Source organism: Conger conger, chromosome 15 (genome assembly GCF_963514075.1).
Source record: "Conger conger chromosome 15, fConCon1.1, whole genome shotgun sequence".
NCBI classification, from domain to species: domain Eukaryota; kingdom Metazoa; phylum Chordata; class Actinopteri; order Anguilliformes; family Congridae; genus Conger; species Conger conger.
Window position 1 is genome coordinate 12,626,810 of NC_083774.1, and position 118,527 is coordinate 12,745,336.

Sequence of the window (118,527 nt, forward strand, 5' to 3'; positions counted from 1 at the left end):
GGTGCACTTCAAAGGTATACTTGTTGAGCCCATGGCTATTTGTATGGTTTCATGGTATGTTCAATCAAAACATTTACTGATATCTCATAATGCAGCTTATTTTCATTCCCAGAATTCCACTGCAAATCCAGCATGCCACCAGACTATCTCGCCACTCCAGAATTAGAATAGAGGGAATCAGGGGCTATGAAAATTGGTTCATATTACAGTACAAAGACACATGGCTATTGCATGGATAGCAAGAGCTTTGTAGTGAAACTACAAGATGTTCCCTCTTCCAAGAGAACATAGACAAGGTGTTGGTGACAGTGTTTTAGTTTTAGTACGTTTAGTTAAGTTCACAGCTTGTGGTGTAATATTTGGTAAAACATGTTATGTAATGTATGTACTATGTATGTAATATGTCATATTTGAATAGACTTTTTCAAGTTCCGAAAAGTGTGTATGAGTTTTCAATTTTTGTCATTTGTGTTGTTTTTAGGTTTTATTTTAGCTTTGTGATCATTTGAAATCAGTTAACCTTCATGGGAGTGGAAAAAAAGTCAGTTTCATTTTGGGCCTCCATGTGTGGCCAGCATAGCCTGTATCCATTGTGGTTTTGAGTCTACAAATGTCTGTGGAATTCTCTTGGTGGAATTCAACACCACTCTTCTTTGAGCAAGTCTGTCAACTCACATTTAGTTGATGGAAGTGAAAGGCACTGTCTAAGGCATCGTTACAGAAAATTCCAGAAATGCTTGACTGCGTTCAGGTATGGTGACTGAGAAGGCCATGATATATGGATAGTGTGAGTATCATGCTTCTTAGCCCACTGGGAGAGTACTCAAGTTGTGTGGATGGGGGAGTTCTCATCTGTGAAGAGACCGCTCTGTGCTGGAAGTTTTAACATGGTGTGAGGATCTGTACCATTACGTAGTGACTGACATTAATCTTACCTTCTAAGAGTATGAATGGACTCAGAAGTATAATGGTTCCCACACCATAACAGACTCACCAGAATCTTTCACTAGTGGAACACTATTGTTTTTTCTTTTTTTCTATACCTGTAGGTGAAGACTTTTTCATAAAAAATGTTAAAATATGGAGAGAATATGCACTCAAATGAGCACTTTATTAGGAACATTTTTACTTTATTACACATTTTTTACACCTATTTATTCATGTGATTAGCTAATCAGCCAAGTGTGTGGCAGCAGTGCAATGCATGCAGTCATGTAGATACGGGTCAGGAGCTTCAGTTAATGTTCACATCAACCATCATAATGGGGAAAAACATTTGATCTAAGTGACTAAGTGACCGTGTGATGATTGTTGGTGGCAGACAGGGTGGTTTCAGTATCTCAAAAACGAATCTGATCTCCTTGAATTATCATGCACACTAGTCTCTAGAATTTGCAAAGAACAGTGCAAAAATAAATAAATCCAGTGACCAGCAGTTCTGCAGCCTTGTTAATGAGAGACTGGCTGGACTGGTCAAAGCTGACAGGAAGGTGACAGTAATGCAAATAACCACACATTACAAATAACCACATAACAGTGGTATGCAGAAGAGCATCTCTGAACACACAATGCATCATAACTCTAAGTGGATAGGCTACAGCAGTAGAAGTCAAAAAAAAAAATAAAGTACTCACTGAGTGTATTTATGTGACAAAATATTTCATCAAAGAGTGGGATGGCTTTTTTGACAACCTGAAAAATGTAAATGGAGCCAATGACACATTCCTCCTTCAACCTCGTTTAATTAAATCAAGTAGTTTGACAGATTCATGGCAGGAAGTAAAAAAATAACTTGGAAGGATGAATATGTATGTGACTCCTGGCTTTAAAACCATACGTGCTGTCAACCAATATGAAAAAATGCCCCTGACCAGAAAAACCTCCTGTTATTATTTTCAGAACACATTACAATTTTGCAAAACCCTGCTGCTCCAAGACATTTGGATCTTTGGACCGCATAACATTTTTTAAATAAATACAAATAAAGTGACTTTTTGCTGAAAATCTCAAACTGGATTTGACTGGATTTGTCTGGCCTAAGCAAAAAAACTATCACTTCAATTCTCCCTGCTACCCAAGTTAGGATAATGCAGAAGCCACTGGTGTACAATCTGATGTGCTTCATTTATCTATTATTTTTTTATTTTACTTATCACAGATGAGTCCTGGTATAACTTTTCTGGTAGCTATAAGTATGTTTCTCTATTACTTTGATATTAGACTGTGAGAATGATTAATTCCCAATAGGCTTATCATTTCACCCATTGCCCAGAGATACTCCAACAGTGTGCCAGCCCTGGTCTTGAAATCCCTAGAGGTGTCTGCTACGTCATGGCTTGGAAAGCTATGAACAACTCTTACTCTGAGGACCAATTCCTTCTTCATATCACTTTTAGATGTACATTTAACTCAATTACACCTCTTAACTCCACCCTGGGTCCACAGTTTGGTAATAAATCGGTGATCATACTAAGAAAGCAGCCAGAATGTCCAGAATGTACTGGGGATACAGTGTGAATATTATTGCACAATGACCTCATGGCAGTCAGCCTGCAATGTTTGGTGTGACACTCTAACACAACTGTACAGACCAAGGCAGGTGTTGCCAGTGTAAGACAATCCTAAACCCATCCTGCAAAGGCACATAAGAAGACCAGGAAGGGCAAAGAAGTTAAGTGAAAGCCTTAGTTGGCAAGTTCCCACTTCCTACCAAGGACTTGCAAAATTGGAAACACTTCATACTTAGCTCTGTTAAATTCATCTGGTATTATGCAAATGGGGCTAGGATGATGTAGAATCAATGAATATGAGAAAAAACATTTAATGGCCGACGGATAGTCACACAGTGCACATGTATTTAAAGCTTTGACTGCAATAGTCTGTAAAACATTATAAGGTGATTATGATCTGAGGCATTACTTTGATCACAATGATTTACAATGCACACCTTGACATACAAACTTTGGCACTATGTAAAAGTATCCACATTCAGTTTCATCACAAATGAATTTACCTTGAAAATGTATGAATTTCTACATCAAAAATGATAACATATGAAGGGATGGAGGAAGGGACAAAGGGATGGAGGGAGGGTGAGCATATTCCTGACAGCTGCTCTGCGTTGTCTTTTAGCTGTCCAAAAGAGAGGGCTGTTAAAATGCTGAAGAGCTGGCTTCTCCCACAGGGCCCAATCTGATAGCACTGGTGGGCCATGCAGCTACTTAGGAGAAACCTGACAAGCTGTGTGATAGACTATCAGTGGAGCACATCCCAGTCGTGTGCTGTAAAGATTGCAAACAATGCCTGAGGGGGCCTCGCAGACATGATCCTTTCCCCCTAACCGGCCTACATCGTTGACAATGTCCTTGACCACAGCTGATAGAACACCACTCTGGAGGGCCATAACTTTCACAGCGATTAGGACACTAATGCCTCTTTCCATCACTTATAATTGCTTTTTTGCCGTAGGAAACTACACAAGCGGCGGCACGGATGGTGCAGTGGGCAGTATTGCCGCCTCACAGCAAGGAGGTCCTGGGTTCGAATCCCCGTCGGCCAGGGCCTCTCTGTGCAGAGTTTGCATGTTCTCCCCGTGTTTGTGTGGGTTTCCTCCAGGTACTCCGGTTTCCTCCCACAGTTCAAAGACATGCAGGTTAGGCTGATTGGAGAGTCTAAATTACCCGTGGGTATGAGTGTGTGAGTGAATGTGTGTGCCCTGCGATGGACTGGCGACCTGTCCAGGGTGTATTCCTGCCTTTCGCCCAATGATTGCTAGGATAGGCTCCAGCCCCCCTGCGACCCTGTTCACGATAAGCGGGTTAGGGTAATGAATGAATGAATGAATGAAACCGCACAAGCACTGACGTCCACGGGATCTTCCTGGTTCCGCTGTCGCTGGGGTGTTTCAACCCGAAATCCCACATTGAAGTTACCTGTAACATATAGAACGCACACAAACCATAGAATAGTCCCCGCGTGCATACAGACACGTGTATGTTTTACGCGTGAGTGTATAATTGATATAAAGTTGTGAATACGAAAACGGTTCTTGATACGGTTTCAGCTTTAGCAGTCGTAAACTCGTAGAAAAAAATGTACTGGAAAACTTTTCAAATACAATATTATGCCTGCATGTACAGTGCCTCCAATATTGCGCTGCGTGCTGTAATTTCATTACAGGTTATCAATTTGTTAAATCCTTCAAGAAAATGTGTGCGTCCTCAATTCGTTTATCCGTATCTTTTCGGCGAAATGTCTTCCCATAGATCCGATTTAAAAGCGTTAGTAACACACGTCTTTGTGGAGGCTGTCTTCAAGCCCATCTGATCCCTTATATAGTCATATCAGCGATTATATGTCTGAGAACAGCGAATCGCCTCTCATGCCCACGGGGATGACGGCGCATGGGGAAGAGCCCGAGTGGAAGTCGTTTCCAAAAAAGTATTGGATGTCCAAAAGAATTCCGTTGCCCCCCCCGCGAAAGTAGATATTTGACGGGGTACAGTCAGAAAGAGCTCACACTCCAACTTGGCGCTCTGTTCTGCATAGACGTTCAAGTCTTCCACTGAGACTCGTCTCTTTAATTCAATTTCTCGGTGCAGCTGAAAGCAAAATAAGTAGCCATGGATGCCATCAAGAAAAAGATGCAGATGCTAAAACTAGACAAGGAGAATGCCTTGGACAGAGCCGAACAGGCTGAAGCAGACAAGAAAGCAGCTGAGGACAGAGGCAAACAGGTCTGCATTTTCTTCTAATGGAATTAAAATTAATCGATTGAAAGCACGCGCTTTTGCGCGACGCTTGAAATAACCTGTAAACCCAAACTGCTTGGGATGGATTGGTTTAAAAAATGAGCGCAGTTTAAGGAGCGCATCCACATGACCACCACAAATGTCATTATCTTGTGTTTTCTCGCACGGAATGGAAATAATCTGAGTCTTTCCATCGAGTTTAGTGGGCAATTCATACAGCCAGAATACTCGCATAATTATTTGTTTATATGCCGAAGTCGTAGTTTTTGAGAATTCTGTTTACAGCAATGCATGCATCAACGTCTTATTGGATTAATCTCGTTGAAATGTATGAATCATATTTATTACTGTATTGGAGTAATTCATTATGTATGATAAGATGTATTAGTAATGGATGATTTTTAAAATCAAACTCTCGTTTATATGCATGTGTAGTTAGAGGATGAATTAAGTGAAATGGAAAAGAAATTGCGCGCTGCCGAAGACGAAAGAGATAGAGTGCTCGAGGAGTTCCAAACCGCCGAAGAGAAGCTACTCAACGCCGAAGAGGTCGCCTCAAAGGTATTTTGCTTGCTTGGGAAAGCTCCCTACCCCTAACTTCTTTCTTGTGTCTCTCTCCCTCTCTGTGTCTGTATGCGCCACCGCGCTCCCCGTGCGCGCTCACGCGTCCAATTTCCCGCTGCACACCCTATGAAAACGATCCTCTAAAAACAAAAACTCAGCTCGAGGATGATTTGGTAGCTCTGCAGAAGAAACTCAAGTCAACCGAGGATGAGTTGGACAAGTATTCCGAGGCCCTTAAGGACGCGCAGGAGAAACTGGAACTGGCTGAGAAGAAAGCCACTGATGTAAGTAAAAGGTGCTATTACTAACCGCACCTTTTCTGCAATTCACAACTTACCCAAAGCCTTGCTACTACCCTGGTCTGAGAGTAAATATATTAAATGACAGTGCAATGTGTGTAGTGCGTCGATTACACTATAGATAAGCTCATCTGATTTTGTAGAGCTATGATTCAGAGCATTAAACAAAAACATCGTAAAAGATCTGCCACGATCATGGCACATACATGATAACTGTCATTTTAAATATTTGCGTTTTTCTTGTGTCTATTTTCTTGTAAGAATGAATGTACTGTAAATGTGTTCTTGAGTCTTTGTCTTTAAAAAAATAAACAATTTGCAAATGGGCTACATTCCAGGTAATCCTTTCCTTTATGACTCCAAATAACAAACATGTAATGTGTTCTCTTAAGAGAACAATTAATCTGTAGGCTGTTCTTTCTCTTCTCAAAAGGGGCATTTTGTTTTCATAAGGTAAGTAAAACATATAAGGAATCATGCTCAATGCTAATAAAATGAATATGTACTGGAAATATGTACCATTTGTAAGTTACTTCAATCAGGAATCTATGTAAAATATGTAACATATAACTATGCCACAACAGTGCCAGAAATTTTACATTGTACATTTATTTTCTGGTGATTATATATGGCCTGTTTAAAAGACATGCACACAAAACAGTAAACTTCCTGGAGGGTGAGTGTCCAGCGAAGAGCAGAGCTTAATTGTTGAGTCTGTGAGACCTCAGATAAGTTTAAGAATTTACATGCACAAGTAGGTTTGTCAGGCAAAAGAGAGAGTAGGGTAGAGAGAGAGAGAGAGAGAGAGAGAGAGAGAGAGAGAGAGAGAGAGAGAGAGAGAGAGAGAGAGAGAGAGAGCAGTATGGAAACATGCACATACTAACCAAAGATGAATTATACTTGGGGTGCAGTCATGCAGAATGAAACACGTTTTCCAAGAACATACCCTATAAAATGAAAAATATGCCAACTATTTATTATATATACACAGTACAGTATGTACCAAGCATGACATAGGAGGATGCACTGCAGCCTAGTCAGCCCCAGGCATTAGTTCAAGGTAAACAGTGATCACAGGCTGCAAAAAAATGCAGATTTTTAAATTTACTTCCTTACTATATACGCTAAACGGCAAAACTTGTCATTTACATGGCAACCAAGTAGTGTATTGTGACTGGGGTTTTGTTCAAACAATACATTCAAGATTAATCATTAAACATACATGTACATTTTCATCGTAGTGATACAAAGTTTATGGTCAATTGATGTGCATTGTCCGAATTTTACCAGCAGGTGGTGGTCCACATCAATACACCAGCCTTAGGAACGTTACATTGGAATGTTAATAGCTAGGCGTGACCATCATTATAATAATGCACACTTTAAGTAGATAAATAGTTTTTCCTTGCCATGCATTTCCTCTTGCTTGAAGTTTAAAAATATTCCTTAAATTCACTTTTGATGGTAATTCCGTTCCCAGCTGAGGCTGGACAGGGTTATGAAAACAGGGGTACTTCCGGGTTTTATCGCAAACGTTGCTGTGCGTCTCTAAGCTAGCACAGAACGCTAGTGCTGTTGCTTTCATGTTTGCATCCGCAGGGCGTTAGTGCGCTCGGTTTCAAATTCGTGGAAAGCTTATATAGACGTACATAGCGTTTAAATAGATAGAACAAAACAATAATGGCTGGATCATCACTGGAAGCGGTAAAGCGGAAAATAAAGTCCTTGCAAGAACAGGCAGACGGTGCTGAAGAGAAAGCTGAGAGGCTACAGAGAGAGCTGGGTTTGGAGAGAAAAGCCAGAGAATCCGTAAGCCCTTAAATAATATGGCATTTTTCCCCATTAAAGCTGAAGTGTTTTTGTTTTAACCGATGCATTTCTTAACGCAAAAGTGGTACCATTTAATCCAGTCGTTTTTTTTCAGGCTGAGTATGCAACTGGAGTCAAAATGTGGATGATAATCAATTTGATGCAGCTGTAATAACGGAATTACCTTGGGAGGTAGCCACCCTGTTATGTAGTTCACAATGTCATGCACGGGCTTGCAGCGGATAGGCCATTAAATAACGTTTTCTAGCTATTTGTTGTCGTTATTTGTTATGCTACTATGTTACAATTTGGCACCAGCTTGTAGAAGATCGAGTTCTGGAGGCCTGTTCAGTGCAGGATAAGGGTTTGTGTAACTATCGACAGATAAACTCCGGGGAAACTGGGGGAGGGGGACTGATGATGACAGGCTAGGATTAGTGAAGGTTATACATTTCTATTTGATGGCGTGTGAGACTACCAACTCACCATTCGTACATTTTGCCGTTATTTCTTAAAATTGGAAAGTATGGCGTTACTGTTTTCAAAGTTATTTTTGCTTTGAGTCTAGTCTGCAGCCGTTTAACAGAATGGGCGCCGTCAATTGAACACTCCCATGATTTCACCTGTTCAGTTGAAGCGGGGCATTGAATGGCTGGCCTGGAATGTATTCACTTAGTCGTTAATTAAATTGGTGAAACCGCCTGGTGGATCTGATTATGATAGAGTTGGAGAGAATTGCATTTATATTGTCAGAAATGCATGTTCTCAGATGATTTAGACGTAGGTATTTTTAACCTTACAAGTGAAATCTCCTAGCCGGGATAATGCGGCCAACTCTGATTAAGCGGCCGCGGTTCTCAAAACAGGAAGTACAAGCTTTGCCCTGTCATTAGTTTGTCCCTTTACCTGGAATTCTCTACACAATAACTTCAGAAACAAATACTATTATTAAATTGCGTGTGGGTTGTTGAGGATTCGGATATGTTGGCGGTTTCAAATAACAGCAATGACTGCTAAAATGGACTTTGCCCGTGTAGGGCACTTATGTTTGCGCACCTTGCTTGAATTGAACACGTCCAACACAGCAGTGGACCTTCCTGTTTGCTTTGGTGCGTGTCTTGCCAGGCAGGGTATTTGGGTCCGATGCAGTGACTACGTGCACATGCAAAGCAGGCTACATTTTGTATTCGGGATCTAACACCCAAATGGGTAGTCGTAGAACGGAGCTGTTGGAACAAATAAACGTGGGAAATTATGTCTACTTCGGGCCCTGTACGGCCCAACTTGATCCCAAAGCAGGAGTGGCCTACCGAGCTGTGCCACTATGCTGAAAAAGGTCTTGGAATTCATTTCTTTGACTTCATGTCAAAGGTTATGGTTTCAAAACGTGGCTGTTTCTTCACCAGATAAAAGCCTGCACTTAAACTGCCCAGCGTGGATTTATCATCTCCAAGGAAACGTGTTGGCATGTATGCTGTAGTAGATCTGGCGGTATGGGAGTGGATTCTTAAATGAATCTTTTTTGTTTGATCATTTAGACCATCATATGAGGAGTCCTAAAGTGAACCACTAATAGGTGGACATTTGCACAAACTTAGAGGTAATGCAAGTTGAATTATTGTGTCGATGCATTTGCAATATTTGGAGGGGATTCATTGACTTTGTGAAGTTTTAAATGAGTCCTTTACTCAAGCAAATTATGATCAATTTTAGTTTAGTTTTGGTCTGTCCTTATGGTTACACCGGCTCATGGCCAGCTGGGCCTTCCTCTGTGTCCCGTTTGCTTCTCCACCGCAATATGTCACGGAAGTCCTTCAGTAAGGCCCATTAGCAGCGCTGCTGTTACGGGAAGCATGACACGAGTCTGCAGGCCTCCTGGGACGTCCGCGGGGGAAAGACCTGCTCTTGTTACTGCCGCGGCGGCTGGCTGGGATGTCGGTAGCACACGCCCTGCTTGCGTCTCTGACGTTAGCCTGTTAGCCGTGACCCGCAGCGATGGGTACACAGCCCTTCTCTTGTGACTCCGGTCAACTGACTCCTTTTAGCCTTGCGTTCAGCCGTTTTGTGTCTAATTTTAGCTGCGGTGTTTAAGGAAGAACGCTGAAGAGGTTATGCGGGAGGCTTTCCTCCGGTTCAGCTCCTTTCAGCCTCCATACAGTGTAACACTGGAGAGGGCAGCTGGGCTGTGCCTGGTGTCCTAGTCTGTATGTGTGTGTGCCTAATTCTTTTTCTCTGCATTTGTGTGTGTGTGTTTTGTGCATTGATTTCTTTTTTCTGTGATTATTCTTGTGCCGTGTGTGTGTTTTGTGTCTGTGTGTGAGCATTCTTGTATGCTTTTTTGTGTATGTGTGTGTGTGTGTGTGTGTGGAGTGTGTGCATTTCCCTCTGGGCTGACTGTGCTGCAGTGTGACTCGAGGCTGATCTCTGCTCCTACAGGCTGAGAGTGATGTCGCCTCCCTGAACAGAAGAATCCAGTTGGTGGAGGAGGAGCTGGACCGCGCCCAAGAGCGTCTGTCCACCGCGCTGCAGAAGCTCGAGGAGGCAGAGAAGGCTGCTGACGAGAGCGAGAGGTGTGTGTGTGTGTGTGTGTGTGTGTGTGTGTGTGTGTGTGTGTGTGTGTGTGTGTGTGTGTGTGTGTGTGTGTGTGTGTGTGTGTGTGTGTGTGTGTGTGTGTGTGTGTGGGAGAGCTACACACAGGGAACACCAAGCTTGAGGGCTCCTCTCTGTCAGTCCTGTCCTGATAGCTCTGTGAATTCAGCCCCAGAGATACACTATAGTTCCCTCAGTATGCTGACTGGAGAATGGGCACTTCAGTGAACGGCTGTTTACTGAATGGCAGCAGCGGTGTAGCAGTGGCGACATTTCACATGGGCTTGTGTGAAAGAATGCAGTGTTGCCTTTTTGTTGTCACATGCACAGTAAATCAAATGTCATGTCGGCCCCATTTGCAATGCCGTTATGAAAAATTTAGGCATTTGCAGGAGCCCTTTAGTCATTCGTTTGCAGAGCCGCTTGCAGGCACACACAAATGAGGACTGTTTTAGGAGAAAAGGGTCCCCATTTAAAATAAACAATCATTCACAGGAAAAGAGGAATTATTCTTTTGTTTCCTCTATAACCTGTCCATCTGCATTGCAGCCTTTAACATTAATACAGACTGAATCAGACTATTATTGTGTGTGTTCTGTATGTGCCTCTCTCTTGCTCTGCAGTTCAAGTTCAGAAGTGCTTTTTTGACATGACAACTGTACACTTATGTTGGCAAAGCACAAGATAAAACTATGGACATGTGAATGAACAAAAGCAATGAGATGCAATGCATACTACATAAACACATGCGTACTGGGAGAACATGAAATTCATGGAATATTTTATTCACGTTGGGGAAGTGGAGCACTCAAACGTCTGTATTTTTCACCTTTCGTGTTTTTCACGTTCTCTCGCTCGCTCTCGCCCCCGGACAGAGGCATGAAGGTGATCGAGAACCGGGCCGCCAAGGACGAGGAGCGGATGGAGCTGCAGGAGATCCAGCTGAAGGAAGCCAAACACATCGCAGAGGAGGCCGACCGCAAATACGAGGAGGCCAGTGCCCCGATCAGCCGGGCGGAACGCATTCCTGAGTTTGGGCCTCCTCGGGGTGGGGGGGGGGAGGGCTTCAGTCCCAAATGACAGATGAGCACACATTCTAATCAGTTCAGATAACTCCTGGGTCCCCTATAGATCCTGTACATTGCACTCTTGCAGCCCACGCTGTTTATAGGATGGGCTTCATATCACATATGTGCAGTATGTTACATTTGCATGGAGATGAGCTGAGATTAAGAAAGCGGTGGGGGTGCTGCGTGGTTAAATCCACATTGTAATGTGAGGTCATTAGGTCTGATCATGTGCTGCGGTTCCAGCGTATAAGCCTGGCACTCTGTGAGCTTAGGTCTGTGACTGGTGGCTTCTGAAACAGCTGGCTTCCCTTCCACTCTTCAGTCCTAAAGAGCTGAACACACTGGTATCCGTCATTAAAAATACACATAGGACAGGGTTAGACTGTATGTAAACCTCGAGATTTACTCAATATATACCCTCATGCCTACAATTTTATTGCAGTGTAGGGATTTAAATCTGAAATGTTCTGTTTTTAGGTTGTATGTATTTAATGATTTACTGTACCTCAACTTCTTAGTGGTTGAAGGCAGCGGGTTTGAGCAGAAGCGGGTGTCGACAGAAGAGGTTTGCAAGATGTCTGACGTTCCTGTTGTGCGTCCCTTGCAGGTGGCGCGTAAGCTCGTGATCATCGAGGGCGACCTGGAGCGCACGGAGGAGCGCGCCGAACTCTCGGAGAGGTAAGGCCTGCGATGTCTGTGCGTCCCAACCCGCCGCACGGCCACCATTAACGCGCATGTCCTGTTCGGTTCACCCAAAATGGCGTTGAATCCGTACACCTCCGTTCAGTTACTCCCCCGTGTGCTCCGACCTTAACATTGAAGAGCAAATTTACCTGAGCAATGTTTGTGTTCCATCCCTGACGCAACATTGTTTTGTGTGAAATGGCCTTCTTCAATCTTATTTGCTAGTCAAAGTTAGGGTCAGAGCATATAGCGGCTGGATGAATGGAGTGGCCTGCATTTTGTCAGTGTGTTGGGCTTTCTGCCTGCCTTGCATTGCATGTATGGCTGTGTTGAAACTGCATGTTTTCCTGTGTTTTATTTTTTATTTTTGAATGGCCTTGCGTTTGCCGCCTACCACTAACAGACGAGCTCGAAGAGCAGAGGAGGAACTAAGGGTTTTGGACCAAAGCTTAAAATCTCTAGTCGCTGCAGAGTCAAAGGTACTACAACCTAACACTCTATCAGGCTGCACTTCCTTGGCCAATGGCTGCCCACCCCTCCCCTCACTCCAGTCCCGCCCACTCACCTGGATTGGATGTTACTGGCTGGCTGTCTGCCTTCCTCACTCCTCTGTCTCTGTCTCTGTCTCTCAGTTCTCCTGCACTTCCCTGATTGTGTCAATATTTTATTTTTTGCTTGTAAGTCGCTCTAACCCTGCAGTAGTTCTCTGCAATGCAAATCCCTGAAACACCGCAATAACGTCACAAAAGTTACATGGTGTAAAAGGCAGCCAGACTAGCTCTGTGGGGAACTTCCTGGTTGGCTGTGCTGTATGTATAAGCCTGCCCTCTAAAAGGCACTTGGCAACATCTGAGTTTCCCTTCCAATCAGTACTGGCTTCTTCTGATGAATCAAATGTACAATGATTTATAAAGGTCTAATGTAAAATACTTATAATTGTTCAGAGTACAGCCCAATGTGCCTTTAAAGTGCAGAGGGCATATTATAATAACTCACAGATTTGTCACAGATTTGTTGAAAAAAATGGGATTTGCTTGTGGACGTTCCTGCTGCGTTTAGCCTCTTTCTGAACCCCTCCTTTGATCTCCTTAGTCATTTTATACCTTCCCCCTCATCTGTTGATGTCCTTGTCTGACCTCTGTTTTTCATTCATGTCCCATCTATCCAAATACTCCTACTTTCCCTCCACCCTGTAACCTTTCTGCCCCCCCCTACACTTTTCTTTCCTCTTTCCCTTCTAAACCTGCCTCTGCCTCCCTCCTTCTCTCCCCTTCCTCCCCCACACCCCACATGTAAAACACCAGTAAGTGTTCTGAACTTGAGGAAGAGTTGAAAACTGTGACCAACAACCTGAAGTCGCTGGAAGCCCAGGCAGAGAAGGTAGGTCGCAGACCGGTTTTGTGTCCCACTGTGAAAATCGTGCGGTCAACCAGAATGATAACTGACACCACAAAGCTATGTGGTTGAGCTTACTTTAGTATGAACTAAAGTATCACCAAGGAGGACTTATCAGTAGTAATATGATATCAGACTTCACACTTTAAGCTTTTGGTTCACTGGCTCTGCGTTACTGAATATAAAGCTCCACCACCAACAGAATAAGTCAGTTCTGTTAAACCACACTTGTGTTCCAGACAGACTCACTGATCCATGCATTGTATCACCATCCTGGTTTTAATTACCCGGAGCAGAATTGGGAAGGTTTTAGCAATGAAAGGCCTATTATCGGCCCTCCAATATTACTTGGAGTATTGTGAGATTTATGTTCTTTGTTTCTTCCAAATATCTGTCTGGTAACTATTGGAACAGATCCCATAGCTGATTTTATTAGTATCCGAGTAGACTTCTTCTCAGATTATTCCACAGATTATTCTGTTTACTGAACTAAACAAATATTCAGCTCTGTGAGCTCTATTGTTGAAGGTTCTCCCTGCCTTTGTTGAAACAGGGTGTCCTCATTTGAAAACTCTATGAATATGCATGATGGGGCCCCGATATGAGAGCTCATTATGAATATTCATGAAAGGGTCATGACCTCGAGATGGAGCATTTGTAGTCACATGAACACAGTAATTCAAACGGCACCGCAATCTCCTGTTACCAACGTCCTCAGCGGGCACACAAGCATGGAGGATGGAAGGAGCCGAATATCTGTTCAGTAAATAGAATGTGTGCCTGGGTGGGTCGGGTCAATGGACACCATTTTGAGAGAGTTCTCTGTTGCCTCATGCTATGCACGTTTGTATGTGCTGTATGTACCTGGTCAATAGCAGCTTGACATGTTGCTCTCTGCCCGCAGTACTCGCAGAAAGAGGACAAGTACGAGGAGGAGATCAAAGTCCTGACCGATAAGCTGAAGGAGGCAAGTCCCCCCCCCCCCCCCCATCCTTCGGACTTTGCCCCCACGACACATTCCTTAGCTTTCTCGCCCTGTTTTCACAATGGATGACTGTAAATTCCTGTCCATGACCACAGGCCGAGACCCGGGCAGAGTTTGCAGAGAGATCGGTAGCCAAACTCGAGAAGACCATCGATGACCTGGAAGGTATGCCTCGTTTCGACCCCGTTTCCATACACTAAACTGGGCTTCTCCATGTCTGGTGGTTAGGGTCTCTCACTCAGGCAGGGTAGGCACATTTCCAAAAAACCTGACTATCATGAAATAATTTCCCTTAGGTTTAATTCGTTAGTTATTTTCTGCTCCTTTGCCTTAAAACCCCTTTCTCTGCCATCTGCCTTCATTTCTTTAACCTTTTCTTTTGCATTAGAACAAGATAGACCTGGTATATTGAGCCTAACTGAAATCTTAGTTCATTAATCTATGACGAGCATTGCTAGGATTGGTGTAATTGCTCTGTATGATGGGTACTTGATGGGTATCTGACTTACCTGTGCAGGAAGTTCTAATTTTGTAGTTTCGTAATTTTGTCTCGACTCCCCATCTGCGATTCGCTGTGTGCTGACTATTTAATTTATAGGTTGAGTAATGCAACCAAAGTGAAATGTTTTTTTTCTGACAGAAACCCTTTTTTTTTTTTTCTCTCCTAGTAGAACAATACGTTTGTTGTTTCCATCAAAAGGCTTTTATATATCTGAGAGAAAATAATCTGCTGTGTTGAGCAGGCGTGATGTAAACACTTTGCAAATTGCTCTGTGGCAATTTGTCCAGCTGGTTACAGTAACAGTCTTTGCAGATTACTGCAGGATTTCCCATAATGCTGTTGGTGTAGATACGGTGATTGTAGAAGGAGTTGTAGAAGACGTGGATGCTGCATTTGCTGTACTCTGGAGGAATTTGCTATGAAATCCTCCACAAATTCCATTGCTTCCATAAACTTTTATTTTCTCACTCACTCCTTCCTCCCTCTCTTTTTTTCTCTCTCTCGGTCTCTCTTTCTACTCCTGCACTATTACCGGTCTTCCTAATGGGCCGGACGCTCTGGGGAATTGTCCCTGCCTACCCCCAATTCCCTGAACCTTCTCAACATCTCTTCTACCTCCTCCCTTGCCCTGCCTGATAGACGAACTGTATGCACAGAAGCTGAAGTACAAAGCCATCAGTGAGGAGCTGGACCATGCCCTCAACGACATGACGTCCATGTAATGCCCCCCCCCCCCATTCCCCTGCTCGTGCCTGTTAACTATCCCTGACTTCCTGTGTGATACGTCACTTCCTGGTCTCCCTGTTCCTCTGCAGTCATCACACTAGTTCTGTGAAACTGTTGTCGCACAGTAGTAGCATTCATGCTTTTGAGGCCTAGTCTGTAGTAAGCTTTTGTCACCCCCACAGCCTATTCAAATCTCTCTCCTTCAAAGGGAGAATATTGTTCAAAGTGTCAACCGGCTGTCTTTTAAATGATAGTTTTGGCCACAGCGACACCCCTCAATCACAGTAACTGAAACCCTTATTAGCCGGTGGCTAGAATAAGGATGATTTGGCTGACACCGGACCAGTTGGTCAAACTGTTTAATCACTTTATCTACCAGACTGCACATGACTATAATATGGAGTCAGTCCTCAATGATTGCTTATGGTTGAAATGCGGTTGGCCTGGAAGGAAAGTAATTTTAGTGACTGAATTTCAGTGTCTCTTTAACTAGTCCCGTTCACTGCTGTGTGATTTAAATGTTTCATACTAACACAGTTTAATGAGCATCAGTGTAGAAGCTGACAAGAATTGTCCATCACAGTATTTCTCATCTGTCTTGATCCTTATTTTGTGTGACCAGTGGGAACCAAAGCGCAATATTTGTTAGACAAAAGCTTGATTTTAATCGGAGACCTTTTACCTGACGGGCTAAAGTCGTGCAAATAAGTCCTGCTCTCAGTTTTGGTTCACTGGGAGTTCAGTGTCAGCTTCTCTGCTCTCCAGCTCTCCCCTGGTCAGTGCAGTGGTGTGACCCCCCCCCCCCCCCCCGACCCATTTGCTGTGCTGTGCGTCATGCCATCACTCCACCCTTCCTTCATGCTGTGGTCTTTTGTTTTCTTCTCCCACACAGATAAACTGTGTTCTCTCCATCCCGCCAGATGCCTTCCGTCAGCCGAGTTGCTTCTTCTCTCGAGTGTGCTCTCTCCAGCGTCAGTCCCTCTCTCCCTTTCTCCCTCTCCCCCTCTCTGCCTCTCTGTTGTTTCCCTCTCCCTCACTGTGCTTCATTTACTGCTGAGTGGCCCAAATAAAAATGTGGAAGCCCCACTCAGCTGCTCCTGTTTTCTTTTCCTTTTCGAACTGGCGCGGTTTCCGGCGGTCTCGTGATGTCACACCGCTGGCGCGGTCTGCTGCCTTAGCTGCAGGCCTCGTCTGTTTTTCTGTTGACCTTTTTTTGAATCTCATGTTTGTACTGGAGGTACTAGAGAGGGAGGTGGGCTATGCCCAGATTCTCGACGCTTTCCGCTTTAGTTACTGAATTGATTGTCCTGGTGGTGTTTGTTTAAAGCAAAATGTTGTCTGGAGTTAGTTACTTTGTTGCATGGCCTCAGTGGGTACTTGGAAGATTACTTATAATAGCTATAATGTAGGATGTGTTTGAGAAAGCATTTTACTGTTGGAAGTTCTTAACTGTAATGTAAGCACATTGTCATTTTGCATTCCTATGTAAAGCATAATAAGAGCGCAGAGAGAGTTTTATGTCGATGATGTCTTGTCAGCAGATTCACCATAAATTTTGCCAAATGCAGTTAAACATCTCTTCTATTTGTTCACGTTGTAGAGGTTTTTAATAAGACAACTAAATAGAGGATCAGCTGACCAGGAACCACAAGAACGGCATGAGGTTTATTTTTTTTATTTTTTTTTATATATATATATATATTTTTTTTAACCCATTTTCTTGCCAAATGCCAAGTTCCATAGTTTTGGTCTGCTTCTCCACATGAATGGCTCTTAAGGCAGATTCTGTTCAGATGAGAAAATGATGAAGTTCTGTAGGAATCAAAGTTGAAACTTTTGAGCCAGTCCAGGTCTTGCTGGAAATTGGTTCATGCAGCTTCCACGGTTTTGCTGATTTAACAAAATGTGGGATGGTTTAAACTCCTGTGCATGTAATGTTTCAGTTTCATCCATGTTTTTGCTGTTTGGGTGTAGACTGTGAGGGTTGGGGGGTAAAAACATAGGTTTCCATTCCCATCACCTATGTCCTCTTGTATGTAATGTATAAGATCTCCCGTTAGTCCCGTTAGTATTTAGATTAACTTTTTGCATGGTAGCATTTTTATGCCTTGTTATGAAGCTACAAATCGCCTGCCCCCTGTCCTGCCCTTCTCATTTTGGATTAGCAAATTGACTTGTTCACCAGAAACCAAGATAAAAATGTTTTTACAGCTTTGCAGCCCACCAGGTCGTAAAAGCAGAACGCTCTAGGAGAGCTTAAGTGATAATTGCGTGGGAAACGGGAGCGATCGATGAGGCGTACGTCAGAATGAAGTATTTTTAGAACGACAACAGAATCGAAAATGTGTTTACTGCCCCAGGGGTGTTAATATGTCCGCAGCTCCCCTCGCCCTCCCCCCTTTCCGCTCTTCAGCAGGTGGGATGAGTCGCAGTTTCGCTCAAACGCGGCTCCCCTCACCCCCCTTCCCCCCATCAATCATCCAGAGACTCGTTATTCCGGACCGAATTTGTGAAACTGGAGACCGCATGCTGCTTAACCTGCCGTGGAATTCCATTCATTTTTTTCTGCCAGGCTGTTGACAGATGAGGTTTACTTTATTTACCAGGCTGTGCCAGGGTTCGAGGCAGACGACCACCACAGCCGTGTTGCTGCTCGGAAATAGAAGTGCCCGGTTTTCTGTCACCGGGGTGCTTTGCTGGAGCCTTTTGTTCAGGTTTCCAACAGCTCTGAAGTCCCACATTGCTTCAGCAGTCCCTACTAGTGTTTGAAATTATGAAATCAAAAAGGGCTGATCTTTTGAACTAGCCGTCTTGCTTCAAAGAGTCTGCCATTTACTTGGACTTATTTTGGCAATGCCTGCCTTGTCTGTGGTTCTACGTTAGACCGGAATTTTCTAGCACGGCATTCAAATTGCGTCAAGGAACCTTTGCATGCCTAAACTGAGCCTTTGGTCTTTTCTTTTAAACTGTGGAGGATTTGGGGCAAGGCCTGATAGAGATGGTATTAATCCTCTTGCTTCCTTCATGTAAATGATTAGGAAAGATCTATGGATAAAAGGAAGGCGTTTGTAAGGTCATTTGCCTACTTCAACTCGATTTTATGATATCTGCTCCCTGCGGTAGAGTCTGAATTCCCAGCAGTCTTGGCATCTGTTCAGTCAGTTTGCGTTATCTGTAAGGGTATAGTGACAAAGGATACGTTTGGTACCTGGCAACATTTGTTCTGGGTGGCATTAAGAAGTGCCTCTAATCTAGTGCAGCTGTGTTTCTCAAAGCGAAGGTAGAGTATGATCAGATATGTCACCAACCCCTTATCGCATGGCATTTTTGACTTGGTCTCCTTTTCTGTGCTAACATTGCCCTGATCCCTTCTCCCTTTCTTTCTCTTTCTCCTTCTCCCTCTCTTACCATAACCTGCTTTCTGGCTGTCCAGACCGGCTCTACCAACAACTTGAGAAAAACCGCCTTCTTTCAAATGAACTAAGACTGGCCTTGAATGAGGATTAGACATAGTGTGGATTTTTTAAGTCACAATCTTGTTGCATATGTACACTTCCTTATTATGGCTTAATGGTGTCCAAAGGGGAGAAAATGCGGGTTACCGCCTAGGACAAAAAAAAAAAAAACATAGACTGTCCGAAGGAACCAAAATAACGATGTTAATCCAGGGACAAGCATAATAAGGATGTAGTAAGAATGTTTATTTGTCGTATATAGTACTGCATACAGTATGACATCTGCTGTTATGTAATGCATGCTCAGAATGTCTGTGCCGTTGTGCTGTAAGGCTTGCTGTGTGGTGTGTGCAGGAGGGGGTGGATGGCTTAGCTTCACTGCACAAGGGCTAATGCTTGCCATGAAACGCATACGTACTCGCACTGTGATCTGTTGGGTTTGCATGGAGGTTTGAATGAGCAGGTTGTATAGACAAGTTCTCTCTTGGTTAAGGTGTGTGTGCGTACGTGTGCATATGTGTGCGTGTGTGCGTGCATGCATGTGTGTGCACGTTTGTGTGTGTGCATGCGTATATGTGTGCGCTCGTGTGTACGTACATGCATATGCATACATGCATATGCGTGCATATGACCCAGATGGTTTTAGTAACCATTGCAATGACTTAATCGGAAGGCCTGAATGTTTTTTTTGTTTTTTTTGTTGTCCTGCATGCTGTTGATTTTTTTTTTTTTTTCATTTTGTTAACGTCTTCATTTGGTGTTCTAACAGACAAACTTGCACAAGCTAAAGAAGAGAACCTCGATATGCACCAGATGTTGGATCAGACTCTAATGGAATTAAATAATATGTGAACAAACCTGACCCCCCCCCCCCCCCACCACCACCACCAACAACAACCCCCCCTTTCCATTTTGAGAGTTGTACCATGCTTGCCATGACCCCCCCCCAACCCCAACCCCTACCATACCCCTCCCCCTAAGCCCCACCATCACCCTGCTGGTGGAACATGAAAAACCAGAAGCTTCGCCTTCACACGGTCCAGCTTTCTGCTGAGCTCAACGACGGAACGCACCTGAAGTACTTTTCTTGGCCAAGGAAAGGAGTTCACGAAATGCTTGTTTTCACCTGGACTGATTCGCCTTTTTTTAATGTGTCTACATTTTGTAATCATTTAATGAGTGCTTTTTGTTTTTGACAAATTATCAGGTGGAACTTAACTTGTGCCATTTTGTTACAATAGAATTTATCTTTCTTTTAACGTTCTGCAGGTAATGACAGTGGCACCTCCCTGTTCTACTATGGTCATGCATTGTGCAGATGGTCTGTGGTAATTTTTCTTCAGAGAACAAAATTGGCAGAATTTGCACTTAATTATAGGCTAATCCTCAAATTAGGCACATAATTTTAAGTCCTGACTAAAGCCAAGGTTTTGTGTAAGACCATTTTTTTTATTTATGTTTTGTACTTTTTATTTTTGAAGTCTTTTGAGTTGGTGTGTGTGTGTGTGTGTGAATAGGATACAACAACTGTCCTTGTTTCTCCCCCGCTCCTGAAATATCGCTGGTGCTACTGTGAAGGCAAAAAAAAGTTAAGAACACGAAGCTTTGGAGAAAGCATTTAAGTGCATACGGATAGGCCAATGGTAATCTGAAGCATTGAAGTGTATTTCCACAATTTTATTAGCCGTTTGCCAATATAGTCATGGTTAGAAAGGGATTTGTCTGCACTCCAGCTTATATTTATTTTACTTTATGAAAACAGAAACTCATTACAAAATGTATGGCAACATTAGCTTTCAAAGTGTATTTTGTTTCGTTTGAACTTCTTTGCCCAATGTTCAATGTTTTTCATTTTGTTATAATTATGACTAAATCAAATTTGGTAGTGCCTCATTTATTTTTTAATTTTTAGGGGTTTTAAATATATTCCATATGAAAAGTATGTAAGGTAATAAATATAAATAAAACCATTCAGTTTTGCGATTTTCTAAAAAACCGAAAGGTTATTGATTTGTGTTTTGTTCTTGCGCATTTGACGTAAACCGGCAGAACTCATGTAATTATCTTGCAAGCGTAAAGTTCATGGTAATTCACTTGATTAATCTCTTGGAAAAATGAACCAGCTACAGTGCTCTCCAGAATTGCTATCTTTGTTTAAAATAAACAGGCATTGAGCTGTTCTGTGCTCAAAACAAGGATTACTCTTTCATATTAATACAAATAATTTTATATCCCAAAAACGTGTGTAAAAATTGTTGCCCCTGATTTGAGATGTTTGTGTACCCTCCCTTTGCAGGTACTATATAGCACTACTGCAGAGTGGTATTCTGGCATTTTATGAAATTATTGAATATATTGGGTGGATTGCTGTGTACAGAGCTGTTCTTCATCAAGGATTCCCATCATTTTTGGACAGCACTGTTTAAGTGTAATGCTTGAGTTGTAGACTGATACAGCTAAAGCCTAAATTAAATTGCTTGTGAATTAAATAGTCACTTGTCACTTAAGTAAAAAAATTCAACCGTCCAATCCATCATGGCAAGGTTGGTCAAGTTTGGCTGTACAGTTTCTGTAATATGGGTTACTTTCCTGCTTTACAGGAGAGGTTGCTAGTGTTTGTAGGGTCTCACTGTTACAAGCGCAGTTCTTGTGACATACATGTTCTCATGGTTATCAGGCTAGTGGTGTTTCATAAATACTTTGGTGCATGTTGAATGGCATATGCCACTGAAGCAAGCTTTTCAGTGAACTGAAAATTGGTATTGAATCCTGACTGTCTTTTTGGCAGCCCTACAGGTTGACGCATAATGTAATGAAAGTGTGTCCAGGGAGGGTGGGTTTCATTTGCCAGGGTTTTCCTTGTCTGCCGGACGAGACCAGTAATTGTGGTTGATGATGTGCTTCCTTTGGGGGCTTTTGGTCACTCACTGCTGGCGTGATCGGGATTTGAGTATGATGAGCACCCCAGCTCTGCACTGCTGCTGTCTTACATTACATTACATTACATTATTGGCATTTGGCAGACGCTCTTATCCAGAGCGACGTACGGTTGATTAGACTAAGCAGGAGACAATCCTCCCCTGGAGCAATGCAGGGTTAAGGGCCTTGCTCAAGGGCCCAACGGCTGTGCGGATCTTATTGTGGCTACACCGGGATTAGAACCACCGACCTTGCGTGTCCCAGTCATTCACCTTAACCATTACGCTACGGGCCGCTGATCCACAGGTAACACAGGAATGGTGTACTCAAAAGACACTGCATCACACAAAATATTTCACAGATTAGGGCTGGAGCTTTGAAGTGTGCTTGGTAAATTCTGGCTTCCTCCTCCAATCAGCCCCATTTGCAAAGCATTCTGGGGTGCTTTGCCAACTGAATAAGCCCCTGCTGACACTTAACATTGTAGAATGCTTCTTTTGTTGTGGCCAGCGCTCGTACATTCCACTTGTGAAACTGACACGGCGTGATTTCTCTGGGGGAAACAAAATCTTTCTCACCAGAAAAGGGCAAATTAACTGGCACCTCACTAAACATTTAAGCGGTTTTGCAATTGTACAGTTTAAGTATGCATATGAGCATTCTTTGCACCGAGTTGTACAAACTACTATATTAGGATTAAACTAAATGAATTTAACCGAGAAATACATATTTTTCAACTGTCGGTTTGTATGGTGAAAAAATATGCAGGATTTATGGAGGCCCTTGGCGCACTAAGCTCTTTTAAGCCCTTTTATTTCTACAAGCACCTACAAATGACAAGCTTTTGTTCAGCACATGAAACCCAATTCCACAAACATGTCAGAGATAACTGTCCCTGCCTGTTTTTGTTTTTTATTGTAATACGGCATGGATCTCAGGTCAAATGGTGTCAACTCGAGCATTTAATGGAAATTAACTCGGAGAATCGGAGTTTGCTTGACCTTTTGGCCTCCTTTTAAGATCTTTTAAATATTTCATAAAGTTTTTTCTGTATGGCAGGAAGCAGGCAATCTTGTATGTACTGTGTGCCGCAGGACAGAGAGTAATCTCTCTCCATCAGGGTGGTGTTATATCATTTCCTGTGTGCTCCTGCTGGCCGTGGCCTGGCTTTCTCCCCAATTTTTGTCAGAAGTACTACTATGGATTACTGCAGCTGGGCCAGAGCTTGGCACTCCTGGTATGAGCATGTCCTCTTTTTTGAATCCATGAACTAAACTAAAAATCAAAAATTATATCTGCCAATAAATATAAATATTTGTTTTTGGGTAATATGTTTACACATTGTGTAAACATTGCATCACTAAAGATACTATATATTTACGTCTGTTGTTACTTCCTGTGCTGTTGTAGCTCTATAGATTGTCCACGTTTATACAAAGAGAGTGCTGAGTGCAGGCTTGATTTGGAGGTGGACAGGGCCATGATACTCCCCTTGTCCGTTGTTTGAACAGGCTCAAGTAGCTTGTGATGTTTGATTTAATAGCCTACTTGGGTTCTCCCGCTTGCCAAATCTCGAGGAGTTACTTTTGATGCCAGTACAGATAAATTCTGTACTTTTTGATGAAGACATTTAGTAATTGAAAGTGCATGCAAGCCCTATGCTCTCCAAAGCATTTGGAAATTAGTTGCAAGAGAATTCACTTGCAGTAAAGTTCATCTGAACATTAATATTGTTATTCAAATATTTATAGAGTTATGATATCATTAAATTGAATTCAGTAAACATTTCAGCATACAGTATAAACCAAGACTGCTAAGTACTTTCCTTTTGTGTCAATTTAATCATTTTTTATTTCATACATTGTGTAGTGAAGAGCATATATCCACATTGTGTAACCATTTTGTCTACATTATAAATATAAGCTGTATTGGGAACCATATTCACATGAACACAGGGCTATTTAACACAAGGTTTCCCTGACTCATGTTACAGCAAACCAGACAGTCCTGGAGCCCTTTTATTCACGGTGTTGACAGTTCTGTTTGCGAAAGCTCAAGGTCAGGTCAGGGTTAATTTGGAGGTGGAATCTTAAGACTTTATCTGTGTTTTGACTTCTCTCTACACACTGAATGTGTCAACATGTGCACAAGCAAGCGCCTCTCCTAACTCTGTCTGGTATAAGTTTGTGCATGAGCCACCTGTTGCCTGGCAGCCATTCAGTAGGCCACCGCATCACGACAGAGTTTCATGTGATGGTAAATAAAACGGCATCATACCGTAGATTGTGAAGTGCCTCTGCTTAATTCAGTCGAGGATAAATGTTTTCAGTCGAGGACAAATGTTGGCATTTGTTATTGTTGCTGCATGCATGTATGTATGTTTGTTAAATTACTTTAAGCTTTAAATTACAACACAACACTCTTCACGTAGATCAAATCTCAGCACCTGTCTTTGTTTGACCTTGCACTGGTTTTCCTGCAGATCCTCTGTTTGTTTGATGGAAGGGGCAGAAAATCTGCCATTGTCTGGGTCTACAATGGAAGCACTGAACTGTGATTGATGAGACATCAATGTCTTACGCTGGCATTTCTCATCAGCCAGAGTGTCAACAGTGTTTGCAGTATTTGTCAGTGGTTTGCCCCAGTGTATATTGCTTGCCATGTAACAATTTCATTTCGGTAATGCTGTTAGCATTCTGCCCCATGATTTCAGAAGTTTCTGCAAGTCATTTTGGCTTGAGTAAGAAGCAAGGGAAAGAAATCTACTTCAGGGCTATAGAGATGAATAGTGATGTTCTTTATTGTGGCACAGAATATTTTCAAAGATATACACTGAAATTATAATAAAACACACATTCACAGTCTTCACACATTTACAGCAAACAAAACAATCTTGTCTGCCATGCTGATTCAACAAAAATAGGAATATTTTTTTAAAACCCTGTGTTGAATAATGTTTCCTGAGTCGTGAGTACTCATGAATTTTTGAAGATTTTATAAAGTTGGACATTGTGAAGTACACTTTATAAACTGCCAATGGAGAAGCGCTGCAGTTGCAGGAATAAATATACAAAGGCTAATTGCATAACAGCCTGGCATTGATACCATTTATCAGGAATGCCACCTTTATGCGCCACCTAAGCTGAAAAAGCTCAGGTGGACTCTGCATTATTCTGGATAGTTTCCAAATCTGATCCTTCCTGCCTCTCCAGCTAATCCTCTTGCAGTTTATTGACTAAAAATATCTTTCTCTCTCCACCTGAGCTGAGGTGTATGGTGACTGGTGACTTATGAAGGTTGTTGGTTGGAGTGGATGGAGTGCTATCAGAGAGAAAACTTTGGTTTCCTCCCACAAGAACTCCTGACAACTAGAAGGAAAGGAGAACAGGATCCATGCAAAAAAAAAAACCGGTAATTGTTCCCCCTTGTTGGTGCCTTTTTGCCATCTAGTGTTAAAGCAAGGTAGTGTTTTATTATTAGTACATTGAAATCACTGTCTCAGTAGTCTCATTTCACAGCCGAGCCCAAACTTAGCATCTGATAAAAAAATCATGTTTTTTCAATTGGCCAGATTATGTGAAGAACAATGTTTGGCAATAACACAGAGACGTGCAACCCTGACATAAAGACATTGGTTGGTCAATTGCAAAAAGCGACAGCTTCAAGAAAGGATTTGTGTCACTAAATGCGCATGCATGCAAGTGAGGGGAGTAAAAATCTGGCAGGGAGTGGAATTTGGCACAACACTGGAATGCTGCTGACCCATATGCTAAACACCCGTAATCTAGCACTGACCGCGAGATTCCCCACTAAAACTAGGGAAGTCTCTGTCCACCCCTCAGGAACAGCCAGAAAAGGCATTGCATCAACTTAAAAAAAATGTATTGCTCTTCACCACAACTTTTGCTTTATGGACCTGCCCCTCTCTCATCAATCCAGATTCCAGGGAACTCAAACTCACTCAACTGCCCCATGAGAGACCTATACAGCATTGGTCCTTTTGCAGTGCTCTGTTGCTTCCTACCAAACAATAAATACTGAAATGTTTCTATGAACATTGATGAACATAACTCCACTTCTGTCACAAGCAGCATTTATTAAATTAAAATATGATGAATGTTACAGAAATAAATGTATTGCACCAACGACCCTGTCCTGGTCAATTTCCGACTGTCTAATGTTACACTTATACAAGGCTACAAGCTCAGCTAGCATCTGTATAGTAGTAGCTGTGCTGGATAACTTCAACTGCAAATGTTAATGTCATGCAAAGATCATTGAAATGGAGTGCAAAAGAGCGTGTCACATAGCTATAGGTTAGCTATAGGTTAGGTATGGCTCGCTAGTTCATGAAAAGTACCTGGCTGTCTTTGCTACTAATTCAAAACATCCATCCATCCATCCATTATCGTAACCCGCTTATCCTGAACAGGGTCGCAGGGGGGCTGGAACACGAGGAGAACTCCACACAGAGAGGCCCCGGCTGACCGGGATTCGAACCCAGGACCTCCTTGCTGTGAGGCGGCAGTGCTACCCACTGCAAAACATTTGGGGTTTTTTTGCGTACCAGTTATCAAATGTTAGCTGATGATAAGAGGCAGCTACTTGTGGTAGGATGTGCAAACACCTGTGCAGTCAGGTTTATTTCTGCCAGATATGTCATGAATATCTCTGCACGGCCTCAAGCTATAATCTTCATTCAACATAAGTGTGAATTGAGTCTTGGAAATCTCTGAATTCAGAATAAATCTGAATTAGTTTTTGACACACGCACTCACACAACTTACCCAGCAACTCCCTCTTGGCTGGCCTCCCAGCGTCCGCCATCAGAGCCCTCCAACTTATCCAGAATGCAGCAGCTCGTCTGGTCTTCAACCTTCCCAAACACTCACATGTCACCCCCCTGCTTACTTCCCTCCACTGGCTGCCTGTCATGGTTAAAACATTGGTGGTAGCCTTCCAAGCAGTTAAGGGGTCTGCCCCAGCTTACCTCCAAAAAATCATCAGACCCTACACCCCTGCCAGAACTCTTCATTCGGCCTCCACAGGCCGCTTGGCACCTCTCCCTCTCCATTTTGATGTATGCTTGGAGTCATTGTCCTGCTGTACAATCTACCTACAACCAAGACTCCAAGGCTTCCTAGCAGAGGCAACCATGTTTTCTGCCAAGATTTCCTGGTATTTTGTTGAATCTTAAATGGTGCCCTTGGCACCAAAACATCTCCAAAACATCAATGACCCACTGCCATATTTGACTGTAGGTATGAGTTGCTTCTCCTTGTATGCATTCAATTTTCCCACCAAACATGTTGATTGTGTGTATGGCCAAAACATTCCATTTTGGTCTGATCTGACCATAGCACTCTCTTCCAGTCATAATTCCAATGAGATTTGGCAAACTCTGGATGCTTGGTTTTGTTTATTGTGCTCAGTGAGGGCTGTCTTTGTGCCACCCTTCCAAAGAGTTTGCAAATTTGCAACAATTCCATGTTTTACACCTTTTTATTATTGCCCTCACAGTGCTAAATGGTATGTTTAAGCGTTTATGCTTTTTTGTACCCATTACACAACTTGTGATGTTCAATTACCATCTGTGTCTTCTGAATTGACAATTCTTTGGCTTTTCCCATGCTGATGGTAGACAAAGGATTTTTTTCATTCTTCATTCATTTTTATATTCTAGTGAAACAGGAAGTGATGGAATCACACAATATGGTTCCTTTAGGCTGAGATTAACTTAATTAAAGTAAAATTGTATTGCCAATTTCACTTTGTTTGATTTTATTTACAATAATTGTTAGGGGTGCCAATAATTTTGGCACCTGTGGTTTTCAGTAATAATTAGATTACTAAATTTAAAAAATTTTTAACGTGAGAGTAAATAAAATGAAAGTATATAGTTATCCCATATTTTTGAGCATAAAATATAAATAATTATCCATGTTTTTATTATATGCATTTTTAATTGTTTTTTTTTTTTTAGTTTTAAAACTAATTTATTGACACGTTCATAAGATGGTGTAGTCGGTCCTATACTAATAATAGGTTAGTATGGTCCAAAGTATCGCCAGTGGCAGCTGGTTTACAATTTAATTCGTATAGAATGAAAATTGATAATAAGCTATTTGGCGTTGGTGCTATTAGTTACAGCATAAAATGATTTTATTTGCCAAATGGCTGGCACTGAGGACGGTCAGGTGTTCTTTATGCCACAGTGCAATTTAATATTTAACACACTTCATGATCACGAAACTGGCTGAGTTAATGTATCCATATTATGTTCACATTGTTCATTCAAAGCAGTGTACTGTCTTGAATCTTCAGACCGACTCAGCATTCTACGCGCGATGTCTGGAATCTGGTTTGATTATTTGTGTCTGTGATACTGCTTCAGTCTTGGGAAACCGTCTTGTTGACGGGAAGCGACTGAATCTGTTAACTTCACGCCTTGGTAAACAAAAATTGGTAAAAATTTTGCCAGTCGAAAATGTCTCGATTGCTTTCACGTTCAGCGGATCTTCTAAGCATTAGGTGTAAGGACATCTCCCCGCAGAAAATGCGTTCCTACTCTTCCCTGTGGTCTAATAATAAATGTACACTTCGTAAACACACCGTTGTTTTTCAACAGAACCGAGCCCTCTTCACGTCGCTGAGACAACGGATTTTTCAGATCTTTCGCTCAAAGCAATCAAAGATTTGGATTTTAGGGCTTGGTGCTGGGTTTGTTTTGACTTTAGGGTTAATGGACCGAGTGTACCTTTCCGAACGTTCTGACTGCAACGAAGCAGAAAACGATCGCTCAGAGTCTGCGAGATATTGCAGTGCCATAGAAATAAGCAGAGACCTACTCCAAAGGATAAAGGTACAGGTATTAAACAAGGTTAATTGTTATTTGCAAAAATGAAACGGACCTCATTGGGTAATTCAGCTCGTTCTAAATGAGCAGTGTGACTGCAACAGCTAACTATACATGTGGGTCTTGGTAAAAACCGGAAGTTTGCTACATATAGGGGCATTTTGTGTATTGACCTATGTGCCTCCCCCCGTATTTGTTAATTGTACGTTGATATCTTGGCATTGTTCTGTATACATGAGGTTGTCTTGAATGCGAAATGGATCATGATTCCATTTGGATGAAGAAATCTCACTTCAGATTGCCTCTGTAATCCACTCAAAAACACCATAGACCCTGCTCTATAAATCTCGGTGTTTAGGCACTAAAGTTTATACATTATATTATATTTAAAACGAGCAAAAAAAAATGGTATCTTTTGAAATGAATACATTGTTCTAGAAAAATAATACTGAAATAATGATTACCCTCCTGATTTAGAACATCGTGTAACCTAAATTGATGTTTAAGTCAGGCACCAAAAGGGCAAAAGTGTTGTGACCCAAATCTCAAATATGTAAACCATCCTTACTCCAAGTATCTTTGTGGAAAATGTCATTGGAAATTTTAGGGCAAAACAAATTATTTTATTCACAAATTATTTACAGACCTCATCACATGTATTTTCTCCCCATAAACCTTGTGTATATTTCTCATCACGCTATTGTCCTCTCTCTTTCTTGCGGTGCAAAAGGACGAAGTGGGAGCTCCAGGGATTGTAGTTGGGGTGTCTGTGGATGGAACTCCAATATGGCTTGAAGGTTATTGTAAAAACTGTAGTACATAAATGTATAAAGTCATTTGTTGTGCAGCAGTAGAGAGGTGTTTTACTAATGTGCTATTTTGCGTATTTTAAGGTCTTGGTTATGCTGATCTGGAGAACAGAGTGGCCTGTTGCCCAAAGACGGTGATGCGCATCGCTAGCATTAGCAAGCCCCTCACAGCGGTAGCTGTGGCCAGACTCTGGGGGGAGGGCCAGCTGGATCTGGATGCCCCTGTGCAGAAATATGTTCCCGAATTCCCAGAGAAACAGTTTGAGGGTGAAGCTGTAAGTCACAGTAACACAACGTGTTTCCAGGGTGTCATTTCTTACATTATACAGCTTAAGAGTTTCTGTATACCATGAACGTAATTGAAACACTTTCAATTTGGAGAAATAGAATCAAGGGTTTGAAAGTTACTGAAGTAATGTCTAACTGACATGTTTTTGGTGGTGAGAGATTTCGGCCATATAGAAAATCATGTCCATGTTTTATATAATTATATGTATTATATGTGTACACCGTATGATTATGGTTTCTGTTTTTGGTGTGAATTCTCAGGTCACAATAACTACACGAATGTTACTATCCCATCTGAGTGGAATTCGTCACTACGAGAGGGACGCAAAGAAGGTAAAGGAGTTGAAGGAAAAAGCAAAGAGACTTTTGAAACTGCCTGAGGGGCAAAAAAAAGAGGAAGAGAAGAACATTGAAAATACAGAATCCCCTAAAATGGAGGACAGTGGCACCAAGAGTAAGCAGGCCAACCGAAAGAAGGAATTTGAGCACGAGGAGTACTACCTAAAAGAAGGGTTTCAGAGTGTAATTGATGCCCTGGATTTGTTTAAAGATGATCCACTTATTTTCAAACCAGGTAAGATTCTAAGCGGTGAGTGACAACACAAGGATTTAAGGACTTAAGTAGAGGCATCCTTATAACTCACTGAATACAAAAACAAATCTGCATCCATTAAGCATTGTGTTGAAATGTTTTATGTGTATGTTATTTGGTTTTTGCAGGCACCACGTTCCTGTACTCCACCCATGCCTACACGCTGGTCAGTGCGGTGGTGGAGAGGGTGGTGGGTCAGCGATTCCTGGATCACATGATGAAGGTGTTCCGCGAACTGGGCATGCTCAACACTGTGCCAGAGAAGAATGACCCTATTATATATCACCGCTCAAGGTAAAACAAGTAATCAGCATCAGGCCAAAGTTAATCTGTTTCAATATGTCTGCAAGCCAGTCATGACAGGTCAGAAAAATTGCAGCAACTACTTTGTACTTTATTTAATGGTGGAATATAGTAAGTGAATTGAAATAGATAACATTGCAGAAGATATATTTCTTCTTTTAAAATTTGATGCTGATCAAGATCCACTTCTTTCATTTGGAGCGACTTATGAAATGTAATCATTTAAAAAATGTCATTTAATAGTTCAAAATAATTTTGTAAAAAAAGAAAGCATGCGGTTTTATGTTTCAGATTTTACAATTTCACCAAAAAAGGCCGTGTGGTGAATTGCCCCTATGTGGACAACTCCTATAAGTGGGCAGGGGGCGGGTTCCTCTCCACTGTGGGAGACCTGCTGCTGTTCGGAAATGCCATGCTCTACAGCTACCAGATAGCCCATGTGAAAAACGTGAAGGGCCTCCTGCCGGGATTCCTCAAGCCAGAGACTATCAGAGCTACGTGGACCCCGGTGGACAAAACAGAGCCAACGTGGGATAGAGACGGCCTGTACGGCATGGGCTGGCTGGTGGTGGAGAAACAGCAGGACTATGGCCATTGTAGGAGTCGCAGGCACTATGTCTCACACACAGGGGGCGCTGTAGGGGCGAGCAGTGTTCTTTTGGTGTACCCGAGTGACCCGGTGGAGCCTCGGGGGGACCCACCGGCACTCCCTAAGGGAGTCGTGGTTACCATCATCGCCAACATGCAGTCCGTGGGACTGAACACCACTGCCTTGAAGATTGCACAGGAATTTGATAAAGCTAGAGGGGTCTGAGTGTGTGTGTGTGTGTGTGTGTGTGTGTGTGTGTGTGTGTGTGTGTGTGTGTGTGTGTGTGTGTGTGTGTGTGAGAGAGCGGATTAATTTATGGGGGTGCTTGCCTATGCATCTGGCAAACTAAAAAGTTCATGATTTTCATGTGTTCCTTTGTTTAGTTTGTACAACTGTGGCAACGTTCCGCTGACCACCTGCCAGCTTTTCAAATACATTTTGTACTATTAAACTTAATTAATTCAAATATTTCTGAACTAGAGTGTGGGTTTATAGTTCATTTTTGTTTTTGTGTATTTATATGAAAATGAATATACTTATTCCAAAAGCCTTTTGAACTCCTAGCTGAATAAAAACCTAATTATTCTATTATTTTAACATGGTTTGCCCAAAACAAAGAATTGACGCATCGTTGACTTTCCAAATTAGCCTCAAATATACAAAGGAGGACTAAACATGATGCCACTAGGTGGCAGCAGCCGGATGTCAAGACGTTTTTTTTTTTTTTTTTTTTTTTTGGAAGAGGAGCGAGTTCAAAGGTTAAAGTTTTATGTTAGCCATTGGGTGTCTTTTAAGAAAACATGGAAGGAAATGTTGAAAATCCATGCATAGGACCTGGAAGCCAAGCTGGTTACGTTTTAAGTAATGTGGCTGAAGTGGTGGAGAGAATTTTGACGTTCGTTCCAACCAAGTCGTTGCTCCGCACAGCTTGGTAAGTGCTATAGCAAGTAGCTAGCGAGGTGATTGTTGTGATTGCCTGTAGTGCTAGCAGGCTAACGCGATTTTGATGTGTTCTTACTTGCTGGTAAACATGCGATTCTTAATGCATTTACAGACAATTACATCTAGTTGAATTGCTTGTCGTCTAGATATCATAGATGTCGACTGATTTTTGTGAACTGCTCGCTCTCTATGGTGTTTTAGATTTGTTTATTAGCGAGATGCTAACTTGAAAGTTAATAAGTGGAAGTATACCTTGTTAGCTAACTTGCTAACGTTAACATTAGTTCACGCTGGTAATGTAAGAACGTAGCTAGCTTGTGTGCGATCTTCATAATTCAATAAGGTTCTACTTTGTCTAGTTGGTTATCCAAAAGTTGGGTTTTATATGGTCTCGAGTAGTCAAGGGGTTGCCATTTTAGCTGTCACCTCGCGAATATGTTTATATTGTTTTCACGTCGAGGGATGCCGGTTCCGAATCACTTGCTAGAATGGGTCATCAACACAAGTATGTATAGGACTGAGAAATGCCTGATTTGTTCCCTCCAAGAACCAGTGATTCTCTGAGTAAAATTTCCTCTCTCCGCAACTGGGGCCGGTCACGTCCACACACTGAACGCGTCTCCGCTTCACATTCGCACCCCGCTTTATAACCTATCATAAACTCACAGTTACAATGACCTGTTCGAGCAGGGAAATAACACCAATTTATATTGGTCAATGGCCTGTCGTTTACAATAGCCTTCCCGCCACCATTCAGTCAGTTTCCCTGGTATCCCTTCAGCATTCAGCTTTTCAGATTGAGCAGTGTGCAGCACCTGAGGTGAGTGGGGAAAGCTGGTGGTGCATCATTTTATAATTCATGAAAATAAATGTGATATTGTGCACCTTCGTAACAAGACAATCAATGAAAAATACAGAATGAATTATCACTGAGTAACATTTTGACACGGTAGGTTGTTTTGAAGTACAGTTGTCATAACCAAATTGGTTCACATAGCTCAAATACGACACAGCATTGGGCAAGGCTGTTTGATACAGCCATGGACTACATTTCCCATCAGTGTTTTTCTAAAATGTAGTTTCCTATACTTTGAATAATTTCCTCACTGTTGCTCCTCTTAACCCATTTCTCAGCAGTTCTTCCTTTTATTAAATGTGCCCTTTTTTAGAAGGGATGGTGTTTAAGGTGTAGAGCCCGTCTACTTGTTTCACAAACTTGTTTCATAAACAAATAGACTGGCTGAATTTTGCGAGCAAAAGCAGTGGGAATTGCAGCTTCATGGCGTCATAAAATACGCTAGTTCTGATTGGTGCCCTGTTACGCGGCGGCAGTGTTTGCAGGCTGTGGAGGAACTGCGCCCGGCGGGTGTTGAGGACGCAGCAGCGGGTTGCCTGGGTTTCGGCCACGGGCTGCGGCAGCGAAAAAGGCCATGTCTTGCACAGGAATTTGACAGATGAGGTCGAGGTAAGCAGGGAGCTAGCCCATTTTGAGCTATTTATTTACCCGAATGCAGAGCACTGGAACCCATGCACAGCTGAGAGTGTTATGGCCGTTTTTCCAGGCTTTCTGAACTTGCAGACGGAACTTCCACGAAATGCACGAAATAAGTATCCGCTATGTGCATTTCATGTGTCATGGTGAAATTTGTCCTGTCTGTTTCCTGAACTCTACAGAACGTGTACTTGCTGCCTCAGACAGTTTTGATAATGGCAGACTGTGAGACCATCATCGGACCGGACTGTTGCTACAGGCAGAAAAAAGGTAAGCCCTTTGATTCAAGTTTCTCTGTGTCAGGTACAGAGACAACAGGCCACTGTATGTTCAGTATATAAGTGCTGGAGCGAAGTAGATTCTGTAGACACTGAGATACAGGTGTGTGTCTTTGTTAATTTTCTGACTGAACAGCTGTTTTCAGGGGGCAGGCATTGACCTGTCTGGATAGAGAACATACCCAATAAGCAGCTGAGGTCAAATATTTGAGTTCATTTTTTTGTGTGGTGGTTGAAACAACAGAACATTTAAAAGGACCTTTTAATATTTATTATTAGAATATGTATTATTATGAAATTTGTTGAACCTGCCTTTGTTTTGTATATGTGAAAAGTGTGCAGTAACTTAAAAGCATAACTTTTGACCTGCTCCTCACAAGCTCATCTCTGCCATCCCTCCCCCCCCCCACCCCCCTCCTTGCAGCGAGGAAGACGGACAGCTCTGAACTGGCGTTGGAGCTGAAGGCGCTGTTCCCCAGGGACTGTGAGATTCTGGGTGTCGCAACATCTGGAGTTGTGCGTAAGTCCTCCCCATTGGCCTCTCCGGCAACTTGGCTGTGTCCCGAATATCAGAAATCGGTTTATTTGCATGTAAACTTACCTGTTGTAAATGATAAAGCAGATTCCCAGAGGCTAGTTTGGCTGTAGAGATGCTAAGCAGCTCAGTCGAGCTTCAGAGTAATTGACGATTGCCCGGTTCAAACCTGTCAGAACCAGTTTCAGTGGTCACCGATGTCTAATCTATTAGAACCCATCTCACCCATCTGTAACGTAATTATACACCAGGTCAATGAAAAAGAACCCCTCATCTGTAACTTGTTAGAAGCCAGTTAAATGAAGAGTCTCAATCTATCTGACAATCTGTCTCTGCTCAGAGAGTACCTTTCTTTGTCATCCCTGAAACAATCCACTGTTGTGTAATATGTATTATTCTCTAACTACGAAAATAGTTACTGGCATCTTTTGAACAGATCATCTTGGCCAGACTGAACCCAAGTAGTAAGTAGTACCAAGTGGCTTCAAATGCTTATCTTTATCCAGAAACTGAATTTTTATCATTTTTCTTTCACTGTGTGTTTGAGAGCCAGTGTCAGTTCTTGGCAGTTCGCCGGTGCTTTTGGAACAGCTGAACACCGAGTCTGCCTCCCTGAGAGATAGATTCTCATTTAGCCCAAGCATTCAAATCTTTACCAGCTCACTTAACTGTGTCGCAGAAGAGCGAGCTGCCTGTCTGCACAGGTTCCCGCACATAAATCTTCCTCCTGACGGTGCCTGGGGGGATGAGGTTGGGCTGCTGTTCAGATGGATTGTCTTTCAGTCCTGTTTAAAGGATGCATGGTTTTTACTGCCTCGTATAACACATGCACCTTGGAGAGGGCAGTGACTGGCCTATTGGCAGAGATCTCTCTCTCTGTATCTACCTTTCTTCCCACCCTCCTCCTCCCTCACTCTACCTCACTCACCAATCTCTCTCTTTCTGTCTCTACCTCTCGTCCCTCCCTCTCTCTACCTCTACCTCTTCCTCCCTCTCTCTACCTCTCTCTACCTCTTTCTCCCTCTCTCTACCTCTCTCTGTATCTACCTTTCGTCCCACCCTCCTCGTCCCTCACTACCTCACTCTCTCTACCTCTCTCTTCCTGTCTCTACCTCTCTTCCCACCCTTCTCACCCTCTCTTTCTCAGTCACACTTCCCTGCAGCTGGCAGGCAGGTCCCCGCTCCCGTGCTGTGAGGGGGAAGCCCGGGCAGAGCAGCGCTGTCTCAGTCGTCTCCCCCATGTAGTCCCCCTTCAGGCTCGGCCTCATTAAGCCTAATTGAATGAAAGCCGATACGAAGCCCCGCTCGGTGTACACGGAGATACAATCTAAAACATCGATGTGTAGGCCTGTGGGGGAGAAGGAGCACGCTCAGGAGGGCTGTGTGTGATTTCTGGAGACGTGGGGACGCACACTTGCCCGCGTTCCTAGAGTAGAGTCTGCTAATGAACGGGCGGCGTGCACGCGTTTGATTTCTGGCGAGGCAGAGATCGGCGGTAAAGATGGAGGGAAGTGAATTCGCCTCAGGCACCGGGTCACCTTCCCGATAACGGACGCTGCCTCCGGAACGCGCCGCTCTCTCTCGTCGATTCCGGGCCCCTTATCTTTAAATTGAAGCCATTTCATCGTGGAGCTTTGCGGGAATGTAGCTAAACGGAATTCGATCAAAGCTGAGGAGCGCGTGTAGAAAGGGGAGCGGTGCCGGGGCGTGTGGCTGGAGATGCAGGGAGCTGGAGCTGTGTGTAGACGTGGCTGTCGTGCTTTGTGAAAGCTCAGTCGTCATTGCATGTATGGTAGGAGAAATACTCTGATTTATTTTCACCTGTACATGGTGATCGGTTGTGTTGTGTGGCCACTGTTGGTTACGGATATTCCTGGAATTTGAAAACATTTCTTAAAGTTTTCTTTTAGTCTTCTGCAGCTGGAGATGATGATGATGATGATGATGATGTGTGAAAAGAAAGCACCACTACCAGGTCCACCTCTCTGAATCCCAAAATCCTTAGTGTGCGCAGTGCTTTCCTCACTGCTAGTGCAGAAATGCGGTGTTCCAGGTGCTTCTGTTCAAGTGGGGTGTGTTTCCTTCCCTCAGCAGGACACAGAGTCAGTAGAAAACATACAAGGTTGCCTCGTAGGTAGTCTTTTTCAGATGGTCTCAAAAAGAATCATGCTATTGCCAGACTAAAACTGATCCTTTTCACTTTTCTGCCTAGCGTACTTTGTTCTCCGGGTCATTTTTACAGCATAAGAATGTGATGCTGTAAACTGAGATGGAAATGATACTTCTAATGAGCTAGAACCAGTGCAGGTCTCACCGTAAGCAGGTTAGCATACCGCTAACACCAGGTAACCAACCCAAACCGCAGGGTTTCCCTCCCCTGAGTTGGTGGTGTAGCACAGCGTGGAGGGAAGCTGTGGTTTGGAGTGGGGTTGACCCGTGGGGAATGCTGATCATCGTCTCCCCCTCTTTCTTCCAGTGACGCCCAATGGTCTGAGCTCCAGCCCCCCTCAGGAACACCAGGATGGGGAGGCGGGCTTCGCGCTCATGTTCCCCAGCATGGAGGGAGTCACCGTGCGCCCCTTCCACTTCTGCACGAAGAGCCTCTCCAACGCAGCACTCGAGGAAGCAGGCAAGTGTCACATCACAGCGCCTCCTGTGGCCGGGGGTGGTAGAGCATTCCATCAAATGCGCTCTGTAAATGAGTGGGACCATTGTTTATTTTGTATGCAAATGTAAAAAAATTGTGTTGCTTTATATGGAGGCTTTTTTGTTAAGTTTTTGCGGTGTTTTGCTACTGGGGCCCACAGCACCACCTACTGGCCACAAGGTCTCCACACCGAACGTCTCCTGCCGAACATTGCGCTTGGCTGTGTATAATCTCTTTTTAATTGTAATGATTATCTTCATCACATTAGTTTGGGCATTATGACCAGCCGTGCTGCAGCTCTTATTGATGTTGGACTGTTAAGTTCCAGAGAGTAGAAACTGAGTCTCTGCAGTCAGCTCTTCTTTGCCATGCCTGACTAGAGGAAATGGTGGTCAGCTATCTATTTGGGGCAGTGTCTAATACACGGATCATCAAATCTGGCCCTCTAATCCAAATCCAGCCCTGGTTTTCTTTTCTCCCAGGTAATTAACTGAACCATTAGTGCTACTGATTGGCCTGGCTGTTTTCATGCCTGACTCCCAGTTCCAAGTGAGGGTGTAAAACCAGCAGTTCTCAGCCCTTGAGGACCGAGATTCGACGACCCCTGATGGTGGTCGGGGTGGTTCTGAACCTGTTCAGCAGCTGTGAGATTTTGGGTTTGACTGAGCAGGCTGTTGTTCCACCCCCCCATCAGGGCTTGTGGGTAACCCGGACCTGCGGGTGGTCTTCCTCTTCGAGTACGAGGCGTTCAGATCGCGAGCGGCCCGCTTCCTCAAGAAGGTCCTGAAGCCGCTGGCCCAGAGCAGTGCCCTGGTGGCCGGGGGGCACGTGGAGAGCGTCTTCACCCACTCTAGGGACTGGTGAGTCCGCTCCTCTTTTTCAATCGCTCCTCATTCACTTCTGTGGTTCTGCACTAATTTGGAGTCCCCTGTTCTGTTTCTCGGTCCGGCTGTTCCTTGAGAGACGCCGCTGTTGTGCGTGTGCTTCGGCGAACACGCTGTCAGTTTACTGCGTCATAATGAATAGAACATGGTGACATGACATGAAAGGATTGAAACCGAACCAAACACAAGAAAACCAAACCACAGGCGCTAAACTGAATGGCTCAGTGTTTCTTACGTGACCCATTCCCTGAAAAGGGCCCAGGACCAGCGCTGGTGAACATGCGGTTTCGGATGTTGTGTGCGTAACGTGCGTAACGTTCTCCCGTCCCCTCCAGCTGTGGGCAGGGCTCGTACGGCTTGTCGGGTCTGGCGCTGAGCGGCTCGCGGGTGCAGGGCGCGTCGGTGCTGCTGGACCAGGACGTGGCCACCGAGAAGGACGCCGAGGCGGTCCTGCGGCGGCTGAAGGCCGCCAACTTCCCCGAGCGCAACACGCTGGGCTTCATGTTCGCCTGCCTGGGCCGCGGCCACAACCACTACGGCAAGCGCAACGTGGAGGCGGACACCTTCCGGAAGGTCTTCCCCAACACGCCGCTCTTCGGCTTCTTCGGCAACGGCGAGATCGGCTGCGACCGCATCGCCACGAGCAGCTACACCCTGAGCGAGGCGAGCGGGGCGAGCGAGAGCGACACGGACAGCATGCAGCACACCTACACCACCGTCATGGTGCTGGTGCACCTGGGCTGAGGCGCCCCAGGCTCCCGGAGCCTTCCGGCATGTTCGCCAACGGGACCATTCCCCGCGGTCAGTATGCGGTTCGACTGCGTCGCTGCAACCGCGTTTCGTTTTTTTTCTTTTCTTTTTTTTTTTTTTTTTTCTTTTCCGGGATCACATTTGATGGAACCTCTCCACCTGAGGTGTTGTGAATTTTAGCGCGTTTCAATTTCACCCAAAGCTTTCAAAACCATCGCCCTAATATGCTGCTCTCTTCAAATTATATACTGTAAATTGCCCCAAAATTTAAGCGGGGAGGGTGGTGTTTTTTGTTGTTTTTGCCGAGAAGTGAAAAGTTGGTCTTGACTAACAAAGTCGGTGTTTTTTCATGGCCGTCAGTTTTGAAAGTGGGCATAAAAGACTCTGAGGAAAGAACAACCTGTTCTGTCTGCGAATCTACCAGTGTTACCGTGCCAGCTGGGGCATTGTCAGGTTTTATGAGAGAAATTTACAGCTGTTGTGCTATTGGAAAAGACGGTTGTGAATTGCCACAATGCACTCCCCCCAGGAATGCTTCAGTCTTCGTACCATTTGAGTTTGAATGTATGGCATTCAATTCAGTATCCACTTTGGATTTGAAGATAAATTCCTCCTGATTTGGCACACAATTTTTTTCAATCATAGTGATTTGTATGGTTAAACGGTGCATAGAAAAATTGGTGCTTTACATAAACAGCTCACCCGTAGTTACCGTTTACTAATGTAGGAGCATTGTGTGATCAGCATAAATTGTTCTTTATCATGGTTCATCGGTATGTTCCATTCTACTTTCTGGGTCTGCTATTAGTTCATTGTCATCCAATATGTAACACTCTCTCTAATTTTAGGCCACAGAGTAATGTGGTTATTACCTGTGAAAGTAGGTGGATACCAGCATCACACATAAAATATAGCTGTAAAACAATACCTTGTTTTTGGTATTTGGGTTATTTATTCACCGGGATTTAATTGTATGTGTAATTTTTAAAGATTAAAAGAACACGCTTCTTTAATTTATGTTTTATTCAACAAACATCCCGATGAAAAGTATAATTCACATGCAGTCTGATTCGGTGAGTTAATTTCCAGATCGACTATTTTCTCAGCTAGCCAAACATGATGCTTGGTGTTTGGAGTTGGATATTGTGCCTTGGCAGTTGGTGTTTCAGTTTATGTTGCCGCTTTACTTTAGTGCAAGCTCTAACTTCTGTTTCTGTAGTGAGTTGATCCGATCCCTGAGTTGTTTCAGTGGGCATGCAGCTGTGAGCTGACCACATGACCTAACTGAAGTGATTTGTGGGTAATGACTAACATGTAATAAGTAACCTGCTTTGCTTGGTGACAGTTGTTTGCGGTGTAGGATCATGGTGTGGGATTCTTCAGTCTAACCACAATGCACTTAGGCCTTATTTATCAATATCACATTTAAATTCTCTGTTGGTTTGATTCTATTGGTTCTCTTCCTTTTCTATATGTTTGGCCATTTCGGCAAGAATCATACTTGAGATGTTGCTTCGGTAGTCGGAAAAGTGAAAATGAGCTGAAATGGGTTTTACTGAGAGATGAGAGGCATTGGGGTTAGATTGAATTAATCTTAGACTGAGGCCTTGGTCTTGTAACTTTACACTCAAGTCTGTGGTGCTTTAAAAATGTAAAAGAAACTTCACTGTGGAGGAAAGAGGAGATTTTTTTTGCTGAAGTTGTAGACCTGTGTTGCCGCTTAACAATATACAGCAAATAATAGCAGATCTAAACCACAGCTAGCCATTTTCAATGTACATCACATACTGTTACACATAACCAATGTTAGTTCCTGTGATATGGTCTCCTATCACTATCACTCTGTCTGTCTGGCTTTAATGAAATAAACGGGAATACTTCATGTACAATTTGTAATTTTGTCAGTTAATTTTCATTATAAAATGCCCCTTTCACCCTCAAGTCAATGTAATGGAGCATCTTGCTGTTATAATAATAATAATAAGCTTTATTCATATAGCACCTGTCATACATAATGAGCTACATTTTAAGCCAATTACAAAGAATTACATAGGTAACACATTGTAAATAAAAGAATACTGAAATACAATAATAAACACTGATTGTGATAAGACAAACACTTTGGGGCCCTTTTCCTGTGCCTCCCTCAATTGGGATGACACTGATTGTAAATGGTAAATGGTTGGAATTTATATAGCGCCTTTATCCAAAGCGCTGAGCAATCGGTGCTTTTAATTCACCTATTCATACACACATTCATACACGCATTCAGACACACACGCCAACGGCGTTTGGCTGACATGCAAGGCACCAACCTTGTATACTGTACATATATCCTGTATTTCCACACAACAAATGTGGCCCCTTTGGGGCCTTTGTAGTAGATTGAATGTGCTTTGCACTAAATTTCACCGCTTGTTTCTCAGCCCAAACTGCTCTGGAGTGTGGTAAGGGGACTCAAGTTCGTCACCGGGGCCTTCATTAGATTTGGAGAAACCCCGTCGCATACAAAGCTGGCATTACCCGTCACATGACATGTTGGCAAATGCAATATCTGCCTATTTGGCCTTATTGGAGTCTACTCCCCTTTTTGTGTCCATATTGGTGTTCATCAAACCTTGATATGAATTCACTGTGCTCTAAGTCGTTCAAGAGGACAGCGTCAGCTCAATTGGTACGCATTCAGGTGTAGCTTAGGCAGAGAGCAGAACAGGAAGTGATGAATCTGGGAGTCGACTGCTTCCTCTCTGCCAGCTCTGATGCTTGGGGTGTGTCCCAGTACTCAAAAAATGTCTCCTCCTTTCTTCCATTCGTCTCCCTTACAGTATGGAGTGGAGGAATGGAGGATATGTTTTTTGAGAGTTTTGGTATGCACCCTTGGATACCTGATATGCGCTCTCCTTTTATTATTCCCAGGGTCACGGATTTTTAAAACGTGTGTGTGTGTGTACGTATACATTTCATATGGTCTTCTAGATTGACATGGCTGTGAAGCTCATCAGGAAGTCTGACGTCGCTGTGGCTACGGCACAGTAACTGAAAATATAATGCAATCATTGGTGGAATGTTGGGTGGGAACCAGACCTGGGCCAATTATGTCATTGTTTTGGTTCCAAATACTTCTCTGTGTTCGTTTAATCTTGCCAGGTGTAATTGAGGCAACCGTTCCGATGCACTTGCCTGCTAGCCTCTGGCTGTATTACACTCTACAGTCCAATGCAGTTCTACAGTGCTGCTATTGCACCAGTCGGAGGAGCGATGGATGGTTCCTCCCTAATGGTGACCGGTAGCCCATGTGAACCAGCGTGACACTGGGAGGAGTTGTTGCTGTGCTCACCTGGGAAACGCTGGCCAAACTCTCCCTAACCCTGGCAGGCCCTGGCTGTCCTGTCTCCCTCTGCCGACTCCTGGTCTTATGCTTAATGCAGCATTCCTCAAGTGTCCTGGCATCCAGTCCTGGTAATATGTAATTATTTTGGATTCAAATACTTTTGTGCTTTTCTGTGCTTTTTTTTTTTTGGAACCTATGAAATGCTCTCAAAGTGCAAACCCCACCTTCTGGTCCTCTTTCTTGGCTCATTTGTGCCAGGCAAAATCAGTTGAGCACAGAAAAGTATTTCAATCCAAAATGATTATGTGTTTGACCCAGGTCCAATTGGATTGAATGTGTTGGAAACGCAGCCGTTTTATCAACTTTCCTTTCAGCTTCCCGATGCTTCCGTCTGCTTCCGCACCCCGTGGCATTGTGTTCGTGTTCGGAGGGCTTCCCCCTCGGAGCTTTCGGGCTCGTTGGTCAGACTGAAGCAAGGCTGTCACCTCCCCATTGATCCGTCTCGGCCAGTTAGCCACAGGCCTCCCCCTGTCCCGGAACGAGCAGCGGCGTCCCCCATGGGTCCGGTCCGGGACCTCATCGATCAGCCCCCGCAGCGCTCGATCAATCCCCCGGCCCTGCTCTCAGGCCCGAGCCAATTTGTGTTCCACCGGGGACGTGAAAAAAGTGCCTGTCTTTCCCCCTGCCTTCCTTTTAATTAATTTATCTGGGCTTTTAATTGCGTGACGGTAACATTTTACTGAAACAGCATGTGCAATATAACTGTCCTTTAAAACTGGTCAACTGAGATGAATGGCAGGTATTGCAGAGCACCAAGACAAGTTTTCAGCATTTGACCAGTGGGGTATTTCACTAAGCTGGCTAATTCGCTAAGTTAGACTGATTCCCTGAGTAAAAGCCTGGAACCCCCTCAAATATGGAACATGGTCTGAAGTAAAAATAGCGCTTCCAGGTTTTACTCAGTGCAGAAGTCTAGCTTACTCAATTTTGGGAAATACCCCCCAGATTTAAAACAAGGTTTGGATTTATTTGTAATTGAGTGTGTTGGCCCTGTTGTGAGACTGCTAAATATCTGCTCTGCTTGGCTTCCTTAAGTGGCCCAGGTTTCGAGGGAAAATTCTCCTGCGCTCCTCAGACTGTTACTTTACCGAATGAAGGCCCAAAGAGCACAGTTTGAAAATCCCAGTTCAGAAAGTGAAAGTATTTTGTTCCAATCACTTGGATTTGCACCTTTCTTCATTCAGGAGGTAGAACTAATATGCAAAATCCGCTGAGTTCATGGGTGGAAGAAACGCACGGAACCTTTGGACCCCTGGACTTACCACCTCTGCCAATTAGGTAGGATTTACACTGGGATTTTCACATTTTAATCTCAGCAAGCGCACATATACTGTAGGAGGGCCTTGGTATGTGTGTATTTGCATTGCGATGCTTTGTGTGATCAACTCTGCCCTTGGTCTAATTAAGCATAAAACAAGCCGCTTGATTGAAACCCTGTTTAAAATGCAAATCTCTTTATTTAAAAAAATGTATATATATTTCTTTCCCTTTTTTTTTTCATATGTTAAACTGTTTATAGCTTTGCGGCAACTTCCTTTTAATGTTGAATGTGTCTGTTCTTATGTAACAATGACAACGTGACTCATCTGATGAATGATTTAAAAGGTCACCCTAAACAGGAACCTCTGTGTTTATTTAATAATCTCAAGTGTCAGTAAAGTATTTGAACAGAGTCCAAGACAAACGGCATTTCTGTTAATAGTCCCACTGCCAAACAAAACATTTGGAGACTCAAAGGGAAGTCAGACAGGGCTGCACATTTCATGTACAACTCTCAACAAAAAGATACATTGAGGTCCACATTGGAACCTATAAATATATTCCAAGGAAATGCTTATCTACACTTTACAATATTTGCCGTTATTTGGTTTCCTGCATTCAAAGACATGGTCGAGTCAATTGAATGGTTCCATTGTAACCTCATTCAGCTTATGCCAGCGAATAACCCATAATAATCAGAACATTAATTAATCTTAACATCTGGTTGAGCATTTGCAACATTTTAATGAGTTTGCAGATGACAAACAGTAATGTGCAAAAGTCTTCTGAACCCTAGATTTTTAAATACTTTACTATTTTTTACAATACATTAATTTCTCAGGAGAAATTTTGTTTTTTGACATTTGAAATATTAATTTTCCAAAAAATGATCAAAATGTTAGATAAATTTATGTAGTTTCAATAAATATAATGAACCTCTTTACAGATAAAGACTTGATCAAGGCTTTCTGGGATGACTTGGAGAGCTAGAAACAAGCACTACGGCCTCAGTCTGCAGAAGAACTTTGGCGAGTTCTCCAATATGTTTGGAGATACAGCTGATTTTCTTATAAAACTGCAGGACAGTGTACCTAAGAGAATTAATGCAGGTTTAAAAGGGAAGGGTTGTCAGAGCAAATATTGATTTGATTTAGTTTTTAACTGTTTACTGCACTATCATAATACTTTTTTCTGTTTGTTTTTTATATTTAGAGACTTACAAATATTTTTTAAAGCACCTTTGCTTTATGGAATTTGTTTTACATTTGCACAGTACTGTAGGCTATTTGAAATGTTTTTTTCTCAAGTCAAGTTCAAAAAGAAAGTGACCTATACAGAAGCACAGAAAACCATATGCTTGACCCATGTAGACATTGGATTCGGGGTACCGTGTGAAAGTCCTCTGCTCCGCTTCGGGGGAATGAACGTCATGCCGGTTCCTCTCAGAGTTTCTGGGCGCGGCCGGGCCTGGCCTGAGGCTGATGTACATGGATCGCTGAGGTGGAGATGGGGCATGTCTGTTTGGGTTTCCTGGGCACTTGTTTACGCTTTGCAGATTGCTCGGGACAGTTCCTCATTACTGCGTCTTCGGCAGAATCCGAACTGACGCTGCCAGTCAGTGTATGTGTGTCCCCAAAAAAAGATACCACCCCCCCTCACCCTCAAATTCCAACCTCATACTCTCCGTGCAACTTTCCAGTACTCTGTGTTCTGGGTGGTCTTTGGTTTCCGTTTCCACACTCTGAAAAATAATATAGTGACAACGGTCAATGTCTCTGCACTTTCTTTTTTGAAGATGTCTTATTGTGATATTGTTATGGAGCTATAACATAACATTTAACATTTTCTTGCAGTCCTTGGTAGATAAATAGTATGTTAAGAAAAAAAAAATACATTTGTCCTTCAATTTTACTTGTTTTTTACTTTTTTTTTCTCCTTGCAAACATGATAGCAAGCTTACAATCACTAAAACCGACTTGCAGAACTGAGTCTATGAAAAAGTGTAATGCTTGCTTTTTAATTGTAAATCATGATGCAGCACAAATGATTTTCTTTGTTTTTTTTTGTTGTTTTTTTTTTGTTGTTTTTTTCTTTTCTTTTGGATGAGAATTTATTGCCTGTTGCTCTCTGAGAATTGTGAATCCCTTGGCAGAAGAGCCTCTAGATTTCACAGAGTCTTCCTTGGGGGCCGTGTTAAAGGAAGTAGCGGTTATATTACCAGAACAAAGTATCTGCACATTAAGAGAAGGCGAGTGATAGAAAACCACAAACGTGAATCATAGTAAAGGATGACAACAAGAACAATAGTTTAATTGATTGAATTTCCTTCAGTTACTCCGTGCCTGTGCTTGCTCCTGTGGGGTATGGGGGCGGGGAGGATTTCAGATTTACTCACTTGCACGTGTAGTAGATGACGACGGCGAGGATCACCAGAATCAGGAGCACGACGATGACCACGGCGGCGATGAGTCCGGCCCGCTCCGCGTCCATGGAGGTGCTGGGCAGCTGCATCTCGTTGCACCTGTTGCCCTTGTAGTTGGGGGCGCACCTGGGCGAGAAGGACAGGTACCCAGCTACCGTGAGCCGCTCGTCACCGGGACCTCGCTCCGAGACGCAGGTAACAAACTGCCCCAGGCCATCTTTTTCACTCCGACTAATACGCTATGGTGACATGGTGAAACTATTTGAGTGGTTGGCGAACCGTTGTGTTCCAAGTCATTCACAGGCAGCTGGCTGGCAACGGGCTTGGCCGTACCTCTTGAGTAACCATTTGAAGCCAGTCTTCCATTTTTGTTTTGATTCCCCCACGAAAATGTTTTGATATCATTGTCTAGTGAGGGCCTGACATGTGACCATGAGTTCAAAAGGTCAGTGACTTACTTGCAGTTTGGTGTGACCACAGTAGGGATCATGAAGCAGGTGCCCCCGTGCAGGCAGTAGGAGGCCTCCAGGGCTCCGCAAGGTTCTCCGTGGTCTGTGAAATGAGGACCTCCTTAGTTCCCTGTATGCAGCACTTCAACTTTTACCGCTCTGAAACCGTTGGGAATGCATCCGATCCAATGCTGACATAACTACTAAAGTATGTATGTGTTTACGGGATGGAGAATACGCAGGAATCTTGCCTCCCTCACCTTTTACCCCCCTGGCAAAACAGTTTTTAAATGTCAAGCCCTTCCCAGTCCACCCTGCCACCCACACAGACGTTTTACTCATCACTAGCACCACCAAGATGATGAAATAATACATCATTAGAAACCCTTCAATTATTCTAATGCATATGCGTTTGTCTGTTAATATCATATTTTTAAAGTTTCAGTAGATACTCTAAGTCATCAGCAACCTAAGACTTGTCCAGTATAGAACATCTACCATAAAGCTGGAAGACAGAATATTACTTTCTGCATTTTCCCTTTTGGCAGAAAGTAATATTCTGTCTTCCAGCTTTATGGTAGACGTTATATACTGGACAAGTCTTAGGTTATTCATATGGAGTAGTTTGTAAAGTTTGTCAAGTGCTGTGTAAGTGAGTATGTAGTGTGTGTGTGTGTGTGTGTGTGTGTGTGTGTGTGTGTGTGTGTGTGTGTGTCTGCAGGTACACAGCACGTAGTTGTTAATGCGTGAATGGTGGACCAGTGTGTCCAGAAGCTGTGGAGCGGAGGATAAAAACCACAGTGCCTTTCCTTACCAGCCATCATGACAAGACAAATCCACCCTTTTAATTCTTGATTTAAGAGCTCACTTCCGGATTCTTCCTAGAAAAGGAAAGCGGAAATGACTTAGCGGTGCTGTACGCGGCGCTGTATTTCTGTGGTGGCCGGTTCCCTCAAACAATGAGGACAATGCAGCCCTTCTCCATGTGTGGAAACTTCACGCACAATGACAATAGGCCACAGGCAGTAATCTTGCACTTCCTTAACGGGACACGTTAGTGTGGTTCGTACAATCCCGTTCAGCACAGATCGTATGATGATACACATATTTCAGATTGTATTATGTGACCGTTGTAGAACCAGGGTACTATGAACGGGTCATCACACCCAGCATCACGGTGCTAAAATGACTACAAATGTAGTCTGTGGCTCACAAAGGCATCTAATGTCTTTCGTTCTACATATTTATTTTAAACCGATCAGGTTGGTTAAACTCATAACTCTTCCTCAGTGATTTTATGGAGCTGATCTACAAGTTTGATGCCTGAAATGATAAATGTCCAAGTCCCTCAATAACAATTCTAGGCACTACAGAATCCGAAATGTATAGTGTACATAATGGCAATGTGAGTGAAAACATCAAGGGTTGTTTTCCAATAACCAGCAATATGTTAAGAAATTAATAGAATAGAATTATAAAATGAAGCTATAGCTTTCATAAGGAGTACCATAATATCCATTCACTTTGTGTTCCTGTAAAAAAAATTGAATGCTGTGTACTTACCCTGAAAGTCCAATGGTAAGCTGATGCAAGTGACTAGAAGTAGTCAGTCGGAGTACTTTAAATGAAACCGAGTTGTGCAGCTGGGAAAATTAGCCTGAAATAGGCGTGTGTACATCCCTGTGAGCTCAGCAATGTCACGATTGCAGTTTGTCCACATTGCAGTTCTCAGTCTACAGTTCTCAATTTGCATTCTCAGACTGATCAACCATGACGCAGTGAAACTTCAACTATGAGTGGTGTCCCTCGACCACACCACTATGGCAACACTGAACTACAAGTGAAACTAGATGGTTAATGGCACCTTTTTTGTTTAATTATTTCCTGTGGTTAATTTCTTGGAGGCCTGAAGAATTTGGATGATTACCATACTGTGTGGAATAAAGTTACCTCTGCATTTGCAGATTGAGGTAAATTAAGTTGAAGGACGTTTTAATTTGTGTGCAAGCAAAGTCCCAAGTTAACTGATCTTTGGAGACTGATTACAGTGAAAGTGCAGGAAACATCTTGGTATGTGTCCTAAATTCAGGTGTGTGCATGTGACAGTTTCAGGAACATGCTTCTACAAGAAATTATTTCTTGGCATGCAAGCAATGTTCTTGATTCAGGAATAAATTACTGTTGTGGCAAAGTTCATGTTTCAGACTGAGGCAAAATATTTGCCACACCAGGCTGTTTCTATAATGAATGGAAGGTTTATAAGTGTCCCTTCATGCGAGTATGGCCATTTCATGCCAACTTGTGGTGGTTGCACCACAGAACCACTTGTATATATTTTTTTCTCGGTGTGTTGCTAGACCGTTATGAGAGAACATTTCTGAAAATCATATTCAATATCGTTTTGCCATTTAAAGTTTGCCCGGTGGCCCACTGAAAAATGCATCATGGCATGAAATGTGATTTTTACACTTTACAATTTGTAAATGTGTATGTATGGACACATGTCTGTGCACAAGTCATGTCTGTGCTCAGACAACATGCATCTACTTCTGTTTTGGAGATATTTGGCTCTAATAATTCCCTTTTTTGGAGGGGGGGTTATATCTATTTTTAGTGTTTTTATTTGTAAATGAGTCCTATGAGAACACTTTCTCATTGTGTAAACATAAACATGTTCATAATACCATTAGCTGAGATTTGACCCATGGAGTATTCAATTTGGCCATTTTTGGCACATTTACACCCACCCGGAAACCAAGGTCAGAAATTTCACCCGACCCTCTACATCGAATATGTTGAAGTTAGACCTTAATCATCTTTTCTAGAAAGATTTAGTACTCAGTGGGTTTTGTTTAGACATCACTTCCAACTATCCTAACTTCATATATATTTGCATACCTGTAATTGGACCTGTAAGTCCAATTGAAATTATCCACTAGCCACTGTAGACTACTCCACTTTTTCAACTGGGTTTAATATTGCATACATCTACATGAATTCTACATACAAATTTTCTTTACAAAGGTATGGCCCTCTAAAATTCACATTTTGTAATGTTTGTCGACACCCGGCGAGCGTTAAATGGAGTATGAATCTAAAATTTTGTTCTAGATATCACTATTATCTACCAACACACAGAAAAATAATAAAATGTCTGTAAGGCGGTGTAATCTTTTCTGCACTTTCCTGACTCAACGGTAGAGGCTGGGTGAACAAAAGTGTGTTGTTTTTTTTCTTTCCCTCTTTCTTTTTGGACAAGGCATTCCAAAAGGGGGCGGAGGGACGGCGGAGGGACCATGTGACTGTTGTATGAATGAATGTTTTGCTTTAACAGTTCAAGTAACATGACACGATGATGTTGCTTTTTAGGTTGATATTGGTAATGATGTATGCCATATGATGGCCTCATAATTGACACACCAAGTTTACACTTTATACAGACATTGCACATAGACTAGTTATAGGGGTTGGAACCTGGTATAGAAATTGAGCTGTGGTTATATAAATGTTATTATAGCCAGCAAACCCACACACAATTTCACTTCTCATTTCTTTTTTATGAGCTATATGCAGTGTGTGTGTAAAAGGTCTCTCCTGTTGTCTGTTGCCTAGTGTTCTGATACTGCCACAGTTGCTGTGAAGAGACTACAGGTTCTCTACAAGTTAATGGCCCCTTTCGAGGAGGTGCAGACAGAACAGAATTTGTGGAATGAAAAGACTGAATTAGCAGATGCCATAGGTATGACTGGCATCATGGGAACATATTTGTTCGCACTGTTTACATTTTTTTACTGTCTCCCAGCTGAAGCGATTATCAGAAGAATTTTGGAAAGTGTCTGAAGTGGCATATGAAACACTATGATCTCATTTTCATTTTTCACACACCTGTCCATATAAATAGTTATTTTTCTTTGGGTTCTCACCAGTCCTGTTGACATTAGTGGATGGGCATCAGTTGCTTTCCAATAGTGGTTTGGCTTGTAACCATGGAAACCATGGGTCGGCTAGCAGGCATAAAATGTGTGTCACTCACCGAGCACTTTATTAGGAACATTTTTACTTACACCTAATTATTCATGTGATTATCTAATCAGCCAATTGTGTGGCAGCAGTGCAATGCATACAATCATGTAGATATGGGTCTGGGGAGAATGGCCAGACTGGTCAAAGTTGACAGGAAGGTGACTGTAACGCAAATAACCACACATTACAACACTGGTATGCAGAAGAGCATCTCTGAACACACAACGCATCATAACTCTTAAGTGGATAGGCTACTGCAATAGAAGTAAAAAAAAATAAGTCTGATAAATCTCTAATAAAGTGCTCAGTGAGTGTATATAATTCAATCTACATATGAAATTACAAAGTTGAAGATTAACCAATGTAAAACAACGTGTGGTACTTATACTGTACTTTTCCATTTTAAACCTTATAGCTTTGTAAAATGAAACTGGTGTCAACTTCAAATTGAATAAGGGTACACATACGTTCTCAGAGGCAATTTTCTAGTGACAGTTGAGAGATTGCACATATTTAGCTGGGATTTTTCATACCTCCTTTAAACTCATATAGAATTGTGCTCATTTGCATGAGCAAATGACTCTTGCCACCACAGCGCATCTTGTTCCAGGACACAATGTTATTGCTAATATTCCACGGTATGATGTAAATCATAATTTCATTCTACAGGTTCATCATTCACCAAGCTCTGGGTTGAATGAACCATTTTGCTGTAATTAGTTATGCAAATCTACTGAGATCTTTAGCCTATGGTCATTCCCAGAATATTTTAACCATACTGTCGGTTTTACATTTTTAAGTATTTTTCAATACAGTATATCAAGTCCAGTACGTATGATACAGGTTATTTTTCTCATTGCTACATTGCCCTAAATGGCTGTATTGGTAAGGTCACCTTGGTTGCTTCACGTGATAGACCCGTCCCTTTTTGTGTGACAACACTCATCACAGTGCTGCATAAGTACAAATAGTGTTGGCTTGTTTCCCATGCCCAGCAGAGAAGCTAAAGGAACAGCAATCGGATGTCTGACATACCAAAAATGTCCCTGCCCTCCATAATGTTTTGACAAGTATATATAGTTGTGTTCAATTAAATAGCAGTGTGTTAAAAAAGGGAATATAGTGCAAATATTTTTTAATAGCTTTTAGTTCCATATTTCAAATGTAGTGGAAACATTACACATTCAATTCCAAATTAAAGCATTAACAAATTTTAACAAGTATGCTTATTCTTTTACAGGAAGCAAAAAGGAATATTAATCAGAAAAAAAAAGAAAAATGTCAGTGTCGACATTTTGCTCTTCAAACTCAAATGCTTACTGTATAAACTGAAGAAATGGTTCACGATTTAACTTCACTTTAAATTGCTGAACTAATATTTAGTTGCATAACCATTGTTTTTGCTGAGCATCTGCGTTGCATCGAGTCAACCAACTTCTGGCACCTAGAAAAAGGTATTTCAGCCCAGGATGAATGAACTACATTCCACAGTTCCTGTGAATTTTTGGATTTTGCTTCAGAAACTGCATTTTTAATGTCACCCCACAAGTTTACAATGGGGTTGAGGTTGGTGGATTGAGCTGGCCACTCCATTACCTCAATCCTTTTCATTTGGAAGCAAGATGTTGCTTGCTTACCCATGTGTCTGAGGTCATTGTCTTGTTGAAACACCCATTTCAGCGGCATTTCCTACGGCAACATAATCTCTTCAAGTATTTTGATGTATTCAAACTGATCCATGATCCCTGGTATGCTTTAATAAAAGGCCCAACACCGTAGTATGAAAAACATCCCCATACCATGATTTTTGCAGGCACCATGCACCTAATGAAGGAAATAACCACTGTCCTACAAATCAGAAAAAGTATTAGGGAGGCAAGCACGGATGTGTCTGTGACTACTGTATGAGGAACACTTCACTGAACTACACTGCAAGATGCAAACCACTTTAGCTTCATAAAAAGGTTGGCCAGGTTACAGCTTAAGTAGTCCCTGCAAAAAGCCTGCAGAATTTTGGAGAACGGTCTTGTGGACAGAGGAGACCAACCTAGAATTTTATCAGATTGATGAAATCGCAAAGTGTGGAGGCCCAAAGGAACTGCCCTATATCCAAAGCATACCACCTCACTTGTGTAACATGGTGGAGGGGGTGTTATGGTTCGGGCATGTATGGCTGCCACAGGTATTGGCTGACTTGTAAGTGAGTGATGTTACCACAGATAGTAGCAGCAGAATTCATTATGAAGTGTACAAAAGCATCTCATCTGCTTTATTTACTAGCTTTGTATAAAAAGTGATGTAATTTATACGTGGTGAGACCAAAATGTAGAAAGGTTCCCTTTAATAAAACCTGAGAATCTGCACTTTAACCACTTGTGAATTGTTTAATTGGAAAATATATTGTGGAGTATAGAGCTGAATTGAGAGAAAATTGCTTTGTCCCAAACGTTACTTGCCGCACTGTATCAGCGGACCGGAAAGCGAGGTGGCTTGACTGTGTTGCGGTGTTTTGAACTAGATTTAAGTGTGTTCTTCGGGTGAACTTCGGCTCAGCACTGACAGAAGAGTGGTGCAGACTGTTGGAGTTCCCGTTCCTTCAGCTTAGCAACATCAAACCCCTCTTCCCAGGGAACAATAAAAAAAGTAAATTACTTTAAGCCACGGGGTAGTCTCCATTCACTATTGCCACTCCAAAGGTAACCAGAGGTTGTCATTCATTTTAGCTGTAGTGAATCCCTATTTTTGTAATTGTGTTTAATTAAATACAAGGTTGTATTCGTTGTTCTAAATTAAATGTAGCCTATATTTGGCTACATACCAAATGTATATATTTATTGGTGATAGAAATTGAATGGAAATTTCACTGTACACGAACTAAAACCAACAAAAACTCAAAGTAGCTCACGGTATTGTGAAGCAGTCGAAATTCAAGTTCCTTGGAAACCTCTTAGCAGTTTACCTTTTTTAAAAAAAAATATTGGTTTGTGATTCATTCATAATGCTAGAGTAAAATGTAATTAATTGTAAGATACATATCAATATAATAGGTATGTTCGGCTAATTATTACTGAGGTAAACCATAATGATGTTTCCTTAGTGACATATTTTTTCTTGTATAATGAAAGTGTCGGGTTAATGGCAATGGTTGCATGTAATAAATCGTGACCAGACTTTACTACAGTAGCTACACTCATCTGAAAATGGCAGAAGGAAGTCTCGCTGAAATGGTAGCCGACGTCTTGCTCCCCAACCGCAAATCATTCGCATGTTGAAAGCGTTGCGAATCAAATGATATTTCACAATAAACAGTAGGCTACTTCAGAAACACGCAAAACTGTCGAAGGCACCGTTTAAATGTATATATTCGAGTACGTTAATATGATGATGTCGTATGGACCGTATTCTTCAGCAGAATAGCCCAATGGCAGTCACACACTGTGGGAAAGCTCAACCCCTTCAACAGACCACGGCCAGCCTTGTTTAATTAGAAAGGGGTTGCGAAGACGCTCGGAGATTGATTGATGTGTGCGTTAACCATCGAGTGGCTAATCCGATTGAATGACAAACGGTTAAGCCAATTGCTACAAAGACAAAAAATATATTCCCATAACATCTTTATATCGGTAAATCCTGAGACAAAAATGAGTTTGGACACAGAGAGAAGGCATCCAAATGTAAAGCTCACAGAAACCAGGTGACTGGAACTAAGATATCGTTTGGGGTCACCGTGAGGTATCGGCACGGCAGCAAGTTTTTTAGGCTAAGCGCAAGCGTTTAAGAACCGGAACTCCAGCAATGGCTGTAGCTATTCTGTGGCTCTATTCAAGAAATTTGATCATTGCTTGTGCTCTACATGCAGACCTCCGTGTTTTCGGTGGCGATTTCTCGAATTGAATTTGTGTCTCGTTTGTGAAATCGACTCGGCATTGCTTCTCGATCGTGGATGTTAATAACGTTTTCAGCACCTGGACAGCTCCTCGCCGAGAGACCTATATTCGGTGTAAGAAGTCCCTGCTGTGATCGTGAGGGAAACCCTCTGTAATCTGGAACGTTAGCGCTGCGCTTAATGTCCTCCTGAATATACCTACAAGAATGGTGTTATCTAGTTATTCGGTTAGACGGAGAAACAGTCAATAGCATCTTGTTGAATGATGATGCTTGCGTTTCGGATTGGGTTTTTTCGCTTTGCCCTGTGTTCTGAAAAGCAGCGGGGGTGCTTGTCCAATGCAAAACCGCTAAGGATAGCAGCCTACACACTGCGAACCCGGAGCTTCACTCACACTGATCCTCAGCCAGGGAGACATTATCATCATCACGGGGGCATGGGAGGCACGATTACACGGTCAACGATGTAAATCAACAAAGGTAGGTTTGCACCTCAGATTGAATAATTTAGTAGGCCTATCGGTAGTTTATGGGATACCCCCCAAACCTTAGTTTTTGAGGTTATAGGGGAACCCATCCACCCCCCACCCCCCTACAAAAAAATAATACAAAAAAACAACCTCATCCTTTTAGCCTTATTATCAAATTATCACTCAAAGATTAATGGTTGAACGGTGGTACTAGAGCAAAAGGCTAGTTGCATGTGAATTGTCGCTGTATTCCTGGCTCCAGGTCCCGAGATGAAACCTCTGCCTGCATGTTGTAATCTGTCGGGTTTCACTTGATCACAGGACTGAGTTATGCCTCCAGTCAGTATGTGCACGGTTACTGATGGAGCTTAGAGGCCTGGTAAAACGAGGCACTGGAACGGAGTGATACCTATTCTAGGAAGAAAAAAAGCAACCGACACACACGGTCTACAAAAACAAGTTGTAAGGGAGTAAGGTGAAAACTTAAATGATCTCCAAGAAATGCATAATGTGCACAACTCCATTGCTTTAGGCTATTGACTATCCTTTTTTCTTTTTTTTTTTTTGAAAAAAGAAAAAAGAAGCAGATGAAGAAAATGAGGACGGTTCAGCCTTTGAATTGGTTGCCTGCTGGTCTGTAGTGATTTGTTTAAGGCTCCGTCGGAATCCGGTACAGCTGATTTCTACTTTGATCTTTGACATTCTAGCCCGCTGAGGCGTGTAGGAAAGGCGTGTGTAATGGTGAGTTTGTTCTGTTCTGATTCCTCGTGGGCTTAATGTGGGTTTGAACGGGGATGGCGCTGCAACAGCGGACGTGATTTGTACAGTAAGTGGAAACGGGGGCTGGGAGGACTGATTCAGCTTGCTCTTCATGTTATTTCGCGGAAACGTAGCTGGTCCATAAAGGAATGACTGTCATTAATTTTAAATAAGTTTTAGACGATCAAAAGACGACGTTTTCTTAACAACTATGTTAATCTGGCATCAGTTCAAAGGACTGACCGTGGTGACTTTTGCATGATGTAGGCTACCTAATGAAGAGATTGTAAACTACTGATGACTTTTTGTCGGGTTAAAACTGCCCACTGGCAAACGCAATGGTAAACTTTCCACTTACGATGCACGCATAACCATCTCATATGCGGAGTTTGCGTACATCGTGCCTATTTCCTATTTAAAACGCAAGTCAATGTCATTTATTTACTTAAAAATGGTATTTTGAAAAGTTGAAAACGTTTCATTGACTTATTTATTTGCTATATTTGGATACATCGCCGAGAAAATGACCCCAGACATCGCTAGACAATTGTCACATTGTGCGCTTCTCCCGCTTTGTGCCTCTTGGTCCCAGTAGCAGCACAGCCTAAAAATATGAGAGATAAAGAATCTTCTATTTTAAAGATAATTGTTCCCATTCAGGTTTTTGCCGAATTGCCAGCTTTTCCAATTTGATCGCGTCTACCTACTAATAGTTAATTTATTTTTTTACTTATAATTTTACTTCAATCTGACTAATATTGTGCATCACACTGTCTGTACATGCATCATTAGATTGATAAAGGCATTCAGTTCGCATTTTGACTAAAAACAAAATATATTTCAGACATTTTAATCAATAGATGAGCCTACTTATGTGATGCATGGAATCTGTCTGTCTGGCTCTTACACTATTTTTTTAAACATAGTTTGATTTGATGTGTTATTGATTAATTGAGTATTATTTTAATGCAATTCAGTAGCCTATTCTTAAAATACTATGAAACAAATTGCTGGTTCATCTGTTCTTGCGTTAAAGTCTTCCTCACTTTTTTATAGTTTTGTGCTTTTTGTTTTTAAGATATGTAACATATCCTGGGTTCAACTGCCTTTATGACAGAAACAATCTACACACATTTGTTTTCAAAGCGGTTCTATGACTTTATACAAACTACGGCAAATAAACCATTCGAGCTCAGTGCTGAAATGATTGAGGTGAGAGGTAAATGATCGCTACAGCTTGTGTTGGTTATTGATGTGTGTTTATATCGATGTAGACAACTTAATCAGACTACGAAAAGTGAACCACAAGGAACGGTATGTTTTGAATAACATTTGCCAAAATTTATAGGTACATCCTTGAAGGAGGGCTTTTTAAAGATTCCCTTCAACGCGTCGTGCGTCGGTAGTAAAACAATTAAGAACAAACACTTCTCGTAGTGTTCACTCGCGCATCGTATGCAAAACTGTATATGGTGTTTTTTAGGTTTGGATCAAGTCAAGTTCAAATGCATCCTGAAGTGATTTATATGTAACATGAATGAAAATGGGAATAAATTAGCAAAACGTTTGTGTCTAATGGACTGGACTATGCGTAACTGGGATCTCCAACTGTGGGCTCTCCAATCGCATTTCTCAGATGGCAATACAAGTTAGAGTGTAGGCCAGGGGTCGGCGACCCTGGTCCTGGAGAGCCGCAGGGTGTGCTAGCTTTCATTGTTACTCAGCACTTAATTGATCAATTAAAGCAGTCGATTACACAGTTAACTCACCTCACCTGGTTTCTTGGGTCTGAATCGGTTGCTGGTATTAAGGCGAAAACAAAATCCAGCACACCCTGCGGCTCTCCAGGACCAGGGTTGCCGACCACTGGTGTCGGCCTTCTTTAACCTTTCGGCTCTTGAGTCAAGTCATAGTGTCGAATGGAGTTAACAGTGATATTGTGATGCAGGCTTGTTTGAACGTGGACATTTATAGATGTGTGAAAGTCAGTCCTACACAGTTCTGTTTTAGCCACTTCACATCACATTGTACCTCCCACTCATCTAAACATGCCATGTTTTTGTTGCGACATGAAAACTGAATCAAAGAGTGTTTTTGGTAAACTGATAAAGCCATGTGTGTCTCATAATTCTTCTCCTCCCTCTCTGTGCCCCATCCTCCTCTCTCTCTCCCCTCCCTCCATCCCTCTCTCTCTCTCTCCCTCTCTCTCTCTCTCTCTCTCTCTCTCTAGGTCCGTTATGTGTGAAGCATTTCTCCTGTAAGGTGAAGGTGAACACAGGAGTTAGAATAGGGTGACGTCGTACGAAATCCCAGTCCCCTCCCCCCTCCCCACCACCCCCCCTCCCCCCAGAGCCACATCTCTCAGTATGACCAACCCACAGTAAGTACAGCATTTTTTAAAGTTATTATTATTTTTATTTTTATTTTTTTTCTCTCACCATTTCTCTGACCTCCACTGACCTCAGATACGTTGCTAACGTCCACCTCTCGACAGCGGCCATTTGCCCACCATCCCCCAGCATGCAGCGGGCTCCTCTGGGGGGGAGAGGGAGCTGTTTGTTAGGAATGCAGCAGTCCTCACCTCTCCTGCAGATTTCACTTAGCTCAACGTTTTTTGATCAAACCAAATCTATATGGGTAATTGAGGAGGAAGAGAGAGGCCGGGCGTGAGAGAGGCAGGACTCTGTGTTCCACCGCATTCTTCCGGGCCCAGAGCACTTGTGCACATTTTATTGTGTCGTTGTGCTACACCAGCGTTTGACAGTATCTTATTTCACTAGAATTCTCTTGCCATTTGTGTTGTAGCTTCAGTTTTTTATGATTTTATGTGTCATATTTATTCTATGTTTAGGAATAATCGGGAAAAAGAGAAAAGCGTTTTGATTCTGAAAATAATTCTGAAAAATGGTCTCCGTATTTTGTTCAATTAATGACATGTTTAAGTGATTTTTTACATACATATTTCACAAGAAATGTTCTTTCACACTGTTATGAAGAAAATTGTAAAATTTGGAAAGACCAGGCCTGAACACCAGTGGGAAGACAAAACATTAGAACAGTGGGAATAAATCTCTGGAGAAATTTGGCTGTAGAAGGGACAGCCCAAAGCCCTGCTTCTGACACACATGAACTGCATATCATGGGACAGGCAAAATATAGCTGTGGAACAGCTGGTAACCCACGCTGAAATGTGCAAAAGCATAAACTTGCTTTTAATGGAATATGAAATAACATGTCACTATATGGTACTTTCAAGATCCAGAGCAGGAAATGTATGTTTTTAAGTACGCCGGTAGGATTATCAGGGTTCGTTGTGTTATGGAGTGCTTCTCTTACATCCTCCTGCTCACTGAGCTGTGGCACGGTTTAGTGGGAATAGCTGTGCGTCTCTCTTGCCGTTCATGTGCAGTCGCATACTTCAGTGTGTGTGTGCGTGCGTGCCTGTATGTGTCAGTGTCTGTATGTGTGTCTGTGTGTCTGTGTCTGTGTGTGTGTGTGTGTGTGTGTGTGTGTGTGTGCATGAGTGTGTCAGTGTGTCACTCAGTGTGCCTGCATGCGTGTGTGAGTGTGTCACTGTGTGTGTGTGTGTGTGTGCGTGTGTGAGTATGTGTGTGTGTGTGCATGTGTGTGTGCGCGTGTGTATGTGAGTGTGTGTGCCTGTATGTGTCAGTGTGTGTGTGTGTGCCTGTGTGTGCCTGTATGTGTCAGTGTCTGTATGTGTGTCTGTGTGTCTGTGTCTGTGTGTGTGTGTGTGTGCATGAGTGTGTCAGTGTGTCACTCAGTGTGCCTGCATGCGTGTGTGAGTGTGTCACTGTGTGTGTGTGTGTGTGTGCGTGTGTGAGTATGTGTGTGTGTGTGCGTGTGTGTGTGCGCGTGTGTGTATGTGAGTGTGTGTGCGCGCGTGTGTGTGTGTGTGTGTGTATGTGTGTGTGCGTGTGTGAGAGTGCTTGCGTATGTGTGAGCTGTACCTGCGTCCTCCAGGGGCAATGTCTCATGATTGGCAGGGAGCAGCTCCTCCTCACACCTCTTAGCATGCAGGAGTGTGTCCCACTTGTCACCCTCTTATTAATAACCCACCCCCCCTTCCCGATTGGGGCTCAGCCCCGCACTATGATAACCGCGCAGGGGGTGGGGAGGGGGAGGGGGTCAGATTTGGTGCAGTCTCCTGCTTCCTTTGTTTGAAGGATCAAATTTCAAGGAAGTGAAATGGCCTTTTTTTATGCTTCTCAGCAATTCCTCTGCTACAGATAAATGATGGAGTAGTATGTAGTATTTTTTTTTTCCAAGATAACATTTTTATTGTTATTGACATATACTTCTTCGTCAAAACATATAGAGATGTAAAATGTATATACTGAATCCCAATACCCTCACCCTCTTTAAGCTACTATAAATATAAGAAGCTCAAATAAGTGGATTGTTGTCTTTTACATCACTGTAATAGGTTGCTTGGAGATTAGGGGGGGGGGGGTCTTCATCATAGTGCCAGGGGACATCCCCTTTCAGAAAATAAATCTTGTTGTCTGGCTTGCACACCTGTAGTAATATTGTCATTATAGTCATAATTGTCACATTATTTATATTGCATCAAATAACTACGTTGTGCACATGTCCACGGTATACTGCCATCATAATTTAGACACGTTTCCATGGACTAGAATGATGCATTTTACTACCGTGTTTCAGTTTGCTGTCCACTAGACCAGGTTCTAGAACCAGCCCTGGTTCTAGAGTGCCGCAGGGTGTGCAGGTTTTCACCTGAAAACCAGCACCAAATTCGCACCCGTGTAACCAGGTGAAGTGAATTAACTGTGTTAAAAGTGCTGAGTAACAACGAAAGCCACCAGAGCCTGTGGCTCTCCAGTACCAGGCTTGCAGACACAAGGCACCCCTGCCTGTAGTGGGTGTTGCATAAAAGTGCCTAACATCAACCTTTTTATTGAGATTGCCTTCTCAGCCACAGGGATGTCATTTTAAAGGGTCCTAAATATTTTGTAATCCATAGCTAGTGTACTACAGACAAGCTTACTCTTGTTCAAATCCAGCACCTTGGGGTGGAAGTGTGTGGCCGAGGTTCGAAAGACAGGTCATTTTGCAGCCAAAAATGTTTTGTATTCAATGCCAAGGTGGGGCGCTGCCATTTTGCCTTTGAGGGAAGTACTCAAACTGAAGTATGCATTCAGTTGTAAAAATTGATAGTGTAACACGGAGTGGAGAGTCATAAGGTGTGGAAGTGTGTGGGTGAAGTTGAAATGCGATCAAAATATTTCAAATATTTTCAAATGTCACGCTGCCTTGAAAGAGGACCGGCAAGCAATTAACTAACGCAATAAAATGTTTTTTGTATTGGAATAACACGCAAATATAACCACTATGCATGTAATCTCATGCAAATTCCAACGAAATCACAGCCATACATGGATGTACAGTAGAGGACATGCCTTGAGATTTGAGTATAGTAGTTTAGTCTTCTCTAAGTCACGTATGGTATGCACCATGCACACAGTATTCTTACCGTATATCCTTGAAAGAGTTAGCGCAGAGCAACGGGTACTTGAAGACGCAGGTCTTTGTCTTGGCACAGTAAATACGTCAGGAATAAGGAAACTAGACACAGCGTGCACTGTGGCAGAGCAGAAATAGAAGTGTGAAATGGCAAATAGAAGCACAGGAATAACTCATTACAGTGTGCCCTCTGTTTGACAGAGCTGTGAATTGTTGTGGCTTACTGTTTTGGGCTTCTATACAGCAGGTGGCTGTGGCATAAATTATTTTATTTATACAACATTTTCCCCAGTATGGTAATTTCCACAATGCTCAATGCTAGGACTACCTGCTAGAGGACAGGGTAGTTTTTAACCCTGATTTCTATTCCCGTCAAATTACGAACTGCATTCGCGGGACTGTGCCGTTGTCGCGAAGCGGTTAACTAATTCACGAGAGCGCCGACCCACCTCGCGCCCTCATATGAAGCGCGTCAGCTAGCCACCTCTCCTTACCCCATAGGCCGTCAGCTCATCCGTGCAGTCATTGCTTTGCATGCGCCTAGTTTTTACAAGCAGTTTTTTCTCCAGTGGATTTCCGCTCTTTCAGCTCCAGCTGGAAGTTGAGCGATTGGAACGGCTCTGTCTTTTGCGCTGTTGTGTCCTTTACGATCGGTACGCCGTACGCATGTTTATTTGCCAGCGAGCCAGATCTTGGCTGGGGGTATTTGAGCACACACTGTCACACTGTCTGCACTGCGTGGAAGGAATAGGAACAAGAGGAATGGCTGTTTAAGTTGTTTTATACTTTATCACACAACGTCTCTCTGGTAATTCTTAAGCTTTCCCATCATGTCCGATACACAGCTACACGAATCACATTTTCTCATTGAGGACTTAAACTCTTCAAGCAGGAGTGGGGAAAATGCGCCGACATTGACCAACTGGAGCGCCAGGAGTATCAGTCCGAGTGCTCTATCATATTACACAGGCTGTAGATTATTCCTGCTTTAAACACCACGCGGTAATGGCACCTTATAAAGAGGTCTGTGTTGTCTGCAGGCTCTCAATTGAACTACTATTATTTGTCTATTTTGTATCTTTCTCTAAACGGAAAGCGCATGCTTAAGCTACCCTGCTGCAGGCTAGGACCCTCTGAAAAGGTTCTTCATTTGAAACGGGTCAGCTAACATTCCTCTAACCTCTCCCGCACTGTCGAATGCCCCGACTTTTAGATTGTTTTTCATTTTTATTGGTTCTGTGTTAAGTATTATCTCTTCTCAGACAAGGTGAATTTCCGGAGGTTGGGTCTCATCACTGTAGCTGTCAGTATTGCGTTGGTTACATCACCGTGCCATCAGCAGCAGTGCATTGAAGCGATGTCCGTTTATGAAGTTATGACCTTTCCTCAGCGCATGAGAGTAAACACAATGAAGGAGGCTGGGGCCGGTTTGCCGTTTGAGGCTTTTGAATCAAAGCTGCTGGTCAAGCGCGAGCAGCCATTTTGCATCCGGCTTCTCTGGCAATGAAGTTAAAACTTTAGCACCTTGAATTTATTTTGCAGACACTCTAATTCAGAAACTTCCAATGCTTAGTAAATTACCCGTTAATGTGTTAATGTTAACTGGATATTTCCTGAAGCATTTTTGGCATCAGGTTTACATCTGAAGGATACAGCAACAGAAGTTTAAAGTGTGAAACTTATAATATTATGGTATTGCCTAATGCTGCTTTTCTGTTCTCGCTCAATACTGCCACCCTACAGCTGATAACATCCGGTAGCCAACACGGGACTCCCATCGTAGTGGCTGCCAGATCTAATCCACTTTATCCCCACACAATCTGGCAAGCTGGGATGTACTTCTCACAAATCAAGCGGTATCACCTATGCATTGTGCCTCCTTTTCAAATTTTCTTCTGGAAAAGTAAGAATGCAACATGAAAGCACAGGGTCCAGTGTTAGCCTAGTGCTTGCCAGTGCTGAATGCTTCAACTTTGTGTGTGACCCTTTTGAGCTCTGTGACTTTTCCATGTAATTTGCACTGTGTGGTCTACATATGGGTTCAATTCAATGTGGGTTAAAAGCCACTGGTTTTACAATTTAAAATGACTTTGTTGGGCACCAATAGCCACCATAGCAGAGTTTGATTACTGGCTATAAGCAGTGTTAGTTTTCCAAGTGTTGGGGTCTGAGTATATTTTGCAGAGTGTATGCTCCCAAAGACACACATTCTTTTCTGCAGTCAGTGTGCATACGTGCGTGCGTGTGTGTGTGTGTGTTTGTGCATGTGTCTGCTACATTACCATTTAACATTGAAGAAATTCTAATCATTACAATCGAGTGGGCTGATTGCTTTGTCAGGGGTGATGTGTGATGTATTTTCCTGTCACAAAAAAAAAACCCCTCTCTACCAGCCTACCTTGAATATGGTGCCATATGAAACTGAATATAATATACAGTGCATGCTGCTCGTTCTTCTGCTGAGACCTGTGTAAAAGTGAGTGAGAGTGAGAGAGATGTCACGGGATTGGGATTAACCCTTCAAAAAACAAACCCTTCAAACCCTACTGTTTCCATTTTTCTTTTGGAAAATCATCTATGCAGTTAAGGAATTATTATTATTATTAAAATAGCGTACTAACCCAGGACTTCCCAGCAACTTTAAAGCAGTAAATTGCAATGTGCACAATGCAAGAAAAAGTAATCCATAATATATAGAATTATGGATTTAGATATATAATTTTATCACGAGGTGAATATTATTTTATGACTTTTCATGATCTGTGTTATTACATTGAAAATTTGCCAGTTTTATTTGCTGTGTAATGTAAGCTTTCCCATTCACTGCATTCACCAAATTAGTTGCTTAAAGTAATATGCAGTCTAAAGCACGAATGTTCTTATCAGTGCTCGTCCTTCAATGTCGTGTGGCGGCCATCTTGAATGACATGTTTAGTGGATGCGCTCAGCACCAGGAATAGTTCTTTAAGATGAAATGTCAGTATGGAAAGGCTCATTGTCCTGGGGTTTGAGCAGCAATGCTACATGAAATGCAGTATTTTAGTTTGAATATAATTAGTTTTTTGTATGTTGATTATGACGAATTTCAAGTGTTCTGAAAGTTGAAAAATGCAGAATTGTTTTCTTTGTCGGTTTCCTACAAGCCTTTTACCTATGAAACGTGGTGGTTGTTGGCATTGGCGATATATTTGTGCCAACCATCTGGAGGGGTGGCAAACAAAGGGGGAAAATTGATTAAATGTGTGGAATCCATGATAGTCCACTCATGATAGTGGCGGCCTCTCTTCTCCTAGTCTGCATTTGCATCCCATAATTCCGGGCTCGGTCTGCAATCTTAAATCTTGCCTGGCAAGCCTACATTTAATTTTCACTGTGGTGTGTGGGGGAGGGGAGGCGTGACCCTTGGTAACTAGATGCAGTTTGTTAATGAAATGTAAAATGTACTTATTTTATGTTTGCACATGAAAAGGCAGCTCTCCAGGACACAAGGGTCTGTCTGATTAGACTGAAAAGACGCTCTCCGTGTTTGATATATTCTTTAGTATAGGCACAATGGACTTGGTAGCAAACACACAAGGAAGATTAATTAAATAGGGAGGGTGGTTAGGGGGATCTAGACATGTTTGCTATTGCCTGGCTATTGTACCCGTCTCAGGACTGATTTAACAGTGACACAGCATATGCTAAGCACTGGACAGTGAATAATGAAAACGAACACGCTGTTGTGTACATTCACCTCGCTGCCAGGTTGATATATTGCTAATTATCGTGCGCACGAGCAAGTAGGAAACTTCCTGTTCTGTGCCATTCCGTTTGGGTGTACCTCTCGCAGTAGACGGCTTGCACTTTATTAATTTCTCCCTTAATGTTTTTAGACAAATGTTTTTCACATTTAACCGTCATATCTGTCCACTACGGTGAACGCGTTCCCCTGACTGGTGTTAAATCACGACTGTGCAAGCACTGATAGCGATTAGTAGCCATGCAGGGTGGTCCATAATTAGTAGTAGTGTCACTCAGGGAGGGAGGGATTCATTTTACTAGAGTGTCCTCGTCTCATCACACCAGAGTGACTTCTCTGGTCGATTGGGTGCTGGCAGGCTGCCTGCACGTGATGTTGAAGGCGTCAGTGTAACAGTGCAGCTCAGCCGGTGTACTGCAGAGCGATGAGGAGGCTCTTCTGCACTATCCTGTAATCTCAGTGAATGTTTCTGCACTAGGAAGTGTGCTCAATTCTAAATCAGACTTTCAAAGTTATAAGAAAAGGAAACTAAGGAGTTAACATTTGTATCGGAAACAAAATGGCGACCGTGAGACGCCCAGTAAACTCCCATGTGGCGGTGAAATTAAAGTGATGTTGGTTGTCCATTTAACACGACTTAGCAGCTGCACTGTTTGTGGCCAAAATCTATATGTATGAACTTATCCAAGTTGCTCTGGATAAGAGCCTCTCCTACATGTAAATGTAAACCTCTTTCTCCAGTTACATCAGGCTCCGGAGTCCAAATGCACTTAAGTCCACAAACCAGGCCCTAAAACCTTGGCAGGTTTTCAGTAAATTAAATGGGCAAATCTGACCCACTTTCCTGATGTTATCGACCTTCTAAGTTGCTGTATATTAAGTAATTCAGTTGGCTCTGACTATGTTTACAGCGTTGTTTGGTGGGACAGCTGGCCAGAAAACTGTGCTGGTAAGCACATGGAATGACAATGACTCTGGTGTCTAGGTCAAAGCATCTGCCAGTGTTTTCTTCAGTAATGCTCGGACACAAATAACTATTTTGGACTAGGTTCCTACTCACCATAGAATAGATGTAACTATGTTACTAATTATTGTATACACAATAACGACGAAAAATCTTATTTACTTTATAATAAATAATAAATAGTAAGAGCAATGAATATGAATGATAATATTACCTTGAAAAAGGAATTTCATTTGATTTGAGTGTTTATAAGTTTATAGGAGGTGGCAACTGCTGAGTTGAAGTTTGCACTTCTATTTTTCACCACACATACATTTAATACAGTTTTAATATTTATGAGGTCACTAGTTGCACAGGTTGCTGAGAACTGGAGAATGGTACATTGCAGATTATCAACATGTTCTGATAAATTCCTGTATCCTGATAGAAACCTCTCATTCCCCTGTATCATGGATTAGAGTTCATAGTATTTTTGTACTTAGTGGATCACCTCATCCTAGAGGACTCGCACAGTTGCCATTGTCTTCATACGGTCAATTTAGTCAGCTGAGTATATTGCCAATCAATGTAGGCAAAGTACCTATATATATATATATATATATATATATATATATATATATTATTTCTCCTTTATTTAACCAGGTGAGTCCCATTGAGATTGTTATCTCTTTTACAAGAGAGCCCTGGCCAGGAGCATGCAGAGATGACAACATCATGTTCAATACAATACAAAAGCACATCAATCAAAATCAAACAACTAAATTATTGTCAATTTCATTTTATCTCAGTCGAAAGTAACTATATTGCGTCATTCCATCACTTCCTGTTTCACTAGAGTATAGACAATGAGGTTAAAAGCATGTAAAATCCCTTTGTCAATCATCAGCATAGAAATAGCCAAAGAACTGTCAAATCAGAAGACACAGATGGTAATTGACGATCACAAGTCACGTAATGGGTACAAAAAAATAAAATAAATATAAATAAAAAGGTGTAAACATATGGAATGGTGGCAGGAAGAGGATGCAGGTGCATATTATCTCCACAGATGGTGAGGGAGGCCATAAGTAACCCAAGGACCACAGTTTAAGAATGGCAGAGATTGCTTGTGTCTTGGGTCACCATTCATTCATTCAGTCACACACAAACACGGGGCGAACATGCAAACTCCGCACAGAGAGGCCCCGGCCGACGGGGATTCAAACCCAGGACCTCCTTGCTGTGAGGTGGCAGTGCTACCCACAGCACCATCCATTTCACCTTGGGGTCACCAAGTCTAAAATAATTTTTAGCATAAAATGGCACCTCCATATCAGCAAACTCTTTGGAAGGGTGGCACAAAGATGGCCCTTACTGAGCACAATAAACAAAATCAAGCATCTTGAGTTTGCCAAACTTCATTGGAATTATGACTGGAAGACAGTGTGTTTTGTCCAAGCATACATCAAAATCCACACAGAAATCATGTTCTGTAATAACCATCTCAGTCTCCAGACTTAAATCCCATGAAAAGACTGCAGTCTGAGCTGATGAGGGAGGTATCCCAATGATATCAAAATCAAGCTTATGTCAATAACTAATATTTTTCAGTCTACAGCACTTTATGCATATTTATCAACAGTGCCAATAATTCTGGAGCACACTGTGCATGCATACAAAGACAAAAATGAACAGGAAAAAAATAAGAAAAATCCTAAACAAAGATTATTCTGGCCATTATTCTGGCCATCTGAAGATGAGGCCTCAGGTGTGGACTCTCCTTGTTCAGAGGGTCAGTGTGCAGTTGAAGTCTCCTTGTTCAGAGGGTCAGTGTGAGGTTGAGGTCTCCTTGTTCAGAGGGTTAGTGTGAGGTTGAGGTCTCTTTGTTCAGAGGGTCAGTGTGAGGTCTCTGTTCAGAGGGTTAGTGTGAGGTTGAGGTCTCTTTGTTCAGAGGGTCAGTGTGAGGTCTCTGTTCAGAGGGTCAGTGTGCAGTCTTCTTGTTCAAAGGGTCAGTGTAAGGTCTCTTTGTTCAGAGGGTCAGTGTGAGGTCTCTGTTCTGAGGGTTAGTGTGAGGTCTTCTTGTTCACAGGGTCAGTGTGCAGTCTTCTTGTTCTAAGGACTGGTGTGAGGTTGAAGTTTTCTTGTTCAGAGGGTCAGCGTGATGTCTTCTTGTTCAGAGGGTCAGTGTGAGGTTGAAGTCTCCTTGTTCAAGGGGTCTGTGTGAGGTCTGTGAATTACATTTGGCCGAGAATTACAAGGATTCCTTTTCCTCTTGTTTTGTCAAACAAACTGAAAGAAAATTCCCTTTAAAAGCATTCAGTGCTTTCCATCTTGGGAACATAATTTAACAGAAAAGGCTGCTGACATTTAAAAACAAGGGGGAGATCCTCACAGCGGTGACTTTGAGTACGAAATTAGATTGCATTTCATATTCTGTGTTTGGTTGGGTTTTAATTTCACTGCATTTTAATGTGCGTTAATGGAGTGTACACGTAATATTTTTCTGACATGCTATCAACAAATAATGTATGTTGCTGTGGAACTCTGGATAAATTGATGCAATAAAGAATACTGCATATACTACTGTATTGTGCGTGTGCTTATCCAATCCCGTGCCATGTCGTGGTACTTTGGATATTTCTTACCATTTCTCAGTGCCATCGGTTTCTAGACTTGTGTTATGCAATGCAATAATATATTTTAATATAATCAATTCCACTATTTCCCCCAAAAATGCATTACTACCGTTGTATTTTAATTTGTGAATTTATTTTACTTATGCATTTAAATTCATATTTTCCATCTTTCAAGCTGTAGTCAAATCTGCACTGGAAAATGTTGCCTGTATGGACTTGTTGCGTGTTCTGTGGTGTCAGATTTATTTGTAGATATGTATTGATTTTGATTGTGGTGATTTATCACCGTGCTGTGAATATGCACTGCAGGGTTGGGTAAGAGGTGGCAAGGGGAGGCTGCTATTTTGAGTGGTGCAATCTTTGGGGATGATTATATTGGAAAAGGAAATTACTTTCTTTAAATAGGCAAAGCATATTGTCATTTCAGGGAGGACACATTCATATGTCTTCATACAAAGAGCCCATTATATATTGTTACATTTTTTAAGTAGCCATAATTTTGAATTCCTTACTAAATTATTAAAAACAATTGCAATTCTCTAAGTGCATGAATGAAATATCCCAATGTTATTTATATACAATTTCATTATCTGGGTAGCCAATGTTTTTAATCATCGCTAATATTGATTTTACACTACCAATATTTCATTATTATTACTACTGGAGTTGCTAGCATTGCTTAATGCTGACTTTGCGGTGATATACATCATTTTCCTGGAGTGAGATGGAATTAGGAGCGTGATCGAATCTTGCTTGCACACAAGGTCAGTAGAACTTGCGCACAGTCTGAACTCACGACATGAAGCCCAACTTCGCTGAACTTAGAATCTCAAACCTCAGTACAGGTTCCTGCTAATCTGCCTAAAGCCTACGGAGCTCGGGGGGGGTTCAGTTGAAGCATGGGGACGTTCTGCATAAAAAGGCAGTGCGGAGACCTCCTCTCAATAAAGGCCAGTGAAGGAGATGAGGGGCATGAATTCACCCGCGGAGCTCCGGTGACTCCTGGGCTCCTGGGCTGCGCGGCAGGCTCACTTCCTGTCAGCCGTGACGTTTCCTCCCATGCGGTTCCCCCTCATTGGCGTGACCTTCTCTGTGGCCGGCAGACTGCCCTAAGCCCCACGGTAACCTTTACGCGTGCCGTGCCAAACGCATAATCCCATTATTTGTTAATGTGCTTCGCTGTTGTGGGGGATGAATGACTTTACCCGTTCCAGAGCGAAATGCCTCTGCTCCGCTTCAGCTTGGGTCTTTCGCCCTTCGGCCTGTGCGGTGCTCCAGAGCTGTCCTCTGGAATTAACCGCTCGCGTCCAAGAGCAGGCCCCTTTTACGCGGTGGCAGCGAGCTACCGAACTCCAGTGGTCTGGGGCTTTGCGTACGATTGTTTTGAGATGCGATTTTGATGCTCTGAACAGTCTGCATCTGCCATGACTGATTTGCTGCCACGTTCTTATTGGCAGAGAAGGTGCCAAATTTGCAAATCACATCAGGAGTGGGAGGGGCAGATTGTATAGGCATATTGTAAACACTGAAACAGCATGTTGTGTGTGCCGGTGTCTGTGTTTGAGGTAGCAGTGCTGTATGCTAACACTTTAGCGGAATAACACATCAGGGAGGCAGTTGGATGGCTCACCCTGCTAAAACATTGCATTTTGGTCTACCATGGTCTGGTACTGAATCCAGAGCTGGTCCTGACTGTGTTCTGTAGTCCTGTGTGGTAGTGCATAATAGTGGGAACATAATAGTGTCACGCAGGAAAGGAGGGTTTCAAGTGGCAGAATGTCCCTGCCTCATCATCGCATATGGTTACCTCTGCAGTCCCAAAAACGGTGGGAAAATGTAGAATTATATTGGTTTAAAAAGGAATAAAGCACCCTTTCTTCATGCTTCGCTTTGGCTGGAATGGTCGGCTCATGGCGACTGCTCATTGCTGGAGAAAAGCAGGTTTGAAAAGCGCTTACAATTAATGCGAGGCACTCCTCTTTCTTAAGAGCTTCTGGACTTTTGTATATCACATAGAAAATTGATTAATATCTAATATGTCTTTGAGGTTTAAGGGCGGGGAGTGGAGGGAGAGAGATAAAACACCCCGTTAGACCAGAGGTGGAACATGTTAAGCAGGGATTAGTCACAAGCTAAATATAAAGAGGGGGAAGTTTCTCTGTGGAGCGCAGACTGCATTAACATTTCAGACCCTGGGTCAGTGGAAGGGTCCTGCAGACCTGCCCAGGAGGGCTGATTTTACACTCTCCGCCCCAGTTCTGCCTCGCGCTTAGCCTCCCTGTGTTCCTTTGTGCTCTTGTTCTTTTTCATTTGGGTTTTGGTTTTTTTGCTTGCCTTTTTTTTTTTTTTACCCTCTGCTCTCATTTGTAGTCTTTTTCAATCCAGCATTTGTAGTTATTGATGTTTATTTATTGTGTGCATATTCTGGGGCAGCCTGTTGCCTAATGGTTCAGGTACATGACTGGGACCTGGAGGGTTGGTGGTTCAAGCCCCGATGTATCCCCGATAAGATCCATATAGCTGTTGGGCCCTTGAGCAAGGCCCTTAACCCTCCCATTGCTCCTGCGGGGATGGTTTAGTCGCTTTGGATAAAAGCATCAATTGTGTGTGTGCAATAATGTGTGTGTGTGTGTGCATGTGTGTGCACTGGTCTGAACTGGTCAACCAGATAAGCTACCTGCTATTTCATACCTAGCTTGATCTTTGCATGCTTTGGTTAGCCATACCATGCTGTACACCAGGTGGTCTGGATCTCACCTCGGTGGCTCGATCCATCAATTTTGTCCTGATAGGATAGCAGCAAGGCACTTTGTCGGTGGGACATTTTAGGTTCAAGTCTTACATGGGGCCCATTGTTACCTTGAGCGAAGGTGCTTTGCCTTAGTCCAGAATCCAGGCTCTTAACCATAGCACCAGAAGTATAGTACTGACTTGCATGTCTGGAATTTACCCTTTGGCTTTGTTGCCTCATTAATGATGAGCTTATGCCGATTGCATTACACTTTCATATCAATCATATCAGCATTGTCAAGACATATCATCTGTAGACATATCATCTGTATTTCGTGCAGGACCGCTCCATCTCATTTCCTTTGACAAGAAAAGAACGGGCCTAGTAGCTATTTCACTACACTACGTTAGCGCATGATCTGGCTCCCAGGTCAGCATTATCTGAATCGCTTCAGTCACACATCCAGCTGTTGTATAGCACACAGACTGTAAGCTCCGTAAGCCTTTCCAGGATAAGGACTTGGGCTGAAGGGATATAAATATTGATGGTCACAGAGTTGCCGTGGAGCGTGTGCAGTGATCGCCTGGTGCCCTCTGCTCCCTGAGAGGCCACTGGGCTCGGATAGGCCGAGTAACCTTGGTTACCGTGCTCTCGCAATCTTCTTCCCTTTGCCCCAGGGTGACAGCACTCTTGGTCCGTTGCAGTCTTGTTGAGTGACAAGATACTGCCCTCCGGCACTGCCCACAATTCCAATCCGTGTATTTGGGAGAGTATTCATTTATAGGTGCGGACCCCTGTGTGTATAACAGGGGCAGTTATAGGTTTAGATCCCTTGTCGCTATTAAAGGGAGATTTATGACTTTGTAACCCTGCTCTTTTACAGGCCTGTTTATAGGTTTTGTTAATGGCGGCCGCCATCGCTTTTAAGGCTTGAGAGAGATTGTGCCTCTTTACTTTCAAATGGATGCCCCGGCCTCTTGCAGAGCTCATTTAATCCAGAAACACCGTTCCCCCACAAAGAGGCTGACTACAATAAACAACATTCATCTTCATCCTTGCACCCTTCTCTTCCACTGAACAATCTTTGTGCCTTTGCCCCCTGTACCTCCCGGTATGTGAGGTGGCAAGGGTACAGAGAGACTTTGGGGAATGGGCTGTATCAGGACCGCGGTAACCGTATCTAGGGGTTTGCGATACTGGCCTCTGCAATGCTTCAAAAACACATGGCACGGGACCCAATATCGTGGCAGCTGCAGTCAGTGTGCCCTCCGATTGGCTTTTGTCTGCCCCTTCACGGCCTGTTGTGATGTGATGTCACAGCTACAGCTGGGGCCTGCTAGGGACAGAGATGTGCAGATGTCTCCGAGCGTGTTCTTGTATCAACAGACAGACAGACCTTGGGCCTTATGTGCTGGTTCTCTGACTTGACAAATTTAGAAGCTCTTAGAGGTAAACTTTTGGAAATTGGGCCATGTTACCTTCATGTATTTTTTTAGGCCAGTGGTACGCTGTATATGCTGTTTTACGTTCTAACCAATTAGCCTGGTTTCGTTTTCTAAACAGCTGAATACACCAGTTCTGGTTCGCTCACTGTATTGGACCAGAGAAGGATGATAAAAATTGATACATGTATAGTTTTCCCACTGGCAGAGATGGAAAAACCCTGTAATATTCCTCACCCTGGTTAGCAAAAGAGGCCTAGAACAGCCCTGAATTCAAAGCTCTGACGCTTTAGTGTCAGTGGTCACATGAGCCCATGGAATCCTGTGTCTTTTGAATGCAGGACATTTCAAAATCTGTGTTTTACATGTATTCACTTAACATGAAACTTTACGTAAAAATAATAGTTTTGCTATAATGTGCCAACTCACAAAAACAACACAATAAATATATGTATTTATTGTGGTACTAGGAATGGAAGCAGGATGAAATTGTGGGATTTGCAGGATGAAATAAGATACAAATAGGCTAATGTTTTCATGCTCTGATCAAAACCAATTTCACCCCACAGGCTACCCTGTTGTAAATCCAGCTATGCCAGCTTGACCAGCTTGAAAATTGAGCTGGTCAAGCTGGCCAAAAGCTTCTCTAGTTGGGTATGAGCTGCTCAACCAGCTAGTGCTGGTAGCTTGTTTGAGCTGGTAGCTGGTCTGAATCATAGCTTGGGCTGGTCAAAACATGTCAAACTGGGAGTTGGTATGAACTGCTCAACCAGCTAAACTACAAAGTTTCATAACCTAGCTTTGAGCTGTTTTTTCAGCAGGGTAATCGCATACATAAAACCCTTGGAGCGATTTTTGTTTTAATTTACTCTTTTATTCAAATTAATCACTTTCTCTTTGAATCTCACAATGCTACCTATGGCTCTGTACATTATGATCAATAAATAATCTTAAAAAAGACACCTGCATCTATTGAACAGTTATTTTTTCCCCCTGTATTTAGATTTTTTTCGATGTAAAGAATGCAGAATCCTGCTTTCACATGACCACTGCATGTGTGCTGTCAAACACGGTGCATACTGTGACAGTGTAGGAATTTATCATCTCACAGCCATTGAAATCCATTCATTCATTCATTCATTCATTATCCTAACCCGCTTATCCTGAACAGGGTCGCAGGGGGACTCGACCCTATCCCAGCATACATTGGGGCGAAAGGCAGGAATACACCCTGGACAGGTCGCCAGTCCATCGCAGGGCACACACACCATTCACCCACACACTCATACCTATGGGCAATTTAGACTCTCCAATCAGCCTAACCTGCATGTCTTTGGACTGTGGGAGGAAACTGGAGTACCTGGAGGAAACCCACACAAACACAGGGAGAACATGCAAACTCCACACAGAGAGGCCCCGGCCGACTGAGATTTGAACCCAGGACCTCCTTGCTGTGAGGCGGCTGTGCTACCCACTGCACCATCTGTGCCGCCCCCATTGAAATGGGGGCATAAAATTGACATAGAATTACATCATTTTTATATGTACACTTTGATTGTACTTAATTATGATATTAGGTAACACTATTGTTGTGGGGCGGAAACACTTTTCATTAAGGTTCAGGCAAAGTGACATAAAGCCTTTACTGTAAGTGCTACATAGCACCTTCATAGCCACTATAAGCATTCATACCACACATATCTTACATGCTGCCAACTGATCTATATACAGTCATAGGCTTTTCTATGCCACCATCATTCTTTTAACTAATAGCCTTAACCTTCCCTTGGCATTCTGATCAGATGTGTCATGGTAATGCCATTTTTATTATGGCATAACATCCTCTTTTTGCCTTTCACTTATATGCTCACATACCGGTGTTTATGCTCTGATTATGGAGGTGAGATTCAATACATATGAAAGCTGCTTCCTTTAGTCTTTATGTAGGAGGGAACATCCGTGGAATATGTCACCAGTGTTGTCTTGGCCAGAATCACGCTTTCTTTTCATATCTCAAATATATGAAATTCCTCCCTTGTATTGTTTTCTATCATAGCAGTGCAATGTGACTCTCTTCACCCAGATAAGAGTCAGAAATGAGGTCCAGGTGGAACTGGCATTTAGTTAAGTGTATATATCATTACGGAAATCTCTCATGTCGCAAAACACAAGTGTACACAGGAATCAGAGGGCAGTCTATGCAGGTATTTCAAACAATGGGCTTTTCTCAGTCACCTCCTTTTGAGTTTCCTCTCTGACAAATTAACTCAGCAAAATAAGGTGTTGTCATTGTTTGTCATTTTTTATAACCTGTTATTCATATTGAAATAAATTGGATCTGTTGTTTATCTGAGTCGAGTGCTTCTGTGCTATTTGCTTGGATTTATTCAGTTCTTGCTGTACGGAATACACGGTCTCCTTTTTCTTTTGAAACCTAAATTATCATCTTGGGTGGCCGGTGTTTGTTTGATTATTGTAATTGACACTGTACTATATTACCATACTTTATTTTTTGAAGAGTATTGATGACATTTGGCTTATAAAGCAATGCGGTGGTGGCAGTTTTGGTGCTGGTGCGATGACAGTGGTGTTGGGCTGCTTCCTTTAGTCTTTATGTAGGAGGGAACATCCGCAGAATATGTCACCAGGGTTGTCTTGGCAAGAATCACGCGTTCCCTTAATATCTCAAATATATGGAATTCCTCTCTTGTATTGTTTTCTATCATAGCAGTGCACTGTGACGCTCTTAACACAGATAGGAGTCGAGTGCTTCTCTGCTATTAGCTTGGATGTATTCTGGTTGTGGGCGTCGTGTTGACTGGGCTGTTCTTGATCCTCTGCCTCCTCCAGGGCCACCCAGCAGGCCGGGGTGTCGGACCTCGAGATCATATCCCAGCAGGCGGAGGAGGAGAGCCAGTGCGTCGCTCCAGTCCAACTGGTGGGCTTCACCTACCGGGACCTCCCGCTGGCTGCGCTGGACCTCTCCCTGGCCGGCTCCCAGCTCCTGTCCAACCTGGACGAGGAGGACACCAGAGAAGGGTAGGAGGCCACGGCGTTTTCTTTGTGCTCAGTCGCTTCTTTCTCGCCGATTCTAAATCGGGATTCGCGCCTCTCAAGCTACCGCTGCGACACCTGCACCCGCGCGCGAGGAGCGTGGCAGCTGATGCCCATGCGCTCCTCTGATGCACCTGACCGAGAGCCAGTTACAGTTCTACACCCTGCAGACTATTTTACACAAACCAGAGTGCAGGCTGGTGGGAAGCTTGGTGTTGTTGAGAGGAACTAATGGTAGCAATCGGAGCTTGAAATTAACACCCGCCAACCCACCAAATGTGAGAAAACAATTGGCTCTGGCGGATAATTGTCAATTTTACCGGCCACTTTGGTGGTGATATTTCGTGATGTAGTTTCTGCATGGAAAATGTACTTGTAGTTTTCCAAAGCATCTAAAATGCTAAGAGTAATGAGGCTTGATACTACAATTCCCATGAGCACTTGAGGGCATTGTGATGGGAGCTCCGCCACTGAGGTCCAGACACTGCTTGAAGTGACAAAAGGGAAAGCTACAAATACAGCTGAGGTGATAATAGTCTATTGTGTTTATCTGCGGAAATTAGAAAGTAGTCTAAATTAAAGTATTATTTGCTAGAATGTGGCGCTACATTGTCGGGGGGCGGGGAAGCCCAACAGAAAAATAGAGGGGAGGTCATTAAATGGGAAATGCCAAATTGGTTATTGTTGGTTTGTATTCAGTCATGCAAGGGAAAACATGTATTGTCAAGATTGCCAGATTTACACTGTGTGTAAAACAAAACGCAGTGTATAACAATTTCTTTATTCTGTGTAATTGTAATCAATACTAATAAATATGATGATGCTCCCAGTTATAGTCTGCTGACGATGTAGCCAGGCAGCCAAGCTCAAATTGGGCCGGGCTGGCACTTGAGGGAAGTGAGCTGGGGCCCTCTGGTTCTCCCTGCTCGTACACTGCCTGAGCATGGTGGCCTCATGATGCTGTGGTAGGTCGCTCTGTGTTAGGGCACCTTCCAAAGAATGGAATTATGTGTCCAAACCCGCCCATATATGCCCCACTGCCCTCTCCAAACTCCTCCCACTGTCCCCGGCCTGGCCTACTGCCCTCTCCAAACTCCTCCCACTGTCCCCGGCCTGGCCTACTGCCCTCTCCAAACTCCTCCCACTGTCCCCGGCCTGGCCTACATATTTTCTTCTTGCCAATTTATTTAATTGAAGCCAACCGCAGCACTGTGATAGGAAGAAGAAAAAAAAACTGAATGAGGAAGATTGTTGACTTGTGGTTAGAAGGGTAAATGAATTTGGAGACACTTTAAATGGGGTTGGCCATCCTTCCTGTGCAGCGTTGGGCAGATTAAGGATTTTGGGGGTTAAGAGGTTTTTCGGGGAGTGTGCGTCACGGCGGGTGGCAGAGAACACATATTGCGATTTGGCGGCTTTGGTTTTAAAATAATTTTTTTGTCCTACAAAAGACTGTGAGTTCACCGCGGGTCCCAGCTGTCCACCAATAAGTGGAATCTCAGTCGCATCCCCGTTTCCCCCGGAGAATTGATGTTCTTTAAATGACTGACATCATTTGTCTGGTTCGCAATTTTTCTTTAGGCCAAAATGTTCTTCGACTGAAAGTGTTGCATAATACACAGTGTAGGGTATTACAAATAATAAATAATAACCAGGCCTGGACCAAGTGGTTATTCAAAATACTCGTCCTTTAGACACCCACAGTCACGCAGATAGATTACTCTTAGGTTTTCATTTTTTTAAAGAAAATTATCTGCTGGAGTGCTTTCAAATTCATCAGAAGTTTTAATGGGTTTCAAATGCAAGTCTGCAAATAACAACCCTAATGGCTAATATATTTTAAACTATAAAATTGGATAGACTGATGGTTTTTATATTTCATGCCATAAAATCTTAACAGTAAAACTGTAAAACCCTCCAAAGGTTATGCATTATTAATGATTGATGGGCAATGTTTTCAGTGTGACTGCAACAGAAGATTAAGCCGAAACTATGCTTCTTCATTAATTGTGCAACAGCAAAATGTATTTATTGTTTTTTTTTCCACTTTTTTTCTTTGCTGGACAATTACATCACAAGCATAATTGACATAGTGCGAGACATTATCCTTAATGCGTCCTGACAAAGAATACTTCAGCCTCCACTCTCTCCGATGGTAGTTAACAGCCCATAATTGTACATGACATGATATTAAATTACGTGTGTTCACATTTCATTCTCAAACAGCGGTCGGTCATTTTGGAGGTTAATTGGTAGAGGGTGGTAATTTGTCATTTTAAAGGTGTAATTTGACAGGCCTGGATTCCTAGACAGTCCCGTGCCCATTTCTTGCATTTGTGATGGTAGAAAAAAAATAATTGGAGCGAAGACGGTGTGCATTTTGGACACAACCCACAGTGGCTGCTGAGGACATATTGCCTTTTCTTACCCAGCATACACTGCAGGTCTGCATTCCGACCGTGCCTCTCTCAGGGGGCACGGGCATCAGACCTGGCATAGGCGTCCAGTCCAGGAAAATGTGATGGTGTCCTGCCCTTCTCGCCAAGAATGGGGATGAGCAACGTAAGCTTAACTGCATGACCTAATAGACCTTCCCAACTTTCCGCTCATCTTGAAAAACCAGCCAATGTTTTCGCCAACTTTTATTTCCTCTCACGGTGTGTTCTCTCCAGAAAACAGTGGACTGCCTTAGAGGATGACAGAATTTAACGGAAAGGGACGGGGTCCTGTTTATTTGTTCTTTTTATGAATATGGAATCACATACCCATTCAGTGGGCCCCCTTTCAGTTTCTCAAAGGCAAAGGCATGCAGTGCTACTGGAAGCATTTTATCAGTCACGAAATCAAGTCTTTGAGAGTTTGAGTGCTGACAGATTTTTGTTGTAGTTCTCTTCTTTTGTTCTTTATTGAAAGAATGACTTGCTTGGTGGAGATTACTACTGCTTCAAGTCCCCTTGTCTGAGGAAAGGGAGGTTGTCCATTTTTACAGTGTGCTCTACAGACGGACATAAACACTTCTGCAACCACAGCCACGATGACAAAGTTTTCTCTGAAGTTCATTAGCTGGGAGGGTTGGGCACTTCCGTGGTTTTCCCACAGCACTCGAATCTCTGATTGCCCAATCTTTTTCTTATGAAGGACGTCAATCATAACAGTTTGTCTGTGAAAAGCCGCCTGGGTGTGGAATTTTGCATTGCTCCATGAAGAGCACCTTGTTGGAAATGTCAAATGCATGAACACATCACAGGTTCCACCTTGTTCTGTGAGTCACATCAGGAGCATTCGAGGAATGGTACATCAATAGGTTAGTATCATGGCAACATAATTTTCATGTAATGACATATTTTCTGACTTTTAATGTTTTAATGCAAACGCAAAAACGTTTTTTCCCCATAGCACAAAGCTGAACCTACCTCCGGATTTTATTAAGTCTACCACACCCTCATTTGCTTTCTCTCGAGACGATACTATCCGCGGGAGAAGATTCTTGGCATGTTTTCAAATTGAACCACTTTGCGTATGTCTGTAACCTTCAGTATTACCAGCAATTGTGGTAGCTTCATTTCCACCGCAGAGACCAAGGTTATTTGAGGCCAATTGGTCGGTATTGTTTTACATTTAATGCTTTGGTCTGAGCTGGGAAGAGTACTCTTAATTAAATATTTTTAACTCCTGTTATATTTCCTATTTAACTCTTCTGTCGCATCAGGCTCAGTGTAATATATTCTCAGTGGTCAACAGCTGCTCATCTCAAAAAAGTACTTTTACCATGCCGTGGTAGAACATTTCAAATTTTAAGGTTGAAGCATTAGCTGGCTGTATCTGTGTTTAATTTCTCTCTCTACCTCCTTCGAGGTCAAATCTCCTTATTTGCATCTTTTAATAATGCAGCAAAGTATAGAAGATTTGAGGAAATTAACAGCAAGAAAAAGTTACAAAAGTCCTTGTTCCTCCTGCTTTAAATGTTTTACTCCGCTCCAGTGAAGTTTATGAGCTGCAGGGCTTCCCAACGCAGCATGTACTTCAGGATGTTTTTTTTTCATTTATTTGTTGCCAGGTGATTCTGGGTTTTGGTGAGGCTGCGACAAGCTGCAAGGTCTCCTGGGAGGCAGGGGTTGGCTAGCGGTGGGGTTTTGTGATCGGAAGAGGCTTGTCCTGTCTTACAGTGTCAGAATCCTCATTACCCCTGCACTTTACCTGGTCTGTTTCAGCACTTCCACTGCAGCTTGTCCATCTCTCTCTCTCACACTCTCTCACTCTGACTCAACCTCACCCCACACTCACACTCTCTCTCTCCCTCCCTCCCTCCCTCTCTCTCTCTCTCAATCTCACTCAATCTTGCCTCACTCACTCTCACTCTCACTCAATCTCACCTCACACATTCTCTCTCGGCCATCTGGGTTGTGGTGCTGCCTTTCCTTTTCATTTTCACCATTTCCCTCTCAATATATTGCACACACACACACACACACACACACACACACACCTCTCAATGACACATTTACTCTTCTTTTCAGCTGTGACTACGTTGCACTTATTTGGAGATCGAAGCAACTGGTCAAAATGGTGGTCTCTGGAGAAGATGATGAAATAAAGCCTAAATTTGTGTCCCTGAGAGAGAGGGAATTAAATGGAACACCTAAATGATTGCGTCACAGAGGAGTGTGTCACGTCTGTATCCGTGAGGGGAGTATGCTGTTTTCTAATACTTTATTAGGCATCTAGGGGGGAGAACACCAGTGTCTGAGGGACCTCTACTGTGCATTAGCTGGGGTCAGCATCTATGAAAATTAAACTGACCACAAGAAGCTATGCCCCTCTCTCAATGCTATTCATGTAGCTTTCCCTAAAGAAAAGTCTTTAAACTAAACTTAATTAACAAACGAAACATTTAACTAATTAAAATTCAATTAATTTTGAAACAGGAATTGGTTTAATTTGATGTAATGCATACCAGGAATGTTCCCTCAAACTCCCAGCAAGGATATCAAGGAGACCCATACTCCATCCTCAGGGTCCTTTACTTGAAACGACAACCATACAAATTAAATTTTTTTACATACAGAACTTCTGTCCACCATTATTTGCAGCTGTTATTTCATTCTGAAGGCAAGCAGCATCACTCTGAATGATTTATTTCTATAAATATCAAAGATGCACGACTTTCTGGTTTCCTTCTCCCAGAATGCGAGCGTCGTCTTTGCGAGAGAAACATAAAACATGCTTGTCTTTACAGCAACACCGGATGAGAAATTGCTTTGCACATTGTGGTGGAACAGAAGCTGACTTCAAATCAAGTGTGTTATTTGTGGGCCTGAAAATGGCGTTAGCTTCAGAAAATGGCGGCGTATGCAGCCAGCGTTGGGAGAGAAGAGATGGGTCTGTCAGCTGAACCTTCTTTCGCAGTGTGGCTCTGACCCAGAGCGAGGTAGAACCGGACAGAGAATTTAGCTCCATCATATTGCAGGTAAAACAAAATTATAGCCCATAATCTGCCTTTATCACCGTCTCAATCATTTTCGATCCCATGAAGAGAGTGCCAAAATGAAAGCACTCACTGGAAATTCATAAGGCTGTGAATGCTGTCTGGGCGCGTGAGGCTGCATTTCACATTGTTATTCAGGTGTGTTCACAGCCTCACATTGTGGCATTACGTCACGCATTCCTGCGTGATGCCCTCCACGCTTAGGCTTGGAATGTTCTAGGTTGCATACGAAGAGCTAAGAAGAAGGAGGGCCGCACTGACGGGGGGAGGATGGATTCTGTTGAGTGGCCAACCCTGAAGCCGGCCTGGTGGGAATCCTGCAGGTGCGGGTTGACTTGTGTGAGGAAAGCGGGGTTGAGCGGAGACCGAATGTTCAAGTCTTAGACAGAAAAGTTCTAGATGGTTGACTGGGCAGTAGTTCTGGGTGGTAGACTGGCCAAGAGTGGATTTATTCAGCAATGGGGTGGCGCCTGTTTGAAGGATGGCCTTAAACTCCCCGTGGGCAGGGAGGAGTTGGCCAGAGAGGAAATGGATGGAAGGATGTCAGGAGAGTGGGTGGTCAGACGGTGGGAGAAATGGTTAGATATGTCCTCATCTTCCCTGGGGGAAAGGTGGACTCAGAAGGCATGGGGAGAGAATGGGGAGAGAGGAGGAGGGGGAGGCCTGAAGAAGGTAAATGGGGAAGCAGGAACAGTTGATTTGCAGACGTCAGCAACTTTCTCCTCGGTGTAGGCTGCAAAGTCCTCTGCAGAGAGGGCAGAGAGAGGCGGGGAAGGGGACGTGTTGATCCTCTCAATCTTGCGTATTGATCTTCTCTGACCCTCTCCCCTCTCTGCTCTCTACAAGCAAACCTAAGACCACTCCCTCCAGATGTCAGGCTTATCAAGTGACTTACTGCATGCATTTAATCCATATGGAGAAGAGAAATTATATCTCATCTGTGGCTCTAGTCTAGAGGCGAGCGGAGCAATGTGACCGATTACAGTGTGATATGGGAATGGGCTGAAATGACGGTTTCCTCCCAGCTCATTCCGGTTCGACAGGCATTTGCCTGCTTGCGAGAGGCTCGCTGGATGGGGGGTTTCAGGTCGCTGGCAGATTATTTATATAGATATAGCCGGGTCGGGATCTGCAATGTTAAAGTCGTGGCATTAGGCTGAATTAGCAGAAGGCGTCAGATGGTTCTTTGACCCCCCTGCACAGATACACACACAGACACATATACACACACTCGCACGCGCTCTGAAGCTAAGCGGCGGCGCGGCTTCGTTTTCGACGATGATGTCATCCCCCTCAGACCCGTGTGCATCTGCCAGGAAGCGAGAAGCGGCAGCATATGGCTCCGGTGTGTGAGTGACCGACGAGAGGAAGCCGGGTGATGCATGGCTGACAGTGACAGATGGTTCAACTGGGTCACTCTCTCAGAGCTACTGAAGGAGGAGGAGGAGGAGGAGGAGGAGGAGGAGGAAGGTGGAGGTGGTGTGTGTGTGTGTGTGTGTGTGTGTGTGATGGGGAGTAATCATAGTCACAATGCCGAGAACTATGCGTGCCAGTTTCACCAATAATTTGGGGGATAATTTAGCATATTCAGCATTTGAGGCTTGCATTTTCATTTGAGCTGGTTTATTGGGCCAATTGGTGCAGAGTATCCTGGGAGATTAACCCCACATTGGCTTGCTGTTTCTTTTTTTCTTTCTGAATGTGCATTAGTAGGATATGCTCCCTATGTTCGGGAGTGGTTAAATGCAGTTTGTGTTTAAGCAACACTTAGCTGTGGGTGGGATATTGCAGTAGATTCTCTCTGAATGAAATAAATAGTCATGCCATTCCGCAGACACCTGGGCCCAGATTCAAACTAGTGAACTTTACCGTTCAATTTTAATATCCAATTTGAATATAAAATGCCTATAGAACATTGTTAATTCTATAGTCAGTGACATTAAGGGAATAAAAAACTTTGTCATGCTTGTATTCAATGCCCAGCATTAAGTGTTGTGGTTAGGTTGAATCTAGGCTTTACACAAAAAGGTAAATCTTGTTAAATAATATTGTCCTGCGTTCGTCTACTTGCTATATGATACCAGTGCTTGCTATATGATATTGTAGCTTTGTCAGAGTCTCAGATTTTTTCGACTGTTACCACCCAGCAATGGACACCAAATGACTTATCCAACGAGTTGTGGGCTTTTTGTTCTGTTGACCTGTATTCGGGCCCATGTTTACGTTTCTGAACATATGTGGCTTAAGTGTCCGATGAGAGTCCAAATAGAGAGTTCCCTCTCGTGAGCCCTTAAACATGCAGCTAGGTCAGTGAAACATCCCTTATAGTATAGATCTGTATTCAGTTTGACAGGCAAATGCTAATGCTAATGCCATACCTTTTATTCACAAATTCAGTTTGCTTATTGAACTGTACAAACTGTTTTTGAAGATACAATAATAATTATTGCCTTTAATTGTTCAATTAAGGTCCAGAGATGCACTTTTCAGCTGATAGGTTTGTGACATGTGTAACAATGGCACGCCAGAATGATATACTGAGAAAAAGAATTACTGTGTGTTATTATGTTATCGCTTATTGTATTGCTTATTATATTACATTTGCGTATTACCTTCGTAAGAACCTAGAAACAACACGATAACTGAGCTCATAGTTGGGCCGGGACAAATATTTATGCACACAAGAGTATGAAGGCGTAACATTCCAACACTAACACACGATTCTCTGAGGTGTGTCCCTGCCGAGAGGCTAAGCCAGGTGGCTTCACGTTCAGACCGAGGGGCATGATCTCTGAAACTGCCCCTCGGAGCGCATGCCCCTCGGTCTGATCGCGGGGCATGCGCTCCGAAACTGCCCGCTTCCTCTTTGCCGTCCCCACAAAGAACATTCCGTCTCACCCCCCGTGCTCCGGTCCATTCTTGCGTTGATGGCTGCCTGTTCTTTTTAGACGAGCCCTAATTTAATTCCGAGCGGAAAGCGGGGCAGTGCCAAACCTTAAAGCACTTTGCGGAATTACGCGCTCTCCCGGGGCGGCTACCGCGGGACGTGGCACAGCAATTTGGGCTTATTTAATTAGAGTGCAGAACAAGTTGTCTGGGGGCAACCTGGGAATCACTGGGTAGCTCGTTATCTGCTGGGTCACCAGTTCTGCTGGCTGAGAGTAGGGCCTATGGGGGTGGTCGCAGTCCTGGTTAAATCTGATGAGATGTCACTCTGTAGAATGCAAAGTTTCGCTGGTTCTTCTTGTGATATTAGGCCTACCTGGCTTTTATTTATGGTTAGGTTGCTCTTCTGAGAAGATGAGACTTCTCTCCGCTTTATTATGATTAGATGTATCTTCTGGAAAGACGAGGCCCACTTCCCCTTAATTCAGGTCAGGTTTCTCTTAGACTTATAGACGTATTCCCCTATATTGCAGTTGGGTTTCTTCTAGAAAGAAGTCCTCTTTATTGTGGTTTCAGGTTCTCTTCTGGCAAGATTATGTATTCCATTCATTCATTCATTCATTATCCTAACCTGCTTATCCTGAACAGAGTCGCAGGGGGGCTGGAGCCTATCCCAGCATGCATTGGGCGAAAGGCAGGAATACACCCTGGACAGGTCGCCAGCAGGGCACACACACCATTCACTCACACACTCATACACTCATACACTCATACCTATGGGCAATTTAGACTCTCCAATCAGCCTAACCTGCATGTCTTTGGACTGTGGGAAGAAACCGGAGTACCCGGAGGAAACCCAATCATACATGAGGAGCACATGCAAACTCCGCACAGAGAGGCCCCGGCCGACTGGGATTCAAACCCAGGACCTCCTTGCTGTGAGGCAGCAGTGCTACCCACTGCACCATCCATGCCGCCCTTGTATTCCGTTCACCTCCCTTTCTTTGCATTAGATTATTGCTAACACTGGCACTTGCAGCTGTACTTGTAAGAACAACTTGAGAATCATATCAGCGCTGCGATTTGCACATAGGCAAAGAAAAGGTTGTCAAGGGAAAAGAAATCCTAAGTCTCCAGTAAATTAGCACATAACACAGAGAATTCCCATTGAAATAGTTGCCAAAGTCAAGCTTTACTGGGAATGAAATTTTTATGAGGGGCAGAGATTTAAGGCTCTGTCGCTCAAATGCGACACAAAGCCCTTCTCCTTGCATCGCTCACGGGGGCAAGGTGACTGCCCTTGGCCGTCCCTCCGAGATTCACGGCACACAGGCGTCGCATGTGCCACACACACACACACACACACACACACGTCCCTGAACACTGGCATTCACACACACCCACCAAACCAGTCCATCCGTAGAGACGTTGCCACCTTGGGAGAAAAGGGCAGGTGAAGGTTCGTTAATATTCACAGACATGCTAAGTGTGAGATTGCTTTTCTGGCTGCGATGGGGAGGGAAAGACCCACTGTCCAGAGGAAACCCATTAACCAGGGACCGGGCTGTCAGATCCTCCACTGATGGAGAAAGATCCATCTCCATTTCCCCTGAATTAAAAGCCAATTTTGTCAGCAAAGAACAACTTGAATTTAAACTTCTTTTTGGCAGTGAACTCCTCCCCGCACTGCTGGGAAAAGGTGCACGCGGAGAATGAGCTGACAGTCGGATCTTGTGAGATGTAAACTGAGCAGGATTTTGCTTGCATGCTGTAGGGTAGTTCTATTCCACATAATATTACCTTCTCTTGTGACTTTTACAGATACAATTCTTTATAATGTATTTTGCTTTCAGTAGCATTTAATCATACATACTTGAATCACTTCATATTCTAACTGCAGACTAACCTTTGGTTCATTTCAAGGAAGCCACCAACATTTTGGGAAATATACCTTTTTTTCCGACTTACCCAGACTTAGACGAGATGATTGATTTCATTTTCATCTTTGCGCATTCACTGGCTCAATTTCCAAGTTAACATGTTAGCTTACCATAAAGACTTGAAGCCAATTGGAGTCAGTAGCCTACCTCCTTCAAAGTGTAGACATACACCTTACAGAAACTCTGAAGTGATCTTATTTAAGGTATCGTGTATTTGAAATACACCTGCTGGAAAGAAATTGTAAAAACAAGAGGAGTTGTTTTCGGAGAAGTTATACCTGTTAAAACTCCCTTCAGAAAGTGCTTGGATCACTCCACTCAACCAGCGGAAGACAGAATAGGATACGTGTGTGTTCAGCAGTTATAGTTCCAACCGTCTAACTTCGAAAACAACGTTTCTCGTTTTTCTTGCACGTGTATTTCAAATACACATGATACCTTGTGTAAATAAGACCACTTCAGAGTTTCTGCAATGTGTATTTCTTCACTTTGAAGGAGGTAGGCTACTGACTCCGATAGGCTTCAAGTCTTTATGCTAAGCTAACACGTTTTGCTAACATGGAAGTTGAGCCGGTGAATGCACAAAAATGACAATGAATCGAACATCTCGTCAACATCATAAGTTGAAAAAAAATATATATCCCAAAATGTTTTCCTTCAAATATGTCCTTTATTAATTACAGTACAACTTCTCAATTACTGTACTTATTTGCCTGACTTCAGTAAGTGTCTCTGAAAACAAATGCTTTTGTTGTTGGAAATGCTGCCGTTCCCTGGGTGAAATCTCCCAATGCTGACAGCTAATAATGATGGTACACCGTTGAGCTGCGTTTGCCAAGTGCAAAGCTGAACCCTCCGTGAAGGGGAAGATTTGTCTCTCCAGTCAGTGTTTTCATTTTTCACCCTTTCCATCTCTCCTACCTTCTCACTCCCTTTTCTCTGTCTTACACACATACTGTCTCTCGCACACTCACATACACACACAAACACTCACCTCACACACACAAAAAAACACTTTCACACTCTCACATGCACAGACATACACACTCTCACACTCTCACATGCACACACACAGACATGCATACACACACACTCACGCATATATACACATACACATCCTCTCACATGCACACACACGCAAACCTGTATACACACACTCACACACACACATACACACTCACGCAAACATACACACACACACACACTCACACACACACACACACACACACACACACAAAGAGGATCCCCTGGAGCTCCCAGTACACATTTAGCCAAGGAGAAACGTATCTCTGTTTAATGATCTGCACAAGCTGATCGGCTGACGTGGACTGTTCCCCCAAGTTCACTGAAGCGCACAGTCAGGGGTACTGTCAGGGGCGGGGTGGAACAGGGTGGGCAGGGGCAGGAGAAGAAGTGCGAGATTAATGGTGGAATATTGCCTATGTGGGTTCCATGGGGGAAAATGAGGGCAGTTGAAGGTTGCTGTTTTTCTTCTCCTGCATCACGCAGAGTTTACGAGTGTCCACAGAGTCGGAGCTCACGTCTGCTCAGGTTTCCTCACCTTCCGCTGCCCTGCACCGGAGACCGGACCGCCGGTCCCGGATCCTTACTAGGGTTTATTTCCTGGGCACGTTGTCATGTGAGACGAAAGGCCCGCCCACGTGTCCATACTGATACTCAGCTTGCAGCTTTAAAGCTATTCATTGAATATCAGTGACGGGATTACAGTGAGGAACTACACGCAGTGTCCGGGGTTGTGAGCTGTCTACTGTAAGTGTGGCTAAAAGGAAATTTGGCCTTTCCTTTTTGATAAATTCTGGAATAGATAAGCAAGAACACAAACCAAAGCGTTAATAGGCTTAAGGTCATTTTGACTGTTTTAATTTGCCTGTCCACTTCGCCATTACATGTTCTGCTTTTGCTCCCCATACTGAGTGCTTCCTTTCAGGACACTGTGTGATTAATGATGTAGCACAGGTGGCCAAATGTAAAATTAATTACCTGCGATCCGACAGTGTCAGTAGCGTTTAGCATATATTTTCTGCTCAGAAGCCCCCCCCTACCCCCCTCTTTCCTCTTTGAGAGTGACGGCTTGGCCACAGGCTGTGAATGATAAGGAGACTACCACAGTGCTGTAATCTGGGAGGTGTACACCAGCCTGGTGGCTGGTGGTTAATATTTGTCTGATTTAATTATTTTTCTATCGACAGCAATGGCCAACGAGTGTTTCTAAGATCTGGGAGGTGTAAACCATCCCAGTGCCTAGTGATTAATATTTGTCTGATTTAATGATTTTCATTTCCCAACTGTGGCCAACTGGGAGAGGGGGAGTTCTATGAAACAGACAGAAGGAAACATTCTGCCCACTGGATTCACAAGACCCTAGTGACCCTAGTCTCACCACAAGAGGACTAATGTAAGCCTGGAAAGCGGTTTTAAAAGTTTTTCAGTTGGGGGTTCAGTCCATGGGGAACAGGCTCAGAAATTAAATTGATTATGAAGCAAATGCATGCCTTAGTCTCTCTCTCTCTCTCTCTCTCTCTCTCTCTCTCTCTCTCTCTCTCTCTCTCTCTCTCTCTCTCTCTCTCTCTCTCTCTCTCTCTCTCTCTCTCTCTCTCTCTCTCTCTCTCTCTCTCTCTCTCTCTCTCTCTCTCTCTCTCTCCTGTTCTCTAGAGGCAAGGAATACCCCAGTACACGGGAGCATATATTTTTTTTTAGCAATTTTACTGACTCTGCCATGGTACTCCCCCCACTGGACCCTAGTTTAGAAACACCTCTTCAGGCAGTATATTTCATATAAAATCAGTATAGTCAGCATTAGCCTCAGTTTGTACTTGTTGTAGCGGTAGGAGCCTAATAGCTGTCAGTATAAACATAGGCATTCAAATGGCATGGCAGCGGTTCATATAGCCTACTGCAGTTATCATGAAGCCTGGAAATTTCTCATATATGTCAGCTTGATTTTTAACGAGGTTCGAGGTCCCTTCATAATGTTCCCCTTCGTTGAGCCGTTGAAGGCTCATAACGATGGCAGGGGTGGTGCGATCGAAGTAGTGGCCAACAGCGCGACGGGGGCTGTCCAAAATCATTTTAAAAAAATCTCATGTGCCAATTGAGTTTTTGAATCTACAGTAGGCTAATGGCCCAGCTCTGGTTATTAATGCATTTCATTGTTTTTTTATTTCTTCGGAAGCCAGACCCAGCCTTGTGTAAAGGCGTAATAGAACCATCAGTCAGAGGCCGGTAACAATTATCGAGGAGGTTTGTGTGGCGTTCCCGAATTCCCGTTTCTCATTCCAGTTTCTCATTTCGTATTTGTTATTTCTGTTTCCCAGTTGTATCGCTTCAAACTGTTTTTTTTTTTTTGTTTTTCTCTCACGGCGAGGAAAGGATTACTGCCAGTCAAAGTTTTTGAAAACTGATAGGCTGCATTGTGTCCCAGCTAAAGTGAAGATTAAATGCGTACTTCATATTGTTGGGTATTGAATGAGCCTTTTCCCGCTGTGAGCAGTTTCCCTCAAAATCGCTTCAGTAGCTCCCCATCCTGCGGCTGCGTCTGAATATTATTTATTGTCTCTTCCCGGCCTCCTCTCCTAACGGCTGCAAAGCTCTCGATGAGCTCACACCTCGCGAAAGCAGAGAGCGCGTATGGATGCTTCTTACGGCAGATGTGATATATAGGCGATTAGCATCTTTCTGTTCATCATCCAGTCCCCAGTTCTCTACCGTGTGAATTTGAAGCCCAATGTCCTCTCTTCCCTTCCCCTCCTCTGTACTTTCCTGCACTTTTTTCTCCTTCCCTGTCCTTGCCTCCTCCACCACCCCCTCTCCCCCCTGTCCCCCTCCTCTCTTCCTGTCCTCTCCTCTCCTTCACTTCGGGTCGGGGAGGGGTGGGAGTAGTTTGAGTGATGTTTTTGGTGCCGCACTTCCTGCTCGTGGTTATTGATCGCCCGCATGCTTTAATCTTCCTGCTCTGTGCTGCTGTCAGGTGCTGTTCTGCAGTTCGGTCTCTGTCAGGTTGCCGTGGTGCTCAGCCAGCTCCCCCCACCGCTCCGTAACTGTGGCACCAACCCCCCACCCCCCTCTCTCACTGTTTCTACATGGAACCGCGAGTGTGAGTTTGTGGTCGTGTACATGGATCTGTGATTACTCTGTGATATGTATCTACATGGATATGTGTGCGATACGGTAGAGGAGACCGGGGCACAAACTAACAGGGACTTGTTGAAACATGGGGGATTTTGCATAGCTGCATTTGTGGAACAAAGATGGGCTTGTTTTCATTTATGTATTATCGCAACCCACTTCTCATGTGTGAGTGGCAGGACAATTCGAAAACTTCATCAAGAAATCTGTGTTTTAGCACCACGAATGTAATGTTTTTTCACCAAAGAGTTTTTCGATTAAATTATGATGTGTGAACACCACAGACTCCTCTAGTATGTGTATATATTTTTTAATTGTTTTAAGTCTTTTGTTCCCCTGTCTCCCCTGCATGTGTCTACATGGACCTGTGTGAATATATAAGTGTATGGTTTTCTAGGTGTGTGTTGCCTGTGTCTTTGTGTGGGTGCGTGTGTGTGTGTGTGTGTGTGTGTGTGTGTGTGTGTGTGTGTGTGTATATATATACATACATACAAGTATCTGTACATTCATGTGTCATCTTTCTGCATTTCTCTCTCAGATTGAGAAGAGGATAATGTGAATTTCATAAGTGAATTATGAAACAACACCAGCACGTGTGGGCGAGTCAGTCGTACTTATTCTGTAATGAGGCCATTTAAGAATCTCAGAATGTGAAAATATAACCCCGGGTAAATGTTTAGTTGGATGTTGAGAGTGTCTCCTCGTTGAGGGGCTATTGGTTTGACATTTGCTTGGGAAAGCACTTTCCTCAGGTATTCATTCTCAAATACATCTTTGCTTCCAGGATGCTTTTAGCTCTAATTTTGAAAACATGATAACTGTTGGATGGAGTACCGGCCTTCATTCAGAGAATTGCATTTGGGGGAATTCAAGACATTAAGTGTATCCATAACAGCTCTGGGATACATGATTGCTTCCCAATACACTTAGAAATGAAAAGTGTTTAAGTACTCGAATGATAGAATTTGCTTGGCCACAAGTCCTCAGTTGGCTAGATATGATTTAAAAAAATGTTTTGTCCAATTGCATTAAGGCTGCTTGCTTGGTCATTATTCTCTGACAGCAGTAGACTTTAAGGTAGTTCAGACTTGCTTGAAGACTTGTTTGCTCTGTAGAATATATGTATAATACTGTATGTTATGTATTGTAGCATATTAAGAAATAGATGGATAGTTTTATAAAAATTGAAGAAGTCGGATGATTTATTGAATCAATTATATTTTACAATGGCACCTTCATCTTTGTGTAGGTGTGGGCAGCAGTTATCAATAGCTCCATGACAAATGATAGACACATATTTCTATTATATTTGGCTGAAAGATTGCCTTCATGGTCAATTAAAATAAAACCTACCCTATGATTCAACCAAATGCTGTACATAAATCCATTTTGTTATAACTACAACATTTTCAATTTGTGATTTGAATGTAATAATAATTCTGTTCATTAAGGTGAATAATTAAGGCCTTACAAGCATCAGTATTGTTTTTGCTGGAACTTATTTGGAGTGGATATGCATCCATATCCCTGTTGCTATGGTTAACGTTGAGCCCCGAAGTCACAAGAGAATAAAATGCTGAGTGTGGTGGTAGTTGATTAATCACATGTGGCATCCCTGCTCCTTGTAAACCCAAACTAATTGAGTTGGCCTTTTGGTGACCTCATTTCCTCTTTCATTCTCTGCCAACTTGTACTTGACTCTTTCCGTCACTTTCTCAGCTGTTCTTTCTATGTTTTTCATGCTCCATCTCACCCACCCACCTCCCATCTCTCTCTTCTCTCTCTCTTCTCTCTCTCTCTCTCTGTCTCTCTGTCTCTCTCTGTGTCGCTCTCTCCATCCATCTGTCTGTCTGTCTCTCTCTGAACTTCAAATTCAAATGTGCTTTATTTGTGTGACGAGCATACGTGTGTTACATAAATGAGATACATAAATGAGACAAAAACAACAAGAGAGAACCTAGAAAAGGAGAAACCAAGAAAGGAGGAAAAAAGAGAAACAACTCCCTATACACATATGCACATACTTTACCCCCCCCCCACACACACACACACACACACACATACACATACACATACAAAATCAGGTGAAGTGATATGTAGGTTATAATGTAACAATGAAAGCGCAGGTCAGTATTAATTAATTAATGAACATACAAGATGTACTATACCAATATTTAGTCCACACCCTCTCTTAATTTATGGCTGGCAGAGACGTATTGAGCTGCCACCACTTGTGGTGTCCTCCTCGCCCAGAAGAATGTTTAATTTATTTGCTTCCGATAGGTATTTTAATTGATTAATTTGTGCCTTGAATTTGGGAAAGTAGTGGCTCCTAATTAAGAGGTACTAGGGGCAGGAAAGTAGGAAGTGGGCCTCTGTCTCCACCTCTGCCAGGTTGCAATGGACACGCAGCCTGTTTTCAGTTTTTTCTCTCTCACACACACAAACACACACACACACACACACACACACACATACACACACACTCACTCTCTCACACACACACATTCACACACACACACACACACACATAAACAAACACACCCTTTCTGGCTGTCTCACAGTCCCAGGCTTCCATCCAAAGTGTATTGACCCGGGCGCCCACCTGCACCAGGCGGAGACCACCTGAAGGATGTGTGCTGGAGCCGGGCTCAGCCGCGCCGCACGCCGACGCTGTCAGAGCGCCGCAGCGGTCCCATAATTCTCCTGCCGGAGATTGATGCCGCGGCAAAGCCGTCCTGACTGCTGAGCGCCACGGCGACAGAGACAAACTCGCCAAACGTTCGGATGTTTTACGGGCCGTTCGGAAAGGAGCGAGCGAGAGCTGTCTGCCCGTCATCGAGCACGGAGCTCCGCAGATCGCACTAAAGGAACTGAAGGACTCGGGCAGACCACGTTTTAAATGCACATATTAGGCGCTTATTTGCCCAATGTAAAGACGGGAGTGTTGATTCTACTCTACAGGACGTGAACCAGCGATACATCGCACCGTGAAAACATAGCTCACAAGGTGTTTGCCTTAGGCGCTTAGCTGATCCTCAATATTGCTATTACTCTGCTCTTGAAAATTGTATTTTTAGTTATTGTTAGGAGAGTTTCCTTTGTTTGAAAGACATGGGGTCAGAATTAAACTACCCACAGTGCACTTTGTGCGTAAGCGTGAAGGACACCGTGATTTTGGTATTTGCGCATTTTTGTTCATTTCAGCTGCTTCCATCCTATAATGCGTAACTTGCTATAAAAAGTAGAGTGATTAAGTTCAGTGTACAAGGTTGAGGGCATACTGCATTGCGGTTAATGTCAGTCTTTTCTCCACTCTTGCAAGGGCACTTATGAAAATGAAATATTCAGCAATATATGAACAGTATTTAAAATGTATAAAATGTTATATACAGTATAGTATAAACATAATATATGTTTAGATATAAGAAAATGTGCAATACTGCGCAATATAATATGATAAGTGTAAAAGTTATTGCGTGTTCCTGATTCTGCACAATTTTATTGCATACTTTTCTGTGAAATATATTTTCATGGCATCTCTCATAAAATAGACATATTTACAATATATTGTAATTTATTCCATTCCTGTGAGGAGAATTCAGAATTTGTACCCATTTTACCACCATTCCACCAATGTGATTTACATGCTTGGTTGTGCGATGGTTGAGTCTGATTTCTGCTCTCTTCCTTGGTGCTGAGTGTACCACTGCAACCTAAAATATGTGGGAGCCTGACATTAGTGAGAAAGAACTGTGTTTGGCCTACACATTAAAGTCCCTTTATGAAGTCCCTTTATAATTTCACCATTTATATAAGGAGTGTTTCAATTGTGCATTTGAATAGACAGTAGTCATGGGGCTTGTTGAGATGGTAGCTGCGTTTACAGTATTTCTGTAAATAATTAATGTACATCCACTTATATTCTTGTGGGAGTAATACCCTATGGTAAGTAATATTTCATACTGCAAAGATCAGTTATTCTAGTGTAGTATAGTGTCAAAGTACCCTTGTTTGTACCTGTCTTAGTGGAATATTATTTTTTCTTTTTTCTTACTTTTGCATACATTCAATTCCGCACTACTCTATACTCACCCAATATGTTTATACGTCCGGTGCAGTACTCTGGCAACCTGAAGGAAGCTGTGCAGATTGAAATGTGTTGCTTTGTAAGTTAATCAGTTGGTGCCATTGAGCAGTTTGTCGGTGCATCCTGTTCCTGACAGATGGCCCTACTCTTGTTTCCAGACCTATGAAATGGTTGCATTTGGTACTTTATTTGTAAATCTGGAGGTGTTAGAATGGCGTTGTGGATTGTGGGTTGGGAGATGGTTCGGGGAGAAGCACTATAATGGACTTCCCACTTTGAGAGTTGCTGGATCCATGAAAATAGTTTCTACAGCATAGGAAGTCCAAAATTGAGAGGTTGCGGATCGTCCTCCGGGCGAATCTGCCACAAATTAAGCTTAGTAGGATGGTGAAGGTAGTATTACTGTCTCAGGATTGGTTACTTGCTAGAGGAGATTTTGACTGAATGCATTCCTGGGTCTCATTCTCCTCATCCTCACTTTAATTTTCTTCTGATGTCACATGTTGACGAAGCCCAAATCTCCCCCTCTTGTTTACTTATCGTATCTGTGTAGCATACTGTGTTTACACAATGTTAAAAATTGGCAAGGAGGATGGAATATATGGCACTGAGTAATGATTTTTGCTGGCTTTGCTCCTGTTAAGAAAATTATGTTTACGAAGTCGGCGTGGTGGTGGTCTTGGAGCCCGTATTGCGAGTGGCACCACAGTGACACCATACCCAGCACGTTCGAAGCGTCGTGATCAACACGGCGTCGACACCATCTGGAGAACACAGACCCCCCTCTGCCTCGCTGTGAGCCAAGAAGATGATTGCTAACAGCGTGCTTATGCTGTCATTTGATTATCCTGACAACGTTTGCTGGCCCTTGGCTTCGTCCTTGCTAGCGTCGTCATCTGGGTCTAGAGGAAGCGTGTGCGTACGTTTGTCTGTGTGCATGCGTGCGTGTCCGTGTCTGAATCTGAATCTGAATCTGTGTCTGTGTGTCTGTGTGTCTCCGCTGCCTCTCAGTTCAACCTCTATTTCTGAATGCCCTATGCCCTGTTTTAAGAGGTGTTATATCCACACTCTCTCTCTCCAAAAAAAAAAAAAAAAACTGAACAGAACAGAAACACTTACAGGTTATGGTCCCCAGAATGCCTTCTTTGCAGAAGTGTCCGCCCCTCTGGGTGAAAAGGCTTGTGAATAAGTGTCAAACCAGGCATCTCCCTGGGATTTGTTGTTAATAAGTAAAGGCAAATACAAGTTCAGCAGATGCTCGCCATCCCACAGCCAGTCGTGGAGTTCATCCAATGGAACAGTATTGAGGAGGTTGTGTGTGTGTGTGGTGAACACAGGAAGCAGGCCTCGTGGGTTCTTATTTGCCCATGGTGGGGCTAGTAACTGAAAGCAGGCAGTCAAGTATGAGTAAGCCAAGCCATTGATCTCCATGCTTCAGGACTGTCTCCTCACCTAAGACAGCTAGGTCACCTAGGACAGAAGAATTTGGTTCAAGCAGGGATTCAAAGTGCAAAAACCGGAAGTTGTGTAATCCAGCCAGTGGCATTACAGTTGAGATTTTTAGGTTCATTTAAGGTGTATAATGCACAAAAGATATACTCTGAAAAATACTTGTGAAACCTAATTTACTATTCGGCAGCCTGTAGCCGAGTGGTTAATGTGCTTGACTGAGACCCGGAAGGTTGGTGGTACAAGCCCTGGTGTAGAAACAATAAGATCTGCACAGCTGTTGGGCCGTTTAGCAAGGCCCCTAACCACACATCTCTCCAGGGGTGAATGTCCCCTGCTTAGTCTAATCAACTGTAAGTCGCTTTGGATAAAAGCATCAGCTAAATAACTAATCATTATTATTATCGTTCCACAGCAGGGGTTGGTGCGGTGTTTGGGACGGAGCGGATTGGATGAGACTATGTCAGGTGGTGTGGCAGAGCTTGACTTCCTATTTCCTGGTGGTTCTCAGGTGGCATGGGCTCAGCTCCACCTGTGGCTCACAGCCCTGCAACACAGCAGTGGATCTTGGACACGGAGGCCATTTTCCACCTGGCACCCTCACATTGATCTTACAATGCTAGTCAACTCAATCTTGCCCCTGAAGTCTGACTAGCGGGATTGACAAATGATGCCAGTGAAATGGAATCAATCTGAAGTCTATTTTTAATCAATGTTTAATTGTTGCCCCTGGGTGTCGATGATGATGGCGGACGATCCAAACACACTACAGCTCTCTACAGCACTGTAGTACTGACCAGCTGGCTTTGCTTTCAGTCGTTTGTCAGTAAAGTGTCTCCAGATGCTTACTGTAGATAAATGCTCGGGAAATCTGTAAACTGTCAGCTAATTATGCATTTGGTTGGCACATTCAATTATTCCTTCACACATTCCTTATAAGACTTTGGACAGATGGTCGACAACAATCACCCTAATTACCTCATAGTGACGTCTCTTGCTAAATTACCTTGATTTATATCCATTCTACTTGTTTGGAATGTGCTGGTTGCCTGGGCAATAATGGAAAATGGTCTGAAGGTAGCCCCGCATGCATATCAATGCCATCTTTGATGAAATAAAAACTAAAAGTGAAGAAGTGGTTTTATCGGTTGCAGTTGGCTGTGTAATTTTTGTTCCTTTCCCCGCTATCCCTTTCCACCCAATCAGGCAGCAGTATTTAATGGAGGACCTTGCATTGTGTCAGGCATCAACCGCAATTTTATTAATTAGCTGCCAAAGCAAATGATTTAAATGGCTGGGGATTCCACATAATTGTTTGTAATGAATGTCACCATGAAGGGTTCGAGTTTATTGCTGAGAGTTTTCTCGACAGAGCTTGCCTTGCTTCTCTGATTGGTGCAAGCTTGGGGGCAGAAAATATTTTTATATTATATATTTTTGGGGTGGGGGGAGCACAGTTTGATTATCATCAAACATTCTTTTGTTAGCTCAGTTTTGCTTTTTACTGAGAAATGGACTGCTCTATTGATTATGCTGTCTTTGGGTAGCAAATAGTCCGCCCCCCCTGCACCCACACCTACCCTGCAGCCACACCTACCGTGGTGTACATCCACCCAGTGGCCACAGTCATCCGACGCAGCTATGGCCAGGAGAATACGAAGACCTCTTTTTGAAATTCCATTCATCGTGGAGTGGTATATCACAGGGGATGAGAAATACTGCGTTTCTTGGCCGCATTAATTTTCCTCTTTAAATTAATTCAGAGGTTTGTGAAGTGTAGGTTTTACTCAGGCTACATCGATAAAAATTGATGGTGTAATATCAATAAATAACCTTCCGGAGAGAAGAGCTGTTCCACCACAGCACCTGCCCGTATTGCATGGGGCGTTCTCTGAACTGATTGCTCTGACTGAGACGGTGGCCTTGCCAGTTTATAGTGTTCAACTATTTCCGTCTGAGCAAGGTCACTCTAGGCTTGCCTGCAATTAACTTTTGGTGGTCCAGTTAAAATGAAATATTGGATAGAACTACACCCTCTGCTGGCTGGTAACAAGAACATCACGGCTCAAAACGCAAGCCTTTGGTGCACATGTGTGTGTTTATATTCTCCCCCAAAATTATTGCGATAATATATTTATCATACTGATGTGGTATAAGTGTTGTAGTTAAGTACTCGGTTCAATAAAAAAATTTTTTTAAACTTTATTACAGTTCTGTATAATTCACCACTACATGGGTAAACACAACCATATTAGTTTTGTTTTTTCCTTCTATCTCATGTATCTCAGGGATTTTAACAAGAAGATGCAGGATGTTTGCCCTTTGACCTTTGACAGCAGGTGTTTTCCTCTCTCCGTGTCTCCAGGTCGAACTGGCTGAAGCCTTGCTGTGGGCGACGGGCAGCTCTGTGGCAGGTCTTCCTGCTCAGCGCAGGCTTCAACTGCTTCCTAGTGGCCTGCGTCGTGCTGGTGGTGCTACTCCTGGCCCTGGAGCTTCTGATCGACACCAAGCTTCTACAGTGTGAGTCTATGAACTCTGACCTACTGCTATACAGCGAGTACAAACATGTATCGTGACCTGCTCATTTACACCAAGTACAGTACTGTGCAGAAGTCTTAGGCACCTGTATAACATTCTTTACAGGTAAGATTCTTTCAAAAATAATTCAATGAAAGGTCCTAAATAAACGTACTATACATTTTAAATAACAGTTTAGTCATTTGGCAGAATAGTTAAAAACTGAATCAAATCAATATTTTTTGTGACCACCCTTCGGCGTTAAAACTGCATCACTTCTCTAGCCAACGCTGTCCTGCAGTTCTATAAGACAATCAGCAGGGAGGTTGTTCCAAGCATGTTGGAGAACTTGCCACAGTTCTTCTGCAGACTTTGCTTGGCTCCTGGCTTCTGATCTCTGACAGGCTTGATCAAGTTTTTATGTAAAAAGTAATCAATTGCTTACAGTAATATTTTACTTTTTTAAATTAAATACAAAAATGTCTCTGTAAAATTAAATCTTTTGGAAAATGAATATTTGGAAATCTGAAATGTTTTCTTTTATACTAACACACACACAAAAATAAACATATATATAATAAAGTCTAGGGTGCCTAAGACTTCTGCACAGTACTGTATGCACATGTACCGTGACCTGCTCATATACACAATGCATCTAAAGTCTAACAATTGTCAACATACTGTAGTGCCCGTGAATGTAATCTTAGATCAGTTTTTATTGCTCATTAACTCCAGTTATTATATATTGAGATTTTGGAGGGTTATCAGATTGCATCCCTTTATGTAAAGCCATATGGGGTTCATAAGCAGTTCAAAAAATGTTTGTTTTTTTTAAGTATATTTCAGAAAATTTTAAATGAAGGAAAACTCAATGTGATTTGTTTTCTTGTGGAAACTTGTTCCTTATGTGGAGAGGGACCTGGGTGCCACATTTGGTGAGTGAAGGTCAAACAGGACCATGCCACTAACACGATCCTCCTGTATGAAGCAGCATATGGCCTCTGTGAAGGTTGTTCTCATTACGGGCTAAAATACTGCACCTGGGGGAGGCCATAAGGGAAGGATCCTTCTGCATCCAGATCAAACCAGTTTTATTTATTTCCATCTTTTTATCTTTGTCCCCTCATCTGGGATTTCCTGTTTTAAAAAGAACAAAGTCAGTTGACTGCATGTAATGCTTCTCGATATATCTTCTGCTTACAAATCCCAAAATAAAACCCACATGCTTTCTTTTATTTTTTGCAAATACAGCTGCTGACAGGGTGATGTTGTAAATAGGTAATAAAACGTGTTCAGAAGGTTGCATTTTTAGTTCCCAGATGAGAGGGTGCATTTGCAGCTTGTGCAAATGTGCATAACACATGTTCCCCTCAAAGTTAAATAGTTAGCTGTGAACCCCTGGACATTTACCTACTGCCATTCACAAAACTATAATGTAAACTTTAAGTATCTGTGTGTTATGCAGCCTGTAGCCTAGGGGCTAAGTTAAATGACTGGGACCTGGAAGGTTGTTGGTTCAAGCCCCAGTGTAGCTGTGATAAGATCAGTGCAGCTGTTGGGCCCTTGGGCAAGGCCCTTAACCCCACATTGCTCCAGGGGGGGGATTGTCCCCTGCATTGTCTAATCTACTGTACAGTACATTTATTTGGATTAAAGCAACAAAAACCACAATGCAATGTTATGCATAGTTGAGGAGAAGGAAGTAAGGTTGGACTTAACTGCTGCATGTAATTTCGCAGGTATCACTTCAGTCAATGGAATACTTCAGTTGTTACATGACAAGCAAGGCACCCAAGACTAGGGTGTGGAGCCGAGCTGTCCGATTGCGTGTGACAGGGTGGGAAGAAGCCCCCTCGATTGCAGAGTAGGAGGGGGGAAGGGAGAAGGGCGGACAGGCGGGCAGGGCGTACCTAGAGACTTATGGGCCTAATGATTCCTCAGGCTTGTTGCTGGGGTTGAGGGGCCGCGAGTCGATCCAGATATATCACCGTTTCATTCAGGCCTCCGCCGGCTCGGCAAGACGGAGTGAGCGACCGAGGCGAGGGAAACCAAGACGAATGGAGAGGGGACGGATTAGAGGATGAAGGAACGGCGAGAAGCGGGCAGGCTGGATATTAATAGACGGGGGGGAGACGGGAGGGCAAATTAACTGATTGACAGACCGCCCAATGGAGTGGCGGAGACTGATAGACCAGCGGGCGACACGGATGGGGGGGGGGGGGGGGGGGGGGGGGGGTCGTGGGAAACCAATCGGTCAATGGGTGGGTGTGGCCTGCGACCGGGCTGATGAAGTGGTGGGCGTAGTGACTGCAGGCAGTGGCGGGAGGCGCCGTGCAAATGAGGGGGACCGTGAGGATATGAACGCGAATGTCTTGTGACTCGCGGGGCTGAACACAACCAGAAATTGATCGAGGTTTAGGTTTGCGTCCGCCGGTACAAGGCTCTGTGCACGACGTCTCATGGTCACACAGCCAGCTAATGTCGTGGCCCAAATGTCTGCCTTCAATCCAAGGTATAGCCTACAGTATATCCATGATACTATCTCTCTCCCGACTAACTGTATACATTACTGTATTATGCAGTTATTTTTGTTGAATTGGTTTAGCACTTCCACTACAAATCTTCACTCAATCCCCCTCAGTACCCTATTACCACTCTGGTTCTCCTGTGGTTGATTTCCAACCTCAGTACAAACCTTCACCATCGTCATCGGATCATATCACTTGCTTATCATTTGTCAGTTATTATTCATTATCAGTTTTTAGTTGTGGTGGATGTTTTTGCTGCCTGTACAGGCTCAGTGGGAATGTGTGAATTTTCTGCAGGTGCACATTTCCCACCTGAATACTTTTCCCCGACAAGTGTTCCTTTAACACTAGAATTGTTTCACAAAATGTAGTTCTCCAGGGAGCTGCGTTCTGCTACCCGAGCTTTCTTCGCAAGTAACGACACCTTTTGTGGAAGGTGTTGTTGGTAATCATGTGATGGAAAAAAGACACCACATGCCTGCAGGTTCGTGCACAAACGGCTGGATGAGGAGAGGTGGTCTTCTGGCTTGGCTCCAAAATTCCTTTTTTCATTCTCTTTTTCATCTTCCGTCTTCTCTTGCCTGCAGTTTCCAGTGCTTTCCAGTTTGCCAGCATCATCCACTGGATCAGCCTCGTCATCCTCTCTGTGTTCTTCTCTGAGGTGAGCGGATGCTATTTTGTGCCTCGAGTGCTCAGGGCTAATTAAGCTGGTAGGTGTAGGTGGAGCATTATTAAAGGTACTATAGGTAAGATTATTACTATAGGTAAGATTTGTGTTAAAACATTGTTTCTAGACCATTGTAAATCATTGATAAAGGCTCACTGACATTTTGACTCACCCTCTGCCTGTATTTATAGTCCTTAAATTTGGGTTTCAAAATATACAGTTGACTTACCAACACTCCTTACCAAAACATTGTACAGCTGTACAATAAGTCAAGCTCATTGGTTGAAAATTGGTTCTAATTGCCACAGCCAATGGCGTTTCAAAGTCGGTGTGTTCACAGAGAAGGGGGAGGGATAAACAATGTTGTAGTTTGAGGGTGTTTCTTGCTGCAATTCCTCATTTGACCGTTAGGAGTCAGAAATTACCTATTGTACCTTGAATGCAATGGGAGTGTGGGTGATAACGAAAGGCAAGTTGATGGAAAAAACTAACTGGGTACATTCACAATATCCACATTGCCACATCCCCCAAGTTTGGGGTCTTACCCTTATGGAGGAATTATTCAATATTCACACTTTTACTGCAAAAATGTAATTTTAAAAATAAGCACGAAAGAATAAAGCCAAGCCAGGCAAGGACTCTAGCTCTGCTGTTAAATGACAAAATAGTCAATTAGCATTTGTGTTTTGGGTTATTTAAGGTTCTACAGGCAAATTAAATGTTTGTTATGCGGCATATATTTCAAATCTTTGCCAACCAACATTTTTCGAGGGTTCTCACACAGCCAAGTTTTGAAATGCAACACTGCACAATGATTTAGGAAGACTGGTGCTACACTCAATTATTTTAATGAAAACCTTTAATGAGCTACATATGTTTACTTCATCTTAGTAAAAATGACACAGTGGCCATCATTCATTTTTACATCGCAGTCACACACCTTGTGTCAAACGGAGTCACTATATTCAAAAACATTAAAAAGATAAGTGTGCGCACTTCATCCAGATGAACCTACCGGGCACCCATAAGTCATTTAGCATAGAGTAATTTTAATCCTTCACAGTATTATTAACAGAAGTCTACAGTATTTTATGTTGAAGACTTTTTTTTCCCATTAAGTATTATATGGTTTAATAATACATGGGAACTTGAATTTTACTTTCTTTGAAATTTAGTTGCGTTTAGTTATTTCTGTGAGTTAATTTGGGTTCCATTTAATTGACTAAATAACATTTAATAAACTAGGAATGTTCATATTAGAAGGTTTTCCAGTCATTGTTGTTCTCTGAGTACCTGGACCCCACAGCAAAACAGTTGTGCTTATAAGCTTCTTTCATCAAAAGATGGGGACTGACTTCCAGCCTTTGTGTCCACTTTAATCTATTTTCACACACACCCCAGAATTGTGTTAATATCACTTGAAATCCAAGCTGGAATATACTAGATATTGAACATGCCTAAATCAAATCAGCGATTCCAGCTCTGTACAAGACAGTAAAATTGTTTCCATGATTTGTGTAGTTGATGTTATAGACCTTCAGTAGATTTCTTTCACAAAAGAAGCAGTAAAGTGAATGGGTAATTTCACAATGTGGTCAATTTACATTTTATTTTATATTCATAATTTTTGTATGGGTTCCATTCACTTGGTTGGAGAAACAAATGCCAATCTCAATTATTTGAGGTTATCGTGAGGTTAGAAGATGAAAATGGATGTGGCCATATCTCATTTACTGCTACTGTAGCTGCGATGCGTTTAAAAAAGGGTTACTGAAATCCTACATTCGCGTAAAAGTTCAGCTGGCTTTAAAAAGCTGGACCAAAGAACCTGCGCATTTTTCAAATCTGCTGATAAAAAAGTTAATTTCCCTTGAGCCTGTTTTACCTCTTCTTGCTATCTCCCTCTTTCCCTCACTCACTATCCCTCTCTCTCTCCATCCCTCCCTCCCTCCCTCTCTCTCTCTCTCTCTCTCTCAGACTGTCTTCAGGATCGTAGTCCTGGGGATTTGGGACTACATTGAAAATAAAGTTGAGGTAAGCGCCCTGGGCCCTGTCTGAACCAGGTCTGATGTCTGTACTCAGAAGTGCTGAGAGTGAAAAGGGAGCAAGCTTTTCTGCCGCCCCAAGCCTGACCGGACTGCCGCTGATGTCAGTCTTTGATGGGCAAGCCAGAGCTTCAAATTAACAGCGCGCTTCTGGAGACTGTGGGCAGTGTGCTCACTGCTTTAAATAGACTCCTTTTTCTGTTTTCTCTGAGGTAGCCCGAGTACCCTAATTACAAAATGGTATCTTCTTAAAGGTGTGAAAGCAGGTCATTTGCATCCATCGAGACTGCTCTGTGCTGTTAGAACGGCACCTCTTCCTGTCTTTCTCCATTTCTGATCTTACAGGAGAAAGAAATGGAACAGGGCTTCATAGATTTCAGAAGTAGCATTCTGAAATTAAACTTTTTTTTAAATTAAAAATAATAAGCATTTTAGTCTTAAGATCTTATTTAGAGCAGTTGTCATTTCGAGATTTACCAATAGAATAAGAAAGTTTCACTTGTCAAGGAAATTTCATCTCAAGTGGAATAAGAATCTTTCTCTTGTCACGCAAATTGACGTAAAATAAGCTACTATTTTCTCCTTGAAAAATAAGGTCTTAAGTCTTATTTCAAGACTAAAATTATTCTTAAGACAGTCACTTTTTGCAGTGATGGCCAAAGCAGATTTGCAGGTTTCAGTTTTTTCTCTTTGAAAGCCATCTCCGAACAATCACACGTTTCCTCCTGACGTGCGTTTACCGTGAGCGCTGTGTCCTGTGCCCTTGGCAGGTGTTCGATGGCGCGGTCATCATCCTCTCCCTGGCCCCGATGGTGGCCTCCACAGTTGCCAACGGACCCAGCAGCCCCTGGGACGCTATCAGCCTCATCATCACCCTGCGCATCTGGAGGGTCAAGAGGATAATCGACGGTGAGCACCCGCCTCTATTCCAGCCCACCTGGTGCCCTAGTGACATCATCTTTGTGCGACAGATGTGACCACAGTTTCGCTACATTAGCCAAACATTCAGCTCTCACATTCCTTGCTCTCTGCCCCCGAGGTTGAGGTCAGTAAGAGTTTCTGTTACAGTAATATTTATGATGAAGCAGGCCCTCAAACAGGACATCTTTCACTACTGGTATTGCCCTTGGTGATGTGCTTTTCTTTGTCACAAAATGTAATTAAACAAACTCTATAAGTACCAAGAAAGCCCACTGCCACTGAAGAGACAAGATTAGAAAGGGTTCATTTCCCCAGGCGGAGTCATCTGTGGAATAGAGGGTGTTGGGCAGTACTTTTTTTTCTGCCTTTTGCTTCATTTTGGTCTCGCACTACATTTATATTTAGGTGAAGAAACTTTCCCCATTTCCTGAGTGAAATCAGGCTAACCCATATTTGGCAGGTCATCTGAGGGTTGGCTACATTACCGTTGATTTTGTAGAACACTTAATTTATCCTCTATAATTTTGTACATTGACATGACAGATTATGGAGAAGATGCCAGCTTTGAATTTGCAAAAAAAAAGGTAACCTTAAAATTACTGTATTGGAAAATCAATCTAGCATTGACAGCATAATAACTCTCCCCATTATTATACATCTACTTACAATTCATAACCATATATTTATTGACCATGTGAATGGCTGGTAAATTGCCAGCATTCATTTCTTCTTAAATGATATTGATCTTTAACCCTCAGTCCAAACCAATGAGTGTGACCTAATATTTGTGATGAATAAAGATTGTGTCCTTAGTTAAAATGCACTAAGCTGGGGCACCTTCTGTCTGACTCCCTCTAGCTGTTGCTCCGCATAAAGTTTTTTTTTTTTTTGCATCAGTTAGGAGAAACAGCCTGTGTGGTCACCCCAGTGCCAAAACTTTAACCCTTAACTGACATTTCAAATACAGCCTTTACACTGGCTGGAGCTCCACACTGGCTTGTACTTTCACAAAGCCCTGAAGATTGCTGAAGCTTTTGAAGGACGGAAGCATTACATTGTATATGTATCTGTATTACAGGCTTTACAGACCAGGTTCATTTTATCTAAAAGTATAAAATATATATTTTATGAGAGATATATACACTCAGTGAACACTTCATTAGGTATTTATTAGACCTAATTTTTAGACGTATTAAGTCTTCTGCTGCTGTATCCTATCCACGTAGAGGTTTGACGTGTTTTGTGTTCAGAGATGCTCTTCTGCATACCATTGCTGTAATGTGTGGTTATTTGCGTTACTGTCACCTTCCTGTCAGTTTTGACCAGTCTGGCCCTTCTCCACTGACTTCTCTCATTAACTCAACATTTTTGCCCACAGAACTGCTGCTCACTGGATGTTTTTGTTTTTTGCACCATTTTCTGCAAACTCTGGAGACTGTTGTGTGCAATAATCCCTGGAGATCAGCCTTTTCTAAGATATTCAAACCACCCTGTGGCACCAACAATAATACCATGGTCCAAGTCACTTCACTTTCAGACATTTGGTCTGAAAAACAGTTGAACCTGCATGCTTTTATGCATTTAGTTGCTGCCACATGATTGGCTGATTAAATATCTGCATTAACAAGCTGGTGTACAGGTCTACATAATAAAGTGATCACTGAGTGGATATACAAAATTTTCCTAAAGGGCAAATATGGCTAATTTTGCTGAGGATTCCCTGGGTATCCTTCAAGGGCCTCAGTGTCTCTGGTCTTCTGGATACCCGTGCTTTAGGTAACGTGAGCAGTGAAAGGCTTTAACAAACCAGAGACTGTAGCGAAAGCTACAAGTGTTCCAATTTCTCTGCCTTTGTTTTTACTGTGTTGCGATGTATCAGAATAGCTCAATGTGCTGATTCAACACACTCAGCAAGAAAGGCAAAAACAATCCAATGCAATCACGGCCCTGGAACCAAATCAATGAGCCACACTGCAGAAGAAAGTAAGCATCTGTCTATCAGATCTGTGTCCTTTCTGCTGACACCTTCCCCAACCACCCACACAGGAGCGAGAATGTACACACACACACACACACACACACACACACACACACATGCACACATACACACGCACACGTACACACATACACACACACATATACACACACATACACACGCACAAGTACACACATACACACACACATATACACACACATACACACGTACAAACACACACACACACATACACACATACACACACACACACACACACATACACACACACACATATACACATATACACACATACGCGCATACATACAAACACACACACACATACATACACACACACTCACTCACCCATACACACACACACACACACATACATACATACATACATACATACACACACACACACACACACACACGCAAACACACACGCATATACATACATACACACACACATGCATGTACACACATACACACACGTACACACACACCCACGCACATACACACACGCACACACCCTCTCTGGCACCCTTCTCTAATTCTTTCCTTTTGTAGAATCAATGGTGAAAACGTATTTTAATATTAGAGTTTGCATATTATGAATTGAAAAATAGCCTGCAAACATGTTTAGTTCACTGAAAGCAAAAATTAAAGAAAATACATTGCAAAGTGCATTAGTAATTCTTAAAATGCATGCCTAATCATTTTCTTCTTGCATCCAAAATGGCATTTAGCAATATTCTTATTTAATTTGACTTATTTGTTTGAAAACAGAAGAAGCCGTAATTAAATGCAATAGTGTTTGCAACAGCACACATTGCTGGAAATGCAAAATGGTTATTCTGGACTTTGTGTTTCAAATGCGTTAAGTCTAAATGTTGCAACGTTTGCAGGCCTCGCACAAGTCTGATGTTGTACTGCAGTGTCCTTGGAGGCATGAATAACGGTGTGTCTTTTAGATTTAGAGCCCCCTAGGGTGGGGGAGGCTGTCTCTTTTCTGAGCCCGGTTCAGCAATGGTGTGACTGATATATTTAAATGTGTTTTTACCAGCTCCTGTCACCGGTTTCACACCCCCGTATCCCCAATCAAGAGAGCACATCGCCACACCAGTCCCCTGTGTCACACTTGTGATTATGCGGACAAGGCGTTAGACAGTCCTCCTCTCTGCCCCCCGGTGGTGAGGGAAAGCATTACACCTCTGCTTCCTTCCTACCGCATCACTGCCTCTATTAATAGTGTCCGTGAATAGAGGCAACGGTGTCTGTCAGCGCCCGTGTAAGAACGGCACATTTGCAGCTGCCTCCCTCATTTCAGACCAGAGATACCCCCCACCTGCGTGATCCGTTCATAAATGGATAAATGTGGAGACTTTGACTAGCCGGTGCAGACAGAGAGGGACCAGAGCCCACTGCTTACGCACGGAGATCACACGCCCTGTCTAAAAGAGGAAACGCGCGAGGGCTGAAGCCGAGACTTGGCCACGTCGCAAGTGTTACCTGGCAGGAAGCCATTTTGAGACACCAGGGCCTGTATATCTCAAAGTGCAATGTCCTCATGATTTACTTACACGGTGGAGTCAGATCAAAGCAATCTTGGAGTGTAAAGCATATATACCGGTGTGATTTTATTGCAAGTCTCTGTGTAGAGGAGAGGGTTACGTTCTTAAATATTGATCACAGCCATTTCCATGACCACCATTGAGGGCACTAAGGTTGTGTTCATAAAAAATAAACATTTTTCAGACACATATTAAACAATTTCTGTCAGTGTATGATAGTGTTTTTTTTTTCACCTGAAGAGGGCAGCAAAACATGACTCATGTCAAGTCTGCCTCCATCTAGCCACTATATGTGAATAAGAAAATTACTACTTCCTATCTTCATTAAGCTCAGCTCTGTCAGAAACGATCTTTGTTTTGTCTATCGACAGAACAGTTCTGTTAGTCTGAACCATAGAACTGTAGAAGAACTCTGGCTGGATCCTGCCTGCAGGGTGCTTGCATGCTCTCCCTGTATTTGCATGGGTTTTCTCGGGTACTCCAGTTTCCTCCCACACCAGAAGACCTTACACCTGCCATTGACTAAGGCACTGCCCTCAGTACTGAAGTTGGTCCCAGGGTGCTGCACTGTGGCTGTCCACTGCTCCTAAGTAACTAGGATGGGTTCAATGCTGAGGACACATTACCTTACAGGGTTCAAAAAAAGTATATCTTACCTTAACTAGAATGGCAATTGCAAAAAATCTCAAATCTCAAAATGACATTTTTAATATGACTCAGTCTTTTCTCTGGCTAATGTGTCATGCCATGTGAAGATGTTCATTTTTGTCCATTTTACACAGTGGTATGCCTGCCATGGTAACTGTTAGCAAGCAAGGGGAGGTTTGGTTCAGTTGCTATCACTTTGCTTGGTAAAATAAGTACAGTGCTGTACATTGTACTGTATTTGTGATTCATCAATGAATTGGGAAAAAGTGAATATTGGAAAATTGTTTAATTACTTAAAAAGGATAGGTGTGAATAATGTGAATCTAGCCCAAAGTTGAATTAAAATTTGTCATGCTTTTAACAAAGATTTTTCAAAAAGTACACTTTTAAGTACTATAACTACAAGAAAAGTCACATCCCTCCGAGGGCTTGAGTCTAATACCCATTGTATTTTTGGGTCCTGGTTACAGAGAAGTGAGGTGCTCCATATTTCAGGTTCTAATAGAGTGATAATTTAATGCACGGAAGAAATGTCATGTCATAGGTCTGTGTAAGACATGAGACTATTTAATTCGATGAAAATAACGAGAGTGATATAAATATTACCAAATATTTGTAAAAATAGACACTCCAAAATTTAGTTTGATGTGGATAATTAACAAGATATTAACAATCGCACAGCTGTTGGGCCCTTCAGCAAGGCCCTTAACCCCACATTTCTCCAGGGGGGGTTGTCTTCTTTTAGCCTAATCAACTGTAAGTTGTAACATGTAATGTAACGTATTATTCTTGACAGTCTGGCAGGCCCCTGCTTTAGAGTAACAGCGGTGTTTGTGTTCTCCTCCCAGCCTACGTCCTCCAGGTGAAGGTGGAGATGGAGCTGGAGATACAGCAGTACGAGAAGGCCAAGGCGGTGAGAGAGGACCAGCTGGACCGGCTCACCCAGATCTGTCAGGAGCAGGCAGTGAGTCCCCGTTGCCATGGCGATGCCCCCCACACACTGCTGACCCTCACCGACACATGTCAGCGTCACATGTCATCTTATGTGAAATGGCACCCGGGGGGGAGGTGACCCACTCGACCTTCGGGGGCCCCAGACTTCCAGGGGCCCTGCTCTACCGCGTCATTCTTAAAGTTCTCACTTTCACACAAGCTCAGTCAGTCAGAGCTTTGCTGCCATCACAGCTGCTCATTAATTACATTAGTTTCAGAATAAAATTACATGCAAATTCATATTGGAATGAGTACAGCTCATGGTTAATGGTTAAATAATTATACGTTTATCCTATGTTTTGCGGTACATATTCATGTAACTAATAGCCTAAATTACTTAGCAGTTAACAAAGTCATTAACTAATTATACATTTTCATGCTAAATTAATGTAGTTATACATAATTAATTGATGATTAACAACTACGTTAGCTAATGCCAATTCATGAACATCATTGTAAAGTGTAACAAATTTGTATTTGGCATGCACTTGAGCTTGCGGATCTCACCGTATCTGCCACTTGGTGGCGCCCTTGCAAAATGTGCTTCTTTATGTCAGAGTGGGGCAGGGATGGGATTGGTTCAGTAGCTGGGATGATGGCATCTTCGTGTGCAACACCTGCCCTATTTTAGAATCATATTTTACATTAATTCATGCCTTAATGTTTTGCTATAGTGAGTAGTGGTTTATTTATTAACAATTTTCCAATATTATGTTAACATAGAGAAACCAAATAGGTGTACATATGGTACTGCATCTCTGACTTCATTACTGAAGTCATTACCCACACAGGATTCCTGTCTGTAAACATAGCCTGTTGTGTTACCTGAGGAGTCTGTCAGTCACAAAGGGCCTAAGAACAGGTGTATGTGGGCAGTAATGAGATCGCATGACAACTGTTTGCTCATGTGGCTTGTGTCTAACCTTAATTCGTAAACACAACTACTTCAGGAATCCATTTGAAACTCATCCGATTATCATCACTTACATCCTCGCTGGATTGTTAAGTGTAATTTGTGTCACACAAAGATGATAATACCCTTCTGCGCCTTCTCTGACCCATAATAATGGGTGTTACATTTGCAAAGTAAATCTCATTAGATTAAAAATATTGTCATGGGTTTTCTCACAAGAATGACTCACATTTTCTGCCAGCAGAGGGCAGTAAAATGCCATATAAATGTGCTGATGACCAACATATTTCAATTAAAAAAAAAACATCTCAGAAACAATTGCACAGTATTAAAACTGTGCTTTTTCCTATGAAACTAATTGCATTAAAAATGATAAATAATACGTATGTTGTAATAACTTATTTTAATCTTCATGAAGACCTCTAATTCATAATTTGATTCTTAATATGATGCAATGCGTAATATGGATGTATGCATTATCACTCATAAAAGTAACAGTAAATCTGTGTAAACAGCGTGGATCTGTTTTCCATCCTTGGAGAAGAGTTACCCAGGGATCCATTAACTTCACTTTGCTCCAGAACAAAGTGGTGCGTGCCTGTGTCCTGACATTTACACTGTACACGACCTGGGCTTTTCCAACCTGCCCAGTTTCACCATCGCATTTGTCCCCAACACTTAAGACCCCGGAAATCAATATGAGGCGAAGCAATAACTGCACATAACAGTGGGTTTCAGCCACTGCTGACCTGAACACCAGCTCTTTATGGGATACTGAGCGTAATGGCGGAACACGTTCTGCTGCCATCTGCCCCGGGAGCCCCTTATCCACTGAGTTTGTCTGTATCCATACCAAACCCAGTTATAGGATCGATGGGTGGAACAGGGGAAAGGGGCTGTGATTCTCGGGGGGGAGCAGTGAGAGATTTTGCTTGGACTGAGAGTTACAGAGGCCGGAGGATGAGTTGCTCAGCATTGATTGTGTTTTGCGTTAGGCGCTGGTGTGAGTGTGTGCGCACATGTGTACATATGAGCTTGTGTCTGTTTGTGTCTATGTGTATGTGCGTTATTTTGTATGTACACATCTGTGTGTACCTGTTTATCCCTTTCGACTGTCCGCAATGCGTGTGCACCTCCACATGTGTATGTATTGTGTACTTCTGAATTTCCCTCCTATCTGATCTCCCTCTGTTTTTTTCTCTCTCACTCCCTCTCTCTGCCTCCATCATCCCTCTCTGTCCCTCCCTGTCTCCATCATCCCTCTCTGTCCCTCCCTGTCTCCATCATCCCATTCTGTCCCTCTCTCTGTCTCGTTCCTCCCCTGCTGTCCCTCCCTCTCCCCCCCGTCTCTCCCTCTCCCCCCTGTCCCCCCCTGTCCCTCTCTCTGTCTCCATCCTTCTTCCCTCTCCCTCGCTGTCCCCCCCTGTCCCTCTCTCTGTCTCCACCCTTCTCCCGTCTCCCTCGCTGTCCCTCCCTGCCTCCCCCTCTCTGGGGCTCAGTTTGAGATCAGGCAGCTGCGGGCTCACCTGGCCCAGCAGGACCTGGACCTGGCCGCGGAGCGCGAAGCAGCCATGCAGATCCATCGCGTTTGGGACAAGCAGAGCAGCAGCTTCCAGGTGGTGGACGGCCTGGCCCCCGGGGAGTCGGACGACGAGGGCCACGGCCGAATCCGGGACCCCGTGCCCCCCCCAGGTACCCCCAAAACCCGACAAACAGGTTCCGCCCTTCTCACTCGTTATGCTGACGCAGGCTCAGACTCCCACATGTCCTCCCCCCTCCCCACCTCATATCTGTCGATGTCCGGTGCGGAGCCGCCTAACCAAGGGTTGCGAGAAAGTGGCCGCAAATTTAAAAGGTGCTGCCTCAGCTTAAATATTTATCAACACTTACTCTGTGCTGACTTCCCGTCTGCGATCAATTTCTGACCATCTCCATGATCCATAACCGGTGTGAAAGATTCAATGATAATGAATATCCCCGCACATACAGGAAGGCAACAGCACTATATGAGAGTGGACTTTGGTAAGCAGAGACTGTGGTCTGTTTCATGAAAATGCAGGGTTATGAGGCAGCATTATAAGTCAGGTCAGGAAGGGGAACTGGGAAGTGCTCTTCTGAGTCGCTCCCTACTAAGCTGCACTAATTTGGATGCTTTTGAAGAACCAGCATGTTTCATGCTTCATTTTGAAGGCAGTCTCACAAATTCTTGAGAAAGAAGTTTCCCATTCCCATTAAAATAATGGCAGATGAACAGAGAGACACGAAGGAGGAGTTTTAACAAATTATCATTAATACAATGACTGGGAAACTGATTTTCTAACTTGCTGAGTAGTTTGACATTTGTTTGGCGCAGGTGAACCTTTGGTCTCACTTATGATAAAACCAGGTTGTTAGTCGGGCATATGGACAAACATGTCAATATTAAGTAATGGCAGATACCTCACCAACATGATGTAGACACTGCATAACTGCACACTTCATAGGCTGTTTCACTCCTGAGAGATACTTAACTTGATGTCTCCACAGGCAGCCGCCCAAGTAGGCAGTGAATGCAGCCAGTAAATAAAGCCTTGTTTGGTTTCATTCTCACTTTGCTTTTCCTTTTCTTCCTCATAAAGGAGAGAACTCCCATTAGCTGTCTTTCTGCAGAAAAACGTCTTGGCTGTGAGATATGTAGGCAATTACCGAGGACAAAAAAAAGATAAATGTGACAGCAGATCGCCAAAATGCCAGAGCAGTGTTCTGTTATGTGGCAGAGTTGCCCCGGGCAGGTCTGAGGCAGGGTCCTAAACCCCAGGCATTAGCGCACAACGCAGGCAATCTGGGATCAGTGGAGGTTGAAAAAAGCTTTTAAAGACCTTCTGAATGAAGAGGAACACAGGTACGGTGCACTCGGTGCATTGTGGGGGCCGGCGAGAGAGCGCCTTTCACCGAACATCTGTTCCCTTTCACCTGAAGAGCCACGAGAGCCGAGGCCGCGGTCACACAGTGGACCCCGGGGGATTGTGGGTAAATCTGGCCCGCAGGAATGAGTGTGGCTTTTCCTGAGACGCTGCTCGGCAAAAGAGCACTTAAGAGTGCGGGCAAGCCACCGGGCAGACACGACTTTGGGGTTTGGGCGGTGGGCTGATGACCTGTTCTTTCTCCCTGTCTCCCTCCCACCCCTGCCTGAGGCAATGGCGTCACGGACATTGGTCATTCCTTTTAAAGACACCCCCCCCCCCCCCCCGCCCTCTCCCGTGTAAGTCACTTTCCGTGTCGGAGAGTATGGAAAAGACCAGACGAGGGGCCCACTCTTGTTTTGGGACTATTGTTGTCCAAAGGACAAAAAGCCCATTCTCCCTATTATTTTGTAAACAGAACACAAGGGACCGGTTAGTTGGCGGATTTGTGGTTGTCCATATTGGGAGCGAACGCTTGGGAGTGAAATTCCTTGAGTAAGCGCTCGCAGTAATGCTTAAATTGCTCATTCTTTCTGCTCGCTCCGAGGAAGGATTACTCTGGGATTACCACTCGGAATTCCGAGATGTCGGGGAGGAGAGGGAGTGTCTCTGCCGCTCATTGACGGAAGAAAAATTCCAGAGATGGGGAGAAAAAAAGCCTCTTCTTGTTTGCGTTGTGTTTGAGGATGTGTTTTACTCGATGTACAAGTGTGTAATCTGAACCCGCTTCCAGGGTACCAAAATCACAAAGTGCTTTTGTTGTTCATTCTAAAGCACTTTTTCCTCAGCCCAGAGCTTTGGACACGATAACTTGCCTTTATAAATATAACTTTTCAGAAGGTTCAAGCTGTAACAGCTTGTTACGAAGTACCAAAAAAAGCCTTAAATGGACTCTTAAATGGAGCATACACTCAGTGAGCACTTTATTAGGTATTTATTAGACTTATTTTTTAGTCTTATACTGCTGTCTATCGTTGTGTGTGTTCAGAGATACTCTTCTGCATATCACTGTTCACTGTAATGTATGGCTATTTGAGTTACTGCCACCTTCATGTCAGCTTCTTTCAGTCAGGCCCTTCTCCTCTGACTTCTCATTAACAACGCATTTGTGCCTGCAGGAATGCTGCTCACGGGATGTTTTTTGTTTTTCACACCATTTGCCAACTCTAGAGACTGTTGTGCTTGAAAAACCCTGTCTAGCACCAACAATTACACCACAGTCAAAATCACTTATATCACATTTCTTCCCCGTTCTGACATTTTGTCTGAACAACAGCTGAAACTTTTGACCACATCTGCATGTTTTTATGCATTTAGTTGCTGCCACATGATGGGCTGATTAAATATTTGTACTAACAAGCTGGTGTACAGGTCTACCTAATAAATTGCTCACTAAGTGTATACAGTACTGATTCACAACAAAAACAGTATATCGAGCCTTTCAAATATCCAACACAGTATCTGAGTGTATTGGAGGATGAACACCAGCATATCAAATGCCATTTTAAGCATGCTTGTGTGTGGGTTTTTTTTTTTTTCATCTTTTTTTCAGCTCATGTGTTATTAATCGCAGAGTGATTGTCCTAGTGGTGTTTTAGTGAGTGCAATGTCTCATCTCCTGGGGCAGACCCCGATGAATATTTCAGGTCCGAATCTAAATGAAATTACCCGGCGGAGTCTGCGGCCCGTCCCGTGGGAAGAGGACGTGGCAGTCAGTGCTTTTACTCTCCGGCGCAAGGCACACGGCGTGACGCTCGCTCCGGGCGAATGAGCCACCGCCATCAACTAACCCCCCCACACACACACGTTTTAAACCCCCTGCTAGCCAAGCCTGCGACTGCCACAGTCAGAGACCCTCCCCGCGTGGCCTGACCTCTCGCCGCACAGGGTTTAGTGCTCGCGACCACTCTGCACAGGTGCATTTATAGACCCTGCCTCACCTGTGGAGTTTTCTCATGAGGGAAACGTGCAAGCGGCCATTAGCATGTTTGAGTGCTGATTTTAAACTTTTTGACCATGAGACTCTCTCAAACTTTTAAAGGGTAATTTCTCTGTGGTGTCTTCTCATGGCCTGCAAATATTTAGAGGTTGAAAGGGTATATTTAGGTTATTTTTTAATGGATAGCGCAAAACATTAGCTAAGTGTCCAAAAACTATCTATAGTGACAGTTATTTGCTTGAAACGTTATATTTCATACAAATGTGATTCCTTTGGTAAAAAAATTATGAAATGGTCAAAGGTAAATATTGTTGGTTTTCAGGAGAGGGAAACATAATCGGAGCACCAGTTGTTTGTATTTAGTGCAAGGTGGTGATGAGACTACAGAGGTTATCATGCTGATTGCAGTGTGCATTCAAGAGACAGCTGAATACCTCAATGAATATTTATTTCATCATTTGTACCATCATTTTAAATTGTGCAACTACCTTGATTTCAGTTTGTAATTAATACTCATATTTTAATTCATTTATGTAATCAATGTACAGCTCTGGTAAAAATTGAGACCATGTTCAATTGTTTCACCATGTTTCACTGTTTATTAAATTTGATATTCTTTCATGAACTATTGACCACATTTGATTTCCCAAATCAAAAATAGTGTCATTCAGGACAATTATTTGCAGAAAATTGTAATTGTCCAAATATACATCAAGTCATGCAAACGACACACGTTTATACCCAAAAATAACCCATGAGAATAGCAATGTCTTTACTAACAAAGGGTTCAACGGACAATATTTGGTGGAGTAACCCCGATTCTATTTTAAAAAACATTTGGTGGTCTCTCAATTTTTTTTCCTGACCTTTTTCTGTATGTTCAAGCATTCTGGAACAAAGACAATATCTGCCCACTCTCTTTTCAGACCCGGTGGTTTGCGATGACATGAACAACTACATCAGCCAGTATTACAGTGAACCCAGCAGTGGTAAGAGCATAGCCACTTTACAGTCTGAATGCCACTATATTCAGCCCCCTAAGCTGGTGACCAAAGTGAGAACAGCCATTTACCTTTGCATGTTAGCCATTTAGCTGGTGCTATTATCCAGAGCAAATTGAAATTATGGCACAAAGAAAAAGGCCTGGATTCATAAATAGATCACTAACATTCCAAGTAGCTATAAATGAGAGCGTTATGATCAGGCCATTGCAGACAGGCGATAGGTAATCCTTTGTCGCATTACTTGTTGAAGGGAAGGTAGAGGGTTTTTTCTAGGGAAATATAGGATGGATAGGAGACATGGAAACGGGGAATAGGAATTATGGTGGATAGTTACGAGTACACATACACACATTAGTCTTTTTTTATGTGTCGAAAAAGAAGTATGAAATGAGTGACTGGACGGAAGATGCAGTTGGCACAATACAAAAATGTTGCCACAATAAAAACGCTGAACTCCAACTATAAGTGCTAGGTAAGTCCCGACGATGTTGTTTGTGTTGTTTTTTGGTAGACATGGGGGTTCCGGAATTGGGTGCGCGCATCATCACCACGGCGGCCATCGACGTGCACCTCCCCGACAACCCCAGCCGGCCGTCCTCGGTCCTGCGGAGCGCCGACACGCCCTGCGGCCTGGAGCGCACGGGCAGCTCCGTCAGCGACACGTCCGTCAGCGCCTCGCGCTCCACGCCCAGCTTCTCCACCCGGGGCCAGAGCCTCAGCAGCCACACGCTGGGCTCCACCACCGACTGCAGCAGCAGCACCACCCGCGAGCCCTCCTCCTCCTTCGACACCGGCCCCCAGAGCCGGCCCCCGCCCTACCGCAGCGCCGCCCTCTCCCCGGGGCCCGGCCGGGGCCCCCGGGACCCCAGCGCCGTGGTGCAGGAGCTGCTCTCCTCCCTGTCGGGGGACTCCTGCCTGGCCCAGAAGGGCCTGGACCCCGTCAACCTGAAGCTTCCCAGCCCGGCAGGCTCGACCGAGACCAGCCCCGAGATGGAGCACCGTGTCAACATCTACAACCGCAAGAACCAGGAGAGCCTCAGGGTGTTCCAGACCAAGCCTCTCATCCACCTGCAGGCCAGCGAGCCTCCCCTGGGGGAGAAGTACCGGCTCCTGGGGCGTGCCGACACCCCCTTGGGCCGCCTGCCTGACACATAGTGACCAGGGGGAGGCGCTGTCCTTCTCCTCGTGCTCTCCTGCTCAGATGCTACAGATGATTTCCTCGCGCCTCTGATATAAAGGCAGAAAGATAAAGTGAACAAAATGGATTGGTTTTTGGTGAACTGCGGACACTCCACCATTCTCTTGCTCCTCTGGGGCGGCAGTGACGGACACTCCTGCCCAGAAATTGCACAACTATACCTGGGAGGTGGGGAGGGTGTTCTTTTGAGCCAGCACCGGATAATCATCAGGAATTACTGTTTTTAATGAGTCCCATTGTGAAGAAGAGGAAAAGCCCCCATGTATATGAAACCAGCAATGAAACACACTGAAGTTCTTACAGAGCTAATGTTGAACAATGTTTAAGATTAGGCCAAACAAACGGTTACCAACAGTTTAACAGTTGGGGATGGTTAGGGGGGTGGGGTTAAGGGGGAATAATTGCTGGACTGACAGTTTTTTTGTTTAATTTTTCTTCTTTTAATGAATGACTTTGACAATATGTACAGTCTTCTCTGATCCAGCTACTGCAGGGTACATTTGATTGGAGCAAATTTCTTACCTTTTATCTTTCTACAGTAGAGATGATGACATTTGTATTCAAATTAACAAAGGTTAAACTGCACCATCTCCAGCCTTTTTAATCTGGAGGAAAGATTGACCGAAGGAAGGAAGTGCATATTGAATGAACAGCTTACTGGAGAACTGAGAGGAACTAGAATGCTCTAGAATGGAATGCTTGCAGCATGAACCTTTAAAAATGATCTGCTTTCCAAATATGGCAAACTAACCCTGTGCACTTTAATGTTTACAGATATTTTATAAACAAATACTGGAGGAAATTCATTTCAGACTGCAGGTGTCATTCAATTAAAAGCCAAGTTTCTAAAACTGTGGGAAATTGTATTTGCCTTGTTCATGTCCATTACTTACTGAGTGCCATTGAAATCCCATGCAAACCACATTAACACATTTCTGCCCATCTGCGAATGTAGGCTACTACAAGGTAAGAAATATAGGTAAGGTAATTTTTGTACGATATATTGGGAATAGTTATGTTATCCTAATTATAGTTATAATACCTATGTTTGGAACTGTAAATTGAAAATACATAATCAGGGACATAATTTCAGAGGTTCAATGGTAAATTAAATACTCTGTGTCAGTGCTTTTTGTTATATATCATTTTGATTGTCCAGGGAAAACAAGTAAAGAAACTGTGAAACAATACTGATATATACAGACTATATATATACTATGTCTTGTTAAAATAGAATATATATTT

General features: G+C 43.1%; 5 protein-coding genes across 26 annotated transcripts; 4 read left to right on the forward strand and 1 right to left on the reverse strand.

The window, feature by feature from the left end:
* Positions 1 to 4,485: 4,485 nt before the first annotated feature.
* LOC133111629 (tropomyosin alpha-1 chain) lies at positions 4,486 to 20,824 on the forward strand. Of its 21 annotated transcripts, none has more exons than XM_061222129.1 (10): positions 4,487 to 4,736; positions 5,187 to 5,312; positions 5,474 to 5,599; positions 9,860 to 9,993; positions 10,888 to 11,005; positions 11,690 to 11,760; positions 12,170 to 12,245; positions 14,066 to 14,128; positions 14,242 to 14,311; positions 15,288 to 15,370. In XM_061222129.1, the coding sequence occupies exons 1-10, from the start codon at positions 4,623 to 4,625 to the stop codon at positions 15,368 to 15,370; spliced, it is 981 nt and encodes a 326-aa protein (XP_061078113.1). In that variant the 5' UTR covers positions 4,487 to 4,622. The 21 variants fall into 21 exon arrangements, with proteins under 21 accessions (XP_061078107.1, XP_061078116.1, XP_061078113.1 ...); XM_061222130.1 differs by lacking the exon at positions 12,170 to 12,245 and adding an exon at positions 13,071 to 13,146 and having other exon boundaries at positions 4,489 to 4,736; XM_061222128.1 differs by lacking the exons at positions 12,170 to 12,245; positions 15,288 to 15,370 and adding exons at positions 13,071 to 13,146; positions 19,599 to 20,824 and having other exon boundaries at positions 4,491 to 4,736.
* Positions 20,825 to 28,105: 7,281 nt separating this feature from the next.
* On the forward strand, positions 28,106 to 31,661 carry lactb (lactamase, beta). Of its 2 annotated transcripts, none has more exons than XM_061222335.1 (6): positions 28,106 to 28,616; positions 29,335 to 29,401; positions 29,498 to 29,688; positions 29,963 to 30,275; positions 30,422 to 30,587; positions 30,888 to 31,661. In XM_061222335.1, exons 1-6 carry the CDS (start codon positions 28,236 to 28,238, stop codon positions 31,408 to 31,410), a joined length of 1,641 nt encoding a protein of 546 aa, XP_061078319.1. In that variant the 5' UTR covers positions 28,106 to 28,235; the 3' UTR covers positions 31,411 to 31,661. The 2 variants fall into 2 exon arrangements, with proteins under 2 accessions (XP_061078319.1, XP_061078321.1); XM_061222337.1 differs by having other exon boundaries at positions 28,106 to 28,610.
* Positions 31,662 to 31,951: 290 nt separating this feature from the next.
* On the forward strand, positions 31,952 to 40,602 carry fbxo22 (F-box protein 22). The gene is made up of 7 exons (XM_061222150.1): positions 31,952 to 32,116; positions 33,460 to 33,592; positions 33,802 to 33,889; positions 34,322 to 34,417; positions 36,909 to 37,061; positions 37,774 to 37,939; positions 38,299 to 40,602. The coding sequence occupies exons 1-7, from the start codon at positions 31,986 to 31,988 to the stop codon at positions 38,705 to 38,707; spliced, it is 1,176 nt and encodes a 391-aa protein (XP_061078134.1). The 5' UTR covers positions 31,952 to 31,985; the 3' UTR covers positions 38,708 to 40,602.
* Positions 40,603 to 43,696: 3,094 nt separating this feature from the next.
* LOC133111773 (pro-neuregulin-4, membrane-bound isoform-like) lies at positions 43,697 to 47,878 on the reverse strand. Its single transcript, XM_061222354.1, has 5 exons — positions 47,799 to 47,878; positions 47,050 to 47,116; positions 46,245 to 46,338; positions 45,760 to 45,912; positions 43,697 to 45,105 (listed from the first exon to the last, which is right to left on the reverse strand). The coding sequence occupies exons 2-5, from the start codon at positions 47,057 to 47,059 to the stop codon at positions 45,039 to 45,041; spliced, it is 324 nt and encodes a 107-aa protein (XP_061078338.1). The 5' UTR covers positions 47,060 to 47,116; positions 47,799 to 47,878; the 3' UTR covers positions 43,697 to 45,038.
* A 27,329-nt stretch (positions 47,879 to 75,207) lies between these two features.
* Positions 75,208 to 118,148, forward strand: tmem266 (transmembrane protein 266; the record flags this gene model as incomplete). The annotated part of the gene is made up of 9 exons (XM_061222547.1): positions 75,208 to 75,410; positions 97,787 to 97,941; positions 101,054 to 101,127; positions 103,111 to 103,167; positions 103,949 to 104,087; positions 109,142 to 109,257; positions 111,699 to 111,891; positions 116,007 to 116,069; positions 116,596 to 118,148. Coding segments are annotated over 9 exons (1,644 nt in total), but the record flags the coding sequence as incomplete, so codon positions are not given.
* Positions 118,149 to 118,527: the final 379 nt, after the last annotated feature.

Bases quoted from the DNA above. Each gene is read 5' to 3' on its own strand.
- fbxo22 (XM_061222150.1), top strand. From the start codon at position 31,986: ATGGAAGGAAATGTTGAAAATCCATGCATAGGACCTGGAAGCCAAGCT. The intron at 34,418-36,908 runs GTAAGTCCTCCC...TCTTTCTTCCAG, and splicing joins CGCAACATCTGGAGTTGTGC to TGACGCCCAATGGTCTGAGC. The intron at 37,940-38,298 runs GTGAGTCCGCTC...CGTCCCCTCCAG, and splicing joins TTCACCCACTCTAGGGACTG to CTGTGGGCAGGGCTCGTACG.
- LOC133111773 (XM_061222354.1), bottom strand. The intron at 45,913-46,244 runs GTAAGTCACTGA...CTTCTCGCCCAG, and splicing joins GTGGTCACACCAAACTGCAA to GTGCGCCCCCAACTACAAGG. The intron at 45,106-45,759 runs GTGAGTAAATCT...ATTATTTTTCAG, and splicing joins GTCATCTACTACACGTGCAA to AGTGTGGAAACGGAAACCAA.
- LOC133111629 (XM_061222129.1), top strand. From the start codon at position 4,623: ATGGATGCCATCAAGAAAAAGATGCAGATGCTAAAACTAGACAAGGAG. The intron at 11,006-11,689 runs GCCAGTGCCCCG...CGTCCCTTGCAG, and splicing joins CCGACCGCAAATACGAGGAG to GTGGCGCGTAAGCTCGTGAT. The intron at 14,129-14,241 runs GCAAGTCCCCCC...CCATGACCACAG, and splicing joins TGACCGATAAGCTGAAGGAG to GCCGAGACCCGGGCAGAGTT.
- lactb (XM_061222335.1), top strand. From the start codon at position 28,236: ATGTCTCGATTGCTTTCACGTTCAGCGGATCTTCTAAGCATTAGGTGT. The intron at 29,689-29,962 runs GTAAGTCACAGT...GTGAATTCTCAG, and splicing joins AACAGTTTGAGGGTGAAGCT to GTCACAATAACTACACGAAT. The intron at 30,588-30,887 runs GTAAAACAAGTA...TTTATGTTTCAG, and splicing joins ATTATATATCACCGCTCAAG to ATTTTACAATTTCACCAAAA.